The 121,896-nt window shown below is 41.2% G+C and overlaps 5 protein-coding genes across 10 annotated transcripts; 2 read left to right on the top strand and 3 right to left on the bottom strand.

Annotated features, from left to right (window-relative positions):
* Nucleotides 1-14,184: 14,184 nt before the first annotated feature.
* LOC120796861 (protein FAM53B-like) lies at nt 14,185-40,391 on the bottom strand. The gene is made up of 5 exons (XM_040139994.1): nt 40,255-40,391; nt 28,068-28,355; nt 24,944-24,998; nt 22,028-22,905; nt 14,185-15,488 (listed from the first exon to the last, which is right to left on the bottom strand). The coding sequence occupies exons 2-5, from the start codon at nt 28,146-28,148 to the stop codon at nt 15,132-15,134; spliced, it is 1,371 nt and encodes a 456-aa protein (XP_039995928.1). The 5' UTR covers nt 28,149-28,355; nt 40,255-40,391; the 3' UTR covers nt 14,185-15,131.
* Nucleotides 40,392-43,110: 2,719 nt separating this feature from the next.
* eef1akmt2 (EEF1A lysine methyltransferase 2) lies at nt 43,111-49,088 on the bottom strand. Its single transcript, XM_040140108.1, has 6 exons — nt 48,878-49,088; nt 48,001-48,066; nt 47,672-47,786; nt 47,101-47,208; nt 44,354-44,570; nt 43,111-43,580 (listed from the first exon to the last, which is right to left on the bottom strand). Exons 1-6 carry the CDS (start codon nt 48,982-48,984, stop codon nt 43,483-43,485), a joined length of 711 nt encoding a protein of 236 aa, XP_039996042.1. The 5' UTR covers nt 48,985-49,088; the 3' UTR covers nt 43,111-43,482.
* On the top strand, nt 49,034-57,098 carry abraxas2 (abraxas 2, BRISC complex subunit). 2 transcript variants are annotated; one of them, XM_040140106.1, is made up of 9 exons: nt 49,034-49,155; nt 50,558-50,648; nt 52,091-52,127; nt 52,673-52,739; nt 53,268-53,458; nt 53,984-54,106; nt 55,052-55,136; nt 55,276-55,393; nt 55,719-57,098. In XM_040140106.1, exons 1-9 carry the CDS (start codon nt 49,084-49,086, stop codon nt 56,300-56,302), a joined length of 1,368 nt encoding a protein of 455 aa, XP_039996040.1. In that variant the 5' UTR covers nt 49,034-49,083; the 3' UTR covers nt 56,303-57,098. The 2 variants fall into 2 exon arrangements, with proteins under 2 accessions (XP_039996040.1, XP_039996041.1); XM_040140107.1 differs by having other exon boundaries at nt 49,044-49,155; nt 53,987-54,106.
* A 3,122-nt stretch (nt 57,099-60,220) lies between these two features.
* zranb1b (zinc finger, RAN-binding domain containing 1b) lies at nt 60,221-84,503 on the top strand. Of its 4 annotated transcripts, none has more exons than XM_040139212.1 (10): nt 60,221-60,641; nt 61,824-62,884; nt 70,669-70,856; nt 73,213-73,366; nt 74,320-74,391; nt 76,169-76,367; nt 77,294-77,414; nt 77,807-77,936; nt 81,939-82,168; nt 82,641-84,503. In XM_040139212.1, exons 2-10 carry the CDS (start codon nt 61,918-61,920, stop codon nt 82,857-82,859), a joined length of 2,280 nt encoding a protein of 759 aa, XP_039995146.1. In that variant the 5' UTR covers nt 60,221-60,641; nt 61,824-61,917; the 3' UTR covers nt 82,860-84,503. The 4 variants fall into 4 exon arrangements, with proteins under 4 accessions (XP_039995146.1, XP_039995148.1, XP_039995149.1 ...); XM_040139214.1 differs by lacking the exon at nt 60,221-60,641 and adding an exon at nt 60,673-61,094; XM_040139215.1 differs by lacking the exon at nt 60,221-60,641 and adding an exon at nt 61,111-61,258.
* A 2,955-nt stretch (nt 84,504-87,458) lies between these two features.
* LOC120796769 (C-terminal-binding protein 2-like) lies at nt 87,459-120,976 on the bottom strand. 2 transcript variants are annotated; one of them, XM_040139825.1, is made up of 11 exons: nt 120,154-120,976; nt 103,694-103,699; nt 101,603-101,617; nt 99,065-99,219; nt 94,872-95,016; nt 93,923-94,129; nt 92,768-92,982; nt 91,071-91,201; nt 90,697-90,824; nt 90,445-90,568; nt 87,459-88,840 (listed from the first exon to the last, which is right to left on the bottom strand). In XM_040139825.1, exons 1-11 carry the CDS (start codon nt 120,974-120,976, stop codon nt 88,657-88,659), a joined length of 2,133 nt encoding a protein of 710 aa, XP_039995759.1. In that variant the 3' UTR covers nt 87,459-88,656. The 2 variants fall into 2 exon arrangements, with proteins under 2 accessions (XP_039995759.1, XP_039995758.1); XM_040139824.1 differs by lacking the exons at nt 101,603-101,617; nt 103,694-103,699 and having other exon boundaries at nt 118,627-120,976.
* Between the last annotated feature and the right edge of the window lie 920 nt (nt 120,977-121,896).

Genomic DNA, 121,896 nt, shown 5'->3' on the forward strand with positions numbered 1-121,896 from the left:
ACACAAATACAAGTAGTGAACAAAATGTTACCACAGGGATTTACATGTCATGTGTCTCCTCTGTCGGCGTTTGTTTTGTTGTACTAGCGGAGGCCAAGATGTCCCTGCAGGGAAATTGTCTGGACTTAAGTTCAGTTGTGGCTTTTAAACATGAAAAGTAGATTTTAGCAAACCCCACTTCCACCACCATTTGGCATCAGTTTTAAACATGACGTCAGTGCCAAGCTTGACTTTCTACATTCCTGAAAACACTCTTATCTTTGGCAGGATTATGCTGAGGTGGCATCCTTTGCATCATCTTGTTCTCATAATGTCACTCATCTCTCTGGTCCCTCCAGCTCTGGTCTATAAACACCCATTCCCCTCCCTCCCTACAGCCCCTCTCCCACGGCGGACTTTGAGTCATGCACCCCCAGGGGCCACCCAATATGAAAAGTCAGACACCCCACCCCCACATCTACTCGCCCATGACCCCCTAAGACCACAACAGGAACCACATTCTTTCCTTTGTGGCCGGTCTTTCATCCTTCTCCACCATTGGGGCACCAGAAATAACCTGCAATGAGAATTGTTTGGCAAAAAAACGTGGCCTTTTGTTCAGGCTTTGCCACAACGTGCCGATAAAGTAAACACACCGTCTTTCTAAAGTTCTTTCTGTGTGTTTCTGTTTGGATTCATGCCCTTTTTGTGCATTTGTGGGACTGACAGGTGAAGCTGACCTAACACGTAGTGTCATCAAGGAAATGCCCTGCAAGGAATCATGATATAATGTGTTCATAGGTGAGTGTGTTTAAGGAGTGTCAATTCGTCAGTGCATCTTTCTCCTGTGAGCACAAGATGTTCTATTGAAACTGAGATAATTGTGTGCACTTAACACACCTAGTTTCATGTTATTTCTTATCGGTTTGCACATGGATAGAGCATTCCCGCCAGAGAGGAGTGCTGCAGCAGATTTGATGCTTAGGGACAATAAAAGGTAAGCCTCGTAGCAATTCAAAAAAGTCAGATATATGCAGCTGCCACTCCTGTTGACCTGGAGGTGGCAGCGGCAGCAGCAGCAGTCAGGCAAAATGAGACAGGCTCTGACAGGACAAGACAGTACGAGGTGTGGTGTGTTTATCTTTTAGTTAGGCTTCCTTCATTACACACACACTTCCTGCATTACAGATAACTCCTTGGAAATGTGGTAAACATCGCCCTATTTTTGCACTCCGTATTCATGTGCACGTATCAGGATGTTTCCTTTAAAAGTATGTGCTCATTTGCATAAATTTAAAGGAATAGTTTGACAATTTGACCACTGCAAAATTTAACAGACAGTTGTAAGAGTGGTATCAATCTTCTCATCTAATATTAACTATCAGCTAAAGGAAATAAGTGTATTCCCCAAGATGTAAAACTATTCCTTCAAAGTGCAAGTGGTAACTGAAGAGGGACAGTGACTCTCTCTTACTGAAAGAGCTCACGCAGGTGTAAGAAAGTGATGATGGCAAAGAAGTAACTTAAGTAATTCATTTAACCATCGGAGAAAGCCAGGAATCTTAACCGTGCTTCTCATGATCAAGTATTAGCTTAACTGGGTTACTCTAACAGAGTTATGACATTTGCGTGTGTCAAACCAGGTTACTTGAGTGCATGAGTTAGCAGGATATCTATGTACATGTAGATTTCTACTGAACACAACCATTAGTAAAAAAAAAAACAAAAAACAGGGTTGGGTTGGGGGAGGCAGCCGGACAGAGGGAAGGCAGACCCTTACACAAAACTGTGGACGAAGATTAGGACCTGTCTGGAATGTTTAAAGTACAAGTACAAGTATGATCAACCTGGTTACTTTCAACCCCTCATCGTCAGTAGTGTATTTTTCAGGAAAACAAAGTTAAGATTACCTTGATATGACCTTTGACTAACGAATGATAGTGTAAAGTTAACACTATGCAGGGAAACCTCCCTTTTGGATTTCACAAATGAAGGAAGAGCGATGTTTGTTTTGCATCCCGGATCACTCCCTTTCTCATAAACCCACAATTTCCATGTCAGCACTGAGTGCCTTTCCCTGCCTGACACTCTGTTGGAGAAACACCTTCAATAATCCAAAGGGCTTTATGCCAGTAATGGTGTTCAGGTAACTCCAAGCAAAACATGCAGTAGAGCACAGTGTTAGCAGCAGACCTGCAAGGAAAGCAACAGTCATCTTCAAAAACAACAAGACTTGTATTACAAGTCTGGCTGCCATCAAATCAAGGAATCACAGATAAAAACTGACAAATGGAAACAGAAACTCGAGTTACTGAAGATGAAAACAATCTATAAATCTCTCATCGCTGTCATTCATCTTCGGATTTACTATAGTAATTGTAAAGCGGAACTAATCAACAACGTGACATTAACAATTGCTCGGATGATTATGTTCAATGTGAAAGATGGCGTCAGTAGCGATGAAGAGAAAATCATCACTAGACTCTACAGATCACCCCAACCCTACGGAGCGAAGACAGACAAGGTTGGCGACAAGCTCGTGAACGTAGTGGAGCATTTAGCAGCTAAAGAGCTAGATTTTTTCCTGAGGAGTCAGTGGCGATCGAAACAGAGATAACAGGAGAGTGAATATTGGGCTTGAATTCATCAGGTGGCCAATGTTGCTCCGTGGGTGCTGGAGTACGAAGTAGGCAACTGCATGCTAACATGTTCTCCATAACGACTTTAAAAGATGAAAATATATTACAGCTTGCTGCCTGTATCTCTTCATCAACCAGTATGCAGTTCTGTAGGCTCACATCATTACAGGATCACCTGCCACAACAGCGATTTCAATGATTGGCCGCCCTCCAAAATATGTTGCATGGGAGGGATTTTTGCCTAACGTCCTGAAGATGAAATCTCCTGAATAGGAGGAAGCCTTTAGTAAATATTTACATACAGCTAAATTACAGATATTTAAAGATCAGAATGAAGATCGGCTTTGTTTATGTATTAATCTCACTAAAGAAAAAGTGTACATGCTGTTGTTGAACATCCAATGCGATGTTGCTGCGGGCTCACTTTTTTGAGTGGTGAGGCCATGGGGAGAGCACAGCAGAGACGGGCCATATGACACGGATTTTAAAGCACTTTGTGGCCAGTTTTGGCAGCTGGAAACACCCCTATAGCTTCCATGGTATGCACAACGGGAAGATAAAATGGAGTGAAGAAAATGAAAGAAAAGAAGGAAATTGCTTTAAATGAAACCTCCTTTTTTCTGTAGGGAGTCCTTGTGTCTACCCGGAGCTGTAGATGGCTCCATATGGTCTTAGGTTGGCGAATATTTGTTTGCCATTCTTCCCCAGTGGAGGATATTAGAGAACAGGAAAGCAAAACTGATAATCTCCCCCCACAGAGGTCAAGCAGGATGTCAGGGATTGTGGAGAAAAATGGGAAAACCCAATTATTGCACAATTCATGTGAAAAGTGAACCAATTTTCCAAACAAACACAAGTCCCCTTTGATGCTGAAAAAGATTTGCCTGGGTATCACTGCTGCACCGATAATTTACACGAGGTTTCACTCAGTCAACACTGAGACCTTCCTTGTTTTTATCACCAGCGTTATGAAGAGAGAAAGCAGAGAAGTCAGTAGGAAACAGAAAGGGAGACAGACGTAATGGTGACTGATGCTGAAAACAGAAACTGGAGCTAAAAGCTCATAAACCTCCCCCCTCCTACTCTCCTGACACCCAATCAATCTGTCCCTGAGGGTCCACTCATGAACACAGGCCTTTTCACATGGTACCATTTTGTTCTGCACTGGTTATGTAACAGTTTGCTATAATACTTGGCCTGGGTGTCAATAGGCTGTCATTAGCTCACAAGAATTTTCATTGTTAACAGTGTACTCGTATACTGACGTCAGTGTCATTGTAAGTCAGCGTGATTAACTGATGTAGAAGTATTCATCAAACTTCCACATACAGCTACTGTAATTTAACTGTCATCCTAGAAAAGCAATTCACATCACGATTATTCTTTGAGATTTATTATGATTCAGCCTACAATAGTGTTCAGAAGATTAAAAGCACCAAGCCAGAGCTTTTAAATGTTTGTGCTTTAGTCCATTGACGACAGCGTATGTACATACTTTCATTACCACTGACTATTTTCCAACGCAGGCCGCAAGTTTGTAGCTTGATTTCCTACCTTCCATGCAAGTTTTATTATTAGAGATACTTATTAATTTCATGCCAGCCGTGTATCAACTCAACAATTTATCCTAGCTTGAGGTTGCTTTAAAATCTCTCCCTTCTTGCTGCATTCGAGTGCTTGTGGGAAACTCTGGCATCAGACACTGCTGAGCCCGATGCTCTAACCTTTTAAAGGATAAAGGATAGGATAAGTTAGACACATTTTTTATGTCCAACTCACCACAATACTCACATGTCCATACGTATATTGGGAGGGGTTATTAGTCTCTGTAATAGTTCTTCCTGTCAATAATGGCCACAGATCAGTTCTTTCTTTCTTAAAGGAACTGCAATATAAGTGATGTGGGACAAAATCCACAGTCCTTGTTTTGAGAAAATGTCATTCTAGAGTTGGGCGAAAGCTAAAATGAGGTTTCTGCAGTCTGAGCTGTTACACAAATTGAGTGACCAGCAATCGTTTCAGTGGCATCCAGGAATGCTCACCTGCCCCGTGAATCCGATGTTCCGACAATATACACTGAATTAATTAGATTAGATTTTGGATGTAAGACCTTAAACAAAATTGAAGACTTAGCAAATGTATCTGTTCTCTTAGGTCCATAATGATGCAACGACAGTGTAACCTGTATAAAATAAGTCAGACTAAAATGTTCACTCTGATGAATTACCTATCTCAAGTTTTTTTTTTTTCCTATATGCTGCATATATGCAAATATGTAAAAAAAAAAAAAAAAAAAAACTTGAACACCTAGTGAACTACAAGGTATAAAATGCATCTAAATTTTAAATGACAGTAGTAGTAATAGTGAGCAGGACTGGCTTACCATTTTGGGTTTTATTTTTGAAAATAATGAAAAATATGTCCTCTTGCAGCAGGAGACAGCATTGTGAGGCATGGAAACACAAACTCAATTAATCTATTCTAGCGTTTTCCAGATGATTAGCATATTCTCCTAAATCATTAAATCAGACATCTTTGTCCTGCAGCTGTTGTACGCCAAGTTTGAATTCATGTATGCCATAGGCTTCATAGACAGTCGTCTCTGTGCCACTGTGTCTGGAAGACAGTTTTTGTTGCCTGCTTGTGTTTTTTGTCTCAGTGTCTGGCAGCGGTACCAGTAAATGAGCTGGCGACTTGTATCTCACGCCCCGTGCCAAGATATGTTTTGCCTGCTGACTGTTTCTTCTCTCCTCCTTCGCCTCCTCTTCTGTTTTTCTCCACTCTGCCGGTGTTTTCCTCTTTCATGTCGTTGTTTGTTTACATTCACAGCGGAGGGAAATCACAGACTCACAGATGCGGCCAGGAACACGGCTGTTCTCTCCTTTTCTTCATCCTTTCCTTCCCCTTTTTTTCATCACTGAAATGCAGGCGGTCGGGCATGGGTTTCCAAACTAGTGTCTGTGTTGGGGGTCCCTGGAGAGCCACCCCACCATAATAGCCGGGCGGGGTGGGCTGGCGAGCGCAGGGGAGGGAAAATGAATAGCATGCTATGGGGCTTTCCAAACCCAAACTCCTTACAAGGCCTTTGTAAACTACATTGTGCTGAACTTACCCGGATTTACTCCAGCTGACAAACCATCCAGCCTGTGATGAAGGACAAAGGTTGAAAAATGTTTTGCGGCCTGAGTGGCTTTCTCACTCTCATGCGTGGTGCGGTCAGGCTTGTAAGACTGTAAATTTGCAGACGAGAAGTCGTATAAATCTTGGCTTTGGATTTGTGTTACACTGTTCCATTTTTTGGTTCAATGCTTGATTCAACTCTCCCCCACATTTCTCAATTCATCCTCTTCTCTCTCTGTTTCCTCTTTTCTGAGAGACAGAAGTATGCTGGGATTGTGCACATCACTGCCTGGGCACATATGTCCCTGTGTGTGTGTGTGTGTGTGTGTGTGTGTGGGCCTCACTCTCCGTAGCAGAGGAGTAGTCCACGATATGGCTATAAATCTTAAAGGGAAGCTGATAAACTGGAGCACCAGTGACACTTGCGCTTCCTCCCCTCAGAATGGACTTTGCTCTCTAACCTTGGAAGAGAACTGCCACGTGCCCCTGAGAGGAGGGATCAGGCAAGTCGGTGATGGAGTACAGAGAAAGAGAGGGAAAAAAAAAGACCCCCAATTTCTGCTACCTCCTCAGCACTCCTCCCATCCCTTCATCTCACTGATTATGAGTGTATGTCAAAGGAAGGGAGGAGTGGTAAAAAAAAAAAAAAAAAGAGCCACAACAGGAGGAAACATCCAAATCCCGGACAGCCGGGAAGTGCATCAACTGACTCACACAGTACGATCCATGAACACTGACTGACTCCTACACACTGACCACACTGTTTGATTGCCGTACACAGACTGTAAACAGACAGTACAGAAGCAGGGCGCACACTTGGAAAGCACACACTGTGCAAACAAGGAAAGAGGCGTTTCTCTTTTGTCAAAAACCTACAGGGAGGCAGAAATAACAGACACGGGCCATGTATTTGCTTATCCACAGAGCTCCACTGTCTTCCCTGTCTTTCTCATTTACGCATGGCTCCATTGATTGTACAATGTACTTTATAAGGACACCCACCGTTTGCACTTGATCACCCTGCTTTTACACAATGGCCACTGTAGGGTGTGCTTTGTGTTCAACACTGAGACCAAGGATGTAAAAAGTGAAAACACGGGGAGACAGACGCGACAATCAAGTCTTTTCAAAGAAAGGTAAAGCCCTCCACAAAAAGAAAAAAAAGGTATACATACAGTAAGCCTCCCTATCTCTCTCTCTTTGTTAGTTACGGGTATAACCTTTCCCTCTCTTTAAAGAAGAGGTTAAAGGAAACCTTGTTCACTTTAACCTTGAAGGCTTTGCTTGGCTGGGAAAAGAAAAAATGAGTGTAACACACAAGGTACTACCTCTACACACACACGCACACACGCACACACACACACGCACACACACACACGCACGCACACACACACACGCACACACACACGCACACACACACACACATATATAAAAAACAAGCTGCTGACGCTTTACCAAGGATTTTCTAACCACTTTAATTTTCTCCCTTCCCAGCTAGATCAAACAGGTCTATCTGTGCCTATCCTTGACAGAGACCCACACCGAAGCACCAACACTGGCTCACACAGATTAGTAATCTGTCAGCACTTGGTGGGAACCTGAAACCTTGAAAGCAGCCGCATCAAGAATATCTTCTCCCAAAGGATTTGATGGCATTCCAAGATCCTGTTTGTTCCTCCTCCCTTCAGATTTTGGGAAACAAAGTAAAAACATTCATCAGACTGAATCAATTTGTCACGCAGCTACAGTTGCCCCATGAGCACTTCACTAAGTAAGATACAGGAGTTGTTATAATTGTCTTACAGGAAAAGGAAAAAAGTGGCTCATATCAAAGAATAATTCCATATTTCTAATAAACTATGGGATGCAGGGCGAGTCAGATCAGACCAGTTTGTGAATCTGACAGTAGTTTGTAAATGGGCTTCCTCCTGCCGGTTCAAAATGCAGAACCAAGAATTTCATCTTCAGCTAATTTACATGATTAAATTTCACAATAAGTCTGTGGCTGCCAGTTCATCTAAGAGCTGTTTAAAAAAATGTACTGTTTCCCCTGTTGTTAATTATGATCTTCTTTTGTGTCCCAAGTTTGTTTACTTGGTACAGTACAGTATATTTTTGATTGTGTGTATATAACCTAAATTCTGAGAATAAAAAGATGGTACATTTTTATACAGTAGCTGTGTCCTGGAAAAATCCACTAAAACCATCACTTAAAATCTCTCAAAAGGACTTTCAAGGTCACCTTAGGAAAATATTGACATTTGCATTAAAAGGGAAATCCAAAAACTTTAGGAACTTTTAAAAGATGTGGGGACCATTCGTGGACTTCTTGAAAGATGATCACAAGGAGGATTCTTCAATACAAAAACTCTGTTTGTTTTAAAGTACAAAGTAATGGCTTGAAGAACATCTATTCAAGCATATGCAGTTGTTTCTATAGTTGCATAAACTGCACAAACAGTCAAGTGTCTTCTGGTTGTTTGTTGATCTGCCAGAAATTTAACAGTTCATCCAGGGACTTAATTTGAACCTAATTAGCATTTTCATGTCCTTTTGTTGCCTGCCCAGCAGCTAATGTCTGCGGCGATAACATCTGCGACTGCTGCCTACTCGTCTGCCCATGTTTACAAATGTGTGACCGTGGCAGGCGCCTTTCCTGTGTGCCCCCACAGGACCCAGCTGGAGGGTGGTAGAGTAGATCTGGTGGACGTTAGACTTACTACTCTCACTCTGATATCGCAGTCCATCCACAGGTTACCTGCTACAAGTTCATTTCAAGTCATGTACACAGAGGCTCTTTGAGGCAGCATTTCGTGTGTGTCGGACTGCACGTGTACAAGAGGGGCAACAGGTAAACATTTTATATTAAACTTACATATTAAAAGAAATTCCAATCTTTGTCAAGTATAATCTCATGTTTTTGTCTGTTATGGTCGTAGGCTCCTTTCCTGGTTCTAGACCTCCGAATCGATGCCCACACCTCAGATTTGTTCATCAGTTCAAATAGGTCTGGTATTGTGCCCATTGATGGCTGTTATCCTGGCTCAATGAATAATTGACCAATCAGAGCTTTGTACGCGGGATTAAGAATGAGGGACATCATCTTCTTACTGAGCTAGCTGGAAAATGGCGACATGCATGGTTGAAACTGACGAAGCTGCAGCTTCTGATAAAGCTAAAACTTCCTTAATACCATTTTCCAAAAAAAAAAAAAAAAAAAAAAAAAAAAAATTCAGTTACACAGAAATCCACTGAAAATGTGAGCAAAAGTAAACTCAAAAGGTAGACCCCCTGGAAATCTATGTGGCTGTTGCAGCAAACTGCAGAACATAGCGGATCTACTGCCTCGTCAACCTGCTGGGTGAAGTAACTACCCTAAGTACTGGATCTCAGAGAGACTGAGACACAGGTTGACAAATACTTGTGATAGACGGCTCTATAAATGGGTGGCAAGAGAGCGTGCTCACACTGGGACCCAACTTGAGTTCAGTGGTCACTCAAAACTGTAGCTACATCTGTCCTGGTTTCCTTTTTCCCTGATACATTTACTGTATCCCATGGTTAAACTGTACCATAAATTCTGGGTGAGAGATGGCTGCGGGGGAGGTCATCCGTTCTGTTTGAAGTCTCTCTGACCACGGCGGATTGTGAAATAGTATCTGAGAATAAGAGCAGAGACTTCATGTATTCATGGTTCATACTGGGTTTCAGAGACACGTGGCAACACGAACTGTAAGGGCAAGGCATCAGGGCAACCTATGTATACAGAAAATATACAACTGTTGACTGCACATGCGCAAGTGTAAAATAAACAAAATTATATTTTGCAGTAGTAGATCTTTACAATCACCCATTTGGGATTTATCTAGTTTTTGTCATTCACCTCAACTTAGAGTTCAATGTCCCTCAAAGAGGAGGCGCAGGTTGTGAAGGTCAAAGATGAAATGTTTCAGTTGTTATGTGTTATTATCCAGGAGTCGGGTCTTAAAATGCGATGATAGCCAGGTGTCCGTGCTGCCTGGAGTCTGTTCTTGGCAAACACAGACTTTTAAAATTAAGTTTTTTTCCTTTTAACCATTAAAATGTGTTCAAAGAATTGGCATGGATCACTAAACCTCTGATGTTTGTATTTACACAGCAGTAGCCAAACCTTTCACTTATTTCTATTAATTGAAGTAATATCTAACAAAGGCATGTGAACAGTTCTAGTTAAATGAATGAATGATGTTGCCAAACCAGGAGTCATTTCACATCCATTAGCACCCCAGGTAGTAGTAACAGCAATTCATCCTCTATTAGCCATGACCAGGCAAGACTTCCTCCCCCCCAGTAGTCACCCTTGAGTAATCACTGATTTCAGTTTGATTACAGCTCAAATGTCCTGACTCAAGCTTGTCTGCTTTTATCACTCACATCACAAGCTGAAAAACAAACATCAGCGAACTAAACTGAAGGGCAGCGGCCTCTGACGACCTGAAGCCAGATTATAAATCAAGGCTATTACAAAGAATTGTGATACGGATCTGTTTACTCTGCTTTTGAATGATCCAGGTATTAAATCCTCGTGCCGTGTGTATTGTAATTTTATTGAAAGGGTTATTTGAGTTGCTACATACAAATTAAGCTGTTTTGTAATGGTAATTATGTATTTATTATTTGTTGACATAGACCAAAGCCATATTTGACACAGAACAGCTCTGTTCATTTGTTTTATGTTTCTCCCTCAGGAGCTGTTAATTATTTTCTGCTGATACTGACTGACTTGGATTGCCAGCACGCAGCTGATGTTTCGTCTTGATTCATGAGAAGCAGCCAGTCTGGATTCGGAGCAGAAGGAAGGTGCTCCATGCAGCACTAGTCGACCCAGATGTGACTGGTTTGATGGATGGATGTGGACCAGCCGCTGCAACAACATGTCTATTTCAGTCCTCCATTGTTTGGCACTCAGTCATCATTGTGTACGTAGTGAGCCAACGGCCAGTCTCCTGTGCGTACAAGCCATTTGCTCACAAAAGAAACAGGATTCAAAGAAAAAAAGGAGCATGTGTTTCCTCTCTCTCAGCACTTGTCCTTCCACTGAGTAAAACTGCCCTTCTCCTACTTTCCTCTTTCTCATATTCTGTAAGACACAAACTCCACTGCAGAATGGGAAGAATGGGAAATGTTTGGATGGCATGGCAACACATTTCGAAATGGAATAAATGCTTGGCAGCATGCGTTGTCAAATAGTCTGTGGCCCAATGGCACTCCTTTTTCTTGTAATATGAGAGCTCTTAATTGGGGCTGGCAGCATCAGTCCTTTGAGAAACACTTGATTTGAATGAGTTGCCGTGAATACAGCAAAGCACATCAACACCAAACAATGTCACCATCTGCTTCCCATAAACCGAGGGAGATTTACGAGCTGTGTTATAATGTTAAGTCTGGGTTTTCCAGGCTTTATCTCAGTCAAGTCAACAACATGTACTGGTCAGGTAACGCCTATCAGCTGCCCATCACTACCTCACTCTCTCCTCTTCTAACTGACGGCTGCATGGAAAAGACTGCTCTTAGTTCTACCGGCCAAATTATTGACTGCTTGAAGAGACAAAAGACATGACTAATACTTATCCTTATTCACTCGATTACTAACTTTAATGGTTATCGTTTTTTGATTGTTTCTGAGAGCATGAAGCCGATTGAAAACTCATTATGGAATTGCATGTCTAATTCCTGCAAGAATAACTCTTTGAGTAATGGGAGCATATGGGGAGCATAGCATCTCAAACATGTGTCGTTTGCTTACGTAATGTCACAATCACCTTTTAAAAAAATGGCCAGGGCTGTACTCCAGGGATTTCCAGGTACTCTTGGGTGGCTCGCATATAACAGAACCAGCCATTGCAGCGTATTATGAAGATGTAAATCACACTGAGATGCAGAGGTGGAGGGGAGGGCTCAGGATTCATGGGAACGGTGGTGACAACGTGTTGGATTACACTCTGTCACCTCTGAGCGGAGAACTAGTCAACCGGTGACATGTGACACTGCCGACCACCTGTCTAACTACGATCGGTGTGTGCTAACACACGAAAGCTCTTACCAGCATGCATGTAGACGCTGATAAACGCAGCTGTCCTGGACAGGAAGATTAGTTTGCCAAACCTCAAGTACAGCATGTACCTTCAGTAAACTGGAGGAGCAGTTCTCAGAATTTTTGTCTCATGACTCCTGAATAAAGGAGCAATGCCTACTCAAGAGCAACTTTCATATAATTTTCACTTTGTTCACCTTTCTTTATCTTTTTTTATTTCATTTTACTTTATTATTTATTTTTCAATATTTTCTGCCCATTTCACTCACTCTATTGTAAATTCTCTTACAGTGTATCTAACATGCTTTCTAATCATATTCTGTAATTATCAGAGAATTTATAAAATACTTACATACAGCCTCTCTTATATTTGTCATCATTTAACACTGAGCATTTCTTTGTAATATTCTATGATAACTACATTACCACATGCATGTTAAAACAAGAAAATTGGCGTGATTTGTGTAAAACGATATTTGCTCGGATGCACACAGCAGCAGCAAAGAGGCATAGTAGTGCATAATAGTGCACACACTAACAATATATTAATATGTTCATGTAGATCATGTGATCTAATGTGAAACAAATCCTTTTTTTTTTTGCATTGGATCTACTATTGATACTGACATATACAATATGTCGATACAAAACGTAGTGTCAATAGTGTCAAAAAGAGCAATCTTCACCCAAAACTCAAATACACACACAAGTTCAACTGGAGGAGGAGATGAGGCCTCAAACACAGTATTTCAAAAGAGCATAAATAAACATTCTTCTAAAACTAAGATGCAAGCATGTTTCCCACTCAGTTGGACATAAACACTAGATTGCGACACCTTAAAAGGCTGACAAAAAAAGTGATGTCATTATTCTGACCTCTTCTGAAGTTCTCAAAGGACAGTTGAAGTGATTTTGATGACAGTGTAAAAACATAGCTTTCTTTGAAAATGCAGCCAATGTTTTCCGACATGTAATCGAGGCCGAGCAGTCCAGGGCGCTGTAAATTTGTGTAATGTGGCCTTTCCTCTCTCCCTCTCTCCAATGTCTACATTTGCCAGCTGCAACTACAATGCTCCCTATTTATAGTGCTTTTACCTCAGATATTAACTCTCTCCCCTGCTTAGCCTGCAACTTCCTGCCAGGGAGGAAATGTGTGTGTGTTTGTGTGTGTGGTTTACTGACCTTTGGGAGCAGCGAGCAGCCAGACTACTGTTGATAGCAACGGGATTTTGTGTTTCCAGCCTTTCGTGTCAAGTTAAAGAAGTGAGGTGTGAACAGACGTCCGAGCCTTTCATCAGCTTCTGCCTGTTTTTATTTTCCAGCCCATTAAATTTGAGCCCTCTGCCTTGTTTTTCAGCAACTCATCCCTATTCTTGCAACATCTTGGGACGGAGAGGCAAACTCTCACCCCCTAGGAATGAAGCAGAAGGAAAAGTCATAGCTAATCCAGCTTTCCAGGCCAGGTGACATTTCTGTGTATACGAGCATATCACACTCAGTATCTGTTTCAGGGCCTTTGAACGAGAATGTGTGCTTGTGTAAGCCAATACTTCACGATTGAGATGTCGGAGTTCACCTTCCTTCAAGGCTACGATCGAAGGAAAAGCTGCAACAGCCTGGAACATCCTGTTTTGGACGTAAACACTGTTACGCAGCCAGGGCTTTCTTCCCTGTGCTGGAAAAACAATCTGTCCGATCACTTTATTTCAGCAATCAGCCTCCCTGTTGGCCAATAATAAAGACGAAACGATCCTTTAATGCAGTTTAAAGAGAGACACCCCTATAGAAGTAAGTTATAAAAAGATGGCAGGTGCCTTGAGTTCGTTTCAGAAACTTGGACAGACATAAGAGAGATACGATAGGAAATCCCAGGGAGGAACACACTTGCCCGGCTGGCGTGTCTGTCTGCCTCACAGGTCCCGGGACATTTTCTCCTGACATCACCTCCTCTGGTCACTGCTGGGTTACCGGCCAGGGATATTCCATGCATGTTCTCTAGACTTCCTGCCATTTTGTTTGGGACTGGTGGGCAACATAAGGGCATTACACAGATGTTTACCGAACTTACTGTACTTATCAAGTGCTGTAAATAGCTTTGGTAAACATTGTGAAAAGAAAATAGCATTTTAATTGGCTCCATAAACAAAGGATATCCAAAATGCATTTATTTACATTCAAAACATTATAGTTTGAATAAGTGAGCTTCAATAAAATGGTTCTGAGATGTGATGCAGGAAGTTATTGTGGGGGAGTGAGTACAACTTCTAAAGAGTATCTGGAAACTTTTTGCAGCTTAGTCAGATGTTTGATCTGCCAAAGCAATCTCGCTTCAAGTACAAAGCATTCATTAATAAGCTGAAATTAAACCAGACGTATGAATGCAAGTTGTAAATTTATTTCTTGTCCATTCTGTTAGAAGAAATGCCTTGTATTCTGGCTCCTTCACAAACAGCTCATAAAAAACAGTTACTTAGAAAAATATACATTGATATAAGAACTGAAAACTTGAGATTCAGTGTTTAATTCAAATATACAATTTGCATATTAAGAAACTACAAAAAAGGTCAGAAATGGTGGCTTCGATTGAGGCTAGTTTCTTGAAGAGAACTGGGAGAGCAAATATCGAAAGGAAGGCACTGTCATTTTCTGAACTCCTCATAAAGCTTATTGAGGCTACATTCAGCATAAAAAAAAAAAAATTTAAAAAAAAAATCTGATTTTCACGTGTGCACAGAAGATGAAGTGGAAGGTCAAGGGTAAGTCTGCAAGAAGATACCTCTTCCTGTTGTTTACCCCTCACTTTTTCACCCCAACCTTGACGCCCCCACTTTCTCTGAAAAACAAACTCGAGCTAAATACAGGAGAGCCCAGCTACTGCTACAGTACTAAAACCTAAGGTTAGCTGACTTTGACAAAGGTCATCAGGTTGAAAAGGCAGTGGGGGCTGGGAGGTTTTCTTAAGACTAACCCTCACTTTCCCACTCCTGAGTTAAGCTGAATACCAACCCCCCCCAAAAAAAACAAACAAAAAAACAAAACAAAAACAAAACAAACCCCAGCTAAGTTTACTGCTTTTTGATTCAAACAGTAAGAATGTTCAAGGCAAATTTGTCATTAAGAAGCCAGCCACTAACAACATACTTAATCTCTTGTCATCTTTATCACTTTCCTAGTCTCTCTTTCATCTTTCCCTTTCGAAAAAACTCCTCCAATCTGTTTCTCACAGCCCTTCTTAAGAGCCCTTTTTTGGTCCACCACCAATGTCCAAGAACCTTCTACAACAGTCCACACACAGTCCTTTAAAATCTCCTATAAAATGTTCAGTTCCTTTCAATCTGGTCAAGATCCAGCTCTCCCCCCAGCTGGAAGATGTCCCTCTGTGTCCCACGGTCACCCTTCCAGAGGGTGTGTTGTTTACCGCTCATGATGCCAACAGGAGACCCCGGCCGTGAGTCCACGCTGCAAGCTGAATCGCTATCAAGCTCTTCGTAGGATGAATCCTCTTCTTCGTCATCTCCTGCCACTCCCTGCCGTAACTCCAGTCCCAGCTCGGACACAGCGGTGAAGTCTGAATCTGGTTGGCCCGGGGTCTCAAAGGAGGGCAGCGGGAGGCTTGATTGGCAGCTGTCAGTGGCTGAGAATCCGGGGCAGCTCAAGCTCTGAAAAGTCTGAAGTTTCTGAATAGATGAGACAAAAAGAAAAAAATAAATAAATAAATGTTGGTTTGTTAGCTGATGTTCACAGCCCATGTTCACATTCTGGATATAAAAGTAGAAGGATTTGTCAGGGGGAATTAGAGCACAGGGTTTGTGCTCTAATATCTCATGTCAGTTTGAGATATGGTTGGAGTTCTGGCTGCCAAAAGCTGGCCTTCCCTTTTAATCGATGGCATGTGAACATGTAAACAGACAAGCACACGAGGACACACACAAGCTATTGAAGAAAGTCCACAGAGGAGAAAACAGTCTGGATTGTTTGAGTAAAAAATACACAAAACACTGAGATGAGCTGCAAACCACAAAAAGGTATCTTGTTTCAAACTCTGCTCTAGGCCTATTTATCACTGTGGCAGCCACTGTGACACACACATGGCATGACTGGAAACCCAACCCTGTATAGTCGAGGACATTTCTTGTTTATGCCATTGTTGTTCACAGTTGTTGTGTTTTGTAGTTCTGTTCTCTCAGGACGAATGCACGTACAGCTACACGTGGTTGGGTTTTTGCTCCCAACACCTCATCTTAAAGAGATTTAATTCACTAAGAAGTCCTCTCCCGTTTTGCTCTCATGCTCTCTTTCCATCCTGAATTCCTCTCTGCAACAAAGACAAGCAGCCCGTGCAGCGCATTGAAGGGGTTAATGATCTCTGGAGTGCCCCAGCAGCAGATGTTGGAGGCATGGAGGTGAATAGAGATGAGGTTTTCTCTACAGAGCCTCAGCTTACATGATAGACACCTCTAATGTTCCCTAGCATGTGTTAGGACATTGCTTTTCCTGTTACATTGAGCTGGGAGTCTCGCTTTCTTTAAGTCTCTCTTTATAGGCTTGATTTTTTTTCCTGCCCCGATTTAGCCCGGTCCAAAAACATACTATAACGCAGAGTTTTGGTTGTCTGGGTTAAAGGTTGGCCCAGTTTTTTTTACATGTTAGCTGCCTGAACACAGGATACTTCATCTGCAAACACTTGAGGTGATCATGTGAGGAGTGGGAAGCCTTTGCTGTAGTTACCCCACTGGAGTGGAAAAGGGGATTTCTGAGCCCCCGCTCTTTCTGTTCAACCACCGGTATTACCCTACTACTAATTATCACAGCAGTGGAGGAGACGAAAGGAAGAGAGAAAGGAGGGGGCAGAGGCAGTTTCTCCACAATATGCTTTCTATAAAATCTACTGAGGCTGACTGGGATTTGGGTGGGTGGGATGGTAGGCTGGGGGAGAAGGATAATATTTCTGCTGTGTACCCAGCTTTGCCTGTGATTTTTGTCTTCCTTTCACTTGAGCACACCCCGACCCAGATGGAATACACACACACACACACACACACACACACACACACACACACACACACACACACGGTCTCTAACCTCACGCTGTTGTGTCTCACATAACCGACTGCCATAACCAGGAGTTGGGTTTTTTTGATGTAATCATTTTCAGACTCAAAAATTAACATTAAAAACGCTAGATACTGCCTTTCCCAGAATGCAAGATAGAGTCTTTAATTTAACCATCTCCGGCATCATCACGGTTATTTTTTCAAACTTAGAAAAGCTCCTCCAAAGCCACAGAGAACATTCTATAATGTTTTCACAGGCTGAGTAGTAAGCTTCACTTCATCAATTCAAGTAAACAACTTTATGCATCAACTTGGCGGAGCGCTCATGTAAGTTTTCATCTTAGGTGATGTGGCAAGTGCACTGTAATAGCACAGGTCCCGGAGCGGTGTTTGAAATGACACATGTATCAACCACTGGGGGCAGAAAACATGGCAGAAACGCCAAAGAAAGAGCAGCTCCTAAATCTGTTTACAACACAGGCAAATAAACAGAACTGAGATGATTCACGATGTCACATTGTTTTAATAAAGAAGACAGTCAACAATATTGTCCGACACGTTAATACTGAACTCATGACTGAATCTTGTCATTTGCATTACATAGCTTTTGTCCTACACGCCACATATGGTACTTGCATGCATCATTTCTGGGGTATTATACATACACACACACACACACACACACACACACACACACACACACACACACACACACACACACACACACACACACACACACACACATATATGTATATCTATATATTTATATATATAGCATATATGTATATCTATGGCATATCTAGATATGATATACCGTATATCATATATGATATGACATGACATATGATATATACATGATATCTATACACACATATATACATACACATATTATATACATATCTACACACACACACACACACACACACACACACACACACACACACACAAACACACACACACACACACACACACACAAACACAAACTTGAGTGGGGAAGGCTCTGCTGGTAGGAATGAAACAAAGAGAGGCAAAGAAAGAATGTAAATATATTAAGAAGCTAATTCTGATAAAATGCAGGCCATAAATAACATCATAAATGGGGTATGATAAAATGAAATTAGTCCATTCATGAGATTTATTGGATTACTCTGTAACAGCAAGCCTACTTTTTCCGTTTTTTAAAACTATTCACCAAAGTCATACAATAAAAAACTCTTTTATACGCTTAACTGATATTCTGGCAGACATTATTCTCAACCATGATTAACACAACCAGAACTTCCACTGTAAATATGTTATCTACAACACGGGATCGAAAGGCAGCTGCTTTGGGAGAAGCACAAGCACAAGCCAAGAGGTTAGGCAAATAACCTTCTGATAATTAGGGCAAACAACAAACAACACCCTGCTAAGTACTATGGCAAAGGTCCTGCTGTGCACTTGACTAGAAACATACAAATAAGCACATATATACAGAGAAGTGTATACAAAAACAACAAAAAGAATCATCCAGGTACTTTACTATAGCATTCAGTGTACAGATGCAAAATATGAGTATATATCATTGGTATAGCTCTGTGCTGAAAAGAGGTTGGATAAACAACATCCAAGCGACACAGTGCTCTGAGGAAGACAGGCAAACAGACCTCCAACAGCAAATGACTGTGAAACAAAAGAGAGGGCAGCGGTTCAAGCAAAGAAAGCAGAGCTTAACTCATTCCTGACAGCCAGACCACATAGTTGCACACCTCTGCATCAGTTATCTGTGTTGGTGTCTGCGTATCTGTCTGGTATTCACTGTCCCACAGAGACAACGCATGCTAGATAAGTGCAAATGCCTTTATGTAAGATGGAAAAAAAGATAAATACGATATGTTAGATTTGATCAAAGGCTAAACAACAATAGGTAATATGTGTGACTGACTTTTGGGACAAGTCACAGCATGTTGTTATACATGGCGAGCACCGCACCTCAAGACGCCCATATAGGTGTTTCCACGAGCCTGCGGGGCTTGACGCTAAGCTATGATCACCATGTCTGCCATCCCAAGAATGGAGTGAGATGGAGAGAGGAGGGGAACAGCAGAGCAGCTCAAACTTGGGCCCAGCAAGATGATATTAATAGAGAGGAGTGAGGGGTTTGTCTGCCAGCTTCACTGCAGAAATAATAGCCCTTTTCTATGCCCTGGTATTTCTCTCCTGAATGCACAGGCACGCGCACACATTTGCAGTTTGAAGCACTTGCTCAACACGCCCCCATTTACCACCTCTATTGCTAATACAGCTAAGCCAAAGGTACCCTTTAATTTCTTTCTTCAAAATGTATAATGACCCGAGTGAAGTTGTCAACTGGGGCTACGAAGGCGACACCCATCTGAATGATACTGGCCAGGTGGGCCTCACATAGGCCGTTTCCTCAAAGCCAAGTGTGACCTGCGTCAACAATCAATCAGCAAGTCACCTAGAATCAACCATAACATTCCCACTCCGACAGCTCGCGACGGCCGCAATGCAGAGGAAAAAACAATGAAGGGCCAAGGTGGAAGGGCAGCCAGGGATAAAAATGAGGCAGTAGACTGAGGAATGAGATGATATACATGGCTGACAAGGAGTTTATTCGAGGTATTTTAGGGGTGACTGCACATAAATCCCTACGGTGGTCGAGTTATAGCCGATAAGCATGACATGCATCCCCAGAATTCGCACCCTCCTTCATTGACGTGGTCGAGGAATCTAGAGGCCAAATTACACCATGTTCCACTGGCAACACACACTTGGGACTTGTTATGTGTTGAGCCTCACAGTCCTTCACCCCCTGAACCTCTGGCAGACTTAACAACAACTTTTTCAATTTATTGTCCAGTAAATTAAGAAAATAAACGTCAGTGCTCCTGCAAATGTCACTGGAAAATTACAAAGTTTGCCCTGATGCATATGCATCAGCTACTTTTGTTCTTCTTTACCTGTACTTTAGACTGTATTACTCATCCACACACCTATAAAATGGAGGACGCATAGTGGCAAGTGTGTGTAGTTGTGAGAAGAAGTAATAACTCATAATTGACACCCTTAGGAATGGCCGAAGGGGAAGCCTTTTTAGCCTGAGCGTGTTGAGAAGAGACTCACCCACTTCTTGGGAAGGCGTGGGTTGCTTAAATCACACAGCGGTCAGGTCACACATCAAGTCTGCCATAAAACAGCTAAAGTAAAACTGTCAAATGCCAGAAATATTAGGTGATTATGACATACATAATTGCAGGTGGAAATCCTTCTTGTAAAACATTCAAAGAATCAAATTCCAATAAGAGGCAGTAAAATCATATCTGTTCCCAATGCTGACGTTAATTCTCATGTTCAGTCCTCACTAGAACTGACACAAGTAACCAGCCCCTCGTTTCCACATAACCAATTCCTTTTCCAGATATTTTTCCAGCTACGATCTTCCCCTTGGCTCTCACTGAGACAAACCACCTCGTTAACCTATGACAACTATCTATGAATCTTCAATGGTTGCTTCTAGGAGTTTCAGGTTATTCAATTTAACGTGACATAGTACAACCCTGCTTGTTTGGGGTCCCAGGAACACTAGATGCAGCAGTTTACCTGTACTGGTTAGAGACAAAGAGGGCAACATCAAGTTAAGTCTGTGTTGCGTAGGAAGACATTCCTCATTCAAGGCCTGCAAGAGAGTGCATACAATCATGCAAGTTGATTCAAAAATCATACATACAAACAAAAACAAAAAAACTGAGGTGAGAAACAATGGCAGATACTACTTCTACAATCATCTGCTGACATATGCTCCTGCTTTCGAGCCTTGCTGCAGCCAGAGGTAACATAAAACTGACTCCATGTGTGTGTTTGTGTATCTGTGTATATATGTGTGATTATAGTGCCTGATTTTCCCCTCTTAGCTGGCATGACTAGAGGAAACATGCTTGCTAGCCTCCATTACCAAATCCTTTTTGATCCATCCCTGGCTAGGTCCTGAGGGTGAAAGGCTGGGAACACAATTCTTTGTCAAAAGGAAGGGAGGGTAGAGGGATAAATTGATGGTACTTTCTAATAAGAGAATAGGAAAAAGACTATTTTCTGGGCGGGAGGTATGTTGAAGGAAGATTTTGGCGCATAATTTGAATGATATAAGTGAAGTACAGGAAAGCAGGGGTATACAGGACAGGTTGGCTTTGGTATCATTGGCTGATGTTGGTGCTGTAGCTTCTATACTGAATTTCAAGAGCATTCAAATGAATAATGGAGCATGACATGATACAAGAATCAAATCACTATTTCTCTGGACTTAGTAAAAATATGAGGGGACTGCCAAGCGTCAAAAGAGTATGTCATTAAAATACTTACACAGTTCTATCCTTGGTCTGGGTTTGTCCAGGGGTCATTTATACTCTCTGGCTGTTCCACTGCTTCCTCTGACCTCACATAAGAACAAACAAACTCTTGTCGTGGGGATGGCAATCCCGAGTACTGCGCATTCAAATATCCCCACTATTAATCACCTCTGGTCGCTCTAACTGCCTGACACCAGACACAAGAAAGGGATGAAGCAGTACAGTTAATGAAAGATGAAAATACGGTCTAGCAGTTGCAGAGAGGAGGCAAATGAATGGTGAGGGGTCTAACCTTTGGATGGGCTGTTTAACCAGAGGAGAAAGTGAGATGACAAACCTGAGCAGGGCTTGCTAGAGTGTGGCGCTACGCAGCGTGACCGAACATGAGGAATGCCTCTTTAGTACGCACCACTCCCTGAGCTGGAAGGAGAGAGGCCTGAGATCACTTAGCCCTGAAGCCTCAGAACAACAACCCAGAAAACTTAATTCACCTTGATTTAATCCAGTCCCTGATCAGACTCAGAGGAAAGGGCCCAGTTACGTTTGAGGATCTCTTGAACTTCCAATTGGTCCAAGAACAAAACTTTATTTGTCTGTGTGGTAAGTGTGTTTGGTCCAGGATTTAACTAAATGCAATAGAGCCCATTTGGCAGCAGTAAAGCAAAACTAGAAATAATGCTGATTTATGTTTAATCAGTGAGCACAAGTGAACCTAACCTCTGTGAAATTAGTCAAATTATAATAAGATGTATTCACATGAATGTGAGTGTGTGCACTTGTCTGTGTGTCAGTGTGCGTTCAACATTTCCAGCTAACCTGTGTCATCTTTGCCAGGTCCAGGGAGGGCCGCTGCTCCTGGGCATCTTCTGGTCTCCTGCGCTTCATACCAATCTTTTTGTCGTTTAGCACGCAGGGCTGGGACCTGCTCCGGGACAGACACCCTGTGCCCCTGGCTCTCTGGCCAGCTCGCCTCCCCAGTTCTGGGGTAGAGTCTGGAGAGCTGGCCTCCAACGCCCCTTCCCTCTGGAGCTCGGGCAGGCTGATCTGCTCGTGGGAGAGGGAGAGAGGCCTGAGGAAGTGGTGATGGCGGGAGTGGTGATGATGCGAGGAAGGAGAGGTAGGGGAGACTGGAGAGGCAGTGAATTGAGGGTGGAGAGGCAGTCGCTGGTTGAAGAATGGCAAGTCCAGTGCTCCGTCCGAAGGGATGCTGGAGCGCGAAGGCAAACTGAAGCTGGAGCTACGCTGCATGGTGGGAAAATGACCACCAGAGAACCCACCCCCTCCTCGAACACTTCCCCCACTGTGACACCTTCGTTTCTCCACCGTTGTCCACACTCGGGAGCCTTGGGGCCTCCAAGATGAGCGAAACCCGCTGAATTCATCAGAGAACGACAGAGAGCGACACTGACGTTTGCTCGGGGGTGCTGTAGGAGCTTGGCTGGTGGCTGTAGTGGTGTAGTGCGCAGTGGTGGTGGGTGTGGTGTGGGAGTGGGAGCTGTTCATGCTGTCATTGGCAAGGCTGAGATCTCTTATCAGACTGGTGATTGCCGTGGCACCGCCTGGCTCCTTGGCCCAGTGCCGGCTCCCCGTCTCAGGCATCGCATCCCAAAGGCTCTCCAGACTAGCACCGGACTGGCAGGGAGCTCTCTGCTGGATGGCACAGCTTCGTCCCAGGTCCAGCCACCTATCTGCCTCTGCAATATTCAAAACATACATTCTCACTCTCATTGACCTCAATAGCAGCCCTTTCTATTTCTCTGTATATCACATCCATTTGGTAATTACAGCTTAATGTATTCTAGCTTAAAAGAAAAGCAATAATATCTGGAAGGAACATTAAGTTCTTAACTGACACAAAAAGAAACAAACAGGAAAGAAGGTTAAGGCAAGAGGGAAGTAGCTGTAAGGACAAGCTGTTTAGAAAAATAAGGAGATTATTGTCTGCTAACTGCAGTTGGGTGGTATTTAACTAAGAAGAAACTAAACATACACCTAAGGTCATTTGGGGCAGTTACACACCGATAAACACAAAAATTTACATAAGATCATGAGCTTTGGTGCATTAAAAAAATGAATTTGTCAGTCATTTGTTTTAAGATGAATGACAGGATTAAGCCATGAGGAAATAAAACTGCAGCTGAACAGTTCAAACCAGTGCTGCTCATTTGTAATTCTGCCAAAAGCTGAAAAACAAAAACAAAACTGACAGCAGGATGAAAACGAAGTGAGTCATTTCCTTCAAGCATACTGGCATTTAAAAACTGACAGTTATTTCTTAATTAATTTTAAGACATCAGTAATTTGTAAATCTGAAGAAGTTTGTTTTTTTTGTGAAGAATTTGGTAGTGCTCATTATATTATAGTGTACGGTTTAGCGGCCAACAGTATGACTCAACAAGACATGCTATGTCTGATTATTTTTCTCATAAACAGCTAGAGGACGTGTATAGGAACCTCAGCTGTAAAGTGTTATAGCACCATACTCTTAGCATTAGAAATATGCTGTCTGCATTTCTGACAAAAAAAAAAAAAAAAAAAAAAAAAAACCCAACTAAAATGTCTTAGTAATCGGACAGTTCCTCAGTCCAAGCAGACAAACAAGCAGAAGAAGCCACATTCTTGACTATTTAAAACCTGGACCTGCAAGAATGCTAATGTCACAAACATAAACTACATATTGTGAATCAGCCAGTCAAACCGTTGGGGCAAGGCACTCCCATTAGCCAAGCGGTTAGCAGGATATGCTTCGGAAAGCACTATGACTTGCCAGCTGTCTCACCATCTACACAAAAGGGGCTATCACACACTTGTGGGGGAGAATACACCTACAGTAAAGTGCCATAGTGAGTTGAGCTTCTAAGACAAGTGGTAAAGTTGTGAATCTACTGAAGCTTTTTGCAAACAACGGCCCCTTGCTGATCCAAATCCCATCCTTTTGGGATGCTTGTCTCTAATTCTGGCATGCTCTCTCAAGTACTGGCGGACGGAAATCATTGTTTTGGGCGGACAAACAATGTAAGGGGGCTACAGTGACGACCTGAGAGGAATGTTAGGAAAACAACTTGACAAAGGGAGAAAGGGATGAACTACAAAAGGCCACGCTTTTGAAAGCAAGAGACAAAGTGCTGGTTGAACTAACAAGAAATTCTAAACAATGTTGATGTCAACCTCAAAGAGTGGGACCAAGAAGCCACGCTCCTCCCTGTGACGTCACCCCCCCCAAAAGAAAAAGAGGATAGCGAGTGATAGCGAGGGCTTGTATTTACAGTAGCATGTCTTTTAACACAGGGGGTTAATTACTGCGACACTAACAGAGCCAAAGGGACATTTTTGACATAGGCAACAGCATATTCAATTACACTTCACTCCCATGAGAGTGGTGTGCAACGTTGTGTGGAGACAGGTGCACCCTGATCATGAGAGGGGGATGAGTGACAGAGGGAGAAAGGGAGAAGTGAGAGACCAAGTGCGACAGAGGGGATAAACAATGAAATGGTTATAGTAGGAGGCCGCTGACATGATGGTTCAATTTATCAAGGTATTAGCGGGGCAATTCATTATCCCATTATATTTGTGAAATTATGTGGTAACAAAAAGGGATCCCACCTCAACCAGTTCACTGTCCAGATCTTTAGTGAATGCAAAAGGCCAGACAGATGAGAATTTTTATTGCAAGAAAGGGGAAGCAAAGTTGAAAAGACAAACAGAAAGACATCAATGGAGATAACTCACCCACAGTTCCACAGGAGAAGAGGGTGGTCCCTCTGCTCATGGTGTGGAGTTCACGCTGTGGAGGATGGGCAAACAGAGGGGCCGACAGTCAGGGGGATACAGAATAAACCGAAAAAGTGCACAACAAAAGTCAAAATGTTTGCCCACACATCACAATAAAACGAGAAGATCAATATCAATTCTGCTCAGTTAATACCCCTCTAGATCTGGAAAATCCTTTACCAGAGGTAGTATGTAACTATTTACATTTTCTTAAGTGCAATTCTAAGGCACATGCACTTTAGCTGAATATTTACCTTATAAAACTATAAAAATCCACTCCTTCAATTCACTATATTTGAAAGGGAAAAATTGCACTTTTTACTCCACCGTTTATTTGACAGCTACGGTATAACTACAAGTTACTTTGCAGACAAAGATTTTAAAAATCCATGATGAGCATATAAAATATGATTATATACACAGTTATATATAGTATATGTATATAGTATACAACCCAATGCTGCAAATTAACCTACATAACCCAACGGTATAACATAGTTCAAGTAACTCTACCTCAACCAGATACAACTTTTAAATGCTTACTTAAAGCTGCACAAATCAATAACTTCATATTAATCATAGGTCGAATGACTTTGTGTAATTTGAAAGGAGAATTAACACCCAACTCTGCAGTTCCCCGCAGCTCTTTGGAGCTTTGCAGCATCTTTAAACTTAGATTTACAACCTGCAACTCTGCCTCATTTCCAGACACAGGCAGATGTTTTCAGCAATAATGCTCTGATAAACCATCTGTATGCGACCCGCTAAGCACAAAACAGCACACAGTCAAAGTTAGTGACGAGCTGGTAAACATAGTGAAGCATTTAGCAGGTAAGGAGCAATACATATTTTCCTTAGAAGCTGGTGGAGAACCAAACAGAGTAAAAAGGAGGTTGAATATTGGTCTTACTATTGCTAATTCTGATCCATTTCTGCTGGATTTACAAGCAACTATTTACTAACCCTATGCTAGCAAATTCACACACACAAAAAAAAAAAAAAAAAATAGTAATTGCAGTTATTGCAGGTTTAAGTTTTGAATTTGCTTGTAAAAGAAATTTTTATATTGTGGTATTACACTAGACATCTCCTCCACCACTTTGGAGGAACTGCTAGAAACTGCTGCAATCCAACTCAAAAGTGAAAAAAAAAAGCCCCACTTATTTAAACTCGAAATCCATCTTCTTTATAGGTGTAATAAAATAAGCACATTTCTTCATTTTTACCATATTGTTCTCAAGCTTGTAAGGACTCATAAAAACTCATTACACAGTTGGCTAAAATTCGCTTTAAGTTTTAAGATGACAGATAGCTGTATGATCATTTTACAGTGTAGGAAGCCTTATTTATAAACGTCAGTCGACACCGGTTTATTTAATCGAGCTTTTATGAAGAACAAAAGGTTATTTAGGGAGTATAAGACAGTTTTGTCTTGACACGCATATTTTCAAATTAAATACCTATCCTCCTTCACAGTTCAGTTCTTACAAAAAGGGTGGGAGACTGTCTGCACAAAAGGACAATTCCACAATACGTTGATCTGACTCACCTGGAATTTATTACCACAACAAAAAAATGTTTTCCAAGACACAAGGCATTGAATCCAAAATAAAAGGTTATTATGTTGCAGAAGACATTTAAATGAAACAATTATTACATTCAAACCTCAGGCCTTTAACATGAGTGAAAGGGTAATATTAAACCAGGTAAACCAAAATGAAAGCTGTCAAAAATCCTTTATATATACACTGTCTAATTTAGTTTCCAGCCAAGAACTACGATAGTGTAGAAGAGATGTCGAGACTTAATTAGGCTCTAAAGGTCGAAAAAGGAGAAATTTCGGGAGGATACAGGGAAAATGAAAGAAACAAATTTGCAAGTCTTGATGGCCTGCATGCCACCCCCACTTGAGGGGCTGAGGGAGTGTTTAGATTTGAAAATTCAGAGACCAAAAAAAAAACAGAATGTATGATTTTATAGAAGCAGCAAGATAACAGCGGGAAGACTGAAAGCTTTGATGAGATTACAAATTTTATGCAGCTCTTCTGTTGTGTTCTTTGAGAGGATTGGTGATAAAAATAAAATATGAATAACTCCCTAGAAATAAAATAAGGAGTAAACTAAAACCAAAGTGTAGGTGAAACATAGTTCTCTGGAGTGACCTCCAAAAAAATGCAGCACACTAACATGTTGCTTTCTCAGTCATTTAAAGTTGCTTGTTGTAACACTTAGAGCCAGGGTTGAAATTAAATGTTAAAAGGAAATACTTTAAAATAAGGTGTATCATTTTCATCTTGGCCCAGCATAGAGAGAGAGACTGTAAACGTCTCTGAACTCTTAATGAAGGGATAAACACCGTTCTCCGAAAGATACTCTCTCCTTTGCTGCTTTGATGATGATGGGGGGGGGGCTGTCAGTCTATTATTATATAGTTTTAGATATACTATTCAGCGACCCCTCTTACCTTTCACGGAAGCATCTAAATTTGTTGCATATGTTGTTCCACTAATCTATTTAGGGTTTTTTCTTTAATTTGTCAACCGTTTGCAGGTCTGGGGCATGTTTAGCATATCTAAACACAAATATTGAATAAGAGGAAAACATTCTGACTGAGCTTTTGTTAGGCTACCTTTTCCCCCCCTGCTTTCAATTTTTGTGCTAAGCTAGGCTAACCGCATCCTGGATCTCTTGGCGCTGCACGCACTTGATGAAACTGATATGGATTTGCTCATCTGGCTGTGGATAAGACAGCCAATTAAGTGAAAGAGCTCAGTTCTCATTTCACTGTGACATTAATGACGGTTAATGACAGCTAAAGATAAAATTGCACACTAACAATAGGCCTCCAGATTGCGGTCTGGCGTACTCACTCGTATTGTTGAAGTGTGTATACGTGACTAAGAGTGGCATCCATGGCATGTGGTTATGCACTGATTTAATAATAATAATGATAATAATGACTGGCCTATTCATTTTGCAGACTACTGCCTAACATGTGAAACACTGTAAAAATTACTAAATGCAACAATCGTTAACAACCAGTTTGCTTTGTGTGAGAATCAAAAGGTAAAGTTTCTCTCACCAGCTGTCTCTCGATGTTCTTGGACCTTACATCATTGACACCCTTCTTCTTTTCCAGTGTTTTCGATAAAATGATCACCATGGTAGCACGCAGCTCTGCTCCAATCTGTTTGGGTGCAGAAGGCAGCCACGGGCAGCCATCTTATATGAGGGTGGAAGGCAGATAGTGCATTTGGGCGAAACAGGTGACCGGTTGCTGACCTCCCATCTGCAGAGCAGCCCTCAAGTGCTAAAGATGGTGGTGGTGGTGGTGGAGGTAGGAGGCTGTCTCTCACACATCAGCCGATCCCTGGGTTAATGGAAAAAAAATATAGATAATCCTTTAAATACTGACCCTCAAAGTTTTTTTCTATGGTTTATATTTAGGAGACCATGTTATCTCATCACAACAGAACATTAAAGGACAGATATTTTCCACTTTGCCACAAATACAAAAGTTGGAGGACAAAAAAAATACAGCCTTATATTTGAAATTAATCTGTTCTGCCAGAACAGATTAATAACGCATATAAATAGTATACACCAGCTCATTTAAAGACGTGTTTTACTAATTGTAACTTTTGCTTGGATGTTTGGGTTTCACTGCACAAAATGATGTTTGTGCAGATTTTGTCACTAGAAGACTGTTTTCACATTAATTTTCTCAAAGGGGAAAATTGATCTGTGGCCACCAATCTGAATTTAAGGCGTGCACATACAAGCAGGGTATTTGTAAGAAGCCAATCATGATTCAGTATGTAACTTACTGTTACATCCATAAGTATGATGTGGAAACAACTCCTAGACAAGTGTCTAGGAGTTAAACTTTTGAAATTAGCGTTATTTGCATATTCATAGATTCTTGAGTACTCAATGAGGGAGAAGGAGAATTTTGAACAAAGTAACTGAACTATGTTGTGGAAAAAAATATGAGACACACACAATTATTCCAAGCAGATATTTTTATATGTCTTAAAACATGTCGGGAGGGGATCTTTAAATGAAACAAGAACTCAGTGAATTTAAACAGATTGTTAATGTTACAGCTGTAGCCCATCTGCTGGAAAAAAAAAAATTGTTTCTCACAAACACAAATAGGAGGCAGTCAAACTGAAACGCCGAAGTGATAAAGTGATTTTTTTCTGAGGCGAATACAGGAGTACTTCCATTCAACCATAAATGAAGTAGGTCAATGTTTATTGTGTGTGGTGTCGTATCAGTTACATCTCTCGTCTTGTAGTGCAATAGTGAAACAGAAGATATTCACATATGTTAATCATTTTTTTGCAAAATGAGTAATAAAATATGATGCTGTAACTCTGTTAGCCCACACTTACTCATTGGAAAAATTAGATCTGCCCTAGGACACAATTCTAAAACAAACAGCTTTATAGATCAATTTTATTCTTAAATGAATTGGAAAAAATAAACAAATAAAAACATATTGAAAACATGTAGGCCTGCATTTTCAAAACTGGCTCATGTTTGAATCTAATTGCTGACCCCTGGCCAAAAGCAATGGTCCAGAACTGAGGAAAACCTCAGGAATCAATTTTTACCAGCAAAAATCTGATGAACAACATAAGTTTGCAGAAGATATAGTTGAGAAGGAGGAGTGCTGATCTATGTTTTCCCATTCAACACCATGACACCGTAACTTAACCACTCATACACAAGCCTATAAAGCTACTGTCTTTGTAAACAAAACATGCGGCCATATGGGAAAATTGTTTCCTTATCCCTGTAAATAATGGAACATTTTGCATGCCAACATAATCCACTGGGAAAAAAATTGGAATCCAAACATGCTGTAACAGAAAGCAAAGTTTAACTCATCCGGAAAAAGACATCACTCACATCACATGATTACTAATGTGGCTAAGAATCATGAATAGAAAAGGAACATATAGTATATGGAGCTGTGGTTGCCTCATCGAAGTAAAGCACAGACAGTAGCTGCTGCAGTAAACACTAACTTTTAAAATGCTTGGAGGGACTTATATGAAAGGCAGATGGGTTTTTAAATTTTTTTTTTTTATAAATTGGACAAACATGCATTCTCATTTCTGCTCTACTCAGCCTTTCTGATGCTACTTAATGTATGGGAAAGGTCTCGGTAAATGATGGGCAGGTTCGGTTATGCTTTCTTTACCCTTAGTCCAGGGGTTGGGGGTGGGGGCAGGGTTACAAAAGTGGGAATAACTGCAGTGACCTTGAGCTTGAGCTGCGCTCCTTCATTAGCCAACCGCCAAACACACTGACACATTGAATTGAGAGTATCAGCATGCCCCAGATCCCGCAATCAACTGTTGGCTAATGACTGCTTTCATCCGCGGAGCACTGTGGAACAACGCATGAGGCTAATGGATTTTCCAGGCCTACTATGTTATCCTGCACATTTAACATGTGGTTTCATGTTAGGCAAGGGTTGTTGCGCTTACACAACATGCTTAGAGAGAAGGAGGCAAGTGTGCACTGGGTATTAAATGTGTTTTGTTTGACATTAACTTGTGCACGGGAAAAAGGGATATATCGTAAAAGATGGGGATTTGATAAAGCGATTTTATACCCGTCTATTCATGTCTTGTTATTTCACAATGTCATATCTATCCTTTCCCTCTTCTCCAGCCCCATGACTGTATGAAGACTATAAATGTTTCATGTAGCCCTGCCCAAAACCAACTGCTAGCATATGACTCCCATTATCTCCATTTATCCTGGAGAGTCATTGGAGCACAACTGGGCCTCCGCAGGCAAGAGGCGCTGGTATTGGTTGTAGGAGTCCGAGGGGAAGGGAATGTTCTTCTTGATCAGTTTTGCAGATTACTTTACTGATTAGGACTGACACTGAGTACTGGGCGCGGCAACGTAACTGTGTTAGTGTTATTGTGTGTGTCAGAGTGGGAGTTGAGGAGCATGACGGTTATGTGCAAAGGTTGTTACAGTGTGCTGTTGGACTGATGCAGTTAGGAAGTGTGACGAGCTCCATCAGGGCTGAAATAGCACCTCAACAGTGAGAACGAGAGTGTGTCTGTACATGCACGTCTGTTTATGCTAACCTACACTTCTGTGCAGCGTAATGACTGGCAAGTGGGGTCATGGGAGAGGGCAGACCAAGTGTGAATTCAACCCTGGATCCATGCTTACTTAATGAACCGACTCCTGATGATGGGGAAACCAGAGCTTAATGGAGAGACAACTGTGGAGTACTTGAGTAGAGCCTCTACTGATCAGATAAGAGTTTGACTGCTTAAAGTGAGTCTCCTTGTTTCCTTCATCTCACGGAAAAACTTTTATTGTTTGACTTGCTGTCATACTAAAGAAAATCCAGACAGAAATGTTTGCAGTTTGCAAGACACCTCACCTACAGGTTTGATGGGTCAGACTATTAAACTAACCATTTCCATTATGTGGGATGTTAAACATTATCTCATAAAGCCAGCCTAAATCTCACAAGCTCAGTTATACATCCTTCACTGATATTTTGAAGCTGGACCAATCAGCAAACAAAAGGGAGTGGCTTTTATTGGCGAATTGATATACTGCCTCTCAATACTCCCTGATGTTGTACACAATCATTTAAACAAGGTATTGCAGATATAAAATGATGCATGACCCTGCAACAGGATGTGCTACTTCTGCCTTCAGATTAGTTCAGTTACAAAAAATTTGACATTGTCAGGACAGCTTCCCTGCTTTTCCAGTTTGAAAATCAGGAGTACAGATCAATGACAGCCCAGCAAGTAGTGATCAGGAGTAAGGCAGGCTATTTTAATCATAGTCATCCTATTTACAATAATGTCTGTCCAAAGCAAATGTCTACTGAGCCTGAAAGACAGAGGGAGCAGTGTATAGCTTCGCCATGTTACGTCAAATCTAGTCTCTGTAATTGTTGGTAAGTCATATCACATTTGATTAGAACTAAACTGAGGGAAAGCTTAATCACTAAATGGAAACCAAGCTTTTGTTTGAGCCTATAAAACATTCCAGGTCCATGTAACTAAATTTGACCTCCATAGTGGACTAAACTCTAATGTTAATTCTGGTCAGATTTGTGTACGCTGGGGTGCAGACAGCAGCTCTTGGCTCACAATAGCCAATGACTCAGGAGGGCACTAGAAAGGGCAGCTAGGATAATATGGCTCTCTGCCCAGGCTGTGATTTGTACAGGCAGATGAATAGAAGCCTATTTGGGGCCCCCTAAAGTTCTGTGACGGGGTGTTTGGTGTCCATCACCAGTTGGCTCTGGTTACTGCATACTTGTGCAGAGTGCGTCTGGTGTCAAGACTTTGATCGGTGGCTGCAGCTGAAGGAAAGCAACTAATTTCATACTAATGAAACAATGAGGACAGAAAAAAACAAAAAACAAAAACCCAAAACAAAATACTGCATGATTGACAAGTGAAAAACATCAGATTCCTATTTTGGAAAGGTTAAATGTTAGTGATTAACTGAAGTTTTCTAGTTTTCCATATCACACTGGCATTGCTATAACATGCTGGATGTTGACATCTGTTTTACCATGGGAAACAAAAGGAAAAAGTTTTGCACACTGAGGTTTTTTGTAATTGGGGTTGAATAAAAGTAAGAGCCATTCTTTTGTGATAGTCTGTGGTGTGGATTGTTAATTCAGGGTGAACACACAGCCACCCCTCTTTCATATAATGTGGCTGAGGTCGTAAAAATGGTCCTAGGGAGGTCAAGACATACCACTGAATCCTCTGGCCATCACCCTAGTACCCACTGGCAGGGGAACACTGGCCAAAAACAACACGCCATCACACCACTAGATCTTCAGAAGTGCATAAACAATGAAGTGCTCATTCAGTCAAACTTTATGCGTTGTCAGTAGTCAGATTCTGGCCTCCTTTTGCAGATTCCCCTGGACGTTTCTCTAACGACAGTGACCATCAGCCTTTGCATAAATACAACCAGCACTCTTAAGTCCGTACTTAATGAGCAATTTTAAAAGATCTGTTGCTTTATTTTTACTTTGGAATAGGAGCTGTTCCATATAACATCATCTCTGCAATGAAAACAGAAGCAGGAATCATAACTCAAAAAACTTCTTGAGCCCTTTCTCAAGAGGCAACCTTACACTGGTGTTCTTCTAATTGCTCAGTTGACATGAAGACACACTGGTATAACACACACAAGAAAGCACACTTCCCTTTGCAGTATACGGGTGCCGCTTCCCTTGTGGTCACATGCCGCTGCTGAATTGGGTGTGGAACGCATGGACTTTATTACTAAATACATGCAGAAAGAAAAAAACAAGTGATATCCACGAAGCACTGTGACACAGTCAATTTCACATTTACTGCATCACTAACCCCTCCTGCTTTTAAAAAAAAAAAAAAAAAAAAATGGAGGAGCACAATACACTAGTGCAGCAAACATCACAATTTACATTAAACATTTACAGGTTGTCAGCTGCATAATAAAGGATGTAGTGGCTTGGCTTGCCCCCACTAGCTTTACTTAAATGAAATAGCTTTAAGATAAGGCTAACTTAACATATCTGCTATTGTTACATTTACTGCCAGAGAGCAAATAAGTCATGTAGAACATGTAAATTAAAATAATCTAGTCATACCACAAAGCATCAAATCATTTTTCAAGTAAAATCAATTCAGTAAGATTTTTCACTGATAATTCTGGAGTTCAGTTTCTCTGACTTACTTCATAAAACAGTTGCTAAGTAGTTTAATGTTTCAAGGAATGTAATAGGTAGCCATAGCAACCAAGCACAAAACAGAGGATAACAGTGACAACTGTTGATACAAAAAAGACAGACATCACCCCTGCCAGTAAAGAATAATATCTAGACAGCTCATCGTGTCTTTATCAGTGAGTGTGTTTGTTATTGGAAACTTGACTATTGAACAAGGCCAGCTAACTAAGCTGCAGCACGGTGACATGCAAGCTGCAAACACAACACAGCTTCTCTATTTACTGGATGCAGCCTGAAATTTATTTCAGTGTCAACCCCTGTGTCTCAGACCAGCACTCACTTAGTTGAAATCTTAAGAAGCTGGACCGGCATAGCATCAGGTGTTTCAGTTTGAGTAAAGGAAAGTGTGGGGCCTCTTGCCCACTGGAGTGACCCTTGCATGCCTCGACTCTCCATACATCGGGTACCCCTCTAATTACACTACCCCCCATCAATCCTTGCCTTTCTGCCTGTGGTTTCTTCCATTATCCATGAGTGCCTGTTCTGTTCTGCGCACACAAACCAAAACGCTAATCCATCAGAGATACATTACATGGGAGCCTCCAGCGCTGCTAGCAATCCCCTGCAATTGCTCAGCTCAATAAGAGGAACCACTCCTATGTTGTGTAAGCAAGTGATGTTATACAGGCTGTCAGGGCCAACCAACCAATAAAGTGACATTAATGCCGTTACATAATACCATGCCCAAGTTTTGGAGGTGTAGTATGGGTGAGTTGAGAGTGGGTATGGGTAGGAGAATGTCAGAAAGAATACTATGAGCAGCATTCCTTCAGTCCATTCATTCATTCATGAGGGGGCTCAACTCACCATATGGACCCTCTGACTCTTCAGCATAGTGTGTAGTAGGGTGCAAAATATAGCAAAGCATCGATTCAAGATTTGAAAGTTGACTGAAGGAGTGCCATTCTGGGTGTTTTCACTTAAACACCAAATGCAGACTGCTGTTTACACAGTTAAAATTTTGTAAAAAGAAAAATGTCTGAGTTCTCAATTCTGCAGAGATGAACAGGAAGAAAAGTGTTTTACATTTGACCTTTATAGAGCTGTTATACTTGTGGGGGTTATTTAATTTAGTCAAATAATAATAATATCAAATCAAACTGTAGGCAGAATATGTGATTTGATCAAATCACTGCTGAGGGAATCTAAAGCAAGCCCGATTGTTGTTGGACTGAACTGGTACACCACCACTGTGTAATAAAATGGTCCATGTGCTGGGCAACAAGAAAGTAGCAAAGTCCATCTTGTGCTTTTACCAGGCCGTAAGTTCGAATAGGGGTGGAAATTTGCTCACTAACACACAAACTAAAGATTGGCTAAAACCATTCTATTGCAATACTTCTGTCAAATCTCCATCTGTACCATCCCAAATCTACTTCCTGACACTGCAGTGAATCAGCTGATCCTTTGCCGGCAAGCTAATTGGTTGCAAATCTTGCTGCTTGCTGTTGTTCAGTCTTGCGCTGTTGTTTGGTATGACCTGCGGGTGTGTGTAAAACATGCTGACAGACTCAAACCCAGCTCCTGAGAGCCAATTAGAATACAGTGCATCCAGTAAGTATTCAGACCCCTTCACTTTTTCACATTTTGTTATGTTGCAGCCTTATGCCAAAATCGTTTAGATTAATTTCTTCCCTCACCAATCTACACTTAATATTCCATAATGACAAAGCGAAAACAGAATTTTTTGCGAATTTAGAAAAAAAAGGAAAAACTGAAATATCACACTGACATAAGTATTCAGACCCTTTCCTATGACACTTGAAATTTGGCTCAGGTGCCTCCCAGTTCTCTTAATCATCTTTGAGATGTTTCTACACCTTGATTGGATCTATCTGTGGTAAATTCAGTTGATTGGGCATGATTTGGAAAGGCACACACCTGTCTATAGAAAGTCTCCCAGTTGACCAGAGGGCCTTGGTAGGTGAGCTGACTAAGAACCTGATGGTCACCCTGGCTGAGCTCCAGAGATCCTCTGGGGTGATGGGCAAAACTCCCAGAAGGACAACCATCACTGCAGCACTCCAACAATCTGTGCTTTATGATGGAGTGGCCAGACAGAAGCCTCTCCTCAGTGAAAGAAACAGTAAAGCCACTTGGAGCACCTAAAAAAGGACTCTAAAACCAGATTCTCTGGTCTGATGAAACCAAGATTGAACTGTTTGGCCTCAATGCTAAGCATCATGTCTGGAGGAAACCAGGCGCTACTCATCACCTGCCCAATACCATCCAACGGTGAAGCATGTTGGTGGCAGCATCGTGCCGTGGTGTGTTTTCCAATGGCAGGGACAGGGAGACTGGTCGCAGTGGATGGGAAAGCTGAACGGAGCAAAGTACAGAGATATGCTCAATGACAACCTGGTCCAGAGCGCTCAGGTCCTTGGACTGGGCTGAAAGTTCACCTTCCACCAGGACAATGATCCTATGCACACAGCCAAGACAATGCAGGATTGGCTTAGGTACAACTCTGTGAATGTCCTTGAGTGGCCCAGCAAGGCTGTAACCGCTGCCAAAGGTGCTTCAACTAAGTACTGAGGAAAGGGTCTGAATACTTAATGTCGATAGATATTTCAGTTTATGCTTTTTAATAAATTTGCAAAAATTTCTAAACTTCTTTTTTAAAATCCCTTTGTTATAATGGGGTACTGAGTTTAGATTGATGAGGGAAACATGAATTTAAACGATTTTTAGCATAAGGTTGCAACATAACAAAATGTGAACAAAATGCAAGAGGTCTGAATACTTTCTTGATGCACTGATACCATAGAGCACTACAGCCAGGAGTTATGACATCTTTTGCTATGATAATTGCCCTTCTTCGCACAGGCAGGATTGTCAGGACACACTGGCTCTGTTCTCAAGCCTAGGCTTGTGCCAATTTTGTAGGATCTAAGACTTTAAGTGTCAAGTTTGTGAGAGGAAAAGATATTGCAGTTAACTGTAAAAGTCCTTTATCTTGGAGGGGAAGCTGGTTGGTTAAATTTTTCTCGCAACTATGGAAAACCAGATCTAAAAATAAATCAAATTAGGCTGTCTGTGACAAACACCGACACAAGCTTTCATTTCTCTTTTTTCTAGGGGACGCAATTGGGGGATTGTTTCACCAGACTGGTGGTCCACACCACATGGTTCAGACAGGAGCTATTTGATGGCTGACATTTTGAGGAGAAGCCAATCCAAAGCAGCTGTGGAAAATAAACGGAAGAATGCCAACCACTGTCCTTCATAATGTAGGTGTTATGATGACACAAGGCAACGAAAGACAAAACATTAGCTCATCTAGACTATTTAACACACCTGAACACCTTTTGCATGCAACACTTTAATACCATCAGACACGGGATGTGCAAACAAACTCTGCATAACAAATCTATGCGAGTGAGGTGAATTGCCTCTTCTTTCAGACAGAGATAAAAGACCCCAAGAGTATAAAGTCATTCATTTGAGAGTCAAAAAGCAACACCAGAGACAACTTCTGAAAAAAAAAAAAAAAAAAAAAAAACTTAAGACGATTCCTTAACTATTACCACACAGAAAATTCACAGTGGGATGTTTTGATGGGAGTATTCCTACTGCATCCCAGAATGCTTTTCATCTCTAAGCAGTAAGAGTCTGGTGCCTGTCTTGGGGGTTGGGGGAGTGCTTCTCTGGTGTATGTGAGAATGCCTCTTTTCTTTTCTTTTCAGCTGCAGGTCTTTGGCTCGGTGGGAGTCAAGACGCCAGACTTACAAATCTATCATGTTAATGAGGAAGGAATATACAAAATGAGGGATAACCGCATTGAAACAAATATACTGTGAAATAACCACAGTAGTTGTTTTTAACTCCCTGAAGCCAAGTAGTATGAGTTTCAGTGCATCTGAGGCAGCAGCAGTTATGACTGGAGGTCATAGAGAAGAAAGGGAAGCAGCTGAAATGAATAGAGAGAAGCATGTAGGCACAGACAGGCATTGCTAACAATCCTTTTCTGATAGCTTTGCATAACGCCCCAGGCCAGATAAGGAAGACATACAACAACAACAAAAAAGTGAGACTGAAATATACAGAAGGGAGGGAAAGTGGCAGTATGTGCGTCAGTGCATAGACTGAGGGAGAGTTGTACACACAGACGGAGAAAGGACCAGCGGCTTGCTCTGCACACAAGCACACAGCTGCGCACTGACAGAATGGAGCTCTAATGGGGCCTTTTGCCTGCAACACAAAGACAGTGCAAATGTGTGCGTCTTAAGCACACACTGGAGCGCACAGCGATCCCCTTTAAAAACCCACCGGCCTTAATTGCTTCCATAAATTATGTCCAAAAAAAGTGTACAGACTATCAATACCAGAGCTGTTGTCGAGTACAACTGCAGTGCATCAAGTTTTGTTTCAATGAAAAAATCTTACAGAAAAAGTGATTATCAGCAGCTATGATGAAAATGTTACTTGCCTCTTCCTGTTTAGTCAGATATTGGGTGCGGTATCAAACCTCTTTTGAATAAAGACCAAATATTTCCTTAACACAGAGTATAAAAAACTGCCATTGCAACCATTCACCCTAAAAAACAAATAAATAAATAATTAATAAATGTTTATATTTGTCAAAGTAAGGTATTTAAAAAGCATTGTTTTTGTACAGTTTAAGAAACTCAGGTACTGGCACCAGTATAGAACATTTTCAACCCAGTCCTTGTGTGATGAAATCAACAGGTACAGTAAAAAACCACATTTTCAGGATGACATGATAGAATTTGATAGTTATAAAGGCTTTTTCACACCAAGCTGTAACATTCCAGCATTTGTTTATTTTGGAAATCAAAGCAAGGTGTAGTCGCCATAATCTTCCCAAAACTAGAAAGGCAGATTCGAGATGCTCACAACAGGTTTTCTTCTCAGCCTAACCAGTATTTATGAGGCATCATTATCAACATCCCCTTTGTAATTAGACACCAGAGCTGACATGTAGTGAAATCTTTGCCCAGCTTTCTGCTTCCCCTCCAACCTAAATTTCAGCTGCACTTTGCATTTATGGGAGCGTTTTCGCAGCAGTATTCTTAATATGACTACTACTGACATTTCCTGTTAAGTTAACCAAACTAGCCATTCAGCCCTGCGAGTAAGGGTCAACAGCTGCTATGTCAGCAGCAATAAACATTTCCCGGTATTTTCAATTAGGGTGCCCTGGTACCAAACCAGTTCTTCGTGGTACTGTGTTTATGGTATCCACAAAGATCAACCAACTGCCGTGCAATACTAGAAATGGCAAAACATAAGCACCAACAGTTACCCCTTAACACACAAAGGAAAGGAAACAACACTGACAAATAAGCAGTTTAAGTCTTCTTGGTCACAGTACTCCACTTTCAGAGTGTAATTTGACTTTTATTTTTAACTAAGCAGGCCATAAAGTAGTTGTAAAATGAGTATGAATCCTGCCCCGTGATTCAGACGTGTAGTATATCCACTACATCCAATACATCCACACATAAATGGATATTATAAGAAAAGCACTGACTTTATTCACTTGACAATAAGACATTTTTTTTCCAGGCTTTGGGTGGGCCGACTCTTCTCTATGCCTGGATGTGATTAATTTATTTTACAGATGCTCTTATCAGTTCTTATCAATGTGGGTAAAGCTCAGTTTCATAAATTTGTCATAACATAAATTTAGTGCCTATGACTGCCATATAGTCACAACAATGAACAGTAACAATGTATACTTTGATTGGACTCTAAGGATGCAGCCTTATATATTTGCTGTGACACCAGAAGCGAAATTGAGGAAGAACAAAGTGGCTCATAGTTTCAACGTCTTTAGCAAAACCCTAAATGTGTGGTGGAGATTGGTGAGAGATACGCAACCAGCCTTTGTGACTCAAAGCACTCAAGCATCTCTCAATCTCCTCCCTGGTGAGGAGCTTTGTCAATATGAGCTGCAGTGCAACATCACTGCCTCTCCACCGACAGGTACTGTGTTTGACAATAGCCTGAGCTTTACCACCATGGCTGATAGATGGAGGGGGAATTTGCTGGCTCATAGAGCTTGTGTGCCCCCCCCCTTTTAAAGCAGGTTATCAGGCAGAAACTTTGAACGCAGCAACAGGTTGGTCGGGCTGGGCGAGCAAACTGAGCTGAGTGTCTCATATTCAGATGCTGAGACTCTCTTGTACACTCCACAACAGCTGATTTGGTCCAGAAACGTTGCAATAACTACGCTGGAGTCAATCATTTAACATCCAAAAAGAGTGCTACATGCTACAAGCTGCCTTTTTTTGTGTGCCCAATCTGGTTTAAATGTAGCAGGGACTGACTGACTGACAAAAGTAATTCAACAGAAATTCAACTTGACAATCTTGTCATCTTATGTTTGAGCCTCAGAGGAAACCCAGCATGAGCGGACAAAGTAAACTTCACAGCGGTGTAAGAAGAAACATGCCGATGCATGCCTGAACACAGTTATACGGATAATTTATCTTAACAAATGGCCTACTACCTGGCCAGCAGAGGCTCTTTCGAAGTCAGGTCATCTTCAACAAAGGGAAGGCAGAAAAACAAAGGTTTTGCTCGCAGTTGTAGCCGCCAGTTCAGCGTCGCCAGCGCCGGACCGCGCAGGACTGCGAGCAGCTGAGAACTCGCTGCTGCTTTCAGCCCTCAGGTTTGATTGTAACAATATCCGCGTACAGACAAACCACGTCGTAGGGTGGTGTGTTTGTCGGGGGGGGCACAGACCGAAAGGCTAGCATACTTGTTTACCAAGGGGGCCACCAGGTCACTCTACAGTTAAAATCTACATGGGTAATTATTAGTTCAAAACAACAAAAACGTTCACTGTATCATTACACACTGCTCGAAGTTTAAATTGTACGACTAACACCCCTTCCGAATTGGTATGTTCCACAGCGGTCCTCCCCAAGGCATTTACAATACTCATGTGCTCCTTTTATTGCTGTGCTTTTCATTGATGTTAATGAAGCAGATAGCTGTCGACATCTCAGTGCTACAACGAAAGGCTAAATTTACAAGAATTAACTAACGAAAAAAGTTGCCGCGATAGGCTTCAATGCCTCTTGCTCGTCCCCTTTTATGTTAAATAATATTAAAACAGCGACGCATACATGTATCTTAAGGTCTTAACGGACGTGTATATCATGCTGTAATGTAAACATGGTAGTCATTACTGAAAAGGCAGAATGTGAAAAGGGATATGATTTGAAAGAGTGGGATACTTTGCCACTTCCACATTGGCTCTCCTTCCATGGAAAACTTCACTGCTACATGGTGGAGTAATTCAATCAGTCCACGAAAATCCTATCAGGAGACCTTCAAACGTGTTTCCAGGGAGATGGAGTGAAAAAAAAAAAAAAACCCATTAAATATTTGCAGTATCACACTTGAGAGGTTAAAATGAAAGCGTCGTATTCATGCTGGTAGGGCAGCCAGTGGGCTATGGCACCAAGTCTAAAACCTTATAGGTTAACATTATGAGCAGAATAAAAGTGCAGTTTCAAACGTGCCAACCCGAAAACGATGAAAGTGCTGACAGTGGTAAATGTTCTGTACGGCTCAGTTCAGCCCAGCAAAGAGCCACACTTTTTATGTTTTATTTTACTTCATGGTGGACGGTAATAAAATAATTTTAAAGATGACAGCAAGAAATGGTTCCAACTTCCCTTTTGATTAAAATGGGTCTTTTTCATAGGAAAGCCAGTTGGACTTCCTGAAGGAGTCTAAAGCACACTGTAACGCATTTCTCAGACATAAAGTCAAGACATATTCGTGGTTTGAAATTAACAAGCAGGCATACTTGTAACTGCCCGCACAGTGTCAGGAGCACATTACTCAAACAGATTTTGCACATCAATATTACATCTGCATCGACATCATTACTTATCAACTTTGTAAGCTCTTCATAATTCCTTATTCATCATGTCAGAACTTCTATGAAAGTAAAGATATTTCGAAAGACTTAAATTTCTGTTATGGTGCAGGATTCACAATTAGGAATGGAACTTCATGGAAAAACTGACCCAAAACACATGACTTTAGTCAGGCAAACAGGGCTGTGGTGTAGTCGGTTTCTTAGCAACAGCACCTCTGTAAAGGGAAATGATTGGGCCACAGTTTATTCAAGAAAGTAACTTTAATACTTATTAAGATCTAATGATATAATGAAAGAAGTTCAAAGAGCTGCCCAAGGAGATGTTTTAAAGACAGTGAGAAAGTTGTCAAAGGTAAAGGGGAGAATAGTTGACTGAGTTGGAGCCAGTGGAATTTCACTTCATGGGAAAACCTCTGTGAGAGTTGTCAAAGTGGGCATAATGTGCACATCCAGGCAGGATATCCAGAGCCTTGTAAAATTCCAGGCAGTAATTCTTGTAAAGCTTGCTTATGTTTACTCAACAGCATGCCTCAACATCGATAGCTCCCATTGGACCACTGGCACAGCTTGCAATTAGGATCCAGACTTTGGCAGTTATTAATGATGCCATTGAGAAAGGAAATGGCAGACAAGCTCCTCTGCTCACAGATGCCATGGCCTCTTGTTTACTCATTATGTCAGAAGTTCTTAATCATGGTCCTTGGGACCCTAAGCTCTGCTGGTTTCCACTTTAACCAATTAGGTAGGGGGTATTATTCACAACATGAAAGATTGATGCAAGTAACTACCTGGTAAGACAGAACAGTGGTTGTCAAACCTGTGGATCAGGGAAACCCCTACAGGATCCTTGCAAAGTCATTTTGAGGGTTATGAGATGAATTATGACATAGAGTAACATGTTCAGTACAAATAATCACGTAGATGTTTTTCTTTTCTTAGCTACACTGCTTTTGGCCCCTAGCTCTTTGATAATTAATCAAATCGAACAAACAAAGCCAGAATCATTGTCTGGCTGACTTATTACCACAAATACCATCAGGAAAGCAATGTACCAGTCAAATAAGTGCCAGCGGGTACACAAGGGTTAAGAGTTCACATATGAAAGGCTCTTAATGCCACAAGACATGGGAACCTACATTACATCAAAGGCCAGAGAGAACTCTTGTTAATCAGAGCTAAAAGGTTTCATGTGAAAGCATTTACTACTATCTAAAATCAAATTGTAGGTCATCTCAGTATCAGCTGTTTGTGTTATTCATCTTTTTAAACTAGTTTACATCATGCATTTTTAATCCCCTTTAATGTGAGATTAATAATCCTCAGAAACAGATTATGCCTTTGTTTTGTAATCCATAGAGAACACACGGGGTTAAAAGGGTATTCCTGTGCATGCACTGTTTTGAAAGCAAAGGTTGTTTGATAGAAAATTACTCCAGTACAACTTCTGGAATACAACATGACACTGCTCAGTGCATTCCAACACGCCGCAACATTTTTAATTTATATAAACAAAACTGATATTGAATGAAACAATTAACCTTGTTAATTGTCTGCATAAATGTGTTACAAACATTACAGATGTTAGCGCTGTGGATCTGTGAAAATGCAAATATGATGGAACAAAAACAAAAAACACATTTTTTTTTTATCTCAAATGAACTGTCCCATTCAATTGCACTGTGTGTCTGCTTCACTACACAAAGTTTAAATCCTACATAATCAGATCTTGTATAAATATGTCTTAATATACACAGATAGTATGATTTCCTGTGATAAACAGAAAAAAAAAACTACAAAATTGATGGGACATAAAAAGACAAATATCCTCCGGGAGCATTTGAATCAGTGTACTCGTTTGAAGATGAGTGCTGTCACACTGTTGCCTGTCTTGCCTCCAAATTGGAAACTGGGTGTAGGCAACTCCTGTACAAATTCAAATCCTGTGAGGCAACACAGAGAAAAGAAGTGCAGGTTAAGACATGTGCATTTTGCAAACCACAGGAACATCAACACACAGATCACTGCAATCTTTTCTGGCGGACGACGGCTACAGCGCATTAAGGAGAAGAACTGTGAGCGGAGAACTATCCATCCACTGTCTGAGTTGCTTCCTGGGACCTAGTCAAGACAGGCTCTCAGTGTGACAGATGAGATCTCCCGGCCCTTTGGCCCCCTGCAGGCTCTCCAGAGTGACTACACTGAGACAAGTGACAACTAATGGAAGCTTGCCGAAATCCTGACTTTACAAAGCTGTTTCCTGGAGCTTAACAGCCTGCCAGGTTACCTTCCGCTGTTGTGGAACTGTGTCTGTGTTTTGACTGAGTGAATGAGTTCTTCACTGACCAGAGAAACACAACTATAAATCGCAATTTTTTCCAGTGTTTTAACCTATTTATAAAATTGCGAACATGGGTTTCACAGAATTAACAAAAATGTTATATATTTAGCTTATGTTTAGGACCAAAGCAGAATCAAATCTGCTGAAGAAATTGATGACTTGACATGATCTTAATTTACATTCTTAAATGTCTTATTAGAATGATCACTCAATAATGTAGAACAAAGTGCTCTGGTGTTATTTAGGACAGTTGGGAGAACAGCACACTTTGACAAGCAACCTTTAAGCAGTTCTCTCCAAAAGCAATATTCAACAGAAATGAATAAAAAACAAATTATCAGACCTACAATGCTTAAGTTCAGAGTTTCTGTTCACCTTCTCTGAATCTGTCTAGCAGCTGCTCTTTTGTCCAGTTGCAGGAAGTGACAGCAAAGAATCCTCTGTCCTGAAGAGCATCTTTTAAAGCTTGGACATAGAGTTTTTTGCCCTCCTCGGTGTTGTGTGGGTTTAGACTTATCGCATCAAATGTTCCTTTGTCGATGCAGACATCAAAGTCCTTTAGCTCTCCTCGACAGTTTAAGAAATCCATTTCCTAAAATAAAGGAAAAATTTGTCTTTATTAGCATTGCAGCAAATATAAAATATGCCACCTAATGTTTAGTCAGACTCTTTAGCTGTGGGGTAAACTATATAATTATAATTACCTGCAGAAGAAATTGTTCATCGTCACCCAAAATGAAATGTGTTATACCTCACTGGTTCACTTTAAAACTAAATTCCAGCTGCTGACATAACAGCAGTTAATTTTGAGAAGGTTACTGACCTACCACACAACTAGTGAAAGGAGCCCGTTATCTGGACAGAGGGCAGAACACCAGATCTCTGGGGTGACCTCAAGAGCCACATACTCACAAACCATGGGTCACAAGATTTATGAGATTGAGATTTATGAGGGAGGATCAACAGTGATTCACTGAAGACAGAAATGTCCATATATTGTTGCAACTGACCTTAGTTCAATTTGAGTGTGAGCCTAAAAAGCGGAAAAACTGGGAAGATGTTTGAGGAATGTATGAAGGGGAAGTGTCAAAGCGGTAGTAGGCAGTGACTAATTGAAATGGAGATGGGGGGTTTGGCATAGATTTGAGACTAAGGATGACCTTTGAGGTACAGCCTGATGAGGAAGAAGGGCTGGGCGATGTAGACCAAAAATCACAGCTCGGTATTTTTAGGCTGAATAGTGATGCACGATACATATCTCAGTATTTTCTACAAGGTGGGCTGAATGTTCAGTTGTAAGCCAAAGCCAACTGAAATATTACAAGCACTTTTATTGAAACAGACCTTCCCTGTTTGAAAATATACAACTGCAAAACATGTAAATGAAAAATTATATAAAATAAACATCCCTATATTAAATAAAAATAGGCCTAGCCAGTGTTTCCCACAGGTTGAGAATTTGCTTGTGGTGGTGGGTGGCGTGGTATGCGATCAATTTGCATGCAGAGATACATGCAGTTTAGAGGGAGAGAGTGTAACCTAGGTTATCTTGTGTAGTTACAATTTAAGTGTTTCCCACAGGTTGAGAATTTGCTCAGTGGTGGGTGGCGTGTCTTATTTGAGAAGTCTCCAGTTCCCACTCACTGCAGCGCTCGCAACTCAGACAGGTTTTTGGCCAAAAATAAGTTAGCTTGAAAAGAGTGAAACAAGACGTACTAATGTGACATTTACCTAAAACGAAGCCGAATGATTACCTGGGCGTGTCTTAATCTACCTGGGAGGGCTGCAGAAGTAGAGCCCGTGTATGGAAAACGCTGCTATCTCTAAGAAAGCTCCTTCTGTTGTTTTCAACAACGATAACAGACTGATTGGAAAATAGTCCAATTACAGTCTCAGTTCTCCTTCTGTTGTTTTGAGGAGTACTCTGAGGGCCGGGTTTGCTTTTGCAGCAGAAGGAGAGAGTCTTCGGCTCACGTCAGAAAACGGGCTACGTAAGGCAACATCGAAGTATATCGATATAAACGATATTGTCTCAGCCTATATGTCGTTTGAAAATATATCGATATACCACCCAGCTCTAAGAGGAAATTTTTTCTCTTTTGTTTTTTTTTTTTTTTTGTTCTAAATCATCTGGCTACATATGCACACAAACACGAGTTTGTGTACTGGGAAGAGAGAGAAAAAAAAAAAACAACACGATGCCAAAATACCATTTCTCTCACCCTCACACTCACACACACATAACCACTGTGCTCCCCCTGTCCATCCAAGGTCAATATTGACTTCAAAGGTAAACTTTCTGCCCAAGCTTAACACAGACCGTCGTAGGTGTGTTATGCATACAACACGCTGTATATACAACTGTATTATAACCACAGTAGAGGAAAACTCACTCATCACATCCATTATAGACCAGCCATCATTTATAAGATGTTTTCCTTGCATTTACATGTTAGTAGAGGTGTTAAATCTTGCCAATTCATTTGGGTTATGAGGTGGGTTAATCTGAATGGTGGGCAGACTTCCATCACTTTCAGGGCCTTCTCACTATCCAACTCTCCCTCATGGTAAACACAGGAGTTTCCTCTAACCTTCCGAGGCCCGGGGAGGCTCACAGTACGCTGAAAGCTATATTGTATCATTGGCTTTTAGGAATGAATGGGATTCATTTGGTATCAATGGGGGATTTGTCCGTTGCATTAAATTCACCAGATACACTAAATTATTATGTTGCAGCATTTAAGTGACGTGAATTTATTTTTGCAGAAAATGTTGATTTACACTGTTCACCTAGCCCCACGAATACTCATATAGCATACCACTGATCAATTAAAAAGTGTTAATGCCATCATCATCCGCGTACTGGTGGGCACTTTAACATAAAAACACACATTTCAGTGGCATCATGACAGCCTTATAGTATTTGCTACAAAACCCACAAATCTTCCAATTCCAGTTTCCACGTATATTTGGTACATTTACATTTCCAACTCTCAGTCACTTCTTAAGATGATAAACATGTGAAATTGTAGTCCCTATGGCTGCTAAATGTATTAAGACACTACTGTAACTTAAATGTACAGTAACACCATAGCTTTAATGACAAACATGACTGAACCCACCTTTACGGTGACGTCTGTCAAGTCCTCCGCCCGCAGAACATTTCTGGCCAATTCTACAGACGCTGGGGAATAATCGATACCCATCAGATTCCTGTATCCGTGTTTAGCCTTGACACAAAAAACAAAGCAAATGAAGAACTAAGTTTATCAACTGCCATAGAAATGTCTGAAAAAAGTTAAAGTAGTTTATGAACAAGGTCATCACAGTAGCTGTCTTTTGCAAACTGTCTATTAAAGGCTCAGCTCACCTAAATCAAAAACGTATTTTCCAATTAACCCGTAGTGGTATTTAGTCATGCCGATTGTATTTGGCAATGTTTTTAGACTGCTAAAACTTCTGCCGTCATCCCAATCCTGTAGAGGTGGAAGGCATTCAGATTGTACCTTTCTGAACTTTGAAAAATACGAGTATTTCCATTAACAATTTCCCTGTTACCTTTGATAATCCACAGATGTCCCTACATTTTTGTGATTTGCTGTGATTGTGGTGAACTGACCCTTTACGATCATTCAAACAAAGTATCTGTTAAAATCATAATGGAGTCAAAAAGTATTTTCACTCTGTTCACACCAGTTCAACTAAAAAGGCTCCATTTCCAGTGCCAATGTCCAGAATGGCAGCATTTTCTGGGATCTTAGCCTTGTCCATCCATCGCAGTACACGGCTCATGCTTTCCTCACCAAACCTTATAACAAGACGGAACAAGAAGACGGAAACACGCAAACTTTAGTAACAAGACAGGATATTGTTAGAAACTAAAAATACTGCAATAAACACATCCCCTTTCAGGAATCATCACATTTTGGCTTGACATATAATCACGCCTGTAATAACCAGTGGAAATGTTGGGTTAATTCTGGCAGTGAGCATGTCAGTGTGTCAGTACTCTGTATGATTACCATATCTCACCAGCATCCCCAATGTCTTTGAATGTCTCAAGTTCTTTTTGGTATGCATCTTCCCAGCTGCAGAGAGGGACAGTCACTGACAGTTAGTTAGGTATATAAATACTTTGGACATAGATGACACATTGCTTTATTAGAAATATTACACAGTGCAGTGCAAAAAACGAACAAACAAACAAGCAAACAAACAAAAAAACACATACATGAATGAGTAGCTTGACATGAAATTTATATAAACTGCTAATGTCTTATAAAATCCGTGTTTTTACTGCAAGCTCCTATGAAGCCTGCTCTCTTGTTCGGGAAGACAGCAAACATCACCCCAACATCCATTTAAAAGTCGTTGACTTTAATAGATGCGTCTTGTTTTGTCTGAACAAGAGACCAATACCCAAAAGATATTCAGTTTACTCTGATGTATGACCAAGGCAAGCATCAGATCCTCACATTTGAAAAGCAGGAACCAGCAAATCTTTGATACTTATGGTTATAAAAAAAATTAACAAACGTTTATTCAATCATCAAAAATATTTGCCGATTAATTTGCTGTCAATTGACTAAACGATTAATTGACCAATCTTTGCAGCTCTACTCCATTTATTTATCTAACAGCACGTATTTTCTAGCTCCCAATTCAACTTCTTGCTCACATGCTGGACGGGTAAGGTTTGCCAACATTGTGCATTTATTGCGGCACTGCAAGTTGGATAAAATGCTTAAATAATTGCTAGCTTAGAAAAAGCCCGACAACATGTTTTGAAAGGGTTGAAGTTATATCCCTTAGCTTTGTTGATGTCTCTCGCAGATATGGACCCTGACGAGAACGACTGAACATCATAAATTAACCTTAGCAGTCGATCACAACACTCACTATTCTTTGGTTCCGAGTCTTGAAGGTCCAAAATCGTTATCTGATAATCTGTCTTCGGGTTCTGAGGTATTTCCACAGCCATGTGTGCCCTGTGTGGCTTCCTCCATGCTGGTCAAATCTTCGCCTACACTTCCCAAAAGACCTTGCGTTTGAGGAGTGTGCTTCCAACCGCGGGGGGCATCGGGATTGATAGGGATGTTTCCATCATGGCGGCATCCATTTCAGGTTATACTTTTACTTCTGTGTGTTATCACAGCGCCAACAGCAATTCAGATCATGTAAGTATTTAAAATTGTGTTGACAAACTATTATGCAGTGGTTGCTAACGTGCGGGTAGCTCGGCGATGTGTCCGATCGTTCACCATCGTCACTAGTTAGTGTTGTTTTCCAGTGTCATCATCCTGTTGCTGGCTAGCTAGCATCGGTCCCGTCTATTTACCGGTGGGTAGGGTTTAATCAGCTAGTAGCTACATCAACATGAAGAGAAGACAAGTCATTTTAAGATGAACTCATCTGTTACAGCCGTACAGGCGTTTAAATATCAAGTTATAAAATTAGCCACAAAGAGCCATGTAAATGAATACCTGCTATATCAATATGGGAATGCTGCGGGGAAAGTTTGAGCTCCAGGAAATACTAAGAAGTAGGCTACTTATCATGTTAGCTAAGCTACCAAGTCAAGGGACTTCGTGTGTCGGTGCTGCAAGTATCTACAGTCACCTCGACTTGATAACTGATAGCCCTCAAGTGTCACATCAAAAATAAGACGCTAACGCAGTAAAATTCCAAACCAGGTATCATTACCAGTTTGTTCTTCTCATTTCCGCATTGCTAAAGTAGCTTCTTAGCCACCTAGCTAATGTGATTGCAATAAAGTCCATACAGTCCAACAGAGTGACTGACGTGTGTAAAAATACTTTTCTTTGGTCTTGGCTCTGGCTTGCTCGTTGTAGAAGCACAATGGAAGAGAGATGTTATGTGATAAGGGAAAGGAAATCTTTCACGCAAGCGTTAGAGCTAACCAAGCTAACGTCAGCGCTGTTTACATCTGTTTTCCTCCTGACAAGTCTGTAGTCAATCTGAGCAGGTGGATAGTGGCTACTTACAAGTTTGCCTTCATTCCTGACATAAACCCAAGGAGCAAGGCGGCGCTGTGTTTACCAGCTGCTGTCACTTGTCACTGAAGCAAACGACTTAGTTTACGCCCAGAACCAAAAGCTGATTTGTCATCTTGTGTTAAATAAAGGGATGTCGTGATTGTAATTCAGAGATTCTGTTATGTATATTGTTGCTCTGTATGAAGTGAATCATATCCAAAACATTATTATCCATCCGAATGGCCTTTATTATGTAACGTATCCCGTATTACATTACTGTAGGGGTATGTCACAATTTCCCGGAGCCCAAGGTGACGTCTTCAAAGTGCATGTTTTGTTTGACCAACAGTCCAAAAGCCAAAGATATTCAGTTTATTTCAACATAAAACAGAGAACAGTGGGCATTCACATCTTAGAAGTTGTAACCGGAATATGTTTGGCATTTTTGCTTTAAACAAGTAACTGATTAGAAAAATTCGGGTTGATTGATTTTCTGTTGATTCATTAATTGTGAAATGAACTAATTGTTTCAGGTCTACATCAGCGTCCTAACCAGAGTTCTTTTAAAAATCTATTTCCACAGGAGGGCTTTCTATTAGGAGAAGTAAGGCAAGAAGAGACTGTCAGCATCAGTGACACACAGATCAGCAGTGCAGAATTGCTCCAGGTAGTAGGTAAGCCCTGAAACGAGAAAAAAAAACAACCCAAAAAACACTTTGTGGCATCTCAGGCAAGATGTAGCAACTGATTAATGTCAGTCTGTGACAGCAGCCTTAAGAGGCAGTTAAGAAATTCACAGGATGATAATTTCATAGGCCCTTTTCACTGAAGATATTTTGGCATGTCAATGCAAGAAAAGCACAGGTGTAAATAAAAATTAATTAATGATAAATGATGATTAGTGATAGTTGAATTCCATTAAGATGACTTGAATACAGAAGAGCCTTTGTTAATGTTATTAGTAACATTTGTTTTTCTACTATGTACAAATTTGTGTTGTGAAAAAAAAGCCCATTACCATTTAGCCCTTTTAGACCATTTTCAAAAAGCCATGGCTTAATGGAACAATATGTAATACAAGTTATTCTAAAGCTGTTGATGGTACACTCATGTTCCCCCCACACAGATGTTTTCACTTATTTTGCTTGTTAAGAGCTCTTCCCAAGACTGTGTAGGCGTATACAGTCTGACATCTCCTCTGTTAATTCAGTAGTATCTATCAGAGACAGCTTTTATCATTCTTATAAGTGCATACCGTCTGATTACGTCAGGCAATTCCCCACATGGCACTGACCAACCGTAACCTAAGAAGAGGTTTAACATTAACATTTCTTGTTGAAGCTTGCCTTTGAGGATCAGTCCAGCAGACTGTTGGCAAAAGGGGAAATTTAAAGAGGGGGAAAAACAAAGCACAAATATTCAGATTTACTCACACTGAAATTTCAATTTAAAATCGGTGAATGGTCAGTATAACTAAAAGAGAGCCACAGGAATCCGCACTAGATTGTAATCTGCCAAAATATATGCAATAAATTAAAAATATTAACAATGGATTACAAGTTTTTTCAGCTGTGTAGGTTGCTTGGTTTTACTGCTTCCTAAATTTCTCCTCAGCCCATTCAGTCCTATTAGGAGAAGCATACTTTGATGTATCTGAATGTGAAATGTAACTGGGAAAGAAATTATGCCAGTAAGCAGCTTTTTGCTGAGCACTTATCCCTCAACTTCAGTTTACTGTGCCAAAGAAGTTTGCAGAATTATGTTAAACCTATTCCAACCATTTGAGTCTGCTTGGTGTGTGGTTTTGTCTTATAAATTAAGTCGACTAAAACTAAAAGCAAGTGTAACATAATCAGTAACAGAAGTAGTTCTGCCTTGTGACTTTACTGCTTGTGTGGTCTTAAGGGCCAAAACAGTCATTTTTTTGGCCATATAAATTACAGGTGTCTTCATGAATATAATACCGATACTTATGTAAATGGCAGCAAGTTGCAGTACTCTGTTCTGAATTTTGGCCGTTGGGCCACACTTTGACTTATATTTGGAGGATTCCTATAAATATTTACTTTTATCATGCTATATAACTGAAACATCTGTCTCTGTTTGTTCCCAACAGAAATCCATAACCATGATCCTTGTGCACAGTTGTTTAGGTAAGATATGAGCTTTATATTTTCAAACAGCTTCCATTATCGTCAGTAAGCATCAATGCACATGCTATAAGATGCCAAAATTTCAACATGTGTACTACAGTAGAACAGACACTGCTTTAGGGAGACAAAAATGGTCAGCCTACGAAATTTGCCATGATTGAATAATTTAGAGAATCCTGAAATAAAAGAAATGTTGTAACACATTCGTAACAAGGTAAAATAGGTTAAAGTGGCACTTTATAAGAGTCATTGAGATTTCGGAGCATTTATTTATTATACAGTAAAAAGTGCCTGTGCACAGAGTAGCTTGTGGTATCTTCGTTTTAGGTCACCCTAATATACTGACAGTTTAAATGGATACCTCAATTAACTTCCATCCATTTTAGCACAGGCTGAATTAATTTGACATTGGACAGTAGATGGCCCCATCTGACAATTCTAGGTAACAGCAGTAGGCTAAGGCACAGGAAGATTAGGAACATGATAAATCAGTTTGAACTGACTTGTTTTTTTGTTTGTTTGTTTGTTTTCTCTCCTCTCATCAGCTTTTATGACTACGCAGGCAAAGTCAGTGAAGAAAATCTCAACAGCATTCTTAAAGATAGGCGGAAAGTGAGTGAAATTTTTTTTTTTTTTTTTTTTTTTTTTAAATCGTCATTTCAACATACATTGTGATTGATGTCCTGTAAAATGTTAGTGATGCCCCCTTGTTACCTTTAAACCAAGGCTGCACTGAAATTAATCCTAAGAAATGAGACATTAATTTTATTTTTTCTGTTTTAATTTAAAGTTTATTCTAAACTAATGAGTGATTGCAAAGTAAAAGTGTGATTCAGTGGTCCATTTCAACATATAAATTCAGTTTAGCCTTGTGGAAATTACCTTAAAAGTCCTGATTTCAACGGTCAACACTTCAAATATAACATTGTTAAACAAAACGTGCAATTGTATGGAAATTAATATGTTGCCTTTACTTGTTGAAGCATTTCAATAAGTGGCTATACAGTGTTCATAATGATGTGGACAGTTCTTTTCCCAGATATTGTATATTGTGTTTCGGTGGCCATTGTTCTTGTTGTTAGTTCTTCCTACATGGGGTTGGATTAGTGATACTTTGTTTTTGTTTCTTTGGTCATGTAGAACGTCATTGGTTGGTACCGGTTCCGGAGGAACACGCAGCAGCAGATGTCGTTCAGGGAACAGATCATCCACAAACAGCTGACTCAGCTGCTTGGTGTGCCCGACCTCGTCTTCCTTCTTTTCAGCTTCATCTCCACTGCCAACAGCTCCACGCACGCACTGGAGTATGTGCTTTTCAGACCCAACCGCAGGTATTAACAGTCAAACACACACACACACACACGCGCGCACAGTCATGGTAACAGTTTCTTTGTCAATGTCATTAACAAATTCAGTGTTTCTGTCGTCACTTACATTAATTCAGTCCCTGGCTTCATGTTAAAATTTGGGGAGAAAGAAAGCACTGGTACCCAATCAGGATTTGGTATTGGAAGATAACCTGAGTTTTGGTATTGGGAGGGAAAAAGTCAGATTGGTGCATCCCTATTTTTGCATACATGTATGAAATTATGTTTCGAAGGTTAGGGTTATTTGTTACTGGATTTAATAAATATGTAAATGACACGTTACCAATGCTTCACAAACTCACAAAATGTTGAAATGGGAAGAGATCTATCTTTCCTGTCATTTCAGCCTCATAAGTCACCAAAATCTGTCTCACTAAATAAAGAAATTCTTAATAAGAGGGATCTGTGAAAGCAAAAAGTTCATATTTGTGTTGAAAATAGTTGTATGTAGTATTATAGTAATAGTGCTAACTGGTCATATCCATTCAGTAGGTACAACCAGAGGATCACCCTCACAATCCCAAACCTTGGCAACACAAGCCAGCAGGAATACAAAGTCTCCTCAGTGCCCAACACCTCACTCAACTACGCCAAGGTCATCAAAGAGCATGGGTAAGGTGCATGGGTTTTTTTTTTCTCCTCTTTTCTTTTCTTTTCTTTTTTTTTTTTTGCACTGTACCCATGTCACTGCACTGCTCCCATTTTTAGCTTATGGAGGGTTTAGTCAGCCACGTGTCTCTTCTGATATGTGTGGAGTTGCAGCAGCCACCCGTTTTCATCTGACAGCGTACTAAAGCTTCAGCTTGAGGGCATAACACATGCGACTCCTTCCCGCAACACATGCTGGTGCCTCAACTAATCAGTGGGTTGATTCCCTGCCACAAACACTTTTCTGTGTGATGGGGTGAACTGCTAGCAAGGATTTAAACTGGGTCTCTTGTGGTGGTGTGCAACCCCAGCACCCTGTGTGTGTGTGTGTGTGTGTGTGTGTGTGTGTGTGTGTGTGTGTGTGTGTGTGTGTGTGTGTGTGTGTGTGTGTGTGTGTGTGTGTGTGTGTGTGTGTGTGTGTGTGTGTGTGTGTGTGTGTGTGTGTGTGTGTGTGTCCTAGTTTACACTTGTCACCGTGTGCTAGTAGTATCAGCACAGGTGACTGAATGCACTGGAAAGCTGGTATGTGACAGGCTGCACATGCTTCTGCTTGTATTTCTGTGTCTTTGTGTCGAAACTTAGACTCAGTGTTTCTGTCATAGATGGGTTGAATACTGTGCATCGGTATCATCTAGACTGCAGGGGTTATAGTCAGGCATTTCTATCCAGCCTCTGATAAGATCACTCTATTTTCACCTTAGCTCATTCAGCTGATATTTATGTGTGACAGCCAGTTTTGATTTAGCTTTGATATATAAGATGTCCACAATTTAACCACTAAACCTTTACCGTCTAGTTCCTCGTTATGTATTATCTTTATGAAAAAATTGGGTGAGGTTGTACTGTGTGATATTATTTATTATGTATTAATGATGTAATGGATATGCCTATTGATAAATATGTCTCCAGGGCTGAATTCTTTGACAAAGATGGTGTGATGAAGGATATCCGAACAATATTCCAAGTCTACAGTGCACTACAAGATAAAGTGCAGGTGAGCCAGATGACAGATAGCCGGTGGACTTTGCCTAAGACATGGAGTGAAATTGTTTGTTCATCAGATTACTCAGGAAGTTTTTTTTTTTTGTTTTCCCCTTTTGTGTGAGATTTTCACCTGTTTGTCTTGTTTTTAGGCTGTGTGTGGGGAGGTAGAACAAAGTGAACGTGTGAAGGAGAAAATTCAAGGGGATGTAAACAAACTCAAACAACAAATTGCTCTCAGGAAACGTAAGATGGCAGAAGAGGAGAGAAGTACGTACCTGTTTCGGATTCTATAAACTGGAATAATGTCATTAAATTTTAAATGTGTGTTGATTAAATATTGTGAAACATAAATTGGCTTAAGACTCAAAGCAAACAGCAAAAACAACAAATATTAAGGTAAGCATGCATAGCATTTCAGTTCCTCTGAGTTGCTCCCTCTCCCTTAGGCTTTTTTTAAACATTTGATCAGTCAACCAGTCAAACTAGATTTCCTCTCCTTTTGTTTGCCAACTCTTTGCAATAACCTTCACTTGCTTTACACTACAACAGTGACTTTACCAGTTACATCTTTTTGTCTCTGTTTCTTTCAAAGGACTCCGTGAGGCACAAAATGCAGATTCCCATTCCACTCCAGAGGAGAACAAAGAACCTTCTGAGACCTCCTTTCTGTCTAGGACAACCTTCCACACACCCTCTGCCCCGGAGCGGCCCAGTACATCACCTAACCCGCCATCTTATGCTGACCTCTCAACCCAGGATGACTCTCTGCCCTCCTCTTCTTCCCCACCTACCAGTGCTGCTCTACTGCCCCGGCCCCAAGCTGTGGGCTCTCCAGGACACCCTACCCCCGGCCCACTGGGGATAGGCCTAGGCCTTGGTCTCGGGCTGGGCCTAGGCCTCGGCACCAGCTCCAATCCTGTTACCACTCCCAGCACCCCATACCTTGGCAATGGTGACGGCTCGAGCTCTGACTCGTTAGATAGACAAGCTGCAGGGCAGGAAGATGATGAAGATGATGAGGATGACGACGATGATGAAGATGAAGACAGTAGTGAATATGAGAACTTAGTGAGTGAAGCTGCTCATCTGCCAATGGTCACTTCTAGCGTTTTAGCTCAAGGCCGACCAGCTGCCCTCAGTCCCGATGGGGATGCCCGTGGCTCACAGACCACATAGAAACATGCCACAGGGTGTGTAAGGGACACACATAAGTGACACACCTTTAAAGGTGGGCATCTCAAGCAATCAAAGAGACAAATATAGACAAATGAAGTGCCAGTCCTGAAAGTGAAAGGCATGCGCAGGTGGTGTCCCGCTGTGTGTATTTCTTCTTGTCTTAGTCTGATCTCCATTTAATGGGGAAACCTTGCTAGGCTTTGCAGGCTTAACAGGTGTGTTTCACTAGGTTAAAAAGTCGTCTGTTTTCATTTTTCCTTTCGGAATGGCGTTGGTCCGGGTCCTTCAGTGTGGATGTGTCTGGTTTCAGGGTCAGAAGTTGATATTACAACGTAATGTATGTCAACTGGTTGGCAAGCTGGCTCCTTAAAACACAGGCCCTGCTCCATGCTTTCTGTAACTTTTTGTTTCACATTTGCAACACCAACTCTGAGCACCCACTCTTGCATATACCTCTTGCACTATTTTTAATTTTTTTAATTTTTTTTTGCCATCTTTTTTTTTTTTTGCCATCTTTTAAACAATCCATTTAAGAAAAGCAAAGGGAAAATAGTCTGCGGCCTTCAAACTGTTTTTTAAATGAAGTAGGCAAATGGTTGTTAACTTTATTTTTTAATTTGAAGAAAGAAATATATATGTAACTTCACATTCACATTCACTCATTTGATGTTGGATTTACTACATTTTATTTTTCATGTTTCACACTCTTTAATCATAAATTTGCCTATTTAAATGATGCAAAATAGATTTCAAACTAAATTTACTCTGCCACTTCTATAATGGGTGCTTTATATATACACACACACACACACACATATATATATATATATATATATATATATATTATATATATTTTATATATTTTATATATATATATATATATATATTATATATATATATATATATATATATATATATATAAATGTGCGTAAAATAAATATATATATATATATAAATATATATATATATATATATATTATATATTATATATTATATATATATATTATATATATTATATATTATATATTATATATATATATATATTATATATATATATATATAATCTTATTTGATTGACAAGAATGTCAATGTTTAGTTCCTCTTGGATAACACTGAAATTGTATGCGCTTTGCTGCACTTAACAAAATTTAAGATTTCTTTATTATTGTGCTATACCAATGCTGTCATCTTGTGCCACTTGAGTAGTCCCCTTTGACCACCCTGAGCCAAACTCAGCTCAGCTTTTGTGCGTTGTACGGGGTTCACAGGGCAAACAAAATGTACTGTAGCTTTACTAACCAGATGCTTAATGGTTTCCTTCTGCTGCTGCTGCAACACAGAGAGCTACCACTAAAAAACTGCATCTGTCTGTTCTTCTTCATATAAAAACCTGGCTGCTACTTCCACTTCACAGTGCTGGTTGTCTCTAATACTACTGATCACGATCATATAACCACTTCAAGCACACTTCTCACTGACTTGTTCTCTATTAGAGTCATAATGGAAGGCTGATAAACCCTGTAGTGTGTGTATTGTAAGCTTGGGAACAGAGAGCGTGCGATCACCTTCCTGTCTCAGCATAGTTGACAGCAGACCTCATGTATTCTGACCTGGTTGGGTCAATATTATGTGTATGGACCTGGATAATGTGATGAAAACATCATGACCTTGCTTCAGTATACAGTGCCTTCCACTCAGGGCAGTTTCTGTCTGCACACAGAACACATTTATAGATCTCTCTTGAGGGGTAAAGTTATAACAAACTGTGTTGTTTCCCATAATCAACTTCTAACTTTTTTTTTTTTTTTTTTAATTCTGCAGTTACATGCCTCCCTCCCTTTCCTTTCTATGATGTTGTGTTTTGTCTACCTGAAAAAATCTTCACTGCTTCCTAAAGCTTTTTTTTCCCCCTTTTTAATTTTACTGACGGCTTCAAATTGGACCTGCATCTCATGGTTGCAGCTGTGACTTGGCTCACTTTATTATTTGAAACTGGAATTATAACTATAAAGTTAGAGGGAATCTGTTTTGTGACCGAACACCCTGCAAGGCAAAGTTGGTATGTTGAGCGTAACTGACATGCAGATGACTTTTTTCAACATCTAGCCCATTTGAAGACAACTGAGGTTTGGATTGATTGAGTGCTGGATGTAGGACAACATCCTTGCATGAACCAGTGAGTTCTAAACACCGTTATATTCAGCATGGCCAGACGTTTGCACTGCACATGGAGGACGTCTAACATCGTGATCAGCAGGTTGCACTCAGTTTAGAAATGAAGATATTTGTGGTGGAAGAAGCTTTGCCTCGTGAACAAGCTCCGCTTTATTTACACAGCCTGTTTGTACGTCATGTTTTTTTGCCTTAGGTTGCATTTCATTTGCCCTGATGTGTAATAATGCTAATGCATCACTGATCGGGAACTGGCACTCAAAATGTTACTTAATAATCACCCAGAGTAACACAATCACACAATGTTAAAAGAAAATGACAAAATCAGTTTGTTAGGAGTATGGTTTCCTTTGAGTACTGGAATATAAGGAAATAAATAATGAATGTATAGTAGACAAGGGAGGGAGTAGCATTTAAACAGCACTTACAGTATAAATTGTCTCAGTTGAGTGTTGTTGTATAGAGCAGCAGTTCACAGTGTTGGTCCTCACCTTTAATCCTGGTCCTCAGGCCCCAGATGATTGCTTTTTAAGTCTTACTTTCTGGCATCCCTCATTCGAGAGCCAGAATGAAAACCAGCCAGGCTCTGGTGCTGAGGACCACTGGTAAAAAGTGTGAGAGGGATACCATTGTTAGGTTCCCATACCTATCAAGTTCCAATACCATACAAATATACACTCATGTACTCCTACTGTATGGGGTGGCCCTTCCCTTCCTTCCCCGTGTGGGCCATAGCAACGTCAACACCTCCCTGAAGCACAAAGTCCAGTGCACAGCTTAGATCTCCTCGGCTTTTATCTGTATTTGTGTACTTGACGAAAGTAGACAAAAGAATCGGTTGGACGAGCACATAGAAAATGGTTCTTAAACTGGGGGATAATAAATGAGACATGCATATGTGATATGATGTGCCTTTGTTTTCTTATTGTGGTAAACTCTGTACCACATTAAACATGCAAGTGATTTTTGCATGCTTTAAAATGTATATGGTTACATTCATGTTATTTTCTTTTTTTTTTTTAACAAAATGTGTTTTGCAGAATAATTACTACAATTGTGTAGCTTCTTCCCAAGACTTGTGCGAAACCGTAACTCGCATTTATTTAGCATGTTTATCAGTGAGCAAAACCTACTCGTGCCTGCTGTCCGCGACATCACATTGGAGTGGGACGGCCTCTCCTGTAAAGAAGAGTTGCACATATGCATAACATACATTTTAGCTGCCGAGCAAATGACTTGGTTAAAGCATTCATTTTGATGCAAATTAAATTTCGGCTTCGGAGTGTGTAGATGCCCCTCAATAATAATAATAATAATAATGACTATAGTAGTAGTAGTAGTAACAGTAATAATTATTAATAATAACAATAAGTGTTATTAATTTTCAGCGCTGAGAAGAGTTGCTCCAGCTGTCATGCGTTACTGCAGACTGCTCGCTGCAGTATTTTTACGATGACATCATCCCCTTACCCCCTTTCGGGGGATACCACGTGGTTGCTTGCCAGACACACAACAAATTGCGATGGTCGAATTAAAAAAAAACACCATATTTTTACTATAACCAACCGGGCCCATCTACTAAAAGAAAAATGATCTCTAAACAGAGCTGGTGTCGTTGATGCCGTGACATTCGAGTCTGTTTTGATTTCACGGAGCCTTTTAACGGTTGGAATGAGAGACGTAGAATCTGATTCGTCGGTGTCGGGGGATACACAAAAATTAACCAATCAGCTTGGTTGGCAGATTCAGGTGGTAAATCCTGACCCTACCTCTAACTGTAACACGGCCCGAAGCTCTCTGCGCTCTCTCGTAGTGTATTTTTCAGCACTGCCTCAGCTGCTTCTTTTCTCCTGTGCCGCCATTAAAGCCCGTCAGCTTGGTGCTTGGAAATCGGGAAAAGGATAAAAATGATTTAAAGCGTCAGAGCAAACAACCGAGGGACGGGACTGGGGGGGGGGTTCTTGCTCCGTGGTATGTATGGACCTTCAACTGCCAACTAAACGGCGCCCCAAAGAAGTAAATATGCGGCTAGTGTCGGCCAAGTGAGAGGAGCCTGAGTTCGGATTGGACTGGGTTTCTCTGGTCGGGGGGGCGAAGCTCGGGGGGGAAGCTCCAATTGTTTTGGCTGCAGTGTGAAACTAAGGAGTGTAAACACAGCAAAGCAAAGGTAAGGTTTTCAACGACCCTCTGGCAGAGTTGATAGAGGGCCTCTCAAACGGTTACAGGCAGAGAGAGGCAAAACATTCTCCCGTAATGTTAGCGAGCAGCCAGCTAGCTTGGCTGTAATTCTTGGCTTGCACCCGAACGACCGAAAGCCTAGTTGTCATGTAAGATAACTACCAGCTAGCTCGCTCCGTGGATCTGTTTACACACGATATTGCTTTAGTAGCTTGTTTGTTAGTTAAGCAACGATAGCTGTAAATGCACACATGACATTTCAGCGGAATTCCCGAATGTATGAATTTTATGCACGAAACGATTTGACACAAGAGTAAACTGGCTGGATTTGACTGCCTTGGCTGTCAAGCACGGACAGGGATCACGTGCTGATATTTATTTTATGTTAGCTTTGCCTACACCACCTCCACCTCTCTCTCGCAGATGTAGTCAATTTCTCACGGTGTGTTGGTAAACTTGGAGGCGTGGTGTAAACACAGTACAGTCGACTCTTCTCTGAGCTGCCCCAGCGGACTAACAATAACTTTATCTTATTATGTTTCGTCTCGTAAATAATGTTCTGAATTTAACACGGGTGCATGTGGTTTGGATTATTCCGTTTCATATGTAGGTAATAGGCTTTGGGCCGAATTCAATTTCAGTGCATCAGTAAGTGTCTTAACCAGTCACGCGCCTCCCTGCTGGGTGTCTGGTTTCATCTGCCCTTGTCTCTTGTTACCCAGCTCGGCTGTAGGGCACATTTTCCTTGTATATGTAACTTACTGCATGCGTTTAAAGCCAGTTTCAGGTTTTTACAGAAGAGCGGAGGTTCAGTGTTGCACTCTTCGTCCTGGCACTTTCGGTACTTTATGGGGCTCTAAACCTTGCTTCCTTTGATTTATGCTACAGTTCAGTGCCAGATCAAGAGCAGACAGCGCTGTAGATTTTTGCAAGTGTCTGACATTGAATGGCCCAGTGGCTGAGTTGCACAGGTGGCTGTAATAAAGAATGCTTTGTCTGAGTTTTGTTTATCCCTGCATTATTGGAAAAAAAAAAAAGCAAAGCACCGTTATTTGCCTGTTTGAGTGCATGCGTTTTTTTTCTAGTGTATTGTTAATCTTTTCACCTCTCAGAAGTGTCTTTTCTGATTGTGTTGTTTTTTTTGTTTGTTTTTTTGTTTTTTTGGACCTAGTGTACTGCTTGCTGTGTGATCTCCTTGAGACTGGATCTGCCGAGCTGAGAGCCCCTCTGAACGGCAGGAAGCCACCATCAGCGGCGGTTTGACGATGACCGAGCTGGTTGCCAAGTGGGCCTGTGAATACTGCACATACGAGAACTGGCCGTCAGCCATCAAGTGCACCATGTGCCGCGCTCAGAGGCCAAGCGGGGGTACCATCATTACTGAGGAGCCCTTTAAGAGCAGCCCTGCTCTGGATGCCAGTCTGCACCAGTGGGACCCTGCAAGCAACAGCCCACCCCAGGGGGGCTCCAGTTTACTTATTTGTCCAGACTCCAGTGCACGACCCCGTGTCCGCATTGCTGATGTACCTGAGACTAGTAGCAAGTGGTCATGCCACATGTGCACCTACCTGAACTGGCCTCGGGCCATTCGTTGCACCCAGTGCCTGTGCCAGAGGCAGCACGCTCAACAACAAAAGCATGGGCAACATGCAACCCATCAAGGACATCATACCCAGCAGCCACGCAGCCCTACAGAGTCACCCCAGACGTCAGGCTCTGTATGCCGCCCTGCTCCTCTGGCCATCACCACAGACCCCTGTGAGGAATATAATGACCGTAACAGGCTCAACACTCACGCACAGCATTGGACCTGCACTGCCTGCACTTACGAGAACTGGGTCAAGACACAAAAGTGTGTGGTGTGCGATCACCCCAGGCCGAATAGTCTGCTAACTGAGCCCATCGAACTGGCATCAGAGCCTGAGAGCCAACAACCTTCCTCAAAACTTAACGAACAGGACAGGGACAACCGAAGGGGTGTCGTTGGGCATTTGGTTGGGCAAGTGGTAGGGAGTGTAGTAGGTGGGGTGGGGGGTTGTAGCAGCAGCCAAAGGAGGTCTCCCCCGACCTTGAGACGGGATTCAGAGATGAACATGGACTTTCAGAGGATTGAATTGGCGTCAGGGGCTGGGATTGGGAGCAAAGAGGAGCTGGAGGTGGATTTCAAAAAATTGAAGCAGATTAAGAACAGGATGAGAAGGACTGATTGGCTGTTCCTCAATGCCTGTGTTGGTGAGTTTCAAGAATATATGATTTTATTGAAGCATATTTTACTTGTTTTCCTCGTATTCCGTTGTATTATGAGGTGGGTAATGAGTCAACTGAATGATGTAAGGCAGGCCAACACTGTGAAATGGGATTTTCTAGAATTTGTGAGAATGATTAATATAGTTTTACCACCTGCAAGGTAATTTGTTTCAATCCAGTTGATATAGCCAAGTCCAGATGATGCTGAATCGTATCCTCATAATGCTGATAGACTATGCTTTTGAAATCCTCAGCATTCAGCTAGTGTAAAACTTCCCTACACAAGCAGCAAGTGTCCGGCCACCCACACTGTAGACTGGTGAATGCGGAGTGGGAAGGAGAATGAAAATTTTAAGAACAACTAGTGATTGCTTTTTCTTTCCCACTCTCACACCACCATCTCACTCTTTTTCCTGCCTTTGCCATGGCTACGTAGGGTTTGTTCTGCACACCCACTCAAACTCCGGTCCCTTTTCCTTATCTTTCTCCTGGACGGATCATTTGTCAGTGTTACACTGATGGCACAAATTTGACATTCACACATGTATTTGATATCCCAGTTAAGCTCTTGTAGTGATTAATAGTTATACAGTTTTTAATGCTGTCACATTCCTCAAAGCAAAGCAATCATTGGGTATGAATGTCAAAGAAATATCAATGTAATTAGTTTGCCTCTGATCCTACACAGGCTCTCTTACTGCATGTGACATAGTGAATTCCCTCATGTCCTTGCTGCTTGTCCCCTTGAGGCCAAGTCTCATCTGGACAGAGTGTCCGATGTGAGTGGGTGTGATTTCTTTTAGCATATTCAAGTGTTCACTGCCCTTATCTGATTGGAAGTGCCCCTTAATTTCTCCTTTGTCCCTAGAAGGAAATTAAATCCAAGCCATGTCTGAAATCACTCCCTATTTGTTACCAAGTTCATTACATCTGCTTCAAAAGATTTTAGCTCTTCAGTTAACGATTATTTTCATGATCATTATTTGCCTTTTGTTTGCTTGATTTAATCGTCGATCAGTTGATCTTAGACTTGGGAAAAATGGCAGTTACACATATGCATGTTGTGTATTTTGTCTGACCTGTAGTCCAAGACCCACAAATATTCCCTTTACTGTTATAAAAAAAGGACAAGCATAAAATATTCACATTTGAGAACTGAAACCAAAAACGTTTTGGCATATTTGCTTGATAAACAACTTGAATGATTAAGTGATAATAAAATTTGTTGCCTATCGACTAACAGATGAATTGACTAATTGTTTCAGCTCTAGAAATTTTGAGTCTGCATTTTTCGCTCTTAGATATTCCCACAATGGAACAAAAATGTAGTGTCCATAGTTTGCACATTACTTTTTGCCAATAAACCCACAACGCAATGTTTCGCCTTTGCGTATGAGATGCAAGACAGGCAAGTGACTTTGTCCTCTGTTGCTAGGTAGGTTTCCTGTCACTGATGTATAGATATCACTGTTTGTAAACAGTGGCCCAAAAGTTCTGATTGATACTCCAGTTTCCCAAGGGAACTGCTGCACTAAAAATGGCATGACCCATGTAACAGAAGTCAAAAATAAGGAGCTCCTGGGCAACAGCAATGACCTTCGCCCCTGCGGTGTAGATGACCCAAGGCCCAGTCCCTAAACTCAACTAATGTTGTTTATGTGTGGTGTTTGTGTGGGCAATTCTCCTTTCAACCTAGTGACAATGCATTACATTCTTATCCTGTTTACGAGGCTATATACAGGTTTGTGATTGTTCATCTGTTTTCAGATGGACAATCATGATGTTGCTTTTGAGGGAAAACACTGACATTGCATGTTGACCACCTCCGCTGGTCTGCAAAGGTTTCTTTCAGAAACAGTGAATTGCATCAGAAGAGGCTAGTTCCATGTTATGCCCTCTTCATTCCTGAAGCCTGCATTTGGTACTTTTTGATGAGCCACAAGTTGCCTTTTTGACTTGTCACTTGGTTCACTCTTTAGGTGTCCACCTACTTGTTTTTGTGCAGTTTTATTGGCCCACTGTCTCATCTTTTACTGATTAAAGAGACTTGACATGATGACCAGGGTAAGGTGTGTCGGAAATGGCCTTTCCACAGATATACAGCTGGTTATAAAGAAACACTATCATTTGTTGTACTGAATGAATGTAACAGGCAAATAACACTGGCTAAGTGGTAACAGTAAGAATTAATTTTAACCCAGGTTCTTCACCATGCTAGCCTCTCCTGCAAAAAAGAATATATTATTAGAACTTTGTATAAACATGGTTCTGCATGATGAATATATCCAAAAATAGGTTTATTTAGAAAACAATGGCCAGTGTTTCCATTATAAATTTTGATCATGTGTGTATTCTTCTGTTTAGAGGGGTCTGGAGCCTTACTTACCTTATGACGGCGAGGATTGGAAAATGTATTGGATAGTTTGTCCATTACAGTGATAACATAGATAGACTCACAGTCACTCACACTCGTGTCCCCTAATGCATTTCAAAGTCTGCAATGCTCTGACTTAAGAATGTGAAAGGAAACAGGAGCGCGGTCAAAGGAAGCCCACGTGAACACAGGGAATGTGCAAACACCAAACAATCCTGTGTCCTACTTTCTGTGAGGTTACAGTACTAACTAGGGCTGAGTGATACGGGACAATAATCATATCTCAGTATTTATAACTTTTGGATATGTATAGCTTGGTAGTTTAGTATGTATGTAGTCTATAAGATATGCATAGGAGAACAATAAATTATGCCATCATACTTCAAATAGTTAAATACTTCAGCCAATGTTTACATAAAAAATAACAAAATAAGGTTAAAATAAATACACAAATGAAAGACCCAGAATATATGAAAAAATATTGAAGTCAGAATTAGCTGAGGGCAGATTTCTGTATATATACTGGTTGAATACAATAAAAAAATACAATTGAAAAGACTGTTAAAAATGTTTAATTTAAAAAAAAAAAAAGGAAGAAAAAATGATAAATTATAGATATATTATAATTATAGATAAATTACAATCGATGAAGTAATAGCAGCTAACAGGAACAGTGGAGGTCAAGTTGAGGTCTATAAGACCAAGAAAACTTTCAGAGAGAGCTGGTTTTAGGATTGCTAGAAAGGAAAATTAATACCCCTTTTTGACTGCAAAAGACCTTCAGGAAGATTTAGCAGACTCAGGAGTGGTGGTGCACTGTTCTGCACAAATATGACCCCCATGGAAGAATCATCAGAAGAAAACCTTTCCTGCGTCCTCACCATAAAATTCAGTGTCAGAAGTTTGCAAGTTATATTTGGAGAGAAGAGGGTGTATAATTTCATGAAAAGAACACTTCCCCAAATGTTAAGCATGGGGGTGGATTGATCATGCTAAGCAAACTCATCACACTGTCTTTAAAAAGCCGAAGATGAAAAGAGGATGGCTTCTACAACAGGATAATGATTGTAAACACTCCTCAATATTCACAATCAACTACCTCAAGAGGCGCAAGCTTGACCTAAATATTTGACCTAAACATTTACAAAAAATCTGTGAATAGACCTCAAAATGCAAGACGGCCCAAGAATTTCAAAGAACTACAAGTCTATTGCAATGATAAATAGGTGAAAATCCCTCAAACAAGAACTTAAAAACACTTAGCTGGCTACAAAAAGTGTTTATAAGCTGTGATACTTGCCAAAGGGGGTGTTACTAAGTACTGACCATGCAGGGTGCCCGAACTTCGGCCCCCTTTCCTTTTTGTTATTTTGAAACTGTTAAAAGATGGAAATAAAACAGTAATCTTGCTTAAAATATTAAAGAAATTTTTCATCTTTAACTTTATGCCATTAAGAAATCAGGGCAACAGAAATTTGGACCAGGGGTGCCCAAACTTTTTCATGGCACTGTATATATAAGAAACTTGCATGTAAATGTGGTGTTATTAATGACACTTGTGAATTTGCTTCCTATAACGGTGATGTGAAAAAAAGTCTATATTCTTTATTAATTTGTGTTCCTGTGAGTTGGGAAATCCCCAAAGATTGTTTGCCTTCTGAGAGCTTCTGCAAAATCTATCGGTCAAATAGGGATTGAGGCTGGGTTCAGGGTTACACCCATTTTAACAACTAATACTGTGTCTTATACAGCCCCCAGTACTTACTTTCTTAAACAGTTCTGTCAATGAGGTGAGATAATTTCTCTTGTCTCAAGTAGAGGTTTCCTTGTTTCAGTAAGAAATCAGTGTTAGTATTGTGAAACATACCAAAATGAGGCTACACTATTATAAATAAAGTTATCCTGACAAAACATGTACATTTATTCATTCATTTATGCTTGTTTTAAAGGTCCCATATTTTAGAAAGTAAGATGACCATGTCTTTTTTGGTTATAAAGCAGGTCTAGGTACTATATAAATAAGATAAAATTATCAAAACGCTTAATCCATGGAGAAATACACACATCTCGATTTCAGAAACTGTGCCTTAAAATGAGCCATCAGGACTTAACGTGACTTTGTGACATCACAATGAAACAGTCACCGCCCTCAGCCATGCCCCCAGCACAGCCCACCAGGACCAACTGTCCAACCTTGCAGGATTTGGTTCCTCCGAATGTTTGCCTGAACTCTGCAATATTTTTATTCGATCCTTTTTTTTCGTTTTTTGATTGATCCCTATTAAAGACTCTTATTAATGTTTTGTTCGGCCTATCAAGCCATCTTTTCAGGTTTTAATCGTTTTAACGCTAGTCTTCGACCAATCTTTGGATTGATTGTATTTTACTGTTTTAAGTTTTCTTGTTTTATCAAACGTGTTGTTTTATTATGGCCATGTGTGTGTGGGCAGCGGGCTCCACCGCTCTTGCATATTACCTGTATGCTGCGAAACCTCAGACCGTCACTCTTATGCTGGCAGATGATCCCGGGGTTTGCACCTGAAACCAGGCCCAGGCTCTGGTGTATAGCTCCACAGCAAATCTAAGTTAAGAGAGGCTCTGCACCTTTCTTCTGATTGGCTGACTGACAGAAAAAAACGCACTGTTCTTGCTAGCATTCCAGAGAGAAGTGTGAGAGAGGAGATGGAAAACTACATTGAGATGGTTTATGGTACTTAAAACCACAAATATATCTTCTTATGGATATCAAAAAGTCAAATAAAACACCACAAGAATTAAAATATGGGACCTTTTAAAAATTAAAGGTCAAATGACTTGGTAAAGAGCTCAGTTTTGTAGTCTGGAGAAAAATAAAAGCACAGTATAGTAAGCAGTGTGGTTTACCTTGTTTCTTTTAGCCAATTTTAAATCTTAACTGTGGTGGATATGCTTAGTTCTAGGGCTACAACCAATGATTATTTTAATCTACCGATTTATTTTTCCATGAATCGGTTTTCTATAGTTGACAGAAAATTGTAAAAAATGCCAGTTATAATATCCCACAGACCAAGATGACATCTACAGATGTCTTGTTTTGTCAGATTAACAGTCCAAAATCCGAAGATATTTAATATGCTATCATGTGTGACAAAGAAAAGCATCAAATCCTCATGTTTGAGAAGTTAGAAACTGCAAATATTTGACATTTTTTCTTAAATAAATGACTAAAACCAGTATTTATATCAAAATAGTTGCTGTTTAATTTTTTGTTGATCGAGTCGTTAATCAATCATTGTAGCCCCTACGCAGTTCAGAAAACCTTTTTCCCAAACTTAATATGCTTATGTTTATGGAGCAGCAAAGAAACTCAAGATTATTTTGAACATCCCAAAATCTGTCAGCCTTGTTCACTTCTTTAACCAGCAATTAAGTGAGAACCTTACATGGTGGGGTTACACCCACTGAAGTGGCTGGTTGACCAGGTAAACGTGCCAATCAAAAACAGACTTTAAAGTGCCAACATTTGTCTAAAGGCTGTTTTACTATGATAGAAGTGACCACTCTCTACATTATTGAAAGAAAAGAACATGTACTGTGTGGAGGAAAAAGACCTGCACCACTTAGCCTAATCTATTCTTTCATCAGTCTGTCTTTAAGTGTACACATGTTTGTGTATTTGCGCCTTTTGTGTTGTCTAAAGGATCTGTGAGTACAGTACTGACTGCAGGCTAATGCCCACACTAATGGAGTGTTTTGTGGAAAGTGGTTGTGATCCCTCTCTATCACACTGCACTGCCATTGTGTAGTTTCTCTCTTCATCTCTCACACTGCTGGCCAGCTCCACATGGCACAGCGAGTTCTTCCACCCACTACATGTCTCTCTCGCTCTCGCTCTCGGTCTCACTCACACACAGATTATGCAGCTGAGCATTGTGTGTGGTCCTTTGACATGAGAACAAAAGCAGAACAGTGTTTAATGCTGTCAAATGTACGAGAGAATACTACATGGACATTTACTGTGTATGCTAGAAATGGAAAGAGAAATTGTGTGGAGCTGTGTAGCATTGAAATCAATGTACACTTGCAGTTTTGATTTAATTTTTTTCTGTTATAATTACACAGTTGTACAAAACGTTTATTCGCCTTCAAATGATAATAATTTGGGCTTTATCTAGCTGTGTTGTTGGTTTGATCACAGTAACAAAGGCTGGTGTTGGTGCTGAAATTGATTTGATGCTTATATCAGACGACTTTTCTTGTGTTGAGCTGATCATAGAACCATCCACATTACATTCTCTTATCAGTGTGTGCCATTGCTTTAGTTTAGTAATTGGAATAAAAATACCCCCATCCTCTAGTCTCTTAGGAAAGTTCACTATTGCGCACACACAGTACATTCACATCACCTCACCTTTTTCCTCATTCCTTTCTACGTTAAAACAGAATTGATGTGAAATGATTGGCTTTTCTGAGCATAAAATGTGTAAGAGGTCATGGACAAAAAAATTTTTATTTTACATCCAAGTAGTTGGTGTGTTTGTAAGGGGAAGGTTTCAGTGCTGGATCACTATCATAAAATCTTACTTAGCATGATAACTTCAAAGCAAAAGAGTGGAGACTATAGGATGTTTTCTGCTGCAGACAGTCAAATATGTTTCTATAGGTTGAGTTTCTTGGTGAGTTAGTTAGTAGTTTTATTTGTGTGCTACTGGGTGACGTAACTTGCATCTGTCAGTTAACACTAGTTAGTAGTAGTTGATATTTGCACTTTGTGCCAAAAAAAGCAAAGAAAAGGAAACACCTGCATATATCTGATACAACACATCCTTCAACCCTCATGCCTAGATCTAAGCGGTGGCCCGCTCTTGTCTTTTCCCCTTGACCTCAAAGTCGGTGAAGTCTTGAAGCTGTTCCGGCTGTGAAAGAGATAAAGCACATTTTGATCTCTAATATTTTGTACTTTTTGGTTGAGCGCAGAATGTTCTTTGCACAAGGTTGTTCAAAAGATAAGTCATTTTTGTATCTGTTGTGCCAAGTCATGATGTGATTCTGACTTCATGGATCAGCATGTTTGCCAATTTCTGATTTGATTTGTCCACAAAGCACAATTATTTAAGCTACATGATGCAAACAAAAAGTAAACTGATAAACTTTGTTTTATTCATGAGATTTTTTTATTTATATAAATCCTCATGATGTTAAACCTATAGTTGAAGGTCTTTGTAAAAAGAAATACACTTTAAAATGTGAACATGTGGTTGAAAGCAGAATACTTTTTTTTTTTCAAAATGCACACTGTCTGATTGGTTCTGTTTAAAAGTATCTATCTTCTATTTAAAAGTATCAAAGAAAAAGTCTTCACTTGAATGTTACTTATTCATGTGACCTTTTTCCCTTCTCCCTCTTCGTCTGACAGGTGTGGTGGAAGGCGACCTGGCGGCTGTGGAGGCCTACAAGTCATCAGGAGGTGACATTGCACGACAGCTAACATCAGATGAGGTGCGCCTATTAAATCGGTCCTCAGCATTTGATGATGGCTTCACGCTGGTTCACCTTGCCATCCGCTTCCAGAGACAGGACATGCTGGCTGTGTTACTTACAGAGGTCAGTAGAGACAACCTGTTACTGGTTCAGAGGAATCACCTGTGGATCATTCTTTGCAACTGATACAGATTTTAAGCCTTTCCTCAGTCATTAGTCATTTTACATTACTCAGATTTGTTTCTCATTCTCCCACCCCACCTCTATTCAAAAAAGGTTAAACAAGATTCAAAAGATTGGGCATAATAATTTTGTGCATTTTTAAAAGTTTTACTGGAGGACATGGATTAGATGAGACTAAACATGCAGGGCACTTCCAAAAAAGCATAACCCGTTCTTGTTTTAGGAACAAATAAATGCTTATATCAAGAAAAAAGGTCAAATCTGATCTACTAGCAACAGACTTACGTCATAGTAGTTATTATTTAATAGTATGATGACATACATAGCCAGGTGTGATTCATATGTTAACTGTTTAAAAAAATTAGGAGAACAAAAACTGTATTTTAAAAATTGGCAAGTATCGTGTGGAAATTACACCCTTGGATTATGGTATGACTACAGCAGTGCTTGTTTATGAGTCAAAGTTGATGCAGCTTTTTCTTGTGAAGTCTGTTACTCTCAACATCCAATGAGATCAGCCAAGGGGAATCACAAGGGCAGAGGGTTTGTAAAGAGGAAAGAGGCTGGAATTCAACCACACACACATCCCTCTGTGCGTCCTTTTCTGTCACACTCACAGAAAGCCAGATTTAAATGTGATAACCTTCCCTATGTTAGTAATTATTCTGTTGTTAGGGATTTTTATATCCAGTGTGCTGTTAAAGAATTACGGGTTCCCTGGTGTGACTATGTAACAAGAAGGCTCACTGAGCTTGCGTGTGTGTGTGTGTGTGTGTGAGTGTGTGTGCGTGCGTGCGTGTGCATGTGTGTGTGCGCGTGTGTGTGTGTGTGTGTGTGTGTGTGTGTGTGTGTGTGTGTGTGTGTGTATGCGTGCGTGCGTGCATGTGCGTGTGCGTGCGTGCGTTGCATTGTGCATTGTGCGTGTGCTGAGGTTGAAAGCAGCTCACTTGCCATCAGCACTGTGATCCCAGATTATCTGTATCCACACCTCTCCTCCCACACTCAGTCACTGTCCCAGTTTCTTTTCCAAGGGGGTCAGTCAGCAACCACTAGATCATGCCACGAAAATGTTTCAGAGCTGACAAATGCTTTAGCAATGAACACAAACATCTCTTTTTAAGGGCTGTAGTCAACCAAAAAAAATCTTGGTCCGCTGAAATCATACCTACTCTTCAACCAATGAACTCGTGGTGTGGGGGTAGGGATTGCACGTTTTCTCTAGATTAACTAAATCAGCCAAGTTGTAGCAGGTGCACTCTACCTGGTAGCCTTATTAGCGTTATTTAATTATAAATAAAGATAAAAAGGTAGTATTTGCAGCATATTAAATCATTTTAACCTAATTATTTTATATAAGAACCTGCCCATATTCACATGATTTCCGAAAATAGAACTATATTAACTGGTGATCCCAGCAGAACAACTACTGAGGAATATACACTCAAATCTTCAAGCGTTAAACACGAAAGTTGACTGAGCATCCTAACACTGACAAGTTAGCCTACCGTTTTTAGATGATATACCTTGTTGGTTGTTGAGCTGTGATATGCAAACTGCTGTTAGCAAAGGTTACAGTCAACTTTTTGGTCATCCATTTTAAGAAATCTAGCCGCACCAACGACTTTTTTGACATTGTGTCAATTAATTTGGAGCTGACTCCAAGTAAATGTTCAGTAAAGGTTAAATAAGTTACACCTAGCAGTCTCCATGATTTTTGGCAAGTTCAAATTTGTGAAAAGGTAGTCTGTCCTCCCACCACCGCAGCAATTAATGGATTTATACTGGAAGGCTACTGACGTAGCGCTTTTCTCCTTATTTAATTATCACCGGCAATTGTACGACCAATTTGATATCAACTTTACTTGTAGAGAACATCTCTTCAGCTAAATAAATTCTCATGTTGCCCAATTTACATTATACTTACAGAATTTCACTCATTCCACTGAACAGTCCCGGGACATGCAGTGGACCAACCTCCAACTCCACTACTACAGCCTTTTTATCGAAATCTTTTAGACAGAGTGATTTCTTCACAGACGATCTCTTTATCTTTCCATTGTACAAATAACACCTTTAATCAGATCAAACATTTTCACCACCTGCACATCATGCAGCTAAACTACCCCAAAAGCTGTTTTTCATCCCTTAACACAGCTATTTTTCGGTGTGTTTTGGTTACTTGCTAAATACGACCTTCCGCAAATGACATGCTCTTGGTCAAATCCCAGCATCCCTCTCATGTACTCTTCATATATGCAAATTATACTTCCTTGCCCTTATCCTCTCCTTTCTTCAGGTGTCCCAACAGGCAGCCAAGTGTATTCCAGCCATGGTGTGTCCTGAGCTAACGGAGCAGATCCGTCGTGAGGTAGCAGCCTCTCTTCACCAGCGCAAGGGAGACTTCACCTGCTATTTCCTAACTGACTTGGTGACCTTCACCCTGCCGGCAGGTCAGCACCTTATTAGCAAACAAACAAACAAGAATGACCGAAACAACAACAGGCTATGCACTCACAAATTGCGGGATGTCATAACATGAACTCCAGAAGATGTCCAAGTGTACTTCAATGTTTTGTTTAAGGAGAACTTAAAAACTCTGTAGCTGAAGAAACCCAGTCTAGCCATCCCCTCTGCTTTGCCAATGTGTGATAGAATGCCTGTTTTGTTTACTTGTGGAGTATGAAATTGCTTTTTGTTTGGATGCTGAGGGGACATAATGCTACACTTGTCTGTTTCCAACTGCCAGAAGAAAAGAAGACGGAGGCTACTTCTGGCTTACTGCTTGAGTATTGTTCTTGCATACTGAGTATACCAGCCCGCCAACGGTGCATGTATCTTGTTCATAACAAAGCTATATTTAGCATTTTGGCCAATGTCTCTCTGTAAAATTGCATGCATTCAATGATATTTCAATGCTGTTGAATTTCATTGTGTGGAATAGCTATTATGGTTTAGTCTGTTGCTGGTAGCTAAGCTAACAATTTTTGTTATGCCGAGTGTTCAGGACAATGCAGACCTTGGCTTCTTGCCACTATAGAAAGCCATTCTGTTCAGTTCCACAAAGTCAATGCATTCATTTATTTTAGCTAAAGAATGAGCTACTGTGTTGACAAGAGCTCCGTGCATGCAGTGAAAGCCAGTGGCCATTGTGAAAAGAACAAAAACATGGTGGCTTGAGTTGAAATGACCCACAAAAGAAAAAATTTCTAGTTGGCCTTTTCAGTCATTTCAGTTAAGTGTTATAGCTAGATTAGGTAGAGAATGAATGAAATGCATTCATTAAATAACATGGGGTTAGAAGTAAGACTTGACTTTCCCTGCACCTGTGTCTCCTCTAATAACCCCCTCTATTAATTTCTGTCATTCAGTTCACTTCTTGGTATTGTTGTTCTTTTTGTTTCAGACATCGAGGACTTGCCCCCAGCAGTTCAGGAAAAACTGTTTGATGAGGTGCTGGACCGAGATGTACAAAAAGGTGAAAATTTTTTCTAGAAAGCTTCATGACTTAGAGTTGCAGTAACATCTATTACGTGCTGTGCAACTACTCATGCAACTACTTTGAGAGAGGGAGCGAGAGAAAGATACCGGATCCAAGATGACAACGATGATCTTGCAGCTTGGCAAACACAGGGAGCCCCCTCATAAACTGTATACTATAACGGGAAGGCTGCCGAGTACTGGCAGTGTTATATTACTTGTGTTTTCCCTCCTGCAAACAGTGTTTTGCCTGCCTGCTTATCACTCTGCCAGGAGGTCTGTCTTTATCATGTGTACCAGTTGCGTCTACTCTAATCAGCCTAATTGAGTTTTAGGGATTTCTCTGATCCCCATGGAATGATTAAGCACTCCCTCTCAGCCCACACACATGCGCATATCTAAATGCACCTTTAAAAGTCATCACTTTCCTTCTTTAGTGCTGCTTATTTGTGTGTCCTGTTTAAAATGTGTTAACTATTGGGGACAGTTGAAGTAAGAGAGAGACAGAAATCCTTATTTCAACTTCAAGATCCTTTATGTGTGTGTTTGCTTGTACTTAAGTAAGGAGTTTTGGCAGAAACATGAATTGCCCAAGTGAACAGAAAACCTTGTATCCTTGTTAAGGGATTAAGACAAGATCAGCTAACACTGCTTAAAACCTGATTACCTGGCCATGTAAACCCTTCACGTTTCTTGAGCATGCATGATGTGTATGCATTTGCAGGAAAAAATACTTGTGCAAAGGATGTGCAAACTATCACACATGTAGCAGCAATGTAGTGTAATGAAAGGAAAGATCTTTGCTAGAGGTTTTGCATGGTTGTGTCCAGAATAACATAATACTTAATGTGATTTAAATTGAACGTAACCATATTAGTCTTGTTTAAGTTTTAAAAAATAAAAAAAAAAGCTCAACTACTATATAAACCAATTTCCACAGTTAAACAAAAGATCATTTTTAAATTTCACATGCCTGGTCAGTAGGAAAAGACTCCTTGCTCTTGTCTCAGTGCACCACCAGTCCAAAAGCTCCAACCCCCCCACAAAATCTGTTAAAGTGGTTGCATGATATCATTTGCAAATTTCTATTAACAAATAACTTTAAATACATACATATACCGTACTATATACAGTACTGGTGCAAAAATATTGTAGAATGTTGGGTATAAATCTGATTACTGACAATGTACACTCATTTAAATTCAACAGTCAATTTCAGTTTAAAAATGTTCATCCATTACTGACTTCCACTTGTATTTTAAAAACAATGTGCTGTTTGGTGATTCGCCAGTTCCATCGCAATAACACTAAACAGAAGAAAAGATCAGTAGGAGTTCTGTCCTTTCAGCTGCAAACAGCAATGCAGCTCAAAGAGACTGATCTTCACAAGCCAACAATTGATAATTTCACTTGCACTCTGACATTTTTCTGCTACAAATATTAGCACAAACAGCAGGATATATCTGTATCTGTATACTGTATATCCTCTCCTGACTTCTTGCAGCCATCTTGTTTTGTGGTGTACATGCAAATCTATTTAGATGTTGTTATGTCAAGTACATTTTGACATTTGTGAGTAGCCATTACCACTTTCCCAAATAGTCCTTTCAGATGCCATCACCTGTCTTGCACTGTTTATACAACCCCATACCGCCCTCACTGTTGAATTTCTTGGTACAGTGTGTTCTCATTAGGTCAAGTAGTTAGTACAACTGAAAGGTTTTAAAGTTTTGCAGAGAGATACAGCACTCAACCCTTCCTCCCCTCTTCTTCAGAGCTCGAAGAGGAGTCTCCCATCATCAACTGGTCCCTGGAACTCGGGACTAGGTTAGACAGTCGGCTGTATGCCCTGTGGAACCGCACAGCCGGGGACTGTCTGCTCGACTCCGTGCTGCAGGCTACGTGGGGCATCTATGACAAGGACTCCGTGCTCCGGAAGACCCTCCACGACAGCCTGCACGACTGTTCTCACTGGTGAGGCCTGCAGACTTGGGACTAGGAGTACAGATTACAGTGGGTTATAGTTCTTTAAAACAGAATCTGTGTACAGTATGGCATGCTGATTTGCATCTAGTCTCAGACATATTCAAACTGTGTTTAGTGGACTGAAGGATGCACCAAACGTCAAGTATAGAAAAGTACTGACAGGAAATTCACTTAGTGCTTTGTGAGTTATTGCTTGCTGCTTTTCAGGAGAATGATTTTAATTAGCTGACACTTCAATTTGGACAAACAAGGTGAAAATACTGCATTTTTTATATACATATGCTGCAGACTGAATAAGCAGGTATTTTCACACTAAATTCTTGACCAAGGCAGCGTTAGGTTCCGATAACAAAACATCCATATGTCCTCCATGTTTATCCTTATACTTTAAGTATTTAGCTGAGCGTTTTACAGAGAAATGTTTACAACAAGTGAGCAGGTTAAGTTTTAGTGTCTAACTCAAGGATGACAAAACAGCTGAAACTTGATATTCAACAGTCTCAAGACACATTTTGTTTTCCTTTGGTGTCGCATGACTGTGTTGGAAATTGGGACATGTGGTTTAGACGTTGGAATATATACCCACAATCCAAAATTTGGATTGTTGCCTCATACAGAAATGTCAGACTTTGATCTGGAAACTCTTGCTGTAGTTTAAAGTTGGAAACAATTTAAGGCAAGAGACTTACTCTGCACGACTAAAACAGCCCAGTGTGACTCATGTCTATTTCTAAAGAACTTTGTGTTTTTCAGTGAGAAAATTACTATTTTGATATAATAATGAATAATTGCCATCCAAACTAAACTGCAACAGAGCTGGAGGAATTCAGTGAATAGCAGTCACATGTCTTTCTGCACACTGAGGTCAAATAATGTCATAAACAAAACAGCATATGTGTGTGTTTGGCCTGTAGGTTTTACACACGCTGGAAGGAGTGGGAGTCGTGGTATTCCCAGAGCTTCGGCCTGCACTTTTCACTCCGGGAGGAACAGTGGCAGGAAGACTGGGCTTTCATCCTTTCCTTAGCTAGTCAGGTATGTGCACTTGAAAGCAAACACATGCTAATATGGAGGACAGGGGCTTGATGTGCTGAAAATGTGACACACTAATGATGTATGAATTATGCAAGAGGCTTAACTGCTCCTACCGCACTGCACTTAATCTGTAATGCCCCCTGAAAGTGCATCCTGGCTGTCATCAGAACTTCTGTGCTTCTCACTGCTCTGTGTGACCTCATAGACAAAGTATTTGGGCGGGTTGTTATTATATCTGGGTGTGAAAGTACAGTAATTTTGTGTGTTTTTCATGTTTTATGCTGAGGTAACCTGGCAGAGGGAATGTACAGAATTCATGAATCATTGCTTTGTAGTTTCACCAGCCGTGGCCTTTAACTGTTTTTCCCTTTGTGTCGTCTTTTCTTTTACAGCCAGGATCCAGCTTGGAGCAGACCCACATTTTTGTTCTTGCACACATACTTCGTAGGCCTATTATTGTCTACGGAGTGAAGTATTACAAAAGTTTCCGTGGCGAAACACTCGGGTACACCCGTTTTCAAGGTGAGCAGTTAGTTAACTGTTTGGACTGATGTTGTTTTGGTCACATATCGTTAAAGGTTGAGTGCAGCTCTATTCCACTGGGCGTAGAAGGACTAGACTTCCTTTGTGAAATAGCTCCAGTCTACATGTGTCTGCATAGCTGACATAGCTGACATAACTGTCCCTCTTTTCTCTCAGTAATTACTATTTACAACATGCATCAATCAAGTGTCTTTCATTTAAGGGGTGTTGTAGTACCGTGGAACTCAAAATAGCATTAACAACAAAACAAAACACACCCTTTGTCACAGGAGCACATTTAGAATTGTATTGTGATGCAGTAAAAGGTTCCACATACCCATCCAGACACACTTGAACATATGTAAACCATCAGAACCCCAAGTCAAACAATCCTATGGTCCACCTTTATTGCTAGAAGTAAAAACAGTCTGGATTCAATTTGCCTGCTGAGTGACGGTGTACAGGGGATGATGAAAGTACTCTGTAAGGGCCAACTGCTTTTGGTAAAGCCTGTCTGATGGATCAGTGATTTACTGTTGCCAGGAGCCAACGTGAAACACACAGAGGAAGGCGTACATATGGGCGCCTATAGGGAGGGGAGGGGAGGGGAGCTCAGTTGAAGTGGTGACCAAGTGAACCCAGTAAAAACACAGTGGTTAGTGGGAGAGGAGAGTAGCTTTACAGAGGCCTCTCAGTTGTGGTGTCACTTACAGAGATATTCATGAGGTGTGAGAGCAGCTCTGTGTATTATGGAAGTGAAGAAAGCGGAGACACAGATACTGTTTGTATTGTGTTTTGTGCATAACCAGTATGTCCTTCTGTGGTTAGTGCTGACAATGTGTTAGGACATTTCCAGTGCTGGAAAGTAATTGGGTACATTTATTCAAGAACTTCACTTAATGCTCGGGCACTTGTACTTTACCTGAGTATTTTTATTTTCTGCTACTTTACACCTCTGCTCCTCTACATTTCAGAGGAAAATCTTGCACTTTTCTTCTAGTTACTTGGCAGATTAAGATTTTACATACAAATATAAGATCAGTTCATGAAATATGATGCATTGTTACCAAGTAAAATGCAGTACAGCATATAACAATCAGCGCCCATTCTGCTGCATAACGAGTACTTGTACTTCTGATACTTTAAGAACATTCTGCCGATTCTGACTTTTATTCTTTTAATTAAGATTTGAAGACTTTTATTAAAGTAAGGAGTCTGAATATTTGTTCCATTACTGGGCATTTCGTATGCTCTTACATTTTTCCTCCAACTTGTCATAACATGTTTCTTTTGTATCTTTCAAAGGATAGCCCTTGATTCAATTCATGTGATGATCAAAAGAACGTGTATGAGAAACAAAATTTAAACGCAAGGGAAAAACAAAAATACCTACATTAAGTTTAAGTAAGTATATTAAGTTTGGTCCAAAAAGGCACTAACATAATAGACACCTTTTTCTTTTGAACAAAGTGTCAAAAAAAACTACAGTAGTTAGTTATGCCATCCCCAAATAAGAAATGTACAGTATTGTATTAAGAGCAAAGCTGGTTTGTGACTGAACATGTACGTGGTACGTCACTACTACGTCAGATCCTGCCATGTGCCCAGTTCCTCCGTGTTTGAATGAACTAACGTGACTACGAAACTATTCCTCTTCTGTACACCTGACGAGCCCAGGGAAACACGCTAATGCTGCTCAGCTGCCTTCTCCCTCCACCTTGATCATAGGTGACTCCATCCTCAGAGACTTTAGGAAGGAATTGGAGGAAACCTGTTCCTCCCCAGGTGCAAAAGTTCGGGATGTAACAGAGAATCGTCCGACAAGTCTTAACAATCATCTCCAGGCAGAAGCTGTTATAATCCACATGTCAGTGCAAATGACATTCCCCTTATGCAGTCGGAGCTACTGTGCTGGACTGCTGTAATTATTTAATGCAAGGGGCGTTTTTTCCAATTGCTGAGTTTAAATACCTGGTTATCATCTACATGCATCACCTGAACTTTGTGGACAATTTTAAATCTATTCTGGACACGCGGAGACTTTTTTTTTAAAAAGAGACGGTCTCCGCCCCAATTTTTTGAGGTCATGTATTATCACTGCAAATTTGTTTTATATCCTAAATTACCAGAAACGAATGGAGGTGTGCGACTCTAAATGATATCCGTTCAGTCCAAGCCCTTTAACTCATAGATTCGGTTCCACTTTGTACAGTAAACTCTCCAAAGGGTCTGCATTATGTTCAGTAAGCCCCACTCCCCCTACTTTTGCCAGTATACTTGTACGAATAACTACTAGAAATACTACCAGGTTAACTCCCAGCTCATGTAATCGAATATTTCATCCAATCACAGGGAAACCATTCTGCATACTCCGCATGCGGCACCTCTCACAAAACTGGCACTTTTAAATGTCAAATCATTCTCCGACAAGTCCTTCATTTTAAATAATTTTATTTTAATCCATACATTAGATTTTTTATTTCTCACTGAAACCTGGCAAAGACCTGATGAAAACAGCTCTTAACTCACCAAAGCTTACCGACTGTGGTGGGGCCTGGCTATGGCTTTTAGTGGTGATCTTTTAACCTTTAAACCCATGATCAATGATGAATATAAGTTTCAGATTACTGCTGTGTAAGATTGAACTGTCAATTCCAGTGCTTTGTACGCTTACACACAGACCCTGAGGTTTTTGGGGTTTTTATTGATGAGTTCTCTGACTTTCTGTCTTTTATGGTTACTAAATCTGATAACCTTTTAATTTTAGGTCATTTTAACATTCACTTTTGCTGTCTATCTGACCAGATTGCTCAGGATTTTCTGCAATGAATTGACTCTTTCAATCTTACCCAGTTAGTCACGGGTCCTACTCATGTACATGGTCATATTCTTGACCTTATTTTAACTTTTGGCATTCCAGTCCCAAATGTCCAGATGGACAGTGTCAGTTTATCTGATCATTGACCCATTATTTTTTTTTTACACCTCACTCCCCTCCCAGACAACTAAACCCATTTTGCCTGGAAACTATACCAGGTCTATTAGCCCTCCAACTGCCAGGCAGTTCTCTGATGCCTTCACCTCTGCTCTCATTAAAGCTTGTCACAGTATTCAGTTGCACTTGCGCCGATATTCTTGACTCAGTCGCCCCTTACAAAGTTAGAAAAGCTAAAATCAAAGCTCAGCCTTGGTTTAACTCCATAACTCGTGCAGTTAGGCAGGGAAGCAGGGGAGCAGAGCGTAAATGGAAAAAAGACGAACTTCAAGTGTCCTCCCAGCATCTGAGACACGTCTGGCTACATACCAACAGCGTGTCAAAGCAGAGAGAACCAAATATTGTTGTGATATCATCCTCAAACATGCCCGTAGACCCAAAGTTTTATTTAATACAATAAATACAGTACTCAACCCTGCATTCACAAATTGTCATGAAGCAACACCAGATACCTGTGAATATGTCATAAGATTGTTTATTAGCAAAACGGACACTACGATTTCAGATCTCAACACCCTCTTACGATCCATCACAGTTAAGTTCATACTCCTATATTCTTCAACTTCAACCAATTTCTCTCTCCTCCTTGAAAAATCTTATCTCATATATGAAACCTAGTACATGTCCCGTAGACATTATTCCCCCACGTCTACTTTAGGAAGTGCTGGACCTAGTATTTTATCAATAATTAATAACTCCCTGGTTAATGGATATGTCCCATCTTGCTTTAGACATGCTGTCCTTCACCCTAGGATCAAAAAGCCTAACTTAGATCAATCTATTCCTAATAATTACCAACCGTTGCGTAATAACAACTGTAAAGCTGGTTTTAAAAAATAATGACACTCAATATCTTGCAAAACAGGGGTATATACATACATATACATACTGTATAATGAGCTGAATGTAAATCAACAGTGGACTTCTCTTCCCTTTATACACATTAATTTCTTGGAAAATAATTGAAACAAATCCTCTTTTTCTCCGCCCCCCCCCTTTCCTTCAAGGTGTGTACTTGCCCCTTTTGTGGGAGCAGAGTTTCTGCTGGAAGAGCCCCATCGCTCTGGGCTACACGCGGGGCCACTTCTCAGCACTGGTGGCCATGGAGAACGACGGCTTCGACAATCGCGGCGCAGGCGCCAACCTAAACACAGATGACGACGTAACTGTCACATTCCTGCCGCTGGTCGACAGCGAGAGGAAGCTGCTTCACATTCACTTCCTCTCAGCGCAGGAAGTAAGCACCACGCTCACTGTGTCGACAGATTTCTTATTTCTTTTTCAATTTAGTTTATGATTGGAATTTTTGGGTAGCACGGCGGTGCAGAGGTTGGCACTGTTGCCTCATACCAGCAAGGTTCCTGGTTCGAACCCTGGGCCATTTCTGGTTGGAGTTTGCATGTTCTCCTTGTGCCTGCATGGGTTTCCTCCAGATATCTCGGCTTCCCACCCCCAGTTTAAAGACATTGAGGTTAAATTGGTGACTCTAAATTGCCCGTAGGTGTGATTGTGAGCATGAATGATTGTTTGTCTCTCTACAATTAGGTACATAAGTTTTTGGACAGTGACACAGTTTCCAAAATTTTGCCTCTATACACCGCCACAATGGATTTTAAACTAATGTTCCTCATGCACCTAACAGTGTATCCTGAATTTAGACTGTTGATATGGCTCTCTGATGGTTACGTTTGTTCCCCACCGTCCCTCAGATGGGAAATGAAGAGCAGCAGGAGAAGCTTCTGCGCGAGTGGTTGGACTGCTGTGTGACCGAGGGCGGAGTCCTGGTGGCTCTTCAGAAAAGCTCCCGCCGACGCAACCACCCGCTTGTCACCCAGATGGTGGAGAAGTGGCTGGACGGCTACCGGCAGATCCGACCCTGCGCCTCTTTGTCTGACGGCGAAGAGGAAGAAGACGACGAGGACGAGTGACAAAACTGAAGCGGGGGGGGCAGGACTCCTCCCCCTCCTCTCTCTTACAGTTTTACTTTATTATTGATGTTGTTTTTTTTTTTTTTTCCTTTCCTGACACGGACAAACTGTGACCGCCTTCAGGAGAGGACAGGGAACCACAAGCCCCCACGCACCTTTCACCTGACAAAAAGACACTGCTACTCTTCTAGCGCACACAGGCACTCGGACATAAAACACATTCAACACTTTACTCAGACAAACCTGAGACTGACAAACTCCAATGCTGCAAAACACAGATTTGGGGAAAGAATAAAGGTTTACGAAAGCAAATGACCTTTTGATTTGTTTTGAGTTTCAAAATGTAAAGGAAAAAAGGAATCTTTATCTATAGATGTAAATGCATGTGGTTGTTTAAAAAAAAACGAAAAAAAAAAAAAAAAAGTATAAGGAAATATACCAGCATCAACACTTTATATCCGTTCAGTATGGACACTGAAAAAAAAGCACACTTCCAAATTGGTTTTATGATGTTTTTTCCAGTTGTAAAAGAGTTGGCTTGTTTAGCATTTTGTTTTTGAATGGGCAGGGACAAATCCAATAATTATCATTATCTTCAGAGAAACCAGAGATTGTGTAATAATAAATGACTTTAATCCTTATTACTAAGCACTGCACATTTAATAAAACATTTCTATATAAATACAGTATCATTGCTTGAATAAAAGTCATTAAATGAAGCTCTTGAAAAGGGTGATTTTCCCTTTATAAGTCAAATCTACACTCACTAAGGTTTAGCACACAGACATTCATGTTGGATCTTACGTTTACCTTTTTTTCAGACTGACTGAAGTGAGAAGGCGTGTGAATGGGTGTGTGTGTGTGTGCGTGCGCGCGCATGTGGTTTTTCTTCTCTGAACTTAACTCTACATATTTATTGTTTGGAAACTTATTTGAGCTAATAAGAGCTTTCTGTATATTTTTTTCCTCCTTTTTGTGGTTTTGTTAATTATTCTCTCAATCTCGATGAAGACATGTTGCACAGAAACACTGTTGCTTTGAGGAAAGCACCAACCATGACCATCAGTGAAAAGTTTACCTATGTTGTTGCGTGCGATTTAGTACCTCATTCGGATGCCTAAAATCTGGTGCTTTTTTTTGGAGGCAGGCGAGTGTGGGAGTGAGACACATTCAATGTCGACATAAACCCAGAGTCATGCTTGTCTCATTGTTGTCTCCTATTTCCTCTTGGTCCCTTCTTTCCTTATAGCATTTGTTGTCACAGTCACCCTCACGGTACACGTCAGTTCACCTCTGTAACGCTTGTTTGTTGTCATTATGTGAAAACATGTTTAAGTTTTTGATTAAGGTTGTTGTGAGACACTGCAACATATAAAACCAAAGCTGACAGAAAAAAAAAACCCACGAGTTTTCGTTAATTTTTTTTGCTGTGAATGTTTGCATTTTGTTTTTTCTCGCCATCGCGTACTGTAACCTCTTTCGTGTTTCATTCAAGTCATACATGTTTTGAGCATCACCTGTATGTTGCTTTGTATTTATGCACTAGTTGCAGTTGTGACTATGATGGTTTGTGGATTTAGGCCTGACTTCATTATACAGAGTGTAACGCAAAGAACAGGTAAAATAAGGAAAAAAAAAAAAATAAAGGAAAAAACTTTTTGAATGTCTAACTAAACTGTTTCCTGTCTGATATTCCTATCCACCAATTCTGTTATTTCATGTATCAGTCAATGCTGTTTTTACCTGTTTTCAGATTGGAAAGACTTAACACAAGCTCTTCTGAGGCAAGTTTCTAACTTCACGTGTTTAGGTTTGTAGCACCCTCTCGTGGATTTAAAATTTATGACACTTGGTACAAACAGGTCAATTGAAGGTCAAATACTAGCCGTGTTATAAAGCATTTATTAACTGTTAATACACACGTACAAATTATTCACGGATAGGTTTAAAACTATTTATAGATGTGTTAAAAAGGCATGAAGCCCTGATGAGCTTGAAAGTCCATTCTTGACCATCGAAATAGGTCTAAGGTTAGTAGGACAGCTATTTGCAGCTATTTTTCTCAACCATCTGGTTCATAAAATGTCATAAAAAAGACTGAAAGATTTTCCAGAGCCCAAGGTGATGTTTTTTCAACTTACTTATTTTGTCCAACAAATGATCCAAAACCCAAAGATATTCAGGTTACGATCATAGAGGACCTAGAAAAACAGCAAATATTCACACTGGACGAGCTGAAAGCATTGACGTTTTGGTTTGTTTTTTTTTGCTTAAAAATGACTGAAGGATTTAATCAATTACCCAAATAGTTGCCTATTACTTTTCTGCTGATTGACTAATTGATTAATAGAAAATCACTTAAGCTCAAGTAGTTTGAAAAAAAAAGGTCCACTTGCTAGATTTTCTTCCAAAGCTTTCAGCCACACTTCATGGCCTTCCTCAGTGGATAGAGTTTGCAGAGTAAATATTTCCAAAAAATAAATATTTCATTAATAAAGAAATATAACAGATACGATCATATAATCAGTAACATAAATGCTCAATATTCAATATTAAGTATGACGGCATTTTTTTTATATAACTGTGTTGTTTTGTCAGTCATTCATTAACTGTTTATGTAGCAGTTACAGATGCTTCACAGTAGAAATTACAACAGCTGCCAAATACATCAATAAACACAATGTTCTTATATCTGCTTATAACTACGACATTACAGAAGCGCACTGCATTCACAAAAGAAAAATAAATTGGAGATCTTGTCTCATGATTATGACATAGTATCATAACTATGAGAAAATTCTCTCATAATTATGAAATAACTCAGAGTAATGGGACAGGAGTTGGAACTCTTCAGAACTTGCCTGAGAATCATCAGGTTTTTAAGATTTCTTCAGTGTCAAAGTAATTCAGTGATAGTTGTCGGTAAACCCAACGGTACATAGCAAAAGAGAACTGTTAATAGCTAATTCGGCGTACATCATTTTTCAAAATGTAAACAAATATATGTTAAAACGACAGGGCTTGAGTTGCAACCCACACTGTAACTCTCTGGATCCATGGTAACATTATACTTCCTATTTCTTGTAAAATTTTACATCTGTTGAACAAGTGAAGACGTTTAACATTTAATGTAACATTTTCCAAAACACTTTGTTGAACACTTAATTATATATAGATTTTCAATAACCTCTTCTCTTAATATTGAGATCTTTTCTAATTAATTATGAAAGGGCAAGTCATAATTATGAGAAAAGGTCTCTAAAAATACTTTTCTTTTGTGAACATAATGCGCTTCCGTACAGTTTAGCGTGTAAACTGCAATAACTGTTTTGTTTTTTTTTTTCTTTTTGGCCCCTTGGCAGCAGCAGATAGAAGCTGTAAAATCTGTGATTCTATCTTTTAGGATATAATTGATATTTTCGAACAAATGTTAGCAAGCTGTTGTCTGTATGTAGTCCAATAGCAACTCTGCTTTGAGCTCAGTTTTGGGCTCCACTCACCCATGAGGGCAAATATCTGGGTCTTTTTCGCTTTCGAAAATAACACAGAGCGAATCGTAAGAGTGGACAAAAGCGGTGACATTTCGGGTCGGAGATTCAAAACAGAGAGCTTAAAGACACTGTAAAGATCCGTAGACCCGGTGATTAGAGCCGTCAGGTGACGGCTAGCTGTGGTCACTACGAGCGCCCCCTTTCACATACAAGTAGTCAATTAATCCACTGTTAATATAGAAAAAATATTGATCGTAGCCGCTTCATTATTCTTGTAAATGCTTAGTAGTGAGGGGGTTGTAGAGTTGATTGCTGCAATTTCCGTCAAAGATTGTACTCCTGCTCCTCTCACTTCATGCTAAATCTGAACATTTCTTAGATTCCGTGTGACTTACACCTCCGAGGGATGTCATTATCTCTGCTGTTCCATCCCGAACGAATGGCCATAAATCTACTTAGAAATCAAAAAGAAAAAGAAGCTCCTTGTAAGCCCCGAACTTGCCTGAGGAACAGCGTAACTCAAGGGATCCTTAACACACAAGCATTGTGGGAATTGTATTTCCAAAAGTTGGACCGTGATTATCTAATAGAAGTAAGACAAAGCATAATAAAAGTGACAAAATGAAAATCAATTTTTTTTATGGGTTAAAGGAAAAAATTATTTTAAATAACTGTGTCCAGAAAGGGCAAAAATCCCACAAACGTTCCGCAGAGCCAATCGTCAATCAGAACAGCAAGTTTTATTTATTGTTTCCAGCTGCACTGTATACTATATGTTCACCTTGTACAAGAAACAAATACAAATACTCACACTAAAAACCAAACGTGCTAGCAGCCGTCTCTTGCTATTATCATGGAGCTAAAGGGATGGATGTGGCTGCTGTTGTTCACAGAGGTGCCTCCGAGAGCCACAGCTGGCTTTCATCAGAGCAGAAAAAACCAAAAAAGAAGAAACTATAAGGAGGAGAGGGTGGGGTCTGTCACATAAGACTATGATTATAAGAACATTTAACAGGGCAATACAAATCTAACAGGACTGAAAACCTTGAACATCAAAAAACATACATTTGATATATAAAAAAAAAAAAAAGAAAAAACACAATGGAGAAAGAGGTGGAGACATGAAAAGCCATAATCCAGACTTTTTTTTCTTTTCTGTTCAGATTTGGACAGATTTGAACGTTAGTAATTTTTTTCCTGAGTCAGAAAGAAATGTACTGTTTTTTCCTACCTCGCTAGCCGGTCCTGCAGTGTACTGTAGGTCCTTTGGATGCAAACAGATAACATTTGGGACACTGTTCGTGACAATAACCAAATATTGTAGGTACCCTCAGTTCAGCAGAGTTGTAAAAGTTACAACGGCACTACTTAACTGAGGTGACACACTCAACGTATAATATCTGACCACGAATGGCAGTCTTTTTTTTTTTCCTTTTCTCCCCTTTTTTTTTTTTTTTTTTGGTTTGAAAGGATAATTTTTACCTCATAAACCGAACTATCCTTCCTGGAACTGGAAACCACATCTACTGCCCCGCATCTTGTCCCTACATTCAGGGGCCACCAGTCACGACGATTAGAGAAGACCAAAGACGGAGTCCAGATTTCGAATTGAGACAGCAGATGCTGCTGTTGTCATCAGCTGACTTTTCCTGTCTGCTAAAACATACGTGTAACTGTAAATCCATTCAGTTTCACACACTGAAGAACAGAAAAACAGACATTCACTTGCAACAGAAACACAGAATATAGGATAAACAGAAGAGAGTAAAAAAAAAAAAAAACAAAAAAAACAGCACAAGACACTGAAATGGGTGAAACTGTGGAGGAAGGAAGGGAAAAGGCGGCTTGATGAAGTCACTGTCCTTTCAAGCTCTTCCTTCAAACCAGGGCGGGTGGGTCAGATTTCCATCCTGCATGTGGTAGTGTCAATGTGTCCCAGAAAACAGGAGGAATCTCCCTAAAATGTACTCAAAAATAAAAGACAAGAACAAAAGTATCACTTAAATCATTAAAGAACAAGAACAGATATGGAGGGAGGAGGAGGTTTCAGATCTTCGGCGCATGAGTTTGACGGTCAGTCCCATCTCAGTGTGGCAGCTCATGTGTGCATTAACATCCACTGTCCTCACTTGGGCTTGTTGGTTTCATACAAAAAAGAAAAAAGTGTGAAACGTTGCCCGGCAGGCAGTCTGCTGGTAGGTTCAGATGGCTGAAGTCAAGCGTACGGTTGGATGGTTGAGTAGGTAGGTTGCTCGGTTTCTAGTATACATCGGTTTTAGCCCCCCTGCTCCGTTACAGCAGCAGTCCTACGGCTCAGTCATGTGCTCTCTCATGGGGTCGCCATGTTTGGAGGGTTGGCTGGGGGAGGTGGCCTGTGACGGATGGGTACCAGGGGGCAGGGTGTGGGTGATGGGAACACCCCCGGGCACCAACCCCTCCATAGGTCCGGGAATCCCACCGGGGGCGACACCCACCACACCAGGAGGGAATCTGGAGATGGACAGGAGGTCATCAACGGACGTGAAAAAGAGCAAAGGAGAACTGTTCAGCTGAAAGTAACTCTTTGTGTTTTGCAAAATGACACAGACAATATCCAGGAAAAGGTTTGCTGCTGCTCAGTGGTTGCTCATCACTATGACACTGAAACTTATATTTAGTTTAGTTACTCCTGATCATTACTGTCTGAAGAGGGCTTTTAAACTAACGGCTAGTTAAAAATGAGAGTTTAAGAAATAAAGAATCAACACATGAAATCGGAAAAAAATGTGTATTTTAAATTAATTACATATAATGATGCACTTTTGGGGATACATATAAACATTAAAGATCAAAAGACCTTAGTTTTGGTGGACTTCCTAGGCATCGTCACCTCTGTGAAACAAAATGTATAGAAGTGGTGCAATGTTAAACACGGCGAGGAGCACCGCAGCATGGAGGCAAGAAATGAGAATGTTAGGGGCCTTAATCCGGATTTTAAAGGGTCATTCACCCAGAAAACAAAAAAAAGAATTCCCTATCGTATTTAGAGCATTTAGCAATACAGATAAGTTTTGGTCAGTGGAATTTTTTTTGTTTCATGTTACTGAGAATGTACATTAACACACTTAATTAGCAACATCTCTTCCCAGAAATAGTGTCCCCAGTAAGTGAGAAAAAGATGTATTTTCTATAATTTGGGTGAACCGATACTTTATTACTGGGAGCTGAAAGGGGAAAGTGTGGAGGGAAACTCTTGCTGCAAATAAATCAACTGATAATATCCCAGGTTTGTTGATAGGGGGGGTTTTACAACAGTTTAAGATTTTCCTTCGTAAACTATGATGTGAGGCCCTCATCCCATCTTGAGCCATCACAAACTATTAAAAAAAGAAAGAAAAAAAAAATACAGTCACTACACTATTTAGATCCTTACACTTTTTACAATTTGCTGCTTGATGGAAGAGTAATTATTCAGTTCCTGATTAACTTTAAATTTACGAGCCCTTCTTTAAAAACGTCCAGCATTAGAGTGATGCCGTGTGCTGTGTCTCAGTTTCTGTTTCAGGGTGGAGGTGGTGGTGGTTGGGGAGGGGGTAGTTTGGGGCATTGATGAGTGGTGTGGGTACAGTTACAGGACAATGTGTGAAGCAGAAAAAGGCTACAGATTTCAATGGGATTGGGTTTTATTAATGATGTTCTTTCATTTGCCCTGGCCTGTGGGCCAGCAGTGGTAGTATTCATTTACCTGGTTGAGAATTAGGTATATAAGTATATAATTTGTCCTGCATTCCCCCCGTTGCTATGGCCTGTACCATGGTTTGGTTCACTCGGCTGTGTGAGAGAAGCAATTCAGTCTGGTTGAGACAATATAGAGACTGAGACACCAAGGGATAAATTCATTTGGGCCAAGTCCTATGTATAAATATGCCACAAAAACTAGGACCCAGCCTCATATTCAGGAAAAGAAAGTTAGAATTGTGACAAACATACATATGAACATCTAAACTACCCCTCCCCCATGTGTTAAGCCTCATTTACTGCAGGTGCTGAGATAAGGCAGGCGATCCTTGTGCGATGCGGGTTGCCTGCTAGGTTCACACAAATCCACCTCCTACCTGTAGGCGGCACCGTTGATCTCGGGGTGAACTTGAGGCTGCTGCTGCTCCATCACTCCCCAGGGCGCTGTGGTGACAAAGAACTCTTTGTTGACGCAGTTTCGGAGGCTGTCAGGAATACGGCCTGCGTCGGGGCGAGATTGAACGTCGGTGAGCGGAGAAACAAACAAACAAACAAACAAAAACAAAACAAACAACAACAAAAAAAATCGATGAGTGTGGGAACGCGCGCAGTCAAAGGCGTCTCCATACCAGTGATGGCTCTGCGTATTTCTGTGGCGGCGGCCTCTCTCATCTCCAGCGACGCCTGCTCGCTGTACCAGGCGGTGTGGGGTGTGCAGATCAAGTTGGGCGCGTCTTTCAGGGGACCCTGGGAAAAACTGCGCAACAGCAAATGAAAGAAGGAACTTAGAAACAAAGTGATTAAGAAATGCATGAGGAAGAAAACATATACCTATTTCTTCTAACTGTTTTTCTTAATATTATTGAAATTTATTCATCTAGCAGTTATTATTGTTCATGTGTACATATTTGAGTCAGACAATGTTTAAACAGTGAACTGAATCAATGAATGAAGAAGGTTAAAAGCTGTTTCGAGAAGAAGCTGGAGGTGTGATCATAAACACCTGAAAGGCTCTGACTCATGGACGTCCAAGGCGGCTCCCCGTATCCTGCCTTCTTTCAGGGCCTGAGCCAAAGCTTTCTCATCCACTAGACCTCCCCGTGCCGAGTTGACCAGGAAAGCACCTTGACGCATCTACACACACACACACACACACACACACACACACACACAGCAGGACAGCTCACATTTTTATTCTCTCAATAACAATTTCAGCATCAAACATATCAACATGCTTTAACACTGACCACCCAGAGGTATTGTCACTGGCTCAATACTGCACGGAAAGTTTTTTTCTTTTTTTTTACCAACATATATAAACACTGGTAGATTGAAGTTAATGACAGAAAGTAGTGAAAACATTCAGTTTTGAAGTGGCTTTCAATTGCAGCAGCTGTGCGTGGTTCAAATAGTGATAAAACCCCTGAAATTAACACAGCCTGCACTTCAGTCTATGTCCTCCAGGTGGCAGCAGTAGACAGGAGAAGAGGACGTGCAGTTACTTTTGCAGTAACTTTTTCTTCTTGTATTTATCATTTTAGGCGGGACAAAATTTCTGTTCACACAGACATATTGAGGGGACTCTCTTCCCATATGGAGCCAAAAACCGAAGCATAAATCATTACATTTTGGGGCTAGAGCGCATGCCGCGGTTAGCTTGGCTGCCGATTCACCAGGGCTGGTTGACTTGCATGCCTGGACTGGTAGCTGGGACTTGGCTGGTCAGTAGCATTCCTTGGTTTGTCACTGACTGCTTTGTTGGCAACGGACAATAGGTGTGGTGTGGTGTGCTGCTCATGATGCGGACAAGCATATCATGGACTTTCAAAATGCAGTGTGTTGGATTATATTGCAGGGGAAATGTAAACATTTACACCAGGAGAAGCTAATGTTTAAAGGTTTATAATATAAGAATGTCAGATTACTGTGTTCTGTTTGGGTCAAAATGAATCATTTGATTTTTTTTTTTTTTTTGTACTGAAACGAAAATTTCTTACTCAGTTTTTACTCATTTTCGGCGAAGAACGTGCACGAGAACTCGCTTTGACTGCACATGCTCCGACACCCACTACACACACACACACACACACACACTTTGTCAATGTTTGGGTCACACCTACTGAGAGTTACGAAAGAACAGAAACTGTGAGGAAGAACATAGCGATTACAGTGAATTTCCCCTGCCCACCTCATTATAGACAATAACGCAAAAAGAAATCCCACCATCATCGATCCATATGTACGGTACATCCCTCTTATCCTGGATCCAGAGATATTCTCCAAACACCTGTGGTTTTTTTTTTGCATTTGCTTTTTCTGAGTATCTTACCACTCATTAAAAGGTTTTTTAAACAGCCTATAATTGGGAAGTTGCCAACGAGGAAGTGCTCGCAGCCACGGAATGCCAGTGGCTGGCCGAGTCAGCTGCCAGTCCGCTGGGTTAAAGCTGTTCTACCAACCCTCGGTGAATCATTAGCTCAGTGAAAAGAACGCGCATCCTGCTTTGGAGGTTAATGAGAAAGAGCTTCTGCCAAATCGGGGCTTATCAGTTTCTGATAAGTCGCAGGCTCTGTCAGCTTCTCTGGCCATGTCACGTGAGACAGTAAAATCAGTTTCCTTTGCTTTACATCACCCGAGGCTCATATTAGAAAGATGTAAAATTCATTTTCAGGGGCTTCCTCGGCACTTAAGGCCGCCGACCTGCTTGATGGTGAAGTCGTTGATGAGGTGGTGGTTGTGTTCGTTCAGGTTGCAGTGCAGGGAGACGCAGTCGCTCTGGTAGAGCAGGTCCTGGAGCGTGTAGACTCGCTGAACGCCCAGCGAGCGCTCCAAGCCGTCCTGGAGGTAGGGGTCGTAGAAGATCACGTTGAAGCCAAACGCCTTGGCCCGCATTGCCACCGCCTGGCCTGAGCGACCTGTGGGCGGCGTGAGATGGAAGGAAACCAAGAGACCATCCAGTGTATGAGTACTACCACTGAAAGGGTTAACTGTTTAATCTATTAGCTGTTTGACAGAGAATGAATCACAACTATTCTGGTTATTGATCACTTATCCTGTGAAATAACTCAGCATCTACTAGGTGGATTTGCACAAAAGATCTGGTGTCATGGTTTTTAGACGATGTAACCTAACGTCTTTGGGGATTCCTGATTCCTCTAGTACCACAATGAGGTTGACTTTTTTTGGTTTTGCATGAAATGTCTCCACAACTGTTGAATGGACTGCCATGAAATTTAGTTCTGCCGTTTATGTCCCCCACAATTGAATTATGATCCCTTAGGTGATCCCGTAACATGTCATTCATCTGGCCTCATCATCAGATTAAAATGTGTTATGTATCTAGTACTTTGGTTTATGACCAAATACGCAAAAAAAAAAAAAAATTATCAGATGCAGCTGTACCTCGTGCTAACTAGCAAATGCTCAATAGATTAACTTGGTTTTATCATGGTAAACATTAGCCTACACCTGCTAAACTTCATGTTGTTACTATAATAATAGACAGATTAGTCAGTATGAGTCAGTATGAACATAATAATTTTTGCGTCCGTAAAGAGCTGCCTTGCAAAATGAAGGTACATGGAAATACATTTCATTTCATAATGTGAAAATGCGGCAGGTAAAATAAGATACATAGTTGCAGTCAACCAAAAAAAAAAAAAAAAAAAGGAAAAACAATGCTGCCCACTCTACTCTGAGCAGGTCAGGTTTGGACATTCATTCTGAACTTCTGCCTCAAGCCCAAACACCCCCACATGCTCTCATACACTTTTACCACCGATTTGACCTGCTGGAGTTTCAGTAACGTAACCTGGCATCACCTCTTGCAGTAAAACCCCACAGAACGACGCTCACCAAAGCCAATGAGGCCGAGCGTTTCTCCTCTGATCCTGGCTGCGCCTGACGCCACCTCCCGGATCTGCTCCACGCTCTGGACCCGCGTGCCCTCCCGGAGAGCCTGGTAGAGCCAGGTGTTTCGCCGATACAGGTTGAGGATGTGACAAAGTGTTGAGTCTGCTGTTTCTTCTACAGCCGCTGAGGGAATGTTACAAACTGCAATGCCTGGAAAAGGAAAGACAAAGACATTGCTAGATAATTAAAATTACGAGTAATATGACAGCCTCAAAGATTTAATAGTTATGATAGTTAGTTATAATTACTGTAGCTTGTTTGAGTAGTATTTTTATTTCGCAAAAAATTGGCAGGACATTTCTTTTCTTTATGACCTTATACAAAATAAAAATGCACTGTGTATGAAACTGAACTGTGAAGGATAAGAGGATAATTATAACAGCTAATTATGCCCATGAAAAAAACATTTCTCAAAAAAATCCGCGTCAGTATATTGAAATGTATTAGCACAAATGGCAATAATTAGGATATCACACTTAATCCTGCTCACATATCAAACATATGCTGAAGGGGCCAAATGGGAATCTGAAGGAGAGTTTCATATCAGTTGGAGCATCTGCTCTGCATATGCAATCAGTCCCATTAAATATTCTGTTTACAGTATGTAATATTTCTTATTACATATGTTGTTTACGTTAAGTCAATAAAACAAGCAGAGTTTGACTTGGCCCCCATCCAAAGATGCACTATCCTTATCCATAATGCATCATTTCTGTTTTTGTTGATTTATTCTTTATTAGTCTCATGTATTTGTGAATGAATGGGCCATATGGGCAGTCACCACCCTCCTTGTTCATTATTCTCAGCACATGATAACTGTCTTCTTCTGGACGACCTCACTTTTTAAATCTATCTTCCTCCTCTTTTGTCTCCATCTGTCCCCCAGCCTCACCGAGCTCCCCGGCGGCCTTGATGTCGATGTTGTCGTAGCCGCTGCCGATGCGTATGATGATGCGCAGCGCCTTGAACTTCTCCAGGTCCTCTCTGGTCAGGGTGATGGTGTGGTACATCATGGCCCCTACTGCCTCATTCAGCACCTGCGGGACATCAGAGATCATCATCGCTGTCTTATTGCACCAGCATTTCCTCAACAAACATTTGCTGTGTTAAGAGATGGAGGAAAACAGAACATTTTCATCTGCATTTTTATTAGGATCAGAATGTCATTACTGTTCTTAATCATTATCATCCCCACACTGATATTCAGATGGCTTTTCCACAGCAGTATGTATGAGCAACTTGTTGCAGCCAACATGAATAACAGCGCTTTCACCACCTCCCATTTCCCGGGACCTAAGTTTATGTCTTCCATTCTTCATCTAAATGCAAATGGATTGTTTATGTGGGCTCTAAAATATGAGTGGTTGTCTGTGTGTTTATTATGAGTGCTTGCCAAAGCTGGTTTTTGTCACAATCCATTCATTCAGACTGTATGCAAACAAGCTTAGAGTGAATGCAGGCAGCACCATAAACTACACTGACAGCTGCTGAGGAACCCAGAAAGCATAAGCAAGTAGCTCCTGCAAGCCACGGCTTGTTAAATTAACAGGTTTAAATTCACAATCCACTAACTGAATTAACCTAACCAAGCCAGATTAGCATAGCCATGAATTTTCATACAACATTTTGCTGGATCTAGATGCATTGGGAGCTGGATGCTAATTTAGAGGTTCTAACTCTCCTCATGCATTAATCTTATTACGTAAGTGAAGCAGGCCAGTAGCAGGCTAGGCCGGAGACGATGCTGGAAAATGACACAGAATCACAGCGGGCTGTTTAGCAACAGGAATATAAACTTAGAGCAAGTTTGTATGAAGTGGAGAAAAATGAGGAAAAGGGTTTTGTATAGTGATAATTAGTTAAAGTACTCTAATGCAGTTGCGTTCACATTGTTTTGTACAGGGCTATTACCTACAGCAGGGAATCACGAATATTGCAAAGAAAGCACAACAGTGCGCAACAGTAACAATGGCGACACTGTGCACTAATTGCACACTAGTGTAGAGGCACAATTACAAAACATTTAAGAAATAGAAAGTTATGTAGCATGAATATATAACTATAACTATAAAATAGTGAGCTTTATAGGTGTTGGTAGGTATATTTTTGAGCTTTGGAGTGAGCCAGGCGACCCTTTTTCCCCTTTCCCCTTGCTTTCAGTCTTTATGCTATGCTAAGCTAATCACCTCTTGGCTCCAGCCATAAGATACAACATTACTGAGCTTTAGAGGTGCTGGTAGGGTATTTTTTTAGCTTAACAATGAGCCAGGCTAGCTGTTTCCCCGTGTTCCTTTATGCTAAGCTAATGAACGCCTGGCTCTGGCTTCATTATTAGCACGCTAATAATGAAGTACTATTCCTCTAAGATTATGCTCCAATTTTGAAACACAGACCAACTAATTCAATAAATTGTTTGATCTTTTTTTTTTTTTTTAAACATAACCTTTGTTAGCACCTTCCCTTCATCTGTGTGTTTTGTAACTCTTATATGATCACAATCTAGTGGGCTTCAGAGTAAAAAAGTTTCTGAAGTCGGGAGTCGTGGTTTGAAATGAATTTATATGTCTCAAAGTGCGATGAACTTTAATATACCTGTCTACATCAGGAGTTATGACCAAGGTTTTGTTGATGACAGCCAATCTGGGGGGCCGACACTGGACGGATGTGTGAGGACAACAATGGAGAAATCTAAGATGCATGAAGTCCAGAACCATCATTTTATAAATTCATCTTTTTTTTACTCATAAATTTAAGATTAATCCAAACCTAGAGCATCCTGGTATGGTTCAGGCACATATTAAATAATCTCAATGTCCCCATTCACTGCACTATCAACTATCAAATAAAGGACCAAAAATGCCAAAATAAATAAATTCAAAATGCTGCCATTCCTTTATGATGGATATCTGACTGATGTAGTGTTTGAGTGTTAACCAGTATTACTTTGCACTAAAACAGCAGCACTTCATCACTTTGACTGTTGTTACAGTGATGTCAAAGACCCTTGAAAAACACACCACTTTGTGTCCTTTTGCAATTCAAAAGGCTTTTTTTTTTCAATCTTTCCAAGGACAGTACTGTATTACAGTAGTCAATAGACCACAAGTGCTTTCCAATAAAATTCTTTTAACGTTTACTCAACAGAGGGACACAAAATGTTCGCAGGTCACCACCACTGGCTACAGCTTCCACTGATTCCTTACGTCACTTCCAGGTAGTGCATGCAAAAAGAAAGCCGTTTGTTTACATTCTTGTGTGAGAACAGTACTTCACTGCTGAAACTTGCTCCATTATTAGTCTGTGTGTGTGTGTGTGTGTGTGTGTGTGTGTGTGTGTGTGTGTGTGTGCGCCTGTATAAGAGAACCCCATCTGTACCCTCTACTGTGCAGTTATAGTTGTGGGAACGCTGCCAATAACTATAATCCCAGATGGGTCCTCTCTGTGTGTGTAATGTATGCACTACGGGAACATCTTACTGGACAGAGATTGCTTGCGTGTTCGCGTGTGTGAAAAAGGGGGTGCAAGGAAAATACTCGAGTAATATGAAGAAAAAGACCAGAAAATCAAGTATTTATTTATCATTTCTTCCATTTAACCTCTCAATTCATATCACTAGTCTGTCTTAAAAGTAAAACTACTTTTATAATTGTAAATGAAAAACAACGAGGGTTATGAGAATTTACTGCATTGAAAAAACCTCAACTGAAACTCTCCCTGCTCTTTTTTGGAGTGTAAAGACACAAACCCACCAGCTTGGATTGTAAAATTGCTCCAGTGTATAGTCAATAAAATAAGACAAATGTTTCACCCACTCTGGCTCAGAACAATTATACTGCATTTCTATTACCAGCCTCCTCCTCCTCCTTATTTAACAAAGCAGCACTTCAGCACCCAGTGGGATTAGAGTCAGTGATGAAACCATTATGGCTGAACTGGGAGAGTGGAACAAGCCAGTGGGCTGAAATATTATTAAAACATTACTGAGGAGGCGACACAGAAGGAGGAATGGGATGATTCTTCTGCACTCAGCTGAAGGCAAATTATTCAAGAATCACATTCATAGTTCATACTATGTGAGTATCACAGTGTGTGCCTGCTTCTGCTTATGAGTTCCTGCAGATACCACCACTATTGGTGTTATAGCAAGCAGCACAGTTTGACGGTGTTTCTACGGAGTATATTTTGTGGCCTACCCAAACCACATGTATTGTGTGTTACAAACGATGCCTCACTTCCTGTTTGCACGTCTTCGCTGTCTGCCACATTCAAAGTCAGCATAAGCCGCATGTAAGTTTCAACACTGAGGACAAAACAGGAAAAAGAAGTGGTAACATAACATTATTTTTGACTCGACCTTTCTTAAATTGTTTTTGATCTTGTTATTTCTAATTGTGTCTCCGTGCTTTTATTACATTTATACTTTTAATTCAGTTTGGTAACATTTTAGTCTTTTATTTTTTGTTTTATTATACTTAATCCATGATTTCACATTCATGATTTCCATGATTACATAATCTTGATTTCATGTCTTTTAAAAAGCACTGTGTGACTTGTTATTGAAATGTCCTATGTAAATAACAATTATTACGTGACCGAGGTTCCCTGCGTAGGCTAAAAGCTCCAGAAACAAGAACTTTAAATAAACCTTGAGTGTAGAATATTTTATCACAGATATGTTAGGTCTAGAATAAATCCAAGCTCAATAATAATAATAATTATTATTATTATTTAAACTACTACATCAAGACTAAGATAACAACAGTATGACTGTGGAAATCTTAGGAAACATAATAAATAATAAAATAATGATAATAAGAAATAAAATAAGTAATTAAAGTAAATAAAGTACATAGGAAAAAGCTGCTAAGATTAATGTATAAAGAAGGACCTGTCTTGGCAAACACTCAAGATTTTGGGGCAAAGTTTTGGAGCCATCCCAAGGCAGCAACCATCTTAAGTGGGGCTACAGATCAGTGCTACAGGTTTCTGCTAGTGCAGGTAACAATTTTACTAATGTGAAGATATCAAATAAAATGGGGGTAATGAGAATTGTAGCTGCTACAAAAATACAGATGATTTTTGTACCTTTTCATGTATCTCCTGTGTGGACTGGGCATCACAGAAAGCCACAGTGGCCAGATCTTTGAGGATGGGCATCTCCACGGTGCAGTCGCGCCCATCCAGCAACGCCACCAGGGGGCGCGGGTGCATAGGCCCATTCATAATCTGGGGCCGAATACCTGCAGAGAGACAGAGAGAGGAGTGGGGGAGTTAATTATTTATGTCTGGCACACATAGTCAAGTGAGCTGCAGAGGAGTCAGTAAAATGCAGAAAATGCATCCCACAGCAGGACGTGTTTACATAGGCTGGGACTGTGTGTTTTGCTTGTGTTATAGGCTAAATCAGTGGTGGCACACACACACACACACACACACACACACACACCTGAGTGGGATCGATACTCTTACACTGGACTGAGTTGCTCTCTACTTTAAACCACTACCGTCATCTCCCTTACCTGGCAACACTGATCGATGTTTCACATACACACGCTCACACACACACATACACACACACACACAAACACACGCACACGCACAAGGATACACAATGCTGGTGATATGACTACCCCTCTCTTTCGCTGTTATCCGCACTGTTACCAGGCAACAGGTCCTTTCACCTCATGAGGTCATCACCTCCATTATCCTATCACCGCACAGAACCCAGCAGGCCTTCACTGTGTGCTCCTGTGTGCGTGTGTGTGTGTGTGTGTTTCTGCACCTTCCGTACAGTGTTCGTCCTTCACACACTTAACAGAACTAGCGTCGTTCCGACACTGAAGGAAATCGGCAGGTTAATTAAATTCAAACTTCTGGCCCTCTCCAGGTTTGTCAAATCAAAAGCAACATCGTAAACTTGCAGTTTGGACAATCGGGAGGACAAAATTGTAGAGTGTAACCTACAGTATGTGAAGAATATGACTTGTCCTCTCTGAGAGAATTTGTGGCTCTCAGTCTTTGTGTTCGCCTTGTTGGTGAGTCGGGGTACGCTGGCCTCTCAGGGAGAAAAGTGGCAGAAACTGCTCGAAACTATAAATGTGAGTGTCTTACTTGACGCGACTTGACTGACCCAGCTGACTCCGACAGAGTGCACCAATTAACTCCCGTTCCCTAAAGTCAATGTGATGTATCCTTTAGGTGGTAAGAAGATGCAGTAACACTGAAGAGGAAATCTGTCAGTGCGGACCCAAATTCACCAAAAAGAGGGAAAGAAATAGGAGAATAGGGGGTGGGGGGTGGTGGTGGTGGGGGTGTCCATACACCACCACTCTCTGGCTCCCTGCTGCCTGTTGTCATGGTGATTAGAGGATTTGGGCAGGATTATGAAATATTTTATTTAGTGGCATCTGCGATGCTGGAGAGGACATCCAAGCCTGCTCGCTCTACAGTATGTCTGTCGCTCTCTAACCCCTCTAGTTTTGGGAAGCAAGGACAGCGTTTGTGACCTACACAGCTGCAGCGTGCTGTCCTATGCGCTTTGTACGCATCAGATGCATATAACGTAAAAACATGTGGCAGTGTTTCCGTGAACCGCGCTTGAATCGTACACCGCTAGGCTCTTCTTCTGTTCAGCGCAGATGACCGCAAAGGTCGCATTGATTACCGATCCAAGTTTTAAGAGGATTGTGTTTTCTGGTAGCGGTTTACATTTTAAAGGCCCTGAAAAACAATTTAGTAAATCCGCCAGTGTTAGACTGAGTGACGGGCTCTTACATGAACAGAAACATTTCTGCCAAAGTTAGAACAGCGTCGGCTGTTTCGCGCGAGAGATTTCTGTATTCGTGTATTTAAGTGCAGCTACCACTGGTTTGAAATGGGTGGGGTTCAGTTGTGAAAAAAAAAAAACTTGTCTGTTTACTTTGGTTTGTTGGCTTACATTGCGAGGCCGCTGTCAATAACATCTGATCACACAGTTTGAAGCAGATCAGCGGAGATTCAGAGTGTTAAAACTCTAAGCGAATACTGACCAATGATGTTGTTTTTTTCCAAACTTGAACTTCGATTGTCGCTCATTTATTCATGAACACTTAATGTTGTCGAGAAATATTTACATTTGAAATCCAAGTTTTCAGGGGCTTTAAGTTCCATGGTGGAGAAAGTCTTCAAATATTTTTCCAACTGGGCTATATCTAACATTAACATCCAAATTCAGTGTAACACAGTCATGCTTTTTACCAGTTATTTATTCAAATGATTATCCCAGTCAATATCACTTAGGCCTAGGCTGAACAAACTGGTCTAAAGTGAAATGTGAAATTACAGATCTCCTATTACGACCACACTTGTCCATGTTAGGAGAGATTCTGGATACAGTGTTTTACAACCTGCAGATTTACATTATACCTTTTACAAGTCACATGCGCCTCTGTGGCACCACATCTTCTGAAGGTATGCAGTGCTACAGTGATGCTGAAAAAGCATAGGCTGTAAATTATGCAGAGTTTGATGCCTTTACACACAAACCGGCTCACATGCGCGCGCACACACACACACACACACACACAAACACACACACACACACACACACCACCATCACACATAACATAAGGAATAACAGACTACCTGTGCCAGACCCATCTGAGAGGAATGGAAATGGGAATAATTTTAAAAAGAGCTTAGCAGTGTGTCATTAATCCCAGCTTTGATAAACTGACATACACCCAGTAAGTTTTAATTCATCTAATAACTGGCGGTGTCCATTCTGTCTGTTTCTCTCCCGGAATTCTATCAAGCCACAGGGGAAGGTGAACCACATTCAGACATCTCAGAGGCAAGAAACTGAGGAGTGTAACACAAAATCCCGACAGGCAGAGGAGACAGTTCGCAGGAGAAGAGTTCATCAGTCAGGGAATTAAAGATGAGGAACTAGGAGAGGCAGGGAGCGGTGGGAAGCAGGATGAGGAGGGAGGGAGCAGCGGGCAAGGAGGAGATTCTGGTGATGGCTGAAAAAAAAAAAAAAAAACGATCGTCGTTATTTCGTTGTTCAAACTGAACATCTCGAGTGGGTTGCCTACTTGTAGGATGGATTGTTAGACAATATCAATCACTTTTGAAAAAAAGTCTTTAAGCGAAATCCTCAATGTGTGGGGTTTGAAAGAGTTGGGCATTTAGGAGGCAGTGAGGATCTAATGAAAGGAGCTGTAGAGCTGCATTATGGGAAATGGATTCGCCAGTGTTTTTCAAGCTTGACCCATACTTAGGATTAAAAGTCAGGATTTCTCTGCCTTTGCTGCGATTTGATCGATTTTGATCAATCTTTTATATATGAATATGTTTCTTGTGAGTTCACCAAAAAAGCCACACTGAATCACTGGAGAATTCCTTTAACCCATTCACACCCAGGCTCTGCAATTTTGGAACAAAAATCCTTTGAGGAAACCGAAGCTAACTTTTATGGACTTTGTCTTTCCTAAGATGATATTCTGTTAGTTATTACTGACCTTGTTCTGCAGTTGATTTTATATTATTGCTTTGATTTTATGTTTTGCTCACATCACTCCTCACTGTTCACGCCTAACAAGGTTGCCATAACTGCCACTTTTAAAACTCTGTTTTATAAAATGCTTTGGGGGAAGAAGAGATTATTTTTTTTATTGTATTCTATTGTATTACAGCCATTAACAATTTTATCATTGTGCAGTACAGTGCAGCCCTAATAAAAGCAGTACTTAGGTACTAAAAGCCTAAAATGGCATATCAAAGGAGAAGAATGATGAGAAAAGAAGAAAGAAAAGGTTAAAAAGAATAATGTGGAAGAGGTGACCTCAATCTTTCTGTTCCTCCCTTCAGAGTATAAACTGAAAGCATGTATTATTCTCACTGGAGGTACCCATTGTGTGTGTGTGTGTTTTGTTTTTTGTGTGTATGCGGTTAGTGTCTGCTAGCGAGGCAGCGGTGGGTAGAGGAAGACCGTTCGCCAAACACACCTGTGGCTCCACAGCTCTCCCTGCGCCTCCTCGTCACATTCCTGCGGAGTTCATTATCACAGCTCAGACTGGACGAGGAATAAAATGCTTCTATCATCCCACAGTCACACACAGCGAAGCGTACCGCTGCCCGAACACACACAGCCGCATATGTGCACGCGTCAAAAAAATGGACACACACTCGGAGATGAAAGAGGAGAAAAAACAGCGAACACAGAAATCGGTTGCTTATACTGCATACACACATAAACAAGAAGCAGCTGGTGGAGAAAGCAGCGTCACTCGTAAGAAGTAGGTCAAAATGCTGTTAATTAATTATTTCCTGGTGGCTAATAGACTTTCTCCAGCCCAATAAGGCAGAACGTGGCACCGCATTTAACACACGATGAACCTGCGGATAATTAACGCCTAACAAGGCTGTTAACAAGGGTCTTAATGACCCAGATACCTGGTTACCCTGATTTGACGGAGCTCATTGGTTTTGGACAGAAGGAAGGAAATCTTCCATCAGTCCCTCAGCCAAAGAAAAAAACTGAAAGTGACGGTATGTTTATCGTACATGAGCAGTTGTGTGCTTTGCATGCTTAATTTTAACGGGGTGAAGGTTCAGGCAATGAAAAAAAACATCCTTGCTCGGACAGCCATACTGTGTATTCACGCAGAAATAAAGACACAGTCTGTTTAAAAGGTGTTTCTGGCTGTTGACTCTGGAATGGCCTCTTGTAACCCATCCCTCCAGGGATTGTCTGTCACATCCAAGTTGACGAGTTTTGTGGCTCTAGTCTCTACTCTCACTCTGTCGGACGTACACTACACCACATTTTCCTCCTGCCGGCGCGGGTCGAGCAGAATCCAACGCCATTTGGAATTTCTTAAATCAATCAAAATCACCAGTGACAAGCTGTAACTGCCATAAAACGTGTCAGGGAGGAAATGTTATTTAGAAATAGGGCGAAGCTGCCGACATACGGGATGACATTCTCTCCCTGATTCATTTCAGTGAAGGTGAAATTTTCCTAAAACGTAGCCAGAAATCAACCACAGTCGCGATGAATGAAAACCGAATGTTCTGTCTTTTGTCACTTTTCCAACCAGACAAGGAGTGCTACTCAGATGACAGGAAGCTGCCCCACCCGCACGCTTTAAATGCCTTTAGAAGATAATGTCTCACCTTAAATGTAAAGAAAATTCCGCTTTCACTAAAAGTCGATAAAAAAGGATTGCCCAGTCCTGAAACATTGTGCACACGCCAAATCCTGAGGCGACCAGTCACAGGCTAACACACCTCTTTCATACGTTAAGCCGTTAAGCTCACTGCATTGTAAACTTACCGCAGACACACTGGAAGTAATATTATCGAAATATTACATTGCCTTACTGTATGACCTATTTGGTCACTACAGGCTTCTGTAAACTAAATGTTGATTGCCATAGGGGCATTACTGGTCCTCGTGGAATAGTGCAGGGATATTAGAGACTCGGAGTTAGCTTGCAGCTGCAGACGGCTGTAATAACAGTCATCTGTTGATGCTAAATGTAAGCAGTCACATAACTGGCAATGGGTCCCGTATGTCTGTTTACTTTAGATGATTAATGTACGAGAATCAAGCACGTTTTTATCTAATGATTATGAGAAGACAACCCGAGTTATGCTGAGATGATGGATTAAGTAATTTTGTAATCATGACAAAACAAAGCTCATTATAGAGAGATGATGAAATAATTATCTTCTAAGCACAAAAAAAAAAAAAAAAAAAAAAAAAAAAAAGCCTTCTTCACATCCAAGTTATGGATTTGTAAACTGGAAAAGCAGCCCAAAAGGGAGACCGTGAGTGAGTCTTGAGTCCAAATTATTTATGTTACCCTAGTCTGGCTCCTACCTCCTACCGGTCTCACGGCAGTACTTATAGGCCAGCGGCCCAGCTATTAACGAAGGAAAAAGCTGATTGTATCTGGTTCTTTTTCTTTACTTCACTTAACTTGTATCATACCACTTTCTCTTTGTTTATATCTGTCTTCCTCTCTCCACCCCTCTTTCTCCCTTGGGTCAGCACCAGCCTGGGGAGTTTGGCAGCGACTTGTCAGCTGCCCCACCCAGCAGCCAGACCCAGAACCTGGACTCTTGGAAACTAAAGCGAAGCCAGAACGCTCTCTGTCCAAACACAGAGTCCCACCCAACAACAGACAGAACACCAGCCTCACTTTTAAGCGGGATAAAAGTGCACCACAGAGACGTCTTTCAAGGGTCTATTTGCTGTTGCATAAACTTCTGTGAGCAGTAGAAACAACATGACTAAAGATGGTTTACATTAAGTGGTAGGATATCTTGGCTGGATAAAAATGCATATTTCCTGTGCCAATTTCCTGTTACTGTACCCAAAGTTTTTATCATAGCACAACAGCCGGCATTGTCTGCAGGCCAGCGAGTAATAAAGAAAAGCCAACAGCTTTGCTAAGTAAATCTAAACTGCGTTCAGTGTGACAGCAGATAGTCTTATTTAGTGGAGGTCGTGTGTTGTTACATCCCTCAAGGGAAGCTTGATTGTACTGAGGTTGATATCATCCTTTAGCCAATGCTAATCACAAACTGGATGATTCTCCAGGCAGTACGAAAACTTTTGGCAGCTGGCAAGAGCGTACTCACAACCACAAATGGATTGCAGATGTTCCACACTAAAAAGCCTTTTTGGATTCTGACAACAGAAATAGAAGTCGTCTTCTTAGACGTTCGAAAAAAGGAAGAAAAAAAAAAAAAAAGAAGAACTTATACAAATATGTCTCTCCTTAGTAAATACGATCTGTTGTCTAATTCTCTCATTTGGAAGGGCTGATATCGGAAAAGCAGTTCAGAAAGCTCTGCTGCCAGACGCTGTGAGTCAGAGTCTTCAGAGGGAGAAGGATCATTTCCTAAGTAGAGCGCAAATAATCAATGAAAGAAAATAAACTCTCACTCAAACCTGTGCTTCTCCCCTTGGGTTTGGAAGCCAGTCTTTAAATTGGTATTTAATAACATCGCACAACATCAGTTATCTCTACTTCTAAAGCTCAGACACATATTGTGCTCTGGTTTTGCGGTTTCATGGATCTCAGACATGCCTTGGTTGGTTTACAAAGACGATTTTTTATTTGCAAGTTAATGCCCTCCCCTCAGATTTACGTGCAGCTAATTTGGGAGGTAGTTATACACACTTTGAAAGGTAAATGGTTCACTTTGGGACTGCAGAGTGGTATCAACTTACCTGCACTATTGCGATTTCCTGAATAATTACACTGTGTCCTCTGCCATCTCGAATCTCTTTTAATAAGACAGTTTAGTATCCTCACCTACAAAGGACTGACACACTTTAGAGGCTCTCTCTTTTTTATCCTGATGTCATTTTCAACTGACTCTAAATTACATGTGACTTCTTGTAGCAAACCCTCGACACCCGCCAGCTCATTCCTTTCACTCTGCTCTTGCCCTTTCTTGCTCTATTTCCCACCTCCTTTCCCCCTTGTTGTGTGTGAAAGGTGATGAAATGCTCCCATATTACTCAGACTGGTGTGATACATGCCACGGACGCTCCCACACTGGTCCCTGCATCAGCGGAACAATAAAACTGGAAAAACAAAAGGAAGTGAGGAAGATTTTCCATGGCACGATGATGTCAGGGCCACAGCGGCGGTCACTGAGTTCACAGCAAGCTTTCAGAGAAAACTACTCAAAACACTTGACGCCGAGCCAAAACGGGCTCAACGGGCTTAGGACCAACAGCTGGTTCTGGTTACCTAGCAACTCCCAAGCTGGGGGCTTCAGTGATGGGATAGTACAGGAGGAGGAGGGGAACGAACCGATAACCCAGCGGGCTCTCTTTGTGACAAGTGCAGCAATGAGAAAGGAAAAGCTTGATTTCATGAAATCAGAGCTCTCCCTCAAAAGGCAACGCGCCACAGGCCACCCAACCTTGCAAAACAAACACGGATCGTAGGGTCTGAAGCGGCACGATCGGTGTTTCTCTGCGGCATTTTCCCGGGAGACATCAGGAAACCAACATGGTTCACTACTGCACACACACACACACACACACCCGACACACAGAGTTTGGCTGCACTTAGTTCATACACACACACACCTACAGATGATAACCATTAATGATCAGTGATGATCAGGAATGTCACAAGTTTTTTTTTACATTTTATATAAAATGTTCAAGGGCATTCACAGCTCTCAGTGCCCATGCTCCCCTCTACTCTACCTGTGTTTTCTTAAGGCTGGTTGTGTGTCCACCTGCATGCTACTCAATATATAAAAAAGAGAAATGTTACACTCTACAACTGTGAGTACATGTTAACAAGAATCTGGCGCCTGTATTCTTGGGAGTGTCTGCTTTCTTGAATGTGTTTACAATCTGCTGGCATCTGTAGAAAAGAGGGGAGGTGTAATCTTTTTTTTTTTTTTGGCAGACTTGCCTCCTCCAGGCCCCCACACCGGACCCTATCCGCGCCCAGCTACACCACCGCCACCCCGGCCTGTCTCTTGTTCCACTATGTGGACACACAAAGACCTTGTTTGTCCTCCCTCTGCATGCCCTCCTCAAAACTTATCACCACCCGACCGCCCAGCCAAGAGGGGTGGGGGAAGGATGAGATAGAGGGGATGAGAGGAAACACAGGGCGAAACTGCATGTAAAAATGTAAGACAGAGAAATTGGAAAACATACGCAGGCATAGAGATACTGACAAAACAAAGTGGGAGAGAGAAGATGGGTGTCCATCCATCACCATCTCTTTTTTTAAATGTTGTCTTTTGTGCTTCACTAGCAAGGCCTGAAAACAACTGGGGTCCTGAGACCAAAGCAGCTGTCAGTGCAAATGAATGCTGGACAGTGCACTCCAGCTTTTCTTGGCACGCACACGCACAGGCGAGTGTGTGCTCGTCGGGAACGTGCAGTAGAAGTTGTGTTTACTGGTGCGGGAGGATGCAACGCTGATCACACTTAGTTTACAGTAAACAAGGCATTTTTGCCATGGTGACTGCTCTGCCTCTGCTAATTGAAAGTGAAAAGAAAAATGAGAATAAGGTGCTAAATTAGCTGCTGATTATGATCATAAGCCAGAGCCCCATTACAATTAAAATGTTTGTTTTGTGATCCAAATCATATTTTTACTCAATCTACACTCCGATATTACTGATTGTTTAATATTATGAGCATCAAAATATGCACTGATAAATCCATAGATTTTAAAAAACAAAAATCAAAAATAGTGAGCCCCAAGTACATCTTTATATCCCCAGTTCATGCGTGAATACACACGGGAACAACCATTACCACGCTCACACAGAGCGTGCCCATTCTTCTGTGACCTTTGACCCTCCAAAATGACAACCCATCTAATCTCAAACTCCTCTTGCTGCAGTGCAGAGCTCTGTTGTTTCAAACCAAGGAAACACTGACACACTCACATGGGTCCTTGCCCCCATGCAACCCACCCACACACCCACACCCACACACCCACAAAAACACACCCACACACACACACACACACACACAAGCACACATACTGTTTTGATGACACACTTCATTGCAAAAACATAAGAGGCTCATTAGCCTTAAAGCCAAATCCAACCCTTCCCACCCCCACACACACACCCCAGCTTTTTATTATTACCCTTCATGAGTCCATGTACACACACACACACATATGCACAAGACAAGTGAAACATGCTCCTTGCCTGGGAAATGCTGTCTCCACATTCTTCAAATCAGGAGCTGCACATGGCACATGAAATGTAGTGGAGAGGGACACAAAAAAAGAAAAAGTGGGTGCTGGGGTATTCTCACACAGTATGCCCTGGGGTTATCCTCTCGTCTCCTCTCTACCTCCTCCTCCAGCCTCCCTCCCTCCCTCTCTCTGGCTTCCTTTCGCTGTCTTCACTTGCTCTCCCACTGCTTGTTCCCAAATCCGTCCTCCTTCGTCACCTCACCCCCAGAAGCTCCATTTCTCTTTCTCAGATGGACGGTACTCTTGAGGGGGGGGAAAAAAAAAAAAAAAATATGGAAGGTGGCACAGGAGGGCAGCAGCTGAGGGGGGAGGACGGGGGAGCGAGAACTACGATCGTCACCCGCCCATGCGGTTAAAGCGGTGCCCTCAACTCCTTTAATCTCCAAAGGACGGGAGGAAAAAAAAAAAAAATTTGGATCTCTATTCGTCTTCAGCCAGCAATCAACACTTCTCTGCGCTCTCCTCTTTCTGCCTCTTCAGCCAGATCACTCGTGTCTTTTCTCCTCAGCCTCCTCTTTCCTGCTCCGTCTCTTTCTCCTCTCCCTTCACGGCAGGTTTGGGCTATTCATTCAGACGTCAGGCTCACTCCGTCAGCCTTTTGTTGCAAGTCACAGAAAGACACAGAGAGAGAGGGAGAGAGAGAGAGAGTGAGAGAGAGAGAGAGAGGGAGAGAGAGAGCGGGTGGGGGGGAGGAAATGGAAAAGACGAAAAAAAGACAGAGAAAACAAGCCGGTGCCACAGCTATGCAGGAGAAAATAAAAGAGGGAGGTAAATAAAAGAGACGGGGGGGGGGGGGTATCCTTGAAGAGTGAGAGGTGCAGCGCTCCTGGCACACGTACCATTCCCTCTTCCATTCCCTCCGACCTTCCCCTTCCCTCAACATATTTTCCTTCGCTCTTTTTTTCCCCTCCCCTCCCTCCCCGTCTTTCTGTTTTATTATTTGTGATCTGGCCTTCACGGTCCTTTAAGAGTGCCAGCCCCCCCCCCTCCCTCTTCCTCAGAAACTCTGCTTCACAATCTCACTCTGCAATTTTTATCCCATTCACTCTTCTTAGATTGGTTTTGCCACTCAACATGCCATAAGGTGCTTCATTTCTACTACACTTCAATGCAAGAATGTCACTCATCGTTCCCATTAATACTTGTCATGCTCACACTAAGCGCTTAGACATACGTAAGAACACAGACACACAGGTGGTGAGACTGTTACACACAAAGCAAAAGAGGTGAGGTGAGCGCTCACATGTACGCGCAACCGCGCAGGAGTAATGACATGCGAAGACTGGCTAAATGTTTTAGAATATCACAGACATCTGTGAACGCTATTTTTTTTATAGAATATCCTCCAGTTGCAAAATTTTTTCCCATATGTGAAAATATCTACCAGTCTCCAGACACACACATGTGCTTTAGAGTGGTGCAGACACGTGAAGTTATGGCATCACTTAGGAAAATCCCTGCGGCAGTCTTCTTCATTCTGAGGTTCCAACCCGAGCACAGGAGTAACAGATTAGCATGTTTACTACTATACTAGTCAACACAACACCGAGCCAATTTGCCTCTGACAGATGCCTTAGAAGGATTCTGATAATGAAGGTTGAGAAGTTTTTGCTTCCAGGTCATCCTTCGTATAAACAACACTGCTTTTGCAGAGAAAATGTGGCATCCACCTGTAAGCTTAATTTTTTTAAAGCTAAAACGAATTAATCGACCGACAGATTTAATCTGCAAGTATTTTTCAATTAACTGTTTACTATGAAATTTCAAGCAAAAATGCCAAATCTCCTTCTGAATGAAGATTTGTTTCTTTTCCCTGCCTTGCATGACAGTAATCTGAAAATGTTTGGGTTTGGACTGTTGGTTGGGTAGAAAAAAGCAATCTAGAGACATCACCTTAGCCTTGAAAATGGCACGTTGGGACATTACCATGGACATTTTCACAGGTTTCAGATTTTATGGACCAGATGGTTCATCAATTAATCAATAAATCAGCTAATAAAGGCTTATTAAAGATATACTATATGTACAGATACTTTAAGTATAAAGATATTGCAGTGCATAAATGTTTTATAAGCTGAATTTTTAGATAGATTTGACCCGAGATTTTGTAATTCAAATTTGTTTTTTTGTTTTTTTTACATTACATCTACACATTCTACACATTCTCACCAACTGAAAAATCCATAATCTATGAACATACAAATCCTTATTCATTTCGGGGATATTTGTCAAAAATGTTAAATGTGTAAAAAATAAATACTGGCTGATATGCAGTTACCAGTTGTTCTTGATCTCTTTATTTTATTTATTTATTTATTTTTACATATTGGTATTGCTTCAAAAATCCAGTATACGTTGTGCATTAGATAATGTTAAACAAGGCATACGGCTCAGCAGTGCAGAGGGGAGGCGAGAGAATGAACCTGGTTCACCCAGACATTAGCACACTGATGTGGCTCTAATGTCTGCGTGCATTAGTAACAAGAAATTCTAAAGCACCTGAATCAAGACTGTTGGTGTTACAGAAATTACTATTGGGATAAATTTATATCTTTATTGGATTCCTTTTTCTGAACTCCCAAACATCAACATCAGTATCAGCCTCAAAAGTCCAGAATCAGTTGGGCTATAGTAGACATGAACGAACAAACAACTGAATGAATGAATGAAGTGTTGGTATGTTAAGCAGATTAATTGCTTAGTTGATCAACAGAAATGGATCGATGGCAATTTTGATAATCTAGTAGTTGCTCAGGTCATTTATGAAGCAGAAATGCCAAAAAAAAAAAAAAAAAAAATTACGGGTTCTAGCTTCTCAAATGTGAAGGTTTCCTGCTTTTTTCTGTTTTGTATAACTGAAAACGGAATAGTTTTGGGTTTTGGACCATTGGTCAGACACAATAAACAATCTGAAGATGTCCTGTTGGGTTCTGGGAGGTTGTGATCAACATTTCCACTATTTTCTGACATCTCATAGACTACATGATTAATTGACCAACTAATCGACAAATTAATCAACACTGAAAATGATTGCTTGCTGAAACCCTCAAATGAGTGATTGGATGACTTTATGGGCAAACACTAAAGGAAGTTTTGAACAAAAACAACGCACTCCATGTATTGTAATATGCTGCCGAATTCTGTGTAACGCACTGCATGTATTTACTGTGAGCTCAATAGGAGCGTATTGAGCTTAAAGAGCTCCATTGAGGAGGTTTGGTTACGACATGTAACCAGAGCCCACAAACCAGGCCTGGATTAAAAAAAGGCTCATTCATGAAAAGAGCGCGCTGGAGGGAGAAGGGCCTACTGTATAATTTGACCTCTAAAATTCACCGTCCCATCTGCCTCCTGTGATCTAAATGGGGTGCTGTTGCCAAATGACTGAAGCACAAACAAGATTCTGGGGAGGAGGGTGAGAGGGGAAGAGGGGCAGTGAAAAAAAGAAAAAAGAGGGAGAACGAGATATGGCACAGCTGCAGGTGGACAACAGATGTTGAGGGGGTTTTTTCCATTAAGGTAGGTGAACTCAGCAGATAAATTCTTTTTTCTCCCATTTGTACCCCGTCTGTGCATCACTCCGCCTCTCCAGCGCCCTCACTCTCCTCCTCCACCTTTTTCTTTCTCTGTGACTGGAGCCAACTGCCCTGGTTAGAGAGAGAAAAGATGTAAAGAGGATGTGAGTGTGTGCGAGAGAGGATGGGGGATGAACGGGGAGAGGCGTTGCTTATTACATCCCTCATGTGTGCTGCAGGCTTAGACAAACAGAGTGTGAACAAGCATCCATGAACATGACTGACAGCCCTACTGAGAAATGTATAATATTTTCCTTGGGTGCAAATGAAATTCATCTGCACCTCTCAACATATCTACCCCGCGCTTAAGTTAACGCAATGCCTGGCCACACACACACACACACACACGCCTAGACACACATACATTGTATACAGAGAACACGGTCAGCCCTGCTTCTTCTTCACTGTGGTTTAACACCCGTGAAGATTTCATTTTTTCAAAATGAATAATTCAGGGTGACTGCCTGGTTGGCACTGAGCGTAGAGGAGAGGAGAGGAGGGGAAGGACAAGGAGAGGAAAAGGAAAGGAAGAGTTAGAAGAAGGAGGGAAGAGTTAGAAGGCAGGTAGAAAGTAGCAGGACTTTTGAGTCAGTGGTTTTTAGCTTCTCATTTCATTGCTTTCCTTTTTATTCTTTTTTTTTCTCCTTTTGAGCAGCAAATGTTTGAGCGTGTGACCTCCTCTCTCCTTCCTTCGCCTCTGCTCCCGTAACCAGCAGTTAATCACTTCAAGCCTCTCTGAGAAGACGCAGCAAACTGGCGAAAAAAAAAGAGCTTTTTTTGCCTCCCCTGACATTCAAGGTCCATTTTCTTTTGATAGCACCTGCACTGTATAATACCTGTAGGCTGTATACACTACTACATCTGCAAACAAAGAGACATGTATTAAAATAGATACAGTGTCTCTGACAGGTGTTCTCATTTTTCAGAGGTAATATGGTGTAGATGTATGGGTGTTTTTTTTTTTTTACTTTTCTAACACTGTTTCTAAAAAAAAAGCAGGGAAGACAATTTAAAAGATAATTTATGAATTTGCAAGTATGCCATTATCTTCCATCTACCATGCATTTGTGTGATTAAGGAGCCATATAGCGCACTGCATGGATTGAAGGTGTCTTCCCCCTCCTTTCCTCCCCTCCTTCACTTGCTCCAATATGGCACTGCCTCTAAAGCAGTCAATCCTTTGCTATCTAATCTAAAGCTTCACTCTATGCAATTAACTTCACTTTTTGGTCTTTCTTTCTTAGTCTTCTCCTCCCTATTGCTGTCTCTGGTTGGGTTCAGTCACCTCCCACCTTTGCTTTCCTCGATTGCCTCATTTTCCTGCAGACAGGCTCTGTAACCCACAACCACTGTCATGAATGAACGCGCTGAGCTGGGTATGACGTTTGTTTGGAGACATATTTCTCCAATTACTTCTCATTTGCTTCTAACTTTTTCCCCAACTCACTCCGTTGAGTTCGGAGAGTGTCATGGGTGAATTATTTCCTACAAAGTTAAGAGAGCGACCAAGAGGAAAATAAGGAGACAATGGGAGACAAAGAGAAACTGGGATCAATTTAAACAAAGGGAAAAAAGCAAGAAAATGGGTGATGAAGAGAAAGCGAGTGCTGAAGATTTATATGAATGTAATCTTTGCAGAATGACAGAAAGACAGAGACCTGAAACTATATTTACTCCTGAGGGACAATGAAATCACTCCCTGATTATAAGAGGAACAACGTCACCACTGCCACCTACCAATGCCAGTTTGCACATGTATACATTCAACAACCATACAAACATACACACATGCATCATTATACATACAAACTGCTGCTGTGTGTGTGTGTGTGTGTGTGTGTGTGTGTGTGTGTGTGTGCGTGCTGGTTTCATCAGCTTTTGAGTAATGATGTCCTCAATGTTCCTCAGCATACAAAACACAGGAGTCTCCTGGATAATTAAATAATACTTTTTTTTTTTAAGGCATTCAGCTTTAATTATTTCAACTTCATTTTAGAGAAATCATATTTTTGCCACAAATAAGGTTTGGCAGATGGCTCTAAATACTGTGATACCGAGGAAACTCAGCTGGCAATGGTAAGGGAGCAGAAGCCAGTCAGACTCAGATCAGAACAATAGAAAACAAAAAATTGCTTCATCACTGCAATTGTGAACATAGTCCCACGCCATAGCTGCTGAATTCATCACAAATTGACCCAGAATTCGAAAATGGGTTGATTTAAACAGCTGAATGCGCTATCAGGTTCTTTATCTCAGTGACTGGATGTTTTTTCACAAAATACTCCTTTGGCAATGTGGTTAACGTCTCTCCTTTCATTTTCTTGTGTACAAAAACTTGTACCAATTACTTTTTAATCAAACAACCAGATATGTTCTAAGACAGTTGATACAAGTTTCATTTCTGTCCAGGCCTTGGAATTACTAAATTGTGCCAGTAACCGATTGTTGTCTATACCCAAAAAGAACAGTGCTTTCATATCCAGGAAGGCGAACAATTCAGAATTTCACAGACTGAACCAGCTGAGGCTTTAGATGTTCAGAGGCACTATTAAGATAATGCCTATGTATACCCCTTGTTGCTTTGAGACATCCCAATTTAACCCAGTGGTTCCAATACTCAAGGTCGTGTGAGACAAACAGACTGACCAGCAGCATAATAAAAGCAAACTTTGCCTGTCAGCCCAGATTAAGGCCAAATTTTGACCCTCACAAAGCCTAGATGCAACATTTGACAGCTAGCCTCATCTCCATGGAGAGTCCAAGGCTGACTGACAGCTATTACGCCCTGTTTCACCTCCCCCACCCTGCAGCCAGCAATCATAATCTATCAGTAGCAGTAGGACTGTGTCTCTTTCCCTCCCTCCCTCTCTTCCTTAATCCGTCACTCAGTGTAACGACTGCCTGTAGCTTTGACCTGAACCCTGTAAATACATAATCTGCCATCTCCAGAACTAATATGCCATAACCCTCCCCCATCATCATGCTAGGCCCAAGCAAGGAGGAAAATTGCGGCTAGTGTGTCACGCAGAGCAGAACTGACCTGAGCTGGCATCAGGTCGCATGGCCAGATTCCACAGATGGGAGCCAATACACTCCGCGGGGTGGTAGTAAAGAAGTGGAAGTCCCACAGTGTCATACACAGTGATTTTGCCGGAGTGGGGGATGGGGAGTGAGCCCTAGTTAGTCATGTAAAGGCGGGGTCCTGCTCAAGGGTATTCCACAAAGCATCGTATACTGGGGTGGGTGGGGGCATGCCATCTGTATTTACACAGGGGCTATTAGTTCAGAGAGAAATTCTTTGTGGTTGTGGGTGCAACTCACTGCTGTAACTAATGAATTATCTGAGGCTGTCAAATTGTCAGGAGGTATCATAAACTCATGACTAATTGGATTTTAAGGAACGCAAAATGTGTTACTGCTGCTATTACAATATCATTTGACTACCTGACCAAATATAAAAATGAAATTTTCATTGGAGAGGCTGAATCACATTTTGTTGGGTCTAAAATGGACAGAATGTCTCCCAAGCAAAGCCTCCACATTTACGCCACACAAAAAGAAGTGAATGAACATGATTTATAAATATTTTCTTCCTGATGCATTAGCTCAGTCAGCCATTTTGTAAAAGAAAAAAGTAACGAGCAATTTGGACTCTTTTCTGACAATGGACCGACCCTTTAACCAGAAGCAAATCTGCCTACGATTACCACCACCACCGACGTTGCCTAGCAACATACAATTTAGGAATATGCTTTCAGAGCAGCTTTGCGGCCATGTCCATTAACAGATGAAATTACCAAAGCAACAAATGTCAGCCACATGCAAATTAGGTCTACTCTGCTGACTGTGTGTACTAACAATGTGATGCATGTGTATGTGGCAGACTTGTAGAAATCCTCTCCAAAGCATGTGTCCGTCTGTACTAAGAACAGCAGCCTGTTTTGAAAGCCAAGCCACAGGGATTGTTTAATATCAGTTCTCTTGGGCCTAAAAAATCACAGAGATGCCAACAAAACTGCCTCAGTTAAATCATTTGTTCCCAGCCTGCCTTGGCTCCCATTAAAGTCAATTTCAACCCACTGGCTATGTACATTGGTTCACAGAGTCTCATAGGAAACCAGGAGGCTGGTCTGAACAGAATGAGAGTATCTGTGGATTAGTGCAGCAGTGGAAATGGAGGATCTGAAGGATTAAACCCCCCCTCATTACAACCTGCACAGAGAAAATGACACAATCACACATCGGCCATCAGCACTGTAATTCGATTTTATCTGTCCAGTGATGCTGCTAGTCAGCCTCTGGTGAGCAGGTGCTGATGGAGAAATCAGCTGTTATTGCCCAAAATGTCTGAAATTTACTTTAATCAAGTCACGGGTCTGAAAGATAGTGAAGATAATTTCATGTAGCACCTTTTATGCTGCTGATTTAAAGCTTTAATGTGACGTGTATCCAAATAAATAATTCAGTTGATTACACAATAAGGATGCATTAACTGAATACATTTAACTTTAATCTGTAATCAAAAGTTGAATTTGGGACACAAATCAAAATTCAGTAAATTCAGATGGAAAAAAAAAAAAAAAAAAAAAACAACCTTCAACGAAAAGTTTGGGAGTCACCAAAACTCTGCCTTTAACTCTTTTATACACCAGTTCCAATGTAAAGACTAATTCTGTCAGCAAATCTGTTCAAGAAGAACTAGACAAAGCTAATTGCTATTCCATGCAGGTCAGTGGTCCACCTTGACAGCAGCAGGACTGAAGGAAGGCTGTGTAGTCCAAGTAGCCTTCTCAGGCTACACTGATTCACCCTTATTATCATAATGCACTAAGACATCCGTGTTTACAAAATCAGGAGCTTGGAGGCTGTAGGGAGATGGTGCATGGCAGAGCAGAAAGGACTTCATCAGAAACAGCTGCAGTTATAATGATACCACAGCTGAGGAGCTGCCATCGCTATTATACAACTCAATGAATGCTGTATACTTGTCACAGATTATATGATTTTAACAAGTGGCTTGCGCTTGTGCTCCAATTACTAACAAAGGGCATTACATACAGCTGATGAGAGCTAAATGAAAGAAAAAAAACCCTTTGCAAGGAGACTGTGGCAAACACAATCACAAGTATTGTACAAAGATGCACACCATTGCAAACTAATGTACATGCACACCTGGGCATCCCATGTTCCAGGACAATTAACACTACTGTACACAATATCTGACTTTTCTGGTCGGAGAAGACTTAATGTGAACTGTTCACACATGAATGCAGTGACTGATAGAGTTTAAAATGAAGACTGTGCACAGTTGTTAAAATTTATAAAGGTATCAGAAAGGTTGCTGACAGCTGTTCCTCCCAAATCCTCTATATTGCGCCTCATCCGTGCCATTTTGTGTTGTATTTAATGGGGTGATATGTCATTCTGACAAATTACCTGCATGAGACTACTGAAATAATAAAGGACTTCACACAAAGTATAAGGAGTTCTGAAAAATCGGGCTATCACAAAGAGCACACAAGAAAGCAAAATGTAAGTATCATTTTAGGATCATGGCAGAAACGAAAAGTAGGACAGGGGATGGATTGTCAGTATGGCGAAAGATAGCCTTTTATGGTATTAATTCACAATCCTGACAACGGTTTTGGAAAAGGGATAGGCAGCAGCATTTAGATTTCACTCTGCTGGCCTAGATCAGAAGAAAAGACCCACCATTTATCTATTGTTGATGTAATGAGAACAAACACAAGTAAAAAAAACAAAACAAATGACAGCACTGACCAGAAAGATAAAACGATTCAACTAATGTTCTAGAAACATTCCGCTTGTGTTGGGACTTTCTTAAGTTCAAGCACCATGCATCACACACCAGTAACCACACTCAGCTAAACAGATCTCACATATACCATAGGTGAACAAACCAGAATAAAGAAAAAAAAAGAAACTCGATGACAGTAGGCTATTCACATACCAATGATTCATCACAATGAAGGCTAAAAACAGATTTGCAGTGCTTTTGGTTTTTTTTTATTTCAAAGAAGTGCCTGCAACCTTGTTGCTTTCAATATACTGAATTGCTCTTAGAAATATCAAACAAATTGTGGAAACATGATATGATTTGTGAAGCTATTCAAAATAATGAGAAGAATTGGAAATGCTGTCTTAAATAAACCATGCAAAAATGAAGTGCTCTAGCACAAATAGATTTTCTTATCTATTAAAAACATGTGAAACAGCCAAGAGAAAGCAAGACAAAATGTATCAAGAAATCAGACAAACAGCGGATGATGAGGATGGAAGGAGAAAAAAAAAAAGGATTTACTTGTATCTGGAGATGCCATAGTGGACACAATGACTGGTGGGCCTGTGCGTCGACTTAGCTTCTGGTTAGCAACCAGGGCACCTTGACCTTGAACGGGTACTCCCACAGGCATAAGGGCATTGTCTGATGCAGGTCCCACACTCTTACGCATCAGCTGAGGACTAGGGTGAGGGCTGTGCATTGGTGACAGCGGTAGTAAGTTCCTGTCCCTTTTCATGAGCTCCATGGGCACTGTGTAATTGGTAGAGTATGCCTTCGGTACCTGTTGTGGTGGCTGCGGTAAAGCTGGCATGGACACGGGCATCTGCTGTGGTAGACCTGGCATGGAGTGAATAGACCCTGGTATGGCAGGCATTGACCCAGTCATATGCTGTGGCATTATCTGCATACCCTGCATGGGCATCCCTGGCATTGTCACCCCAGAAGAGTAGGCTGACATGGGTCTCGACTGAACAGGCATAATGGCTCCAGTATATGGCCCCGGCGAGCGAGGTGGTTGGCCTGGGTATCCTCCAGAGGCTTCCAGGAGGTGCTGAGAGGGGGCACTGCTGGGCCGCCTACCCATTACTTCTACCAGTCTTGGGGAGATGGTCTGCATGGCCCCAGGGGCCGATGGGGGCATCAGTTGGGGGTCCACAGTCAAAGCCTGTGGAGGTTGCGGTGGATGGTGGTGATGCTGCTGATGGTAGATATCTGAACGATGGCTAAAACTATTAGAGCGGCCTCGCATGGGTGTCTGAGGTTGGGAGGGGGCTGGTGGAGCCTCAGCAGGCCGCTTGCAGTTGTGGACCAAGCGAGACAATACACGAGCCTGGCCCAGGTTGGGGGCGACGGTGCGGACATCGTTCTCCTCCATAACAGCCAGCATGCTAGTGGAGTCAAATCCCTGCTGGATAAGAGAGGAGATGTTGCTCTCTGAGAGGCCTTCATTTCGCAGCAGGGCAAGGAACTCAGGATCAACTGTTTTCTTGGGGTCCACAGGCAAAGGTGTCTGTGGGGCAGGGGGGGGTGGAGCAGGAACGTTAGCAGGAAGTGGAGTGGCTTGGGGAGGAGGGGCCGGAGCTGCAACAGTCTCCACAGCAGCAGGTGCGGCTGGGGCAACAGCTGCAGTCTGCACTGGAGCAGGTGGAGCAGGAAGTGGAGGCAACATAGAAAGGTTAGGGTCAGAGATGGGCAGGGTAGGTGGAGGTGGCATGGACTGTTGCTGTTGCAGGTGCTGCTGCAACTGCTCTTGCTGAAGTTGCTGTTGCTGTAACTGCTGTTGCTGAAGCTGTTGCTGTTGTAATTGTTGCTGCTGAAGTTGTTGCTGCTGTATCTGTTGTTGCTGAAGTTGCTGTTGCTGTAACTGATGCTGTTGTATGTGCTGCTGCTGAAGTTGTTGCTGTTGTAATTGTTGCTGCTGAAGTTGCTGCTGCTGTTGAATTTGTTGCTGTTGTAATTGCTGCTGCTGTTGAATTTGTTGCTGTTGTAATTGCTGCTGTTGTGGGAGGGTATAGGGTGACGCTGTTTCTTGCCTCATGATCATACCCTGACTGGCAGGATCTACTACTAGACAGGTAGCAGCCTGCTGCTGTGGATCTAATGGGCGCCCATTAGCATCAGTATAAACTGACTGACCAGTCAGAGGTGGAGGCTCACTGGCATACCGAGGAGACATGTGCTCCATACCATAGTGAGCAGGAGATGGGTCTCGGGAGGGTATGCGCTGTTGGCCATCTGGCATCATCTTGGCAGCAGTTACAGCACCAGGTTCCCTATAAGCCCGATTCAACTCATGAGCGGTGGGAGGAGGGGGAGGAGGAGGTAGAGGTGATGAAGGGGCTTGAGGTCCGGCTCTCCCTCCCTGACCTTGATCCCATGCAGCACGAGCCCCAGGTGCCATCCCAAAATGAGAGCCTGACCTACTGAGTGGATGAGGCGGCGGAGGCTGGTGTTCTGGCCGGTAAAAGCCCTCAGGTGGTCGCGGAGTCATGGCTGGGTCATGGGAGTAGTAATCCTGATGTGGAATGGATCCTCGGTGAGCCATGGGCGATCTTTCGTAGTGGTTTAGATCCGGCACAGAGCCCTTCCTCAGCCCCCGCGGGTCGTGTCGCTCTGCGTAAACCTGTCCGTAGAGAGAGTCTTGGTAGGAATACAGGTCACGTTTCAAATCCAGGTCAGGAGGACGCACCCCTGGTGGAGGCTCGTACCACCCTCCTCCCTCTCCGTATGACAGAGAGCTCCGCCGGCCCGCTACTCTTGCCTGCTGCTCGTAGACACTCTCAGCCCTGTCCCACTGACCCTCATTCCCCCCTAATGTGTCCCAGCTGTGGGAGCGGCCAAGACTCAACTGTTTGTTAGTGACCAGCATTGGCATAAAAGGAGACAGCGGTTAACGCGTTAATGGTGGAAAAAAACCCACACAAAACAGAAATTTTTTTTCCCTTGTAGCGGTGTTTATGTAGGTTCTCTTTCAAATCTTCATGTACTGTAGCATCACAAAATGGAACGAAAAGAGGTAGGAGGAGAACAAGCAGAAAAGAAGACGAAGAAGGGTCTCTCACTTCACCTGGTATCAGGTTGTAACATTGTAAGTCCGGGCTATCAGGTGACTCTCCCTTTGGCTGGCAGTCCTTAATAATTAATCTCTGGTCATGCTGGCTTGTTGTGCACGAAGAAAGCGGACACCACACACAAACACATCACACCAAACCACACAAACACAGCACACTGCAGAGGTATAACAGCTACTCCATGGAAGACACTGTAACAGGATGCTTGGTTGAGATGGCCACCAAACGTTCATAAAAAACAACAGAAAAAAAAAAAAAAAAAAAAAAAAACACAAAAAGAGGGGATAGGTTGGGTTATAAGGTTGGGATGGGCAGGGGCTTGTACTAATCCAATAGGGTTTATCTCTCTCTTCTCTTGGACATTTTACTCACTCTGCCGATTGCTCTGGGGGATTACTTCTAAATAAAGCCTGTTTAATTCCACTTCTCACTGTGACGTCATGTGAACCAGATACAAGCGTATCTGCTGATCGTGATGATGATGATGATGATGATGATGATGATGATGATGCCATTGATTAAGAGTCCCCCCTCAAACCCCTAACCTTCTCCTGCAGAGTCACCTACCTGAGGTTGTTGATGAAGTGCTGTCCTCAACAGGTCTCAGTTTTTAGTTTGCCAGATTCACAGCGCAGGGAGGGGAGGCCAGGCAAGGCGCACAGCTTCATTGAATACAAATGAAATACAGTTCTCTCAGCTAAGTCCCATGTGCTGTCAG

Source organism: Xiphias gladius, chromosome 11 (assembly GCF_016859285.1).
Source record: "Xiphias gladius isolate SHS-SW01 ecotype Sanya breed wild chromosome 11, ASM1685928v1, whole genome shotgun sequence".
Classification (NCBI taxonomy): Eukaryota; Metazoa; Chordata; class Actinopteri; order Istiophoriformes; family Xiphiidae; genus Xiphias; species Xiphias gladius.

Bases quoted from the DNA above. Each gene is read 5' to 3' on its own strand.
- LOC120796769 (XM_040139824.1), bottom strand. From the start codon at position 120,976: ATGCTGGTCACTAACAAACAGTTGAGTCTTGGCCGCTCCCACAGCTGG. The intron at 90,825-91,070 runs GTGTTTATGATC...GCTGTTGCGCAG, and splicing joins CATGAGTCAGAGCCTTTCAG to TTTTTCCCAGGGTCCCCTGA. The intron at 90,569-90,696 runs GTATGGAGACGC...GCCCCGACGCAG, and splicing joins AATACGCAGAGCCATCACTG to GCCGTATTCCTGACAGCCTC.
- abraxas2 (XM_040140106.1), top strand. From the start codon at position 49,084: ATGGCGGCATCCATTTCAGGTTATACTTTTACTTCTGTGTGTTATCAC. The intron at 52,740-53,267 runs GTGAGTGAAATT...TTGGTCATGTAG, and splicing joins TTCTTAAAGATAGGCGGAAA to AACGTCATTGGTTGGTACCG. The intron at 54,107-55,051 runs GTAAGGTGCATG...ATATGTCTCCAG, and splicing joins AAGGTCATCAAAGAGCATGG to GGCTGAATTCTTTGACAAAG.
- eef1akmt2 (XM_040140108.1), bottom strand. From the start codon at position 48,984: ATGGAGGAAGCCACACAGGGCACACATGGCTGTGGAAATACCTCAGAA. The intron at 48,067-48,877 runs GTGAGTGTTGTG...CCCTCTCTGCAG, and splicing joins AGACTCGGAACCAAAGAATA to CTGGGAAGATGCATACCAAA. The intron at 47,209-47,671 runs GTGTGAACAGAG...TTTTGTGTCAAG, and splicing joins GAGCCTTTTTAGTTGAACTG to GCTAAACACGGATACAGGAA.
- zranb1b (XM_040139212.1), top strand. From the start codon at position 61,918: ATGACCGAGCTGGTTGCCAAGTGGGCCTGTGAATACTGCACATACGAG. The intron at 70,857-73,212 runs GTCAGTAGAGAC...TCCTTTCTTCAG, and splicing joins TGGCTGTGTTACTTACAGAG to GTGTCCCAACAGGCAGCCAA. The intron at 77,937-81,938 runs GTGAGCAGTTAG...CTTTCCTTCAAG, and splicing joins CGGGTACACCCGTTTTCAAG to GTGTGTACTTGCCCCTTTTG.
- LOC120796861 (XM_040139994.1), bottom strand. From the start codon at position 28,148: ATGGTGATCATTTTATCGAAAACACTGGAAAAGAAGAAGGGTGTCAAT. The intron at 22,906-24,943 runs GTGAGTTATCTC...TGAATATTGCAG, and splicing joins CTTCTCCTGTGGAACTGTGG to AGGCAGATAGGTGGCTGGAC. The intron at 15,489-22,027 runs GTTAGCTGGAAA...TCATCTATTCAG, and splicing joins ACCTGGCAAAGATGACACAG to AAACTTCAGACTTTTCAGAG.